At 36.6% G+C, this 144,179-nt stretch overlaps 2 protein-coding genes and 2 pseudogenes across 2 annotated transcripts; 3 read left to right on the top strand and 1 right to left on the bottom strand.

Annotated features, from left to right (window-relative positions):
• Positions 1 to 61,207: 61,207 nt before the first annotated feature.
• Positions 61,208 to 73,862, bottom strand: LOC149155354 (putative transferase At1g60990, chloroplastic pseudogene; annotated as a pseudogene).
• A 1,169-nt stretch (positions 73,863 to 75,031) lies between these two features.
• Positions 75,032 to 75,526, top strand: LOC149155353 (uncharacterized). The gene has a single exon (XM_089444406.1). It carries the CDS (start codon positions 75,032 to 75,034, stop codon positions 75,524 to 75,526), a length of 495 nt encoding a protein of 164 aa, XP_089300532.1.
• Positions 75,527 to 76,769: 1,243 nt separating this feature from the next.
• On the top strand, positions 76,770 to 113,611 carry LOC149155352 (conserved oligomeric Golgi complex subunit 3-like; annotated as a pseudogene).
• Positions 113,612 to 113,665: 54 nt separating this feature from the next.
• Positions 113,666 to 117,811, top strand: LOC149155351 (galactinol synthase 1-like). The gene is made up of 4 exons (XM_089445420.1): positions 113,666 to 114,153; positions 115,612 to 115,932; positions 116,019 to 116,153; positions 117,385 to 117,811. The coding sequence occupies exons 1-4, from the start codon at positions 113,830 to 113,832 to the stop codon at positions 117,577 to 117,579; spliced, it is 975 nt and encodes a 324-aa protein (XP_089301546.1). The 5' UTR covers positions 113,666 to 113,829; the 3' UTR covers positions 117,580 to 117,811.
• Positions 117,812 to 144,179: the final 26,368 nt, after the last annotated feature.

Genomic DNA, 144,179 nt, shown 5'->3' with positions numbered 1-144,179 from the left:
TACTGTAGGAGGGTCTTGGGTTGTAATATTCTTTTCTTTTCTCCTACTTCTCTTTGGAATTTTTGGGGAACTGCTTGCAGAGGCTTCAATCAGTTCTTGGAAGTGATTTCTTGTCAAAAACTTTTCCCAAGTATCCTTAGTATTTTTCAACTGATCTTCAATAAGGATTTTTATGAACCCGTGATGGTAAAGATGAGATTCAATACTACCTACGTGTTTTTGAACAGTAGAGCTCATTTTCTTCAAGCTTGATAACAGAAAATAAGGCAAGTTAAGGGTACAACCTTCCATGAAATTCATCATTATCCTGGCATGATACATATACATGGTACCAAAACGACCCTCGCATGTGATAAATTTCTGGACAAGTAATAACAGCGTGGACCATTCTTCTTTTATTGCATGCACAGGAATTCCTTTGGTAAATATATAGGTATCCATACCTGGGTTTTTGAGCATTGTTTTCCATATTTGATCTTCTACACCTCTGTTCTTGAACCACCTTTCACCTTCTTGTGGAAGACTTGTTGCAGCTGCTATTGTGGCCTCAGTCACTGTAAATTTCAGGTCTCCAACCTCCGTTGTTTGTCCATTGAAGGACCTGGCAAAAGCTTTAGTCACTTCTTTATTATAGCCCGTGAACTTCTGAATGAATCTCAGCCACCTTGATTTCTTTAACGACTCCTTCGTTTGAGGATAACCCTCCAGATATTTCGGGCCTTCTGGTTCAGCTCTTAGCAGTTTTCCCATTCTCGGCTTCAAATTCCGACTGGAAATTCTACTGCGTATGACGGTTCAGGAAAAAAACGGCTGATTACGGGATTCTTAGGGTAACTGGAGTGGCTGTAATCAAAGTTCGGAATGTATGTGGTGACTGTGGCCAGGGTTTGGAGCAAACTGTAGTGAACATAGCAGAAATGGAGAACAGGGAATGGTATGCATATCGAGGGTAGTGAAGGGTAAGCAACAGTAACAAGTTTAACATCAAATGCATGCGGGAGTGAAGTGATAAATGGGCAGAATAACGGCTGAGTCCTTTTGAATCGGATGACTTGCGCACACGTCTCAGCAGATGGCTGCGGGAATTATGGTGAAGGAGAGTCGTAGTTTAGTAGGTCACGTCTCAAAGTATGGCCAATAAATGGAAGAGAAGTCCATAAATTTAGAATGATCATGGAACCGTTAGAAATGAATAGGGTGTGTGGAATGACGTCGGTGGAAGCAGAGTGGTATGGGGCTTGTCGAATCAAATCATTGCATTTAGTGGAACTTGCCATGGTTTAAATAACTATGCATAATAATGATGTTGAATTGTTATTTGGTAGAGATTTTTGATCATACCTTTGGAAGTTTATCATTTCTTGATTAAGGCTTCTGACCCATGGTTGTTCTTTGATCTTGAAGATGCCCCATGTCTTTGCTGCACTTGGTGATGATGACACTAACCTTTGACTGTGATTTTTTTGAAAACAGAGTGATGCCAGCTGTGGAGACAGAGTGATGCTGGTTGCGGAAATCGTTTCTGGCTGTGGAAACTGGTTCTAGCTGCGGAAACAGTTTCCTATTGTGGAAACTAAGACAACACCCCTTTAACTACACAAAGATAATTAGAAAAGAACCAACTGAATAAAATAGTCCTGAGAGGGACTTCTATTGATGGAATGAGATGAAATGAGTGGAATGAGATGGAAATGGAGTGGAGTGAAGTGGAATGGAGATGAAAATGAGATGGAAGTGAAGTGAAATGACAAGTGAGGTGGAGTGAAGATGGAAAGAAAGAGAGATTTTTTTTTTTGGAAAATATAGAGTGTCAGGTGCCCCTGATTTTCACTCTACATTTTCTGTATAAGACTGTCAATCCATGATTAGTTTTCAGGCTTATCCAAAAGATTTTTTTTTTTATTTTTTATTTTTTATTTTTTTTCAACTGAAAGAAACAAAGACTAGGCTGATGGAGGAGAAGGATTCCTCTTCACCAACCTCATTGCAGAATTTTCTTGAAACATTTTGACAAAGTCCTCTTTTGAGAGTGGCTTATGATAAATTTTCAATCGGTGGCCATTCACAATGAGAGGAGTTTGAAACTCATCAATAGTCTTGACTCGAATTGCTCCATTTCTAAAGACTTCATCAATTTCATATGGTCCAAGCCAATGAGTCTGAAATTTTCCTTTGATGTCTTTAAACTTGGAATCAAACAGTAACGCCCAATCTACCTTTTGAAACTTTCTCTCTTTGATATATCTGTCATGCCACTTAGTTCTTTGGTGCTGAACTAGATCAGTCCTTAAAATTGCATCTTGTCTTATTTCATCTAGCTCATTCAGCTGCTCCATTCTGTGCTTTTGGGCTTCTGATAGATTCATCCCCAACTGAACTGCCATCTTGAAGGTCTTGACTTGAAACTCAATGGGGAGCAGGACTTCTTTCCCATAAACAAGTTCATAGGGAGAATGTCCTGTTGTGTTCCTCCATGTAGTTCTATAGGCCCATAAGGCTTCAGGAAGCCTTTCTGCCCAATCTCTTCTGTGGAGATGAACAGTTTTGGTGATGATGCTCTCAAGAACTTTGTTTGTAGATTCCACTTGACCATTTGCTTGCAGATGGTATGGAGTAGATTTTATGTGCTTGATTTTGTATTCTTCCATCAGCTTCTCCATCAAGTTAGATGTAAATTGACTTCCCTGATCTGTCACAATTTCTCTTGGGACACCAAAACGAGTAAAAATATCCTCAAAAAGAAATTGAACAACTGAATTTTCAGTGGCAGAAGGCAATGCCTTGGCTTCTACCCATTTAGTGACATAATCAGTGCAAACCAATATATACTTCTTTTGTTTAGATGGTGGATTAATAGGTCCAATGAAATCTAAAGCCCATTTTTCAAAGGGTTCGATGAGTACCTGTGGCTGTAATGGCATTTCATTTGAAAGAGTTGGTCTCCCAACTCTTTGGCAGCTGTCACACCTTCTAACATATTGTTTTGCATCTTTGAAGAGAGAAGGCCAATAATATCCTAAAGAAAGGATTTTATAGGCCGTCCTCTTGTCAGAAAAGTGTCCACCGCACGGTTCATCATGAAATTCCTTAAGGATGTCAGGCATTTCATCTTCCCGAACACATCTTCTGATCACACAATCTAGCCCTGTTTTAAACAATTCATTAGAAATCCATGAATAATTTGAACTCTCCTGAATGATTTTCCTTTTCTCATTAGGAAATAAGTGTGGAGGTAGCTTCCCTATAACCAAATAGTTAGAAATATCTGCATACCAAGGAGTTTTAGTAGTTACTGCAAACAAATATTCATCTAGAAACTTATCCTCTACAGGAGAATCTTCATTAGTATTTTGGATTCTAGACAAGAAATCAGCTACTGTATTCTGTTTCCCTGGTCTATCTAACACAGTAATATTGAATTCTTGTAAAAGTAAAAGCCATCTTCTAATTCTGCCATTAGTAACAGGTTTGTTCATGAGATATCTAATTGCAGAATGATTAGTATGGACAAAAGTTTCATAGCCTGTTATATAATGTCTAAACTTGTTGATTGCATGAACAACGGCTAAGAACTCTTTTTCAGTCACAGTATAATTTAACTCAGTAGGAGTCAAATTTTTATTGGTGTAGTAAATGGCATAAGGAACTAAATCCTTTTGACCCAACACAGCTCCTAGAGCTGTATCTGAAGCATCTGTAGAAATATGGAAAGGAAGTTTCCAATTTGGCCCTCTCAAAATGGGTGCTTAAGATATTCTTATTTTCAAAGTTTCCAATGCAGATTGACAGTCAGGATCCCACTTGAATTCACAGTCTTTTGTAAGTAATTTGAAGAGTGGAGATGCTATTTTGGTGAAGTTTTCAATAAACCTTCTATAATATCCAGTAAATTGAAGGAAACTTCTAACATCTTTTTGACAATTTGGAATAGGTAACTTGGAGATGACTTCAACTTTTGATCTATCAACTTTAATCCCATCTCCCAAAATATGATGTCCTAAAACAATCCCTTCAGTAAACATCATAAAACATTTTTCATGACTTAATGAAAGATTTGTTTCTTTACATCTTATAAGGACTTTTTCCAAATTTTCTAATGCCTCTCCAAATGAATTACCATAAACTGTAAAATCATCCATATAGACCTCTACACAATCATGAATTAGATCATAAAAGATTCCTAGTACTACCCTTTGAAATGTTGCGGGTGCATTACATAATCCAAAAGGAAGTACTCGGTAAGCAAAAGTTCCCCATGGACAGGTAAATGTGGTCTTGTCCTGATCTTCAGGTGCTACCTGAATCTGATTGTAACCACTAAAACCATCCAAGAATGAGAAATACTTTTTGCCTGCTAAAGTATCTAATACTTGATCAATAAAGGGTAAAGGAAAGTGATCCTTCAAGGTTGCTTTGTTCGATTCACTGTAATCAATGCAAACCCTCCATTTACCATTCTTTTTAGGTACTATAACCAAAGGAGAAACCCACCGGCTATCTGAAATGGGGTAAATGAAGTTTACATTAAGTAACTTTTGGAGCTCTTCCTTCACTATCTCCCTAAGGTTTGGATTCATCCTTCTTTGAGGTTGTCTGATTGGTCTACTATTTTCCTCAATGTAGATGTGATGAATACAAGTCTTAGGGTCAATACCTTTCATATCAGTATACTCCCATGCAAATGCAGTAGAATGTTTTTGCAACATTTTGGTTAGCTCCTCCTGTTGTGACTTTTCCAAGTTTCTGTTGATATTCAATGTTTTTCCTGGAAAAATCTCAATGGCAGAACTACCAAACTCTTCCATAGAGAAAATAGACATTTGTCTAGATGATAGACACTCAATGTCAGAATCCAATTGAAATTGTGTGTGGTCATATTCTGAAGATGGTTCAAAGTTTTCTAATGTGTTCAGAATTTGACTATCTTCACTAATCTTAGAAATGGTAAAGACAGGTTGTATAGTATCTTCATCATCAACCCACTCATTATCTCCTATTTTTGTAATTGCTTTTGCTGGAGGATACAGATTGAACTTCTTTGTCGAATTACCATTAGAAATATACATATCCCCAGACCTACAACTTATGAAAGCATCAGCTGTGGCTAGCCAAGGTCTTCCTAAAATAAGAGGATGTCCTCCTAGATTACTCTTGGGAGTTAAAATCACGAAATCTACTGGATATTCCCAAGAATCTAAGGAGACTGGAATGTCTTCTAATACACCATCTGGTTTAATAATTGATCGATCTGCAAGTTGCAATAAAGTAGGTGTAAAAAGAAGATTAGGAAGTTTTAGCTGTTCCATAGTCTGTCTACTCATGATGTTGATAGCAGCCCCTAAATCAATTAAAGTATTTGGTATTTCTACCCCATTGATGTGTGTTTTGACAATTGGACTACCGAGATCTACATATTTCTGCATAGTAATTTTTCCCATCATGATATCTGCAATTTTCCCTACCAGGTGGATTCTTCTGGTATCTCTTGGTTTCCTTCTTGGTCTTTTAAGACTCAACTCCTTTATTGTTTTTGCTAGAATAGGAATCTCTTTAATGGCTTGTAACAAGGGAATCTTGATACAGACATTCTTCAATTCATCTAGAAAATTATAGTCAGGCAACCAAATTTGTTTTTCCACCCCTTTATCAATTTGTAATCTTTCAGGAAAAGGAGGTGTGGATAAAGATGCAGGTTGCTCAACTATGGGAGTTGTGGGGGTTAATTCTTTTTCTTTTTCTTTTTGAGTGTTTGGGTTTTGAAGAGATGCTTCAGAACCCTTATTGGCTTCAAGAGACTCTTCCTCAAAAATACTTTGCTTTTGAGCATTTATAGAAGGTTTATCTAGGACTCTACCTGATCTGAGTTGTACTTCATTGAGAGGAACAATCATATAGGTAGGAAATTGTTGACCTTCCATCATGTAAGAATTTTGAGGGTTTTTATTATTGGGGTTTGGCAATGGCTGAGAAGGAAGTTGATTTGACTTCTGTTGGAATGGAAGCAAGAGTTGAGAATTTGGATTCTGTTGAGAAGGTTGTTGTTGTTGTGGAAATGGCAATGATAGTTGTGGATTTTGATTTGGAAGTTGTGGAGCTTGTTGGTTTTGAAAAGATGGGGGATATTGGTAAAATTGAGCAAATCTCCCATAAGGATTTTGCATACCTTGTACCCATGATTGAAAAGGATTTTGAGGTTGGGACCAAGGTTGTTGCCAAGGATTCCAATTTGGTGAGGGTTGAAAATTCATAGAGTTGTTAAACCCTTGATTTTTCTGCCCCTGCCAAGGTCTCCTTGCAACAAAACAGAGAGATTCGAGTGTATTTGGATCTTCTTGAAAGACAGCTTTGAGCCCAGGAATTGAAGGACAATCCTTGGTCTCATGATTCTCCGAACAAATTACACATGTTTCTACAACTTTTGCGTCCAAGGGACATTCCCTTAGAGTATGTTTCTTCCTACACTTTGGGCAAAAGATGGCCAAAGCCTCAGCTTTTACTTTCTGCTTATTGTGAATCTTAAGGGTGTCCAGTTGCTCACTAAGACTCCCTAAGATGTCAGTTTTGAATTCATCAAGCATGTTGCCAATCTCAGCCCTACTTACTGATCCAGTTGCAGATTTGTTTGCTCTGATGAGAGAAGGATCTCTCGGCCCTTTTTGAGTTTTAGATTTCCCTCTTGAGAGATGGACACATAGCTCTGCTATATCATTGAGTGAAAGTTGAGATATATCTCCCTTCCCCATTATGTTCAAAATATCCATTCATCTCTAATGGCTTTTAATAGAAGGGCTTTTAAGGTTTCCTCATCTAAGTTATTCATTTTTGCTCTTTTCAGGTTGTATTGAAATATTTCAAGTAAATCCTCCAAGTTTTCATCTTCTCTTTGCATCATTTTGAATACCTCATCCTTGTGATTGGTGGGCATACAATAGTCCAGGTACCTATCCAAAAATGTTTGTTTCATATCATTCCAAGACCTAATGGATTGAGTGAGTAATCCCATGAACCATTTCAAGGCTGCTCCTTTCAATGTTGAAGGAAACAATTTGAGTTTTTGAGAGTCTTCCAGATAATCATAAGTTCGACACACAACTTCAAACTCAAATAGAAATGTTTCAGGGTCCTCATTCCTTAACCCATGGAAGTTTGGGAGGAAAGATGGTTAGATGTTTTTCATGGTGGCTCGGGAGTCCTCATCGACTATAGGAAATCCGAATGAGTTATCTCCATCCCTATTTCCCCCAATGTTACCTCTACCTCCTCCATTGTTTCCTCCTCCTCCTCCTCTACCTCTACCTCTACCAAATCCAGTTGCTCCTTCCTCTGTCATGGTAGTTTCCCTAGAGACTTCAGAGCTTTTTGGTTCTTCTATTAAGGGTGAACGAGAAGGAATTTCTCCCTCCTCTTCTTTAGATGACTCTACTTCTTCAATTACAATTTGTCTCTCTGTAGAAGGAAGGAAAGGATCTCTTTCTAATTCAGATTCGATGGAAGGTGTGGGAGAGTCGACTCCTGCCTCTTGAATTCCAGGAATCCTAGGGCTAGGAGTGTAAGTTGGAGATGATGGAGGTGTCTCTTGTCTATTCCTTGAAGTAGATGGACTTGTAAAAATCGAACTCTTGGCTCTAGCTAAAAACCTTCCCCTAGAATCTCTTGCTCTATGCATGTCATTTTTTATTTTTCTTCAAGTCGGGGTAATAATTCTCTTTCTAATCTTCTAGGTCACTCTAGGTGCAAGAAGAGAGCATACTCAAGAAACTATTAAACCAATAACTTTCTCTTTTCGGATCCTCCAGATCACATTAAGTGCAAGAGGAGAGCATACTTTGAGAGGTTATCAATTTTCCTTCCTTGAAATTTTCTTGTTTTTTTTTTTTTTTAAGAATTTGGCTACCTAATTTCACTTCCCCGGCAACGGCGCCAAAATGTTTGGTCAATTTAGTGTGATCTAAATTGCTATTTATAATGTCAACCCGGGGTTCGTAAACTGACGAAGTGAAGTGTACTATATGTAATAGATAACCAATTCCTTAGTCTTTTGTCGTTTTTAGCTTTTTTTTTTAAGTTTGTTTTTGAATTTATCTTTTCCTACTGTGAGATGATGAAAAGGTGATAAAGCAAGTGAAATGTGGATGATTATGGTGATCTGTAAGTGGTTTTAAAAACTTAAAAGAAAGAAAGCTTTTAAAATAACTGAAATGAAATCAATTCTTCAAAAGAAATAAAGACATCAAACAATGAACTATGACATCGACCCAGTATCTTTGTTGCTGAATTGAAAATGAAAGTGAAATCTACACTAAACTCAATTAAAAGTAAGAACAACTAATTCACACTAGTTCAACTCTTCAACTCAATCTTCTTTGTGAGAAGATATCATGAAATGTTAAGCAATGTGAAATCCCAAAGAAGTTAAACTAAACTAATCACACTACTTTAACTTTCTTGACCTTTTGCCTTTCAGCTTAATTTACCCTGTGAGAAACAGTCATGAACGAGTCAAGCAATGTGAGATCTAAAGCAAACTAAATCAAGATATAACGAGTGATATTTTGGTTCCTAATAAAGTTATTTGATTATAGAAAGAAACCGTTAGTAGATGAATAGCATGATATCTAAGAGCAGAAAATAAATGTACAACTTAAGGAAATGACAGTACTGCAAATCAGACTTCAGAAAACAAGAGTCAGCGACAAAGACAAGATGATCTCGTATTCCAATAGTTATGAAAAGAAAAGGTGAAAAATTGCCTTGGGCTGCCTAAGAACACCTGCAAAAACACTGATCAGTTGTAACCAGAAAAGAGCAGCAATGAAAATGTAAATCAACAGAAACTAGAAGCTTTGTTATGTACAGCTCATATACATGAACAGAAATAAAGCAATGCAAAAGTTAAAAGACAACTATACAAGGTCTCAGTAAGCAGGGGCCCTCTGCCACTTCAACCATTTCAACGAACAGCTACACGCGGAAGTTTAAACCAGTCTTCTCATATATTAAACAGCAACGTAAAAGTGCAGTGGGGAAATACAATAGTCTTCAAATTACATTAACAACGATTAACTTGTATAGCGTTCATGGACGCATTATTTATAAGGAAAGAAAGCTAAAACAGACTAACTAAATCTACGCTATTAACCACGCTGCCAGAGACACGTGAATCCTCCTCAGCCCGGATCTAGGTAACTGTCATCATGTTTATTAAATCCGAGAGGTATGGCTGTTGGATTTGCACTGCCAGGATGTCTTCGGGCTAAGGTTTGTGCCACGTAGCTTCACGTGCTCAAAAACAGAGCTACGCAGAGCCGTGCCACCGCTGAACACTTCCGTTGACTATCCTTTGCCCCTTGTTTGACCGCGGGCTTTTATGGCCGTGCCGGATGATCTGGAGGGACACGATCCATTTCCTTGACTCCTGTAACTTGCCCATGTGGCTCATTTCTTGAGAGGACACCTGTAGCATGGTGTTTGACAAAACAGCTGCGGAATCCTGTGCTGGCTGCAGAAACCCGGGTCAACTGCGGAAACCTGTATCGACTGCGGAAACTGAGAAGCTTCCGCAGCTTTCTGAGCAAAATTCTAAATCAAACAACAGTCATCAGCGTAGTTAGAAAACCATGTCAAAAGCTCGTTTTTAAACTAAAATACAATGATTTAATCAACTTGGTGGATAAAATGAGTGGAAAAGAAGGCTGAGAGTGTTGGGTCCCTATAATACTAGTGATTACCCCATTACTATTGTAGTTATACCCCCTATTTATATTGTTGTGCCCCTATTACCCCCATATTGTTATTTCTGTGCCCCATAGAATCCCTCTATTGTTATTTTTGTGGCTTTATATTATTATTGTTAGGTCGGCTGGATTATATTGTGACTCCTTAGACTCCTATATATAGAAAGGAGGTTTTGTCATTTGTATCATCCAAGAATTTTTCATTTATGTAATGTAAAGGAGGTTTCCCCCTCGAAGAGGCTGAATTCTAAGGCGTGGATTTATCTTTTCTATCTTTTCTTGAGCTGGTTTCATAACATTTGGTATCAGAGCTTTGGATTCTAGGGTTTCGCTGCTCCAAACAGGTCATCGTGGCATTTTCGCTATAACTTTTTTTCTGTGACGTTTCAGAAGTCTAAAAAAAAACCCATTTGAGAAGAGTTGATGCTGAACCTTGGGTCCGAATTTCAGAGCTTTTCGCATGATATTTGTGGAGATATGATCTGAGGAAGTTGGCCTTTTTGCAGACTCCTGAATTACATTCAAAACAGGTGACCTGGGGAAAATCGTCATAACTCTCTCTCTGAGGATCGGATTGAAATTTCGTAAAAAGGTACAGAAAGAGGACGGACTGTAGTTTCTTTTATGTGTGTTTCAGATTCAAAGGTTGAAACAGTGACTCGTGGCACGTCGTACAAGTTCACTCTACTGAACCAGTCTAAAAGCAAGTCACTGTGGGAGATTTCACATAACTCTTCCTTGGAGAATCCAATTTGGCTCAGACTTGTGGCATTGGAAAGAGGACGCAGAAGGCTACTGCATGTAGCAATTTCAGAATTGGATGATCCGAAATTACAGAGATACATCAGATTCAATATCAGGCTTCTATAAAGTGAAAAAAGGTGTGTAGTTTTTTTTTTATTTTTGTGTAAGCTTGGTTTAACGGAATTCAAAGGGCATAGTAAAACATTATTATCGGTAACTGATGCCCCGAGGAAAGAAAATGCAAACACCTAGTAAGGAACCTGAAAGCTCTAGCATGACTCATGAAGAAGAGGAAGAAATGCTACATGATATATCAAAATTACAAGAACAAGTGCAACAAATGTCACGCTCACAAAAGCTAACAGAAGCTAAGATAAATGGCGTGGAATCTAAGATAAAGGGCATGGAAGCTAAGATGGATGGCATGGAAGCTAAGGTGAATGGCATGGACGCTAAAATTGATGGCATGGATGATAAGATGGATGAATTGAAGAAGTTGCTACAAGAAAGGGTCACTAATGGTGAAAAGGTAGTAAAGGAAACTCATGATGAGAACAAAAGAAATGTTAATCATGATTCCATAGACTCTAATGTTGGATCGAAGACTCACCATGTTCCAAAAATCGATATGAGGAAGTTTGATGGCAAGGATCCCGCCACATGGATATTACAGATGGAGCAATTCTTCGATCTCAATAATGTGCAAAACACACAAAAGGTACGTATGGCAACTTTATATTTGGAACCAAATCAGTTTGTATGGTATCAATGGCTTTGTTCTCGTAAACAATTTATCACTTGGGCAATTTTTACGGAAGAATTGATAGCACATTATGAGGATACAAAAAGCAACACTTTTTTTAGCCAATTGATAAGTCTCAAACAAAAGGGTTCAATAATGGAGCACATTGAGGAGTTCCAAAAATTGAACATAAGGGTAAAAGATATTCCAGAGGAGCATAGGATTGATGTGTTCATAGGGTCTTTAAAGGATAATATCCAACATGATGTGCGCCTTTGGGAACCTGATTCATTAGAGAAGGCATTCAGGTTAGCAAGAAAAATGGAAAGCAAAATTATGGCAACTAGGAAGCATACCACTCACAACTATAAAGACGGAAGTGTTGTTGCCCATAGTCTTCCACAACCTACAAGGTTGACACCACAACAATTGGAAGAAAAAAGAGCAAAAGGGCTTTGTTACAATTGTGATAGCAAATACACAAAAGGTCATAAGTGTGCTGAGAAGAAATTATTCTACATAGATTGTGAAGAGGAAGAAGAAAAGGAGCAAGAAAGGTCAAAAGAAGAGGATATATTCCAGGAACAAAGCCTAGATGAAGAACAAATAAATCCGACCATATCTTGTAATGCATTGGCGGGAATTACCACTCCTCAAACCATCAAGATAGAAGGACAAATCAAGAAGAAAAAGGTAATAGTGTTGATTGATTCAGGAAGCACCCACAATTTTATTCATTGTAGGGTAGCAAAAGAATTGAATTGCTTCCTATATCCAGCACCAGAGTGTCAAGTGATGATTGCAAATGGAGGAACAATAAATTGTTCTGGAAAGTGCCATAATATCAAGCTATCCATGGGAGAATATGTATTGACTAGCCCAATGCTTTCCATTCCAATGGGAGGTGCTGATGTTGTACTAGGAGTCCAATGGCTACAATCCTTGGGTACAATAGCTTTTAATTTTCAAGAACTTTTCATGAAATTTTCTGTGGAAGGAAAGGAAGTTGAATTAAGGGGTATTGCAGGGAAACCAGGAAAGATAATCAGCTCTAATGGCATGACAAAGCTTCTAAAAAAGGAGCAAAGAGGTGTAATTGCACAATTATGTTCGCTAGATGTTTCCACATTGGAATCATCTATTTCTCCAGATCTCCAAAAAGTCCTGGACAATCATTCCAAGGTATTTGAGACTCCCAAAGGTCTCCCACCTATGCGTGATCATGATCATGCTATTCATCTGATTCCAGGAAGTGTTCCTCCAAACATCAGGCCGTACAGATATCCATATGTCCAAAAAAGTGAAATTGAACGTATGGTTGCAGAAATGCTAGAGGCTGGTATAATTCAACCGAGTCAAAGTTCTTTCTCAGCTCCAGTAGTATTGGTGCACAAGAAGGATGGATCATGGCGCATGTGTCCAGATTATAGGGAGCTCAACAAGCTCACTATTAAAGATAAGTTCCCCATTCCTGTTATTGATGAATTACTGGATGAATTGCATGGATCAATTTACTTCACCAAGTTGGATCTTCGTTCGGGATATCATCAAATCAGAATGAAGATTGAAGACATTCCGAAAACAGCATTTAGAACTCATGAGGGTCATTATGAATTTTTGGTCATGCCTTTTGGCCTTACCAATGCACCTTCAACATTTCAAGGTTTGATGAATTCAATTTTCAAACCATTCCTTAGAAAATTTGTGTTAGTATTTTTTGATGATATACTAATCTACAGCAAGTCTTGGAAGGATCATGTTGAACATGTTGACAGGGTGCTACAACTATTGGAGGAGAAACAATTATATGCAAAAAGATCCAAATGTTTCTTTGGAGTCCAGGAGGTGGAATATTTGGGTCATATTGTATCTCATGAAGGAGTTAAGGTAGACCCTAGCAAAATTAAAGCCATTAAGGAATGGAAAATCCCCACATCCATAAAGCATCTGCGAGGATTTCTTGGGTTGACAGGGTATTATCGCAAGTTTGTTAAGAATTATGGGAGAATAGCAGCACCTCTAACAACATTATTGAAGAAAGATTCATTTTCATGGACTTCGGAAGCAACAAAGGCCTTTGAACATCTTAAAGAGGCAATGTGCCAAGCACCGGTCTTAGCTACACCGGACTTCACAAAAACCTTTATTGTGGAATGTGATGCTTCAGGAAATGGAATTGGTGTTGTTCTAATGCAAGATGAAAGACCCATTGCTTTTGAAAGTCGTCCAATCAAGGGAAAGTTTTTAAGCAAAGCTATTTATGAGAAGGAAATGTTGGCAATACTCCATGCACTTAAGAAATGGCGACCCTACCTAATGGGAAGACACTTCAAGGTAAAAACGGATCATGATAGCCTTAAATACTTTTTAGAACAAAGATTATCCTCTGAAGAGCAACAAAAGTGGGTCACAAAGATGTTGGGTTATGACTTTGAAATCATCTACAAAAAAGGGAAGCAAAATGTGGTGGCAGATGCACTCTCAAGAAAGGATGAGGATGTGGAAGCATTGTTGTGTGCCATTTCTATTATCCAACCAGATTGGATAAACGAAGCAAGGGAGGAATGGAAGAATGACGAAGAAGTGTGGGCACTTATTCGAAAGCTACAACAAGATTCCAGTACTTCTGATACATTTAGCTGGCAAAATGATTCGTTATGGTACAAAGATCGCTTATACCTCTGTAAGAATTCCCAGCTAAAACAAAAGATTCTTATGGAATTGCACACTTCTCCCTTAGGAGGGCACTCAGGATTTTTAAAAACTTACCACAGGGTTAAGAAGGAATTTTTTTGGGATGGCCTTAAATCAGATATTCAAAAGTTTGTGGCGAAATGTTTGGTTTGCCAGCAAAATAAAGTTGAAACAATTAAGACACCAGGTCTATTACAACCTTTATCCATTCCAAGCCAACGTTGGGAGGAGGTTTCAATGGATTTTATCACAGGTTTACCCAAGTCTGAGGGAAAGAGTGTCATCATGGTGGTAGTTGACAGACTTACCAAGTATGCACACTTTTGTGCATTATCACATCCATTTAAAGCCAGTACAGTTTCTACTGCATTTATGGAAACAGTTCAAAAGCTACATGGAAACCCAAAGATTATTGTAAGTGACAGAGATCCCATTTTCACTGGAAATTTTTGGACAGAATTATTTTCTTGTCTTGGTACTCAGTTAGCTCATAGCTCATCTTATCATCCTCAATCTGATGGGCAAACTGAGATAGTAAACAAATGTTTGGAAGGATATCTTCGTTGCTTTGTATCTGATAAACAGACACAATGGGTCAAATGGTTGCCTCTGGCTGAATGGTGGTATAACACTTCCTTCCATACAGCAACAAAAATGACCCCATTTATGGCACTTTATGGGTATCAACCACCATCCATCACATCATATTTAAGAGAAAATTCTAAGGTTCAGGCAGTGGAACATCACATCGAACATCAACAACAAGTCCTCCAACTCTTAAAGGATAACCTCGTGTTGGCACAAAATAGAATGAAACAACAGGCAGATCAACATCGCAGTGAAAGAAGTTTTGATGTAGGTGATTGGGTATTCCTACGGCTACAACCATATAAGCAAATGTCCCTAAAGCAAGCTAAGAAGGATAATAAATTATCACCAAAGTATTATGGTCCGTACAAGGTGTTGGAAAAGATTGGTACTATGGCATACAAATTGGAGCTTCCTGCAGCTTCTCGATTGCACCCAGTTTTCCATGTTTCATGTTTAAAGAAGGTTATAGGTGACAAGCTCCCAATTCAAACAATATTGCCAGAACTTGACGAGGAAGGAAAAATTATATTGGAACCGGAAGCAGTCACAGAAACAAGAACTCGACAGCTACGAAATCGATCAATTTCAGAGTATCTTATCAAGTGGAAGAACTTATCCGCTGAAGATTCCACATGGGAGGATGAGAATTTTATGCAGAAGTATCCAGAACTGCTCAAGCGTTGAGGACAACACTTTTTTGAAGGAGAGGGGCATGTTGGGTCCCTATAATACTAGTGATTACCCCATTACTATTGTAGTTATACCCCCTATTTATATTGTTGTGCCCCTATTACCCCCATATTGTTATTTCTGTGCTCCATAGAATCCCTCTATTGTTATTTTTGTGGCTTTATATTATTATTGTTAGGTCGGCTGGATTATATTGTGACTCCTTAGACTCCTATATATAGAAAGGAGGTTTTGTCATTTGTATCATCCAAGAATTGTTCATTTATGTAATGTAAAGGAGGTTTCCCCCTCAAAGAGGCTGAATTATAAGGCGTGGATTTATCTTTTCTATCTTTTCTTGAGTTGGTTTCATAACAGAGAGGGTGTATGGGAAAGTGCAGGTTCAAGGCTCAACATATGGCACATCCAATTGAGTGATGGCAATGACCAGAACATGAAAATTTTGAAGGAGTAGCAATAAACCTAGACACACTAGACAATGACCAAATTTTATTACGAAAACCTAATGAAATAATAAATTTTGATTTGAGACCCTTAAAAAAACCTTGTAAGAGCATATTTGATCACTGGTGACAGGCATAAATGACTAGCACTAACATTGGCTCCAGCTGGGAATGGAAGCTCCTTGGAGGTGTCAAGAACATCATAGACCAAGTAATATTATCCATTGGGCATGGAGTAAAAAATAGAAAGACCAAACTCAAAAGTGAAAATTGACCAACAAGCTAAACTGACTTAACTCTAAAACTGACTACTGGAAGATACTACTGAAAAAAAAATGCTGAGAATTGAGCTTTTTCATCACACTTAGTCGAATTGATATATACATCACCTAATCAAGTGAAATGGAATAGCCAATGGAACCATGTAAGAATTTTGTCTACTAGTTGAATTCTCCGCAAGTGCTTCCTCATGAGAAAGAAAGGAAAATTGCTGAAAGGCAACTCCTATGAAAACTTGTAAATAAATTGAATCTTAATGAAATTGCAAAGCATGAGCTCACCATCTTACCTCAAGAATTCTACAAGAGCATATTCATAGGAACACATATTGATTTCCAACCCATCTAATACATTACTACTCTTCTCTAGGTAGTCTTTATACCTTGATTTTACAATTTTCCTAACATTCATGCTTTCCTAAGGTTTCAAATTAAAATAGTCATGACAAGGCTGCAAGATTTCATGTGACCTTTGTGATATATGCGATGAGATTGTTGATGGACAAGACATTAAAATTGTATGCCAAAATAAATCATTATCAACCCTATCTTCAAACTGATAGCCAGCCAAAGGATGAGAATTTTGACCACAAAGATCATCCATATAATTTCCTACTAGATCATTGCAAATATGAGAAAGATGTTGTAACTTGTTATGGATCAGTTCCAATGAAACTGCATGATCTTGTATAAACTCTTCATTCTCCACACTTTCGGTTGCATTTTCAAACTGAATGTTTCTTGGTAATGATGATTTTGGACTGAAAAAAGGTTTTATATTACAAAAAACATTCTCAACAACTTCAAGAGAAGGTTGACGACCGCTATCAACTTGCTTATTTTCTTCCTTGGTAACCTTATAATTTTCTTTTATTCTTTTGAATGAAGAGAAACAAAAAGGTAAGGAGTCCCGATCAATAATTTCGTGATCTTCTCCGTGCTCAACATAAAAACTGAAATAGTGTTGATTTCTAATCTTAGGGAAGTTTTCTCTCAGTAATTGAAATGAAGTAAAACATAAAGGCAAAGACCTTTCACCTGATTTGAAATTTTCCAGATTCTCTTCATTGTTGTCATGATTCACATGAATAGGTTGAGTTCTACATCTGAGCTGCAGTAATGAAAATTCTTCCTCCCAAAATCATGTCCTTGATTGCCTTGTAGAGTCAGGCTCTATTTCAACAACATAATCATCATCATACTAATCATACTTGGGTAACTCAACATATAAGGAATGACATCAAACATACACATTATATGAGCAGATTGATCCTCTACGAGTTGATCTATAGATCCATCTTCATGACTGACCATAATGAATACATAAAACAATCATTTTATGATCTATGCTAATTGAAATTAGCAGTAGAATGAGTAGGGTAAACAACCACTTCTTCTTCTACAATAAGTGGGACATGGTGTTTTTGAACAACAATTTCATCTCTAATGGTGATGGGAAGAGAAATTTTGGGGGTTAATCAAAATCCCTTTCCCTAAAAAAAATTGATCTTGAGGCCTATGGGTTATGGCCCAAAAATCCTATCGGAATCATTTATTTAGGCTCTAAGCCTTTAACCATGGACTTACATTAGACCCTTTCAACCATTCCACTATCGTTGGTCCTTTTATTATTATCGGGAGCTTAAATTATGCTTTTAAGCCTTAAACCTCTTTGCCACATATAATGTAGAAATACATGGGGAATCCTTGAAACCTCACTCTAGAACACCTACTGGATTTCAAATATTATAGACCCACCTCTATAAATATTGTCGAGTCCGCTCTTATGACGCCATTCCGCAGCGCCACTCCAACCTCTGATCTTCACCTGTCCCGATCACCGATCAACGATCGGCTTATCAGCGATATTGCATTATCGGCCCATCGCCTTATAGGCATCCTATAGCCACCAGCCTTTCACCTTATGAAATACGATTACCGATTTCTTATAGGCTGTCAATCTGACGCCAGATCCAATGGTTGTTGCTTAATCGCATGTCACGTTTGCAATCAAACTTTGCCTAGTTCCGATAACTCATAAAACGTTTCATTGATGCGATAAAGGTTCTGCCACTGACATGATAAAGGATCTGGACTGTTGATCCATAAGATCAAATGGCTTTTGTGTATTCTCGCCACTTCATTTCTTCATCTTCTTGATGGACTTCTATGTTAAATGACTTCCTCTTCCAAACTCTAGTTTCCACACACGATATGCATATATATAATAGTTAATTGATATTCAATGGATTGCCATCGATCCTATAGTGGTCAATGGTTGATCAACATGCATTCACAATTTGGGATTTAAGCCCTTAGACACACACATATGAAACAAAGTTGAAAAGAGAAATATTGCACAAACATGTTGGAAACACAAAACCCATATTTATTATAATATACGCAACACAATTACAGCTAAGGCATTTCAGCCTTAGAACAGAGTCTCCTCTCAACTATATTTTATCTATTTACTACTCTCTATCCCTCTTGAACATGCAAGTTCATCACGCACATATATATATGGAACATTATAGGATCAGATCATGAAAGGATTCGATCAATCCTCTAGAAAAAACCCTAAAGATCTCATATGCATACATGCATATAACACATGGTAGATTACATTGATAAGTCTCCTCAAGATTTATCCATTCAATCTTTAAATCTGATTTAAAACATATTTTTCCCTGTTTTTCTCCCCTGGTCCACGTCTTCCTCTTCGCTCCGCTTTGGATTCCTCCCTTTGACTAAGGGTGCTAGATGCTCCTGCATCAGACTCCCGAGGCAAAAAAAATTATGACCTCCTGGTCATATGCTTCTCCTTGTCATTAGCAATTCTATCCACTTCACTTCTTTAGTGGAATTGCCTTCATGGTCTTCTATGAGCTGCAACCAAACCTATTCAGTAATAGTCTCCTTCTGCTACATGATACCTCACCAAGCTCTCCTCAGTCAGTCTTTTGGCATCCTTCAGGTTCTCTCCTATGGAACCATATGAGTACTCCATGCTCTAGGTTTGCTGCAATCTTCTCACCTTCTGTTGTCATTCTCTGTGCGACAGTAAGACCATAACTCTCCATACTTTAAACCATTGTACCTCCTACTCCTTCTTCTTTCTCTCTCTGGAATCCTTTCCGTTCTCTTACATGAAGAATCTTCTTTTGCTCTGATACCAAATAATGAAAAGTAGATTTTGGGGGTTAATCAAAATCCCTTTCCCTAAAAAAATTGATCCCGAGGCCTATGGTTTGTGGCCCACAAAGCCTATCAGAAGTGTTTCTTTAGGCTCTAAGCCTTTAACCATGGACTTATATTAGACCCTTTTAACCATTCCGCTATCGTTGGTCCTTTTATTATTATCAGGAGCTTAAATTATGCTTTTAAGCCTTAAATTCCTCGGCCACATATAATACAGAAATACATGGGGAATCCTTGAAACCCTGCTCCCGAACACCTACTGGATTTCAAAAAGTATAGACCCACCTCTATAAATATCGGTGGGTCCGCTCTTATCACGCCATTCCGCAGCACCACTCCAACCTCTAATCTCCACCTGTCCTAATTGCCAATCACCGATCGGCTTATCGGCTTGTATTGCATTATCGGCCCATCACCTTATCGACGTCCTATAGCCACCAGCGTTTGATCTTTTGAAATGTGATTACCGATTTCTTCTAGGCCATCGATCTAACACTAGATCCGACAGCTGTTGCTTAATCGCATGCCACATTCGCAATCAAACTTTGCCTGGTTCGGATAACTCACTGATGAGATAAAGGTTCTACCACCGATGCGATAAAGGATCTGGATCATTGTTCCATAAGATCAAACGGCTCCTGTGTATTCTTGCCACTTCATTTCTTCATCCGCTTGATGGACTTTTGCATTAAATGATTTCCTCTGCCAAAATCTGGTTTCCACACACGATATGCATATATATAATAGTTAATTGATATTCAATGGATCACCATCGATCCTACAGTGGTTGATGGTTGATCAACATACATTCACAATTTGGGATTTAACCCCTTCGATACACACATATGAAATAGAGTTGAAAAGAGACATATTACACAAACATGCTGGAAACACACAACACATATTTATTATAATATACACAACACGATTATAGCTAAGGCATTTCAGCCTTAGAACAGAGTCTCCTCTTGACTACATTTTATCTATCTACTACTCTCTATCCCTCTTGAATGCGCAGGTTGTTGAAAAATGTGCAACAAGAAATGTTAAATTTAGAATGTGCTATAAATAGAAGTCCTAAGAATAGCATGTCTAAAATAATAGTTTGGCTAGGGAGGTCATTGGCAACCTTAGGTGAGAGGTGAAACTGCTAAAACTAGAATTTCTGGGTCCCTTCCTATTTTTAGCAGTCCCTGGTCTAACTATAGGAAGTAAAAACGAATTTGGTCTTACCAGCAGTTTAAAATATTAATTAATTAATCTCCATGAGTTAATTAGTTATGGAAAATTAAACTTGAAGTCTTTGTGAGATCATGCAATTATTTTCTCTCTTGATTTAGGAATTTATCCCTTGATTAGAGGAGATAAGGTTCAGTTCTATATTGATAGGATCATTTGACTTAGTCTAACTTAGTCAAGTCCAGTTAGATTATTTAACAGGTTGTTAGATTTTCTATATTCAGTTTGTTAATGCTTGCATGCATGTGACAACTAATAACTGAGTATTTTCTCATTGATAACTGATGCATGGCAGTTCAGACAAAGACCCGGTTGAGATTAGATGAGGGATAGTGTACTATTAGATGCTAGGATATTTCTAGTAAGTATTCCTTGCACAAGGAAGAAATCTATTTTCCTCTATGACTACGTAGGTGGACCTGAGGTGACATCAGGTATGATTACGCCGATTTTCAGCCTATATAATGAGGCCTAGGTAGTCCATGATTTTCATCTTCTGATTGAAGATCATCAGGATCTTCTGATTACAGAGAGAGCAGGATAGCTATTGAGCTGATTCTTTTTGTATGTTGTTGAGGATCTACACTTGATTCATAATACAATGTTGGGGTTTTATGTTGGTGCTTTCCCCAGTGATATATTCTGTGTTATGTGTGATTGGTTCCTTCTTGATCAGTTATATGTGTTCATGCTTGATGTTTCTCATGGTTGATTAGCTTCCGCAAAGTTTATGATAGATGTAGATATATTATTACGCTTTAGTTCATTGCATATATCAGTTTGATCTGCAGGTGAAATTTCTACATGATATCAGTGAGCTAGCTGATTTGTAGAGAAAATTCTACATGGTATCAGAGCATAGGGGATCAAGGAAGAACAATATACAAGAAGGAATTGGAAGTTTATTATTCGGGATATAGATCTCAAGTTCTTATCACATCTATTTCACTGATGGCATTCTATGGTTTGAGGCTTGAGTATGCCCTTGATGACAGCTCAAACTATATAGCTCGGAAGGGTTGCATGGAGGCAGTATTGGAAGATAACGACCTTAAGGACTTCATTGATCAAGAAGTCCCTAAGCTTACTGATGCTACTCAACTAGTGGAATGGAAGAAGTGTGTGGCTAGAGCTATGAGAATTCTCTTGGAGGAAGTGCGATATCACATTGTCTCGAGCCTCCATGGGAAGGAGACTCCACATGCAATGTGGAAAACATTAAAATACTTATATCAGAATAGCAGTGATTAGAGGAAGCTGGAACTGAAGGACAAACTTTGAAAGATCAAGTGTGAAAAGGGCGACACGATCTCTATGTATTTGACCAAGCTCATCACATGCAGGGATGAGCTTGCAAGTGTAGGGGTCGTGACAATTGATGATGATATGGTGAGTCTAACACTCCTTGGCCTTCCTAAGAGCTGGCATAGCTACCAGGACTTGGTTAATGGAAGGGAGAAATTGTCAGATTGGGAACAACTATGGTCAGATTTGATGCAGGAGGAGATCAGATAGAGCATCAGAGACGGTTCTTCATCCATGGAGGATGAGGAGAACTGTGCCTTAGCGAGTAAGGCAAATAAGGGGAAGGAGAAGGTTTCTCTTTCTAAATCTAGTTCTTCTAATGGTGGGAAGAAGGTCAACAAATAAAAAGTGCGATGCTTTCGTTGTCATGAGGTAGGAAGAAGGTCCACAAAGGAAATCTAAGAAGGGATCTAGGGAGGGATTTGAAGGTGAGGCACTTGCTTCACAATTTGAGTTGGATTTCACACTCTTCGCATGCATGGTTTCATCCATGGTGGGAAGTGGTTGGTTTCTTGACAGTGGAGCTTCTTTCCACACGACCGACGACAAGAGTTTGTTCAGTAGTTTGGAGGAGAAATATCTCCAGATACTCATAGCGATGGGTAATGATGAGAAGTATAGTGTCTCAGGTGTAGGCACAATTATTTTTCAGATGGAGCATGGAGCTCGCCTTACCTTGACCGATGTCAAGTATGTACCAGGACTGAAGAGAAACTTGGTGTCAATCGTGATGCTGGAAGACAGAGGCTATGATGTAGTCTTCAATAAGGGAAAGGTTTTCCTTAGACACATCATCACTAGATAGGTGAAGCAGATTGGTTCATGGGTCAAGAACCTGTATGCTCTTGAGGTTCAAGATGCATGCAAAACCTTGAGCAGCAAGGCAACTGATGGAGACTTGGTGGTTGAGAGGGAGAGTATATTACCTCTCAACATGCAGGCCAGAAGAGGCCTTAGATGATTGTGTAGGAGCCACGATTAGTGGAGCAGCTTCAGGAGGTTGTGGAGCAGCTTCAGGAGGTTGTGGAGCAGCCACAACAGGGGAAGTTGAGTGGAGATCAAGTAGAGACATCTACTCATGCAGAGACCTCCAGTAGGGGGAAATTTCGAGCCAGGTGTGCAGAGGGATCACATGTAGCCATACCTCTAGGTAGGAGGTGGGGTGATATAGAGTGATTGTCCCAAGGAGGAGGGGCAGGATCCTTGAGGTACCCAACCTCCTGGATGAGACCTTGCTACGGGGGCCTCAATGTGGAGTAGCAGGAAATGACTGACTGGATAGAGATAGATGTGGATGGAGCGGCAGCGAGAGCGACAGTGTAGGGAATCCCAGGACAGTGCATAGCTAGTAGGCTACAACAATGCGAGAGGCACAAGTGTTTTGCACAGTGTTGGGTGGCACAAAAAGGTGTGCGATGGTGCAAGATGCATGGAGATGTTGCAGTAACGCAGATGTCAAAGAGGGAGCACTTGTCAGTAGTAGGTAGAGCTTCAGCATCAGAGTATGTTCCTATCCCAATAGAGTGGTCAGTTGCGAGTGTTTTTGTTCCAAGTGTTGTTGGGGCAAGTGGACCAGGTAGATGTGTTGCATGCAGAACATTCCTGAGTTACAGGATTGAGTTCAAGAGGAAGCCTTTCTTGTTGAGAGGGAGTGTTGAAAAATGTGCAACAAGAAATGTTAAATTTAGAATGTGCTATAAATAGAAGTCCTAAAAATAGCATGTCTAAAATAGCAGTTTGGCCAGGGAGGTCATTGGCCACCTTAGGTGAGAGGTGAAACTGCTAAAAATAGAAAGTTATAAAAATAGCATTTCTGGGTCCCTTCTTATTTTTAGCAGTCCCTGCTCTAACTATAGGAAGTAAAAACGAATTTGGTCTTACTGGAAGTTTAAAATATTAATTAATTAATTTCCATAAGTTAATTAGTTATGGAAAATTAAACTTGAAGCGTTTGTGAGATCATGCAATTATTTTCTCTCTTGATTTAGGAATTTATCCCTTGATTAAAGGAGATAAGGTTCAGTTCTATATTGGGAGGATCAGTTGACTTAGTCTAAGTTAGTCAAGTCCAATTAGATTATTTAACAAGTGGTTAAATTTTCTATATTCAGTTTGTTAATGCTTGCATGCATGTGACAACTAATAACTGAGTATTTTCTCATGGATAACTGATGCATGGTAGTTCAGACAAAGACCCAGTTGAGATTAGATGAGGGGCAGTGTACTATTAGATGTTAGGATATTTCTAGTAAGTATTCATTGCGTGAGGAAGAAATCTATTTTCTTCTATGACTACGTAGGTGGACCTAAGGTGACAGCAGGTATGATTACGCCGATTTTCAGCCTATATAATGAGGCCTAGGTAGTCCATGATTTTCATCTTCTGATTGAAGATCATCAGGATCTTCTGATTACAAAGAGAGTAGGATAGTTATTGAGCTGATTCTTTTTGTATGTTGTTGAGGATCTACACTTGATTGATAATACAATGTTGGGGTTTTATGTTGGTGCTTTCCCCAGTGATATATTCTATGTTATGTGTGATTGGTTCCTTCTTGATCAGTTATATGTGTTCATGCTTGATGTTGCTCATGGTTGATTAGCTTCCACAAAGTTTATGGTAGATGTAGATCTAGTATTATGCTTTAGTACATTGCATATATCAGTTTGATCTGCAGGTGAAATTTCTACATTATATTAGTGAGCTAGCCGATTTGTAGAGAAAATTCTACATAGGTTCATCACGCACATATATATATGGAACATTGTTGGATTGGATCACGGAAGGATCCGATCAATCCTCTAGAAAAATCCCTAAAGATCTCATACGCATACATGCATATAAGACATGGTAGATTAGATTGATAAGTCTCCTTGAGACTTTATCCATTCCATCTTTAAATCTATTTTAAAACAGTTTTTTCCCTGTTTTGCTCCCCTGGTCCACGTCTTCCTCTTCACTCCACTTTGGATTCCTCCCTTTGACTAAGGGTGATGGATGCTCTTGCATCACATGGTGATATTTTACATCATTTATTCTGTTGTGCTTAGCAAAATGTTGAGCTTCACTTCTTAAGACGTTAGATATTCCTTCTCTATGTTCTCCCTTGCTTCTTATTTCAACTTTGACCTTTTAACCAGTAGATTAGCTTCCTCAACTATTGCATTGTCCTGCATTTCTTCGAGTGTGGTAGTGTTCCTTTCTCTCAATTGAAATGCCATTTCCGGATCAAAGGCATCTAAGTAGTGTAAAAGAGCTAAACCGAGAGGCGGTTTTATATCAACAAGCATTAAATGGTATACTTGATTGAATCTAGCTCAAAAGTGTTGCATTGTTTCTCCTGGAGGTCTTTCCAAATGATTGTATTCTTCTAAAATCAGAAAAGGATTCCTCTTTATCACCCATTTATCAAGGAAGACTTTCACAAACTGATGGAAATCGAATATGCCTGCAGCTGGCAAGTTTTTGAACCATTTCTTGGCTTCACCTTGCAAATATAAAGCAAAAATCCATATACTGACATCATCTTCTTCAACTTCAAAAAGTTCGAGCAAATTTTCTAAATTCTAAATGTGTTTTTCAGTAGTGATGTTACCATATTCTCCATCAAACCTAGGAAGATATTTGTAATAATTTTCAGGGAAATCATGGAGTATAGGAGGTAAGATGACTGGCTTGTATTTATCTAGAATTTTAGAAGGCATAGGAGTATGTACAAAAGCTATAGAATTAGTCTTGATCTCTTGAGGCTCATCAAGCTGAAGATGGTCATCATAAGATTTGGAAGGAGGGTCTTGACCAAGATCAAAGGCGTACGGAGAATTTGTATTCAAAATATTCAAAAAAAAGAAATCAAATGTGGGTCTGGGATCTTTTCTCAAATACAATATACTATGGAAAACCTTCTTGACCTTCTCAAGAAAAGAGAATAAATAATTTACAATAAAGAACATGAAGTCTTGTATGAAATTCCAACTTGAATACCTGATCTTCCCATGTTGCCCTTTCATTTTTCTGTTGGTAAGGTTCATCATCCAGTGGAGTCTTTGAATTAAATTTGAAACTGATTTGGAGTCACGAGGTGAATGATTTCAGCCTTCATGTGTCTGCCCACTATCCACCATCAACAAATCAAATCTGATCCTTATCATTCTTTCCTAGGGAATATATGATATTACGTTCCCCAAAAACGGCGCCAAAATGTTATCCTCCACAATATCCCAATCTTGAGAAGGGAAATTGAAGGAGGTAACCTCAAACCACTTGCGTTTTAGTAGCTAGCCCTGCTAAACCAAAGAGGGACCCCTTTATAAATTCATAGCTGATGATGACTAGAATGGGAAAGGATTTTAGGCTAGATATGTTAGGATTAAGTAGGGATTTGAAATTTTTAGGTTTTGATGCTAGACAAGGGATGAAAACCAGGTAGCTAGGTCAAAGGATCAAAGGGTTACAACAAAAAAGATATAGAGGGGCAAGGTAGAAATTATTTAATGATGCATTTAGGGTTTGTCGATGTAGTGTAGTGTTTGAAAGAAGAAAAAGGCCTTAATGAGAATGTGCACCATGAATAAATTAAGTTAGAAGGAAAATTACACAAAATGATATTCCCATAAAAACAGAGCTTTATCCAAAGAATTATGTTTATAAACTTTGAGGAAACCACTGACAGAATAAGATATGAAAGGAGAGATGTATATCATTCAAATAAAAATGAAACAGAGAAAATACATTATCACAAACACACTTCACATGAATTCCTAGATAATAGCTGCAAAATGCTCCTTTGATTTCTTGAATAAAATGTCCAAGTACAAGCTAGAAGTGTTCTCTTCTCTAATGTCCAACCCATTCTGTGACTGATAAAATGATACATATAGACTAAAACAGCATCTCCCTTAACTCAGGGGTTGAATCCATGATTCTAGGAACCGCTACATGAGGTGTTCCAACCAAACCCGAATATCCAGGGAGGTTAAAACAACTCCTCTAATTAACTTTGACTCCAACCAGTCTCATAAATGAGGCTAAATTTACATAAAAACAACTTTAACAAGACTAATTACTCATTATTACATAATATTTACATTAGGATTAATTAATTATACCATATAAATTCGAATCCAACTGACCAAATTAGAGAAAAACCGCTACAGGCAAAAATGCAGTGCATTTCTTAGAAAACGTAGCGAAACTTGAGAAAACATAGTGACTTTGGAAAAATTGCTTTTTGAAGGCCTTCTGGAAGTCCAAATTCTGATCTTGATGGCTCTTTGGAAATATGAGGATGTTTGCTACAAGATGGACTCTTCCAGACCTGAAAAAGGCCACTTCTAGCTCCTCAAAATTGCATTCTCCCACAAGTACTATGGAAAACACATTTTACACTATAGAAATCACATTATCTACATTTTTTACAATACTAGAGCCAAGGTGAATTAGGCTGGAACCATTTTTGATGAAATGTACCATTGATACCTTGCATAAATATATAGAATTACTACTATAACTGAGAGGGAAACCATCACACTAATGCTTATTTTTGGAAGAGTCCATGCCCTTCAAAAGAACTATTATTTATTCTCATGATAGTCTTTAAAATAGTTTTAGTTCCTTTTTCTGTTATAATCCTCATTAGCAGGTTCCTCTCCAACAAGATGAATCGGAGGTGGAAATCTATTATTGTATTCATTCAATTGTGAAAACAGTTCCAAAATCTTGTAAAAAACTAGTACTCGTGTATCATTGGTAGTATCAACAATGTAAATATGACCTTTGAATGAGTCGGTGAATTTGGATCTTTGTCAATCATAGCCAAGTGATCTATCTTCCCTCTTCTAATCCATGGTGGTGGATGTGACTCAAAAGCTCTCCTTAATCATTGTAGGGATAACAAAGAATTAACAATGAGGTGAATCATATTTTAATGGAAAGAGTGTGATTTAGGAAATTAAAAATTCCAATCACAAATCTAAATGTGGCCAAAGGAAGTATGATGTGACTAAGACTAGCTGCAAAATAAAATTGTGACTAAGTGAAATAAAATGTGGTTGAGGGAAATCACAACTGGAAATGCAACTAAATGAAAGGTGATGTGATTGAGGCTAGTCATATTTGGAAATGCAATTTAGACCTGTCGCAATTGGAATGTGATTTAGTCTAGTCACAGATGAGAATACAAATAACGAAGGAATATGCAACTGAGTCAAAACTTTTCTCATTTCTCGATTAGTCACAACCTTTCCTTCCTACTTTGCGATAGAGTCACCATCAACTTCCCACAGTCAGCATTTCCAACTCCATTTAAGTAGAAGTTGAAGAAACTTGTTTCCGAAATTAATTGATTTGTTGCTTCATGGAAATAAGAGCATGGAGACATCCTCCATTCACATAATCAACTTTTGGTGAAGGAAGAATTATAGATAATCCATTTGAAATATAAGAACTAGTATCACTTCTTGAAATTTAAATAGATGATATAATTTCTTAACATGTGACTATTTATTTATATTTTTTTCTTTCATCCATTACTTCATTTATCAGGTCATCAAGCAATGATACAAATATAATGCACAAAACGAAAGAGAGGAGAAAATAGGCTAGAGGCTAGGGCAATACCCACAAGGATAAAACCCATCAATCCTTTCCTTATTGCTTCTTTGTCAACAAAATAAATCCAAGTCAAACTAACCAGTGATCCAAGTGCTAAGTAAACCCTCCAAATTCTACCATGTTTTGTCTATAAGATAGTCAACCAATCTTCCATATGCTTGTCCTTAGATGCGTGTGAAGCTTTCATAATTATAGGTGAATGTGGCTCTGAAACTAGCATCATTATAGTAGAATATGCCTAAAAACTTCACACCAACATGTACCTCTGAAACTCGTTTTCATGCCTCAAAAAAATCAGGAGTTGCAAATCTTTTTTTCCTCCGAAAAATTTGGATGTCACATAACTCTAGTTCCTCAAAAAAATTCGGATGTCATACAACTATCTTACCTCAAGAACTTTGTATCATAGATAAGAATATGTTAGGAAGTTTGTTTTATGTGCCTCAAATTTCATGCCACACACCCGAATTTCACTTACCATAGAAGAGACCCAAATTAGATTCCAAATGGTGGAGGATATGTGCCAATATATATTTGTTCGTTCATGTGAAGAGACACATCCTTTGGGTAGGCAAACTAGTCTTTTTGGAGGGCTGAATTGGAAACTTTGAGGGACAAATGACATACAAAATTTAAATTTTCTTATTTTCAAAAGGTCCATGAATAACATGCCCTTTTATATTTTCTTTTGAACAATACAAAACATAAAGAGCATGCCTGAAAATAAAAATAAGAAAAAAATTTCTTCTTTTTGTTTACATGAAATACACATTGATAATGACAATTATGAATACTAAACCTAGTTACAATTTCAACGCTCTTCTTAACTAGGGAGGCATTCATACTGACTTATCAGATATTCTCAAGTTGAGAACTTCTACAAGAAAGGATTGGGATTGTTAAGCATCACTGATTATAACATCATCATAATCAGCATTGTCAAAATACCAAGGCCTTGACAAGTATTCTCTATCTCTCCACTAAATTAGAGCACAATTCTAGGAGGCATTCAATTGGACACCACCACCTCTCAAGGCACATAGCCCACCTAAGTTCACTAAGGTATGTTCTCATAGGAACATTTCCTAATCCCAAGGAAAATTTCATCCACCAAACAACTCTTTACCAAGTACATATACTTGACTTAGGGTGTTAATCCTAATCAACCATAGTACATGACTCAAGAATGTTCATTCAATATGCTTATGCAATCCACCATTCTCTTTATCCACTTTCATGTACTAGACTTACGATGATTAGTAATGACCATAGGACATGACACATGGAGAACACAATGTCCATCCTTACCTCCTCACAAATTGGGAGGAGATATCCAAAAGCCCAAGCTTGTCTAAAAAATACTCACCCTTTCCCTTAGGAAGGGACTTCATCAATTCATCGGTTACTTGTTCATCAGTGGAGATTTATTGTAGATTCTTGGATCCTATCTACACCATACTCTTGAATCACCAAGAACTTCCATCTTCTATGAAAAGCTAAGTTCTTGGAAATATTTGTAGAGAATTACAATAAAATCTAGCACATCACTAAATATTCCATAAAACATTTTACAAATTCAAGATTATTCACAACGAATTGTACCAACTCCCACATATTTTTCCTCAAAAGTGCAACAAAATTTTTCTTCATACTCATTCAAGAAACAATACCAAATAACAACCATCAGTAGTATATCTATTAGTACTCCCAACCCAATTTATGTATCCTCAAGTCCCAAGTTTGTAGTGTAAGTTTCTTCATGCCAAATTCTGCTTCCAGCTCCCTTTGAAGTCAGTGTTTCTACCTTGAATCATGAGTCCTTCTTTCCAAAAGTATGAGGTCTTCTTTAATCATGAGACTATTTAAAAATTAGGGATAAATCTTTTAACTGAGTTAGACATTTTAATATCATCCTCTTCCTCTTACCAGGAAAACCTTCTTCTTCTAACTTATCATTTAATAAATGATAAAAAAAATTCACTTCTCAAATGCATGCTTCAAACTGCAATAATGTTCTTCTACAATTTAGGAAAGCCTTTTTGTTATGCTATGTTCTTCCAATCCTTTTATAAGTTGTCAAAGCTTAGGAAAATATTATTATTGACCTATAAAATTTACCAGGAGGATATGAAAGAAAAAATATAATTAACCAAAGTACAAAGACAATAGCAACAAATAGTAATCAGAGAAAAGAGTACTCATTAGAGAAATTTTGAGGTCTAAAATGGGCCTCAAAACAAAAAGGTAAAAAAAAAATCAAATTTATAAGAACCAATATGATTCAAGATGATGATGTTAACCACGTGGGCTGATTCACCATTTTTTGAGTAAAAAAGTAAAAATACTAAAAAAGAAAAAAAATAAAAACTAATTTTTTCAACTTGTATTTTCAACTTTTCTCCTTATGATTTTACTCAAATTTCGAGTAGGTGCACTCTTTGGATGCAGAATTTAATTCCCTATCCAAGGACTACCCATGCTAAATACTTTAGATGGACAATGCTACATGAAAAATGAGAAATACATGAAAAAACATGAGTACTCTTGCTCGAAATTCGAGTAAAATTGTAGGGAGATAAGTTGAAAAAAATAGTTTTTCTTCTTGCCCTCTAAAATTTGATGATGTAATCTAATATTATTTTATTATTTCCACTATTATTTTATAATATTTGATGAGCCCCAAAAATGGACAATTATTTGGGCTCATTCAACCTCCTAATTTGACTTAATCCACCATTCTCATTGGTTTATTGCATGTTTTTTATTATTTTTATGTTAATAGAGTGAATTTGGTTAGTCATTATGCCAACAAGTCTAATGGGTGCTTTGTGTAGCCTTTTTGGTCAACTTGGAGACAAAATTGAAGGTCTTAATGAGCACTTGGCAGCCAAATTCGTGGGAGAACAAGCTAGAGGATTTGTAGGAAGGTGTCCCCTTCATTTATGGGCCCTTACCTCGAATTCTCCACCATCAGCTCGGAGTTCAAGGGCCACCGAATCAATCAGCACAAGGGCAGCCAAGCAAGTCAAGTAGGACTGTTGTTAACTCCAAGTTTTGGGCAGCCGAGTCCCTAAAGTTTAGGAGGACTGTTGGGTCCTCAATTTGTATAAATAAGAAGGCTTAGGGCCTCATTTTGGTTAGCCAGTGTACCCAGTGGATGCTAGCTAGTTAGCCAGTAGATAGTAGCCAGTAGTTAGTCATTTCATAGCCTTGTTGTAGTCATTTTGTAATTCGATTTTTAGGCAATAGATTAGCTTTGCTTTCAGCTCATTCTCAAGCTCTCCTTGTGGACAGTTTTGATGTAACTCTTCATTCTTGATTAATAAAGATGAATCCAGCTTTGCACCAGCTCTAAATCTCTCTTGGGAGGTTGTAGCTCTTGGGGTTGGGCCCATCTCAAGCGCCCAATACCTCCCTTGTTTATCTCTATGTGTGTTCGCTGCATTCTTAAAATAAAATCTGCTCTTTAGATCTTGCTTTGTTATTTTGGTTGTTTTTGTTGGTTAAAGTATCTTTTTATGTTTGGGAATCGATTGGTAGGAGTTTTTCATGCATTTAGATCTTTCGGAATGTTCTTGCTCACGTGATGTACATGGTTCTCTTTCCAAACGAGGTTGTTGTTTATTCATTTCATTGACAGTTAGATTAAGTTAGCTAGGACTTAGTTTGTTTGCAAGAATTCATTTATTCGGTTGAATGTGCATTGTGCAGGGCATCTCTATCACTCACTCACATGGTCAAGCTTCATCAGAGCCATCTGATTCATCCCATATCTAGGCTTCTCGCTTCACACCCATCCTCTTGCCCACGTAACCCTACCTTCTTCTCCATTGTTGTCTCAACTACCTTAAAGCCAAATCAGCCTTCCACATATCATCTCACCACTCCATCCATCAGTTCCTGGGTCACTTCAGACCCCCATCCTACCTCCATAACCATCCATGCATCTTCCATCAATCACCCATCCTCAAAAATCCCATTTCGAAACATCCTGTAGAAACCCCTGCAGACTTCCTGTAGAAGTTCATAAACACGGTTGCATGGCATCCAGACTTTGTGAAACTCTCAGAAAGAATGTTAGGGATCCCTTAGACCCTCTTTGTACCATCCCAACCTTTCCCAAAGCATTTCATCCCTTGATCCAGCCCTGCACAGTGGAAAACTAGTTAGAAGCACATGCATGATAATTCCAACAACTTAATCAAAAATACAAAAAGATGTATTCTTCTATTTTCCACTCCAATCTTCTGCTAAGTAGTTTATTTCATTTCCATTATGCAATTTTTTTTTTGCAAAAGTAGATTAGTATTTCCCGCTTTCATAGATTAGCATTTCAATTCCGCAATTTCATTTCTGCAAGCGTAGATTAGCATTTCAATTCCGCAAGCATAGACTAGCATTTCATTCCTGCAATTTCATTTGAGCAAAATAGATTAGCCCTTTCCTGCTTTCGTTTCAATTCCGCATTTTCATTTTAGCAAGATAGTTAGTTGCAGTTCAATCTATTTCAGTTTTGCAGGTAGAAGTAGAAAAAAGGAAAAATCAACCAAAAAGATTTCATTTCATGCCTTGTAGGAGTAGAGATAAGTTAGAAAAATGATTGCACAACACCCCCACTGCTTCACACAGCCAACCTTCTCTCTTCTTCGATGGCTGTGACTAAGAAGAACCCCTGGATGGACATCAAGGCATATTTAAAGAACCTCTAGGGGAGAAGAAGAAGAAAACATTCCTCTAAGCAAATGGCTACAAGCAGAAATGTTGGGAGCAACATCTTGTCCAAAGATGAATTTGAAAATCAGATCAAAGATTTCAAGAGTGATATGAGGCAGTTTCTTGCCATGCAACTGGATACCTTGCGGATCCAACAGAAGCAAGAGGAAGCCAAGAGGGCTTTGGTCATTTTTTGTCCTAGGTGCACTAGAAAGCATCCTAGGAACGAATGTCCATTGTACTCCATAGAAGTGTGTTTTGTCTGTGAAGAATACCATCCTACAGATTAGTGCCCTTCCTTACCCAGATTCAAAGCTGCATATCAGAGAGCCAAAGGAGCCACTGAATCACTCTATTACATGAACCAAAGTTGGCCGCATGGACCTAGATCTTACCAGCAGGAACTGCAAGGGACACCCGAGACCTATTATGACCCCTATCAAGCCACTTTCATGCCTTCTTGGGGTCCCCCTGCTCATCCTTCATGGTTCACACCTCCTCCTTATTCCTTCACAGATCCATATTACGCCCAACCAGCTGCTCATTCATTTCACTCTTATGCTCATCCACGACCATCGCCTCCTCCTCCACCAAGGCAACCCCAAATGCCTGCTCAACCACAACCCCATCCACATCCATCTCAATTACACACCTCCACTCAACTACCCGTACCATTTCCAAATCCATACAATGGAGTAGCTCAACCCAATTGCAAAGCTAAGGCACAACATGTGCAAATGACTCCTTTTGAGCTCAATGATGTTCACCAAAGCTCAGGAAGAGTATTGCAAAAAAGAGACTATATTGCAAGCATTGAAGGACCACATCCAGCAGAAGAAGATTCAAAAGAAAAGATCAAAGAACCATGGGCTGCACTTGATGAAGAGAAGAGATCAGAATCAGAGATCGAGAGAGTTCCTTCATGGTTACCATCAAATCCTCCATGTATTCAAGAGAAAGATCAGCAAAAGGAGGAAGATGAGAAAGTCATGATAGAAAGTGACATGAAGAATGATCCAGATCAGCAAAAGGAGGAAGATGAGAAAGTCATGGTAGAAGGTGACATGAAGAATGATCCAGATCAGCAAAAGGACCAAGGATATCAAAGCTATATTGAGACATGGTTCCAGACAGTCACTGAGTTGCAGCAATACTCTCTTCCTCAGCTATGTTTGATCCCTTCAAGGTCAGATCATTTGGTCCCTGAGATCTGGATACCTATCCAAGCATGCATTTCGAGCCTCCACATCATTTTGTCTCTAATCTCGATGTGCACATGGCTCCATTGGAAGTATTCTTATACTTGAGAACGATTTTGTTTTTCAAGTAGGGTAGGGTAGAAAAAAGAAAAAAAAATGAAAAAAGAAAAAAAAGAAAAAGAAAAAAAATGAAAAAAGAGGAAAATAGAAATCTAAGGTGAAAACCTCCTTGAGGCGCCTTAGATTGGCCCATTGATTGAAAACCTCCATGACGCGGTCAATGGGTTGGAAAAAAAAAAAGAGAAAAGAGAATAAGATCTTAGCCAGTGGATGTTAGCTAGTTGGCCAGTAGATAGTAGCATGAATCTAATCTAAGCATTGCATGAATGAATGAGATGGTCGGATTAAAAAAATCGGTGGCCAGCTAACTGGCCACCCTCGTCCAGTTCAACCAGCGCTTGGTGGGTGCAATCGACACACATGCTCAGCTATCTCAGGAAGGAAATTGAAAACGGGTAGTGATGGACAGTTAAACTTCAGCGTGCTTGATGGATGAGATTACAAGCAGAGAACAAATAGTTAAACACTGCAGTGGAGACCAACAGTTTGCATGGGCCAGCACACATCTCTGCCACCTCACCACAAATCACGCCTCAATTAAAGTTGTTCGGCTGACTCTCACCATCCGCTGATTAATTTTTCCACGTTCTTGACAACAACCAATGCAATACATACAACCCTGAGATGCTGCAACTCTGATCTTTTTGTTTTGGATTCTTTCTGTGGTGCAGTCATAAACAAGCCTTCCATCATCCAGTCTACTGTCATCATCATATGGAACTGAATATTTGCAAGCTTTGGGATAAGAATTGGTTTTAGTAACAATATCTTCCACTGTAAACCACCATCTAAAAGGTAATTCAGCTTCTAAAGGTGTCTCTTGTTATCCCAAAAAGACCACCAATTCTCAACTGCTTCAATCCGTGCATGCTGCATTCTCTGTGTGCTTTGACATTTTTTTTTACAAGTACCTGTGCAACAAAGTGGAAAATGAACAAGTACTCATGGAACATCCTTTAAGTGATGGCATTTTAAAGCTTGCTGCAAGGTATCAAGGTCATTTGCAAAATTTGAGATCAGTGGTGCCTGAAAATTACAGATGGACTAAAGTAAGTTGTAGCAAAGATGGTGCCTACATCCTGCACCAATAACATTATTGCTGCAATTTGTCACAGAAGGATATCCATTGTGCTCGCGTGAAGAGCTCCACTACCCCAGGATTTTCTCTTAACTTCGCTGAATCAGTGGGCTCCCTTCTGATGAACCCACCCGGCATGGTGAAAAACTGCTGTGTTAGCTGGAGGTGGCAAATGGGAAAGAAATTTGGTCTACTGGGACAGAGCGTAGCATTACGCCTCTGTCATGCACATAATTCACAAAGCTTACCCCCTGCAAACCTTTAACACAGCTAATTACACTGACATCCTGTAGGATGACAGTTCATGCACGACAGACAACAATTGCAACAATTTTTCTTCGACCAGACTGCAGACGACGATTCTACCACCTTCAAAAACCAATTGCATGGAGACTTCAAGCTTACCTTTTTAATTCGCCACCTTTTGACGTGAGGAACCCGACTTCCTGTAGAAACAGCTTTCCTGTAGGAGCAACGCGCGATTTCCGGGGGATACTGCAGTGGGTCTGTGCTCTTGCTGTAGCTTCACAGGCGTTTTGATGGCCAAAGACTCAGAGTATCGGGCTGCAGAGGGATCCGGATGATCACTCGAGTCGCAAACGGTGAATGATAAATGCATGAGGTTGATAATCTAGCCGATTAGATTTGAATCGGCAGAATCCGTGACGCCGGGGATCGAACCCGGGTCACCCGCGTGACAGGCACCACTTACTTCCTGGAGCTTGGAAACAATTGTCTGGAGCTTGGATCCGTCTAGAGGACACCTGCACAGAAAAAACAGCCATGAATCATCAATCAAGCCACCATGCAACTACATCAACACATGCATGCAGCAAATGAAGAAGGAAGCTCCAGGAGTTGTAGCATTATTGCTACAATACTGGAGCCCACCATCTTTTTGGCGCCGTTGCCGGGGAAGCGTCAGAGTATTGGTGATTACTGCTATTCTTCTATTTTCCACTCCAATCTTCTGCTAAGTAGTTTATTTCATTTCCATTATGCAATTTCGTTTTTGCAAAAGTAGATTAGTATTTCCCGCTTTCATAGATTAGCATTTCAATTCCGCAATTTCATTTCTGCAAGCGTATATTAGCATTTCAATTCCGCAAGCATAGACTAGCATTTCATTCCTGCAATTTCATTTGAGGAGTTGTAGTGTTGTAGCAATAATGCTACAACTCCTGGAGCTTCCTTCTTTAATTTTATCAACCCGGTAGTTCGTAACAAACTTGGAGGCGACGGTGTTGTATGCACAAGTACTAGCTCTTGCCGCAGCTGTCACTTGGTCAGCTGGCACAAGTCCGCTAGGAGCTTAAGCCAACTTCTATAAGCTCTTAGAAGAAGCTTTTTAATTGATGGATGAAAGCTAACTCGAAGGAAGCTAATCTAATTGCGAAAAGAAAATGAAAGCCAAAAAGGAACGCAAACCCTAGCAAACCCTAATTCTACCAGCTAGTCCTACTGATGCAAAGGAGAGCATGCAAACTACTGAAAGAGATGCCATTACTTCTATGAAGGTAAAATGCAAATGTCCAAGCTATCACTTATCTAAAGAAAACATCTTTTTGTATTTTTGATTAAGTTGTTGGAATTATCATGCATGTGCTTCTAACTAGTTTTCCACTGTGCAGGGATGGATCAAGGGATGAAATGCTTTGGGAAAGGTTGGGATGGTACAGATAGGGTCTAAGGGATCCCTAACATTCTTTCTGAGAGTTTCACAAAGTCTGGATGCCATGCAACCGTGTTTATGAACTTCTACAGGAAGTCTGCAGGGGTTTCTACAGGATGTTCTGTAATTCTTCTACAGGATGTTTCGAAATGGGATTTTTCAGGATGGGTGATTGATGGAAGATGCATGGATGGTTATGGAGGTAGGATGGGGGTCTGAAGTGACCCAGGAGCTGATGGATAGAGTGGTGAGATGATATGTGGAAGGCTGATTTGGCTTTAAGGTAGTTGATACAACAATGGAGAAGAAGGTAGGGTTACGTGGGCAAGAGGATGGGTGTGAAGCGAGAAGCCTAGATATGGGATGAATCAGATGGCTCTGATGAAGCTTGACCATGTGAGTGAGTGATAGAGATGCCCTGCACAATGCACATTCAACCGAATCAATGAATTCTTGCAAACAAACTAAGTCCTAGCTAACTTAATCTAACTGTCAATGAAATGAATAAACAGCAACCTCGTTTGCAAAGAGAACCATGTACATCACGTGAGCAAGAACATTTCGGAAGATCTAAATGCATGACAAACTCCTACCAATCGATTCCCAAACATAGAAAGCTACTTTAACCAACAAAAACAACCAAAATAACAAAGCAAGATCTAAAGAGTAGATTTTATTTTAAGAATGCAGCGAACACACATAAAGATAAACAAGGGAGGTACTGGGTGCTTGAGATGGGCCCAACCCCAAGAGCTACAGCCTCCCAAGAGAGATTTAGAGCTGGTGCAAAGCTGGATTCATATTTATTAATCAAGAATGAAGAGTTACATCAAAACTGTCCACAAGGAGAGCTTGAGAATGAGCTGAAAGCAAAGCTAATCTATTGCCTACAAATCGAATTACAAAATGACTACAACAAGGCTATGAAATGACTAACTACTGGCTACTATCTACTGGCTAACTAGCTAACATCCACAGGCTACACTGGCTAACCAAAATGAGGCCCTAATCCTTCTTATTTATACAATTTGAGGACCCAACAATCCTCCTAAAATTTAGGGACTCGGCTGCCCAAAACTTGGAGTTAACAGCAGTCCTACTTGACTTGCTTGGCTGCCCTTGTGTTGATTGATTCGGTGGCCCTTGAACTCCGAGCTAATGGTGGAGAATTCGAGGCAAGGGCCCATAAATGAAGGGGACACCTTCCTACAAATCCTCTAGCTTGTCTTCCCACGAATTTGGCTGCCAAGTGCTCATTAAGACCTTCAATTTTGTCTCCAAATTGACCAAAAAGCCTACACAAAGCACCCATTAGACTTGTTGGCATAATGACTAACCAAATTCACTCTATTAGCATAAAAATAATCAAAAACATGCAATAAACCAATGAGAATGGTGGATTAAGTCAAATTAGGAGGTTGAATGAGCCCAAATAATTGTACATTTTTGGGGCTCATCATCAAGATTGGTTGCTCAGAGGATGAGCAACACTTTCAGTAGGGGGGTGATGATGAGCCCCAAAAATGGACAATTATTTGGGCTCATTCAACCTCCTAATTTGACTTAATCCACCATTCTCATTGGTTTATTGCATGTTTTTGATTATTTTTATGTTAATAGAGTGAATTTGGTTAGTCATTATGCCAACAAGTCTAATGGGTGCTTTGTGTAGCCTTTTTGGTCAACTTGGAGACAAAATTGAAGGTCTTAATGAGCACTTGGCAGCCAAATTCGTGGGAGAACAAGCTAGAGGATTTGTAGGAAGGTGTCCCCTTCATTTATGGGCCCTTACCTCGAATTCTCCACCATCAGCTCAGAGTTCAAGGGCCACCGAATCAATCAGCACAAGGGCAGCCAAGCAAGTCAAGTAGGACTGCTGTTAACTCCAAGTTTTGGGCAGCCGAGTCCCTAAAGTTTAGGAGGACTATTGGGTCCTCAATTTGTATAAATAAGAAGGCTTAGGGCCTCATTTTGGTTAGCCAGAGTAGCCAGTGGATGTTAGCTAGTTAGCCAGTAGATAGTAGCCAGTAGTTAGTCATTTCATAGCCTTGTTGTAGTCATTTTGTAATTCGATTTGTAGGCAATAGATTAGCTTTGCTTTCAGCTCATTCTCAAGCTCTCCTTGTGGACAGTTTTGATGTAACTCTTCATTCTTGATTAATAAAGATGAATCCAGCTTTGTACCAGCTCTAAATCTCTCTTGGGAGGCTGTAGCTCTTGGGGATGGGCCCATCTCAAGTGCCCAGTACCTCCCTTGTTTATCTTTATGTGTGTTCGCTGCATTCTTAAAATAAAATCTGCTCTTTAGATCTTACTTTGTTATTTTGGTTGTTTTTGTTGGTTAAAGTAGCTTTTTATGTTTTGGAATCGATTGGTAGGAGTTTTTCATGCATTTAGATCTTTCGGAATGTTCTTTCTCACGTGATGTACATGGTTCTCTTTCCAAACGAGGCTGTTGTTTATTCATTTCATTGACAGTTAGATTAAGTTAGCTAGGACTTAGTTTGTTTGCAAGAATTCATTTATTCGGTTGAATGTGCATTGTGCAGGGCATCTCTATCACTCACTCACATGGTCAAGCTTCATCAGAGCCATCTGATTCATCCCATATCTAGGCTTCTCGCTTCACACCCATCCTCTTGCCCACGTAACCCTACCTTCTTCTCCATTGTTGTCTCAACTACCTTAAAGCCAAATCAGCCTTCCACATATCATCTCACCACTCCATCCATCAGCTCCTGGGTCACTTCAGACCCCCATCCTACCTCCATAACCATCCATGCATCTTCCATCAATCACCCATCCTCAAAAATCCCATTTCGAAACATCCTGTAGAAGAATTACAGAACATCCTGTAGAAACCCCTGCAGACTTCCTGTAGAAGTTCATAAACACGGTTGCATGGCATCCAGACTTTGAGAAACTCTCAGAAAGAATGTTAGGGATCCCTTAGACCCTCTCTGTACCATCCCAACCTTTCCCAAAGCATTTCATCCCTTGATCCATCCCTGCACAGTGGAAAACTAGTTAGAAGCACATGCATGATAATTCCAACAACTTAATCAAAAATACAAAAAGATGTTTTCTTTAGATAAGTGATAGCTTGGACATTTGAATTTTACCTTCATAGAAGTAATGGCATCTCTTTCAGTAGTTTGCATGCTCTCCTTTGCATCAGTAGGACTAGCTGGTAGAATTAGGGTTTGATAGGGTTTGCGTTCCTTTTTGGCTTTCATTTTCTTTTAGCAATTAGATTAGCTTCCTTCGAGTTAGCTTTCATCCATCAATTAAAAAGCTTCTTCTAAGAGCTTATAGAAGTTGGCTTAATCTCCTAGCGGACTTGTGCCAGCTGACCAAGTGACAGCTGCGGCAAGAGCTAGTACTTGTGCATACAGCACCGTCACTTCCAAGTTTGTTCCAAACTACCGGGTTGATAAAATTAAAGAAGGAACCTCCAGGAGTTGTAGCATTATTGCTACAATACTGGAGCCCACCAATATTCCTTAGGAGTCCCATTTTAGACCTCAAAATTTCTCTAATGTATCTTTTTAAGAAAATTCAGCTCCCTCTTAATCTTGGATCTTTTGTAATTTTCACCATCCTTGTCCTTGCATCGACATCATGTCATTTATGTTACTTCCAAGGGCTAGGGATCCTTCTTCTTAGCATAAACGATCATTCTTAGGGTTTTTCCTAGGTTTTTCTAATTCAAAACATTTTCTAGGGTTTACAAACCTTAAATGCTTTAATATCTTGTCATACTTCAAATTTGCAAATTCAATAAATATATACAAACGTGTTAGTTGGAAATCCTATAAATGTTATTGACAAGCCTTCTATGAGGTGAAGTTTCTTAATATTCGGATCAATAATTTACAAAATTATATTCTTTATGTCCAGAGAAAGGGTCCAAGAACCTATCATATTGATTATGACTTTGTCCTCAAGAGAAAAGATGTGACTCCTTATGCAAAGACCTTTTCGTAGCGCAACAAATTTCAACAATTTATTTCATAAGATCGGTAGTTCATACTTCATGGTTATTCACATATAAAGTGGTTCATTCATAACATATTAGATCTACAAATGTGATAGATGAGGTCTTCTAGGAGCATACAACTTAGATATAGGACAACTTTAACATAAATCTATGCCTAGTTCTTGAAAAATGAAAACAAGAACTATACATACCTCTTGGGACACTTTACTTGTCTTCCTTTTTTATGAAACCAGCTCAAAAAAAGATAGAAAATATAGATCAACGCCTTAGAAATAAGTCTCTTTGAGGGGGCAACCTCATTTATATTACATAAATGAACAATTCTTGGATGATACAAATGACAAGACCTCCTTTCTATATATAGGAGTCTAAGGGGTCATAATATAATCAGAGCTGACATAACAATAATAATGTAAGGGCATAGTAATAACAATATGGGGACTACATGGGCACAACAATATAATAAGGGGGTTGTACTAATAAAATAAGGGGTTACACTAGTAGTATAGGGACCCAATATGCCGCTCTCCTTCAAAAAGTGTTGTCCTCAACGATTGAGTAGTTCTTGATGCTTCTGTACAAAATTGTTTTCCTCCCATGTGGAATATTCAATGGTTAATTTCTTCCACTTTATGAGATACTTGAAATTGATCGATTTTGTAGCTGTCAGGTTCTTGTTTCTGTGACTGCTCTAGGCTCCAATATGATTTTTCCTTCCTCGTCAAGTTCTGGCAATATTGTTTGAACTAGGATCTTCTACAACTTTTGAATGAGTGGCAACACTTCTTCGTCCTTCTTCCATTCATCCCTTGATTCATTTATCCAATCTTGTTGGATAATAGAAATAGCACAAAACAATGCTTCCATATCCTCATCCTTTCTTGAGAGTGTATCTGCCACAACATTTTTCTTCCCTTTTTTGTAGATGATTTCAACGTCATAACCCAACATCTTTGTGACCCATTTTTGTTGCTCTTCAGAGGATAATATTTGTTTTAAAAAGTATTTAAGACTATCATGATTTTTTTTTACCTTGAAGTGTCTTCCCATTAGGTAGGGTCGCCATTTCTTAAGTGCATGTAGTATTGGCAACATTTCCTTCTCATAAATAGCTTTGTGTAAATACTTTCCTTTGATTGGATGACTTCTGAAAGTAATGGGTCTTTCATCTTGCATTAAAATAGCACCAATTCCATTTCTTGAAGCATCACATTCCACGATAAAGGTTTTTATGAAGTCCGGCATAGCTAAGACCAGTGCTTGGCACATTTCCTCTTTAAGATGTTCGAAGGCCTTTGTTGCTTCTGGAGTCCATGAAAATGCATCTTTCTTCAATAATATTGTTAGAGGTGCTACTATTCTCCCATAATTATTAACAAACTTACGATAATACCCTTTCAACCCGATAAATCCTTGTAGATGCTTTATGGATGTGGGGATTTTCCATTCCTTAAAGGCTTTAATTTTGCTAGGGCCTACCTTAACACCTTCATGAGATACAATACGACCCAGATATTCCACCTCTTGTACTCCAAAGAAACATTTGGAGTTTTTTGCATATAATTGTTTCTCTTCCAATAGTTTGAGCACCCCGTCAACATGTTGAACATGAGCTGTCCAAGACCTTTTGTAGATTAGTATATCATCAAAAAATACTAGCACAAATTTTCTAAGGAAGGGTTTGAAAATGGAATTCGTCAAACCTTGAAAGGTAGATGCTACATTTATAAGGCCAAAAGGCATGACCAAAAATTCATAATGACCCTCATGAGTTCTAAATGTTGTTTCAGAATGTCTTCAGCCTTCATTCTGATTTGATGATATCCCGAACAAAGATCCAACTTGGTGAAGTAAATTGATCCATACAATTCATCCAATAATTCATCAATGATAGTAATGGGAAATTTATCTTTAATAATGAGCTTGTTGAGCTCCCTATAATCTGGACACATGCACCATGACCTATCCTTCTTATGCATCAATACTACTGGAGCAGAGAAAGAACTTTGATTAGGTTGAATTATACCAGCCTCTAGCATTTCTACAACCATATGTTCAATTTCACTCTTTTGGGCATAGGGATCTGGAAGGCCTGATGTTTGGAGGAACACTTCCTGGAATGAAATGAATAGATTGATCATCATCACAAATAGGTGGGAGGCCTTCGGGAGTCTCCAATAACTTGGAATGATTGTCCAAGACTTTTTGGATATTTGGAGAAATAGATAATTTCGATGTGGCAACCTCTAGCGAACATAATTGTGCAATTACACCTCGTTTTTATTTCTTTAGAAGCTTTGTCAGTCTGTTAGAGCTGATTATCTTTCCCAATTTCCCTGTGATACCTGTTAATTCAGCGTCCTTTCCTTCTGAAGAAAATTTTATGAAAAGTTATTGAAAATTAAAAGCTATTGTACCCAGGGATTGTAGCCATTGGACTCCTAGTACAACATCAACACCACCATTTGGAATGGAAAGCATTGGGCTATTCAATACATATTATCCCATGGATAACTTGATATTATGGCACTTTCCAGAGAAATTTATGCTTCCTCCACTTGCAACCCTCACTTGACACTCTAATGCTGGATATAGGAAGCAATTCTATTCCTTGGCTATCTTACAATGAATAAAATTATGCGTATTGTCCGAATCAATCAACACTATTACCTTTTTCTTCTTGATATGTCCTTCTATCTTGATAGTTTGAGGAGTGGTAATTCCGTCCAATGCTTTACAATATATGGTTGGATTCATTTCTTCTTTCTCGATGTGATCTTTCACTTCTTGAACCTTTTTCTCCTTGATATGTCCCTCTATCTTGAGAGTTTGAGGAGTGGCAATTCTTTCCAATGATTTACAAGATATGTTCAGATCCGTTTCTTCTTTCTCTGAGGTTGGTTTTGGTGTATATCCTCTTCTTTTGATGTTTCTTGATTCTTTTCTTCCTCCTCTTCATAATCTATGTAAAATAATTTTTTCTCAGCACACTTATGACCTTTAGCGTATTTGCTATCATAAATGTAACAAAGTCCTTTTTCTCTTTTTTCTTCCAATTATTGTCGTGTAAACCTTGTAGGTTGTGGAAGGATGGCAGAAAAAACACTTCCATATTTATAGTTGTGAGTGGTAGGATTCCTTATTTCCATAATTCTGCTTTCAATTTTTCTTGTCAACCTAAATGCCTTCTCCAATGAACCAGGTTCCCAAATACGAACCTCACGTTGAATGTTATCCTTTAAAGTCCCTATGAAGAAATCACTCCTTTTCTTCTCTCGAATATCATTTACCCTTATATTCAATTTTTTTAAATCCTCAATGTGCTCTGCCATTGAACCCTTTTGTTTGAGATTTATCAATTGGCTAAAGAAGGTGTTAGTCTCTGTATCCTCATAATGTGCTATCATTTCTTCCATGAAAATTGACCAAGTGACAAGTGTTTTATGAGAGCACAACCCGTTATACCATAAAAATTGATCATGTTCTAAATATGAAGATGAATACGTACCTTTTGTAATAGTTGCACCTCATGTAGATAAAAATATTGCTCCATCTATAGCATCCAATTTACCGGATCCTTGCCATCAAACTTCCTCATATTGCCTTTTCTTGATTTTAGGAGCTCGATCTTGAAACAACTGTAACTCTATAATTTCAGGTTTTCAAGTTCTAAAATCGCGACCTGCAGTAGCCCTCTGCATCTTCTTTCCAATACCACCAATCTGATCAAAATTGGATTCTCCAAGAAATATTAATGCCCAATCTCCCAAGATGACCTGATTATCTACCTTTTCAGAAGAGTGAACTTGTATGAAGTGCCACGTGTCACTATTTTGACCTTTGGATCTGAAAAATATAAATAGGAAACTATAGTCTATCCTCTTTCTGTAACTTCTTACGCAATTTCAATCTGATGCTTAGAGAGAAATTTATGACACTTTTCCCAAGGTCACTTGTTTAAGATGTAATTCGGGAGTCTGCAAAAAACCATAAATTGCTTATATCATATATCCTAAAATATAGCAAGACAAGATCTAAAATTTGGAACCGAGGTTCAGATTACTTTCTTCTCAAATGGGTTTTTTCTATAGCTTCTAACAGTTCATAGCGAACAAGTGATTGAAAAACTTCCACGATGACTAGTTTTAGATGAAATTATGGAGCTTCCCAAAACCCTAACTTCCTCTGCTCATATTGTTGCAAATATAGTGAGAAAAGATATGAAATTTGGACCCACTGTTCAGCAATATTTCCTCTCAAATGGGTTCTTTTAGCTTCTAAAACATCACAGAAAAAAGTTATAGCGAAAATGCCACGATGGCCTTTATGGAGCAGCGAAATCCTAGAATCCAAAGCTCTGATACCAAATGTTATGAAACTAGCTCACAAAAACATAGAAAAGATAGATCAACGCCTTTGAAATAGGCCTCTTTGAGGGGGCAACCTCCTTTACATTACACAAATGAACAATTCTTGGATGATACAAATGACAAGACCTCCTTTCTATATATAGGAGTCTAAGGGGTCATAATATAATCAAAGTCGACATAACAATAATAATGTAAGGGCACAATAATAACAATAGTGAGCTTCTATGGGGCACAATAATAACAATATGGGGACTACATGGGCACGCAGATATAATAAGGGGGTTGTACTAATAAAAATAAGGGGTTACACTAGTAGTATAGGGACCTAACATCCTTGAATACAATGCCAAATCACAAATTCTTGAGGTTTCTTGTTATTTTTTCTTTAGATTTCAAATGACAATCTCAGACCTCGAACACATGCTTAGAAATTTTGGATCATTCATCAACCACAAAATTTACATTTAGTTTCATTATGATGACTAGAAATATTTTAGATTCTAGATTTATTTCAGACATGTCACTATTTTAGATCAATCAAATTAGACTTTTGATCTAGCTTCACATTGAAGATATATTTAGAACTAGATAAGGATCATGCTCAAAACTTAGGGCTAGAATTTTTTTTATTTGAAGCTTGATTCAGGAAGCTCAATTCCTTTAAATCATTATGTAACTTCAAACTGAGATAGGAGGAGTCTCAGATAGCTTATTATTAGTTTTTCTTCACAACATTTCTTCACTTCACAAATAATTCAAAGGGCTTGGACTTCTAGGTTTTTCATGCTAGTGTGTAGTCCTCACCATGCTATCTTGATGGGTAATGGTTTATCCACAATGGAAGGTAGTAAAATTTAAATCTCACACATCTCCTTTCCCTTAATGACAGAGTTTGACATGAATTTCACAAGTTCTTCATGTGTAAATAGATATCACTTGATTCAATTTATATTCTCATGATTCTAACATAGCACCCAATGACAACTCTTAAATGTATCTGAACATGAAAACTCTTTATGATGGTCCTTTCTTACACAATTAATTCCCAATGTGTTTCCTTCCCTCTATCCAATTGTATGTTGTTATAATATCATGGCATCTTCTTTCATCACAACTATCTCTTGAATTTATTTTCTTCCACAACTTCTCGAATGTATTATTTAGATTTCACAACAGGGGTTTCATATTTCTCTTCTAGGTCTCATCCTGGAATCCTTCAAGACTCAGCCTAGCAATTACCTCCAAGCATCAAGAAACTCAAACTTATAAAAATCGCACAAACCACCAAAAAATTAATCTTTGATACCATCGGCCTTGAGGTATTTTTGTCTGAAAATAATTTTTGACTAGGATACAAATCTCGAACCTCCTGAAGTAGCCTTAGATTCAGACTAGGAACATATTATTTTGGACCTTCCATAGATATTCAAAACTTCAAGCTTCTATTGGGACCACAGAAGTATTCACATATTTTCACTAGCTCTGATACCATGTTGAAATTCAAATAGATGATAGAATTTCCTAACGTGTCAATTACTTGAGATTTTTTATTTATATGTTTTTCATTTAGCCATTACTTCATTTATTACGTCATCAAGAAATTATATAAATACAATGAAAAAAATACAAGAGACGCTAGAGATTAAGCTAGAGGCGAAAACCCATCAATCCTTTCCTTATAGCTTCTTCTTCAACAAGAGAAAACCAAGTCATATTAACCAGCAATCCAAGTGCCAAGTCAAACCTCCAAATTCTGCCACGTTTTGTCTATAAGATAGTCAACCAATCTGCAATATGCTTGTTTTTAGATGCCTTTGAACCTCGCATCATTGTAGGTGAATGTTCCTTTGAAACTTGCATCATCACATACCTATGTAGCTTGCATCATTACAATAGAATATGCCTCTGAAATTCACACCAACATGTACCTCTGAAACTTGTTCTCAAGCCTCACAAAACTCAAATGTCACAGAACTATTTTTCCCTAGAAATATTTGGATGTCACGGAACCATATTGACTCAGAAAATTTCAAATGTCATAGAATTGTCTTGCGTTAGGAACTTTGTATCACAGAGAAGAATATGTCATAGGATTTTGTTTTATGTTCCTCGGATTGCATGCCACATACCCGGATTTCACCTACCACATAAGAGACATGAATTACATTTGAAATGGAGGATAGGTGCCAATATATAGTTGTTCATTCATGTGAAGAGACGCATCCTTTGGGTAGGCCGACTTGTCTTTCTGGAGTGCCAAATTTCCAACTTGGAGCAACAAATGACACTTACAAAATTCAATTTTTCTTCTTTTTCACCAAGATCATGAAGAATATGCCCTTTTATATTTTATTTTGACCATGAAAAAGCATGAAGAACATGCTTGGCAATAAAAATAATAATAATATTTTTTCTTCTTTTTGTTTTCACATGAGATGCATATGGATAATGCAAATTAAGAAGATCAGACCTAGTTACAATTTCAACATCCCCTACCCTTGGTTCTTTATATTTCTTCAATGGTGACAACAAGAGGAAAGATATTCCCTTGTTATGAAAACTAATATGATTATCTAATAAAATTACTCATGAAGTAAGTGACACCATAATAACACTGCTTATTGCCCCTTTGGAATGTTTGAAAATATATAGAATGTGACCACTTACAAAATCCCAGACATGTATAGTATAATATTGATAACTAGAAACTAATAGAATCCTATCCATGCTAAATGTTAATACTATGAGTGCTTAACTTAGTTTGTCCTTCTTGAGGCTGTTTCCTCCCTCTTGCATATTTTTTATCACTTTGGAATAAGAGGCATGATCCAAATTTAAATAAGAATACAACAAATTATAGATATAACCATAAATACAAAGACGGAGCTGAAATAACATTTCCTTTCATTAATATCAAATAATGAAATATGCTTACAAATAGAGTGGAAATGAGAATAGCTTAGGTGATGGTAGTTTATCTCGGAGAATAAATGTGGTGCCTACATGCCTATGAAATGAGTTACAATGAGGCTTAAGGGACTTTTATTATTGCACAATAAGAGAAAACCGTAACTTGAGAAGATGTAACACCAAGGGTTTATGGGCCCTGTTGGGGTTAGTTGGGCATCCAACTTCTCAGGGTCGTAACTTGGTCATATTATCTCCATTTTACATTCATGATACCTCGTTGGAAAGATCTCTCCAAGGACTACAACTAAAAATTCAATTTCATAGGAAAACCCCATAGAGATATTGCCAAAAAAACGCTGTTTAGGGCCTCAAAACGGCTCTAGAAGTTCAAGACCGAAAAAACTACCAAAAATAGTAGATTGTGCTATAATTAAAGAAACTAAAGAAAAAAACTGATAGAAAAATGGTGAGGGTCCAAGTGGAATAGGCGGGTGGTCACCAATATCCACCTGGATCATTCCTCCCCCCTTAGGAAGCAATGGTCTCCATTGTATTGAGTTCCTCTACAAGATGAGGAACTTCTGCTAAAATTGGTCCTTAGTGAGCCATTTTCCTTGGTGCAGGAGTTGGTCGGCTTTGAAAATGAATACATAAAACAATCACTTTCTGATATATGGAAACTGAGATTAGCAGTAGAATGATCATGGTCAACAACCTCTTCTTCTTTTGCAATAAGTGCGACATGGTGTTTTTGAACAACAAGTTCATCTATCATGATGATCTTTTGCATCATTTCTTCCATTTTGCTTACCAAAATATTGAGCTTCACTTCTGAAGATGTTCTATGTTCCTTCTCTATGTTCTCCCTCACTTCTTCTTTCAACTTTGACCTTTTGACCAACATATTAGCTTCCATAGCTATTGCATTTTCCTACATTTCTTCGAGTGTGGTAGTGTTCCTTTCTCTCGATTGAAATGTCATTTCTAGATCAAAGGCATCTGGGTAGTGTAAAAGAGCTAAATCAGAAGGTAGTTTTATATCAACAAGCATTGAATGGCATACTTGATTGAATCTAGCTGAAAAGTGTTGCACTATTTCTCCTAGCTATCTTTTCAAATTATTATATTCTTCTAAAATCAGACAACGATTCCTCTTCATCACCCATTTATCAAGGAAGACTTTCACAAACTGATGGAAATTGAAAATGCTTGTAGCTGGAAATATTTTGAACCATTTATTAGCTTCACCTTGTAAAGATAAAGAAAAAATCCATATACTGACATCATCTTATTCAACCTCAAAAAGGTCGAGAAAATTTTGAAAATTATGAATGTGTTTTTCAGCAATGATGTTACCATATTCTCCATCAAACCTAGGAATATATTTGTAATAATTTTCAGGGAAATCATGGAGTATAGGAAGTAAGATGAGTGTATTGTATCTATTTCGAATTTTACAAGGTATGGGAGTATGTACAGAAGCTATATAATTAGTCTTGATCTCTTGAGGCTCATCAAGTTGAAGATGGTCATCATAATATTCGGAAGGAGGGTCTTGACCAAGATCAAAGGTGTATGGAGAATTTGTATTCACAATCTTCAAAGAAAATGAATAAAATGTGGGTCTATGATCTTTTCTCAAATACAATATACTTTGGAAAACCTTCTTGACATTATCAGGAAAAGAGAAGAAATAATTTACAATAAAAAACATGAAGTATTCGATGAAATTTCAACTTGAATACCTAATCTTCCCCTATTGTCTTTTCATTTTTCTGTTGATAAGGTTCATCTTCTAGTGGAGTCTTTGAATTAAATTTGAAACTAATTTGGAGTCACTAGGTGAATGATTTCAGCCCTCATGTGTCTAGCCATTGTCCACCATCAACAAATCAGATCTGATCCTTATAGTTCTTTCCTAGGGAAGAGATGATCCTATGTTCCCTAACAACGGCGCCAAAATGTTATACTCCACAATATCCCAAGGCTAAGAAGGGAAATTGAAGGTGGTAACCTGAAACAACTTGTGTTTTAGTAGCTAGCCCTGCTAAACCAAAGATGGATCTCTCTATAAATTCACAGCTGATGATGACTGGAATGCGAAAGGATTTTAGGCTAGATATTTGAGGATTAAGTAGGGTTTTGAAATTTTTAGGTTTTGATGCTAGACAAGGGATAAAAATCAGGTAGCTAGGTCAAAGGATCAAAGGGTTACAACAACAAATATATAGAGGAGCAAGATAACAATTATTTTCTGATGCATTTAGGGTTTGTTGGTGTAGTGTAGTGTTTGAAAGAAGAAAAAGGTCTTAATGAGAATGTGTATCATGAATTCATTAAGGTAGAAGGAAAATTTCACAAAATGATATTCCCATAAAAACAGAGCTTTATGCAAAGAATTATGTTTATAAACTTTAAGGAAACCACTAAAGGAGTAAGATATGAAAGGGGAGATGTATATCATTCAAATAAAACTAAAACATATAAAACAAATCATCACAAACTCACTACACATGAATTCCTAGATAATAGCTGCAAATTGTTCCTTTGATTTCTTGAATAAAATGTCCAAGTACAAGCTACAAGTGTTCTCTTCTTTGATGTCCAACCCATTCTATGACTGAGAAAATGATACATATAGACTAAAACAACATCTCCCTTCTCTTAGGGGTCAAATCCATGAGTCTAGGAACTGCTACATGAGGTGTTCCAACAAAACCCTAATATCTAGGGAGGTTAAAACGACTACTCCAATTAACTTTGACTCCAACCACTCTCATATATGAGGCTAAATTTACATAAAAACAACTTTAAAAATACTAATTACTCACTATTACATCATATTTACATTATGATTAATCAATTATACCATAGAAATTCGAATCCAACTGACCAAATTGGAGAAAAACCGCCACAGGAAAAAACGTAACGAATTTATGAGAAAATGCAACGAAACTCGAGAAAACACAATGAATTTGGAAAAACTAGTTTTTGAAGGCCTTCTTGAATTCCAAATTCTGATATTGATGGCTCTTTGGAAAGACAAGGATATCTACTACAACATGGACTCTTTTGGACATGAGAAAGGCCATTTCTAGCCCCTCAAATTTGCATTTTTCCACAGGTACTCTAAAAACCGCAGCGTGGTCTTTAGCAGGGTGGCAGAAATGTGGTTTTAAGGTTGGTTTTAGAATTTTTCACCTTTCAAATCTTGCTAAAATTATGTTCCCCTTGGGTCACAAATGAGGTATGAACCGTGCCAAATCCAAATATGTAAGCAAAAGGTGAATTGGAGCTCTATAACAAAAGTGCAACATGGAGCATGCTGCGTTTTTGTCTCCATGACTGTGTTAAAATATGCAAAAAAATCTCAAAAAAAAACAATTCCTCCAAAACTCTTCAAAATTGGTTTGTGAGGTCCTCAAGTGCTATGCTATGCTATGAGGGAGGCATCATCAAGCAAATCCAACTTTACCTTCCCTTTTTGCTTGATTAGGGTTTCATTGAGTTTCTCCTTTAACTGCTTGACCTTAACCCTAACAACCTGATTCCTTGTGTAATAATGCATGGCCATGTGTATTTGTAGCTTTTTGTCTCTGTTATCCCTCTTGAGAAGCTTCTTCAAATGAAAATTCACCTTGTCAAGCCAAAATTCTCTATCCTCATTTATTTCTGCTACAATTAGGTCAACTGAAGTCATCTGCTCCTTTTGTTGTTGAAGTGCTCTTTTGAGGCCTCTGGTCCTTGCGCTTTTCCTTGTTACCTCTTCCTGATGTTCTTTTGAATCCTCTGCATCCATCATTGTCTTTCCCTTTATATCCTCTTTGCCAATATAAACCTCATGAATTTCCAAAATAAGTTGCTTTACATTCAACCAGCGGTTCTCCTACTTTAGGAATGAAATCATGAAGTTTTCCTTTGATAAACTATCCTTGAGAATTTCTATCTCAGTGTCTTTCTCCAGGATGACCTGCTCCATTGTCTTATGCTCCTCATTAGCCTTCAAATCAACCATGTCAGTGTCAATATGAAATGTTTCCTCATGTTGTGATGGTGCTTCATGCTGTGATTGTGATCCCTGCTTTGCTGATGTTGCTAATGTAAGCTTGGCCCATTCCACAAGATGTGGATTAAACACAAGCCTCCTTCCTTTCTGATATGTCTGAGTTACTTCAGGCCTAGGTATCCTCTCAATTGCAGGTATAGTATATGAGCTACCTTTCACATACTTAGGTGGTGTTGATGATGTACTAGAGCTTGCAAATTGACTAGTAGAAGACAATTGAACATATGACTAAATGAAATTTTCCCAAGTGATATTATTTTGAGTCAGTTGATGCAATACAATAACCTTGATGAGGGCATTGTGAAAAAGGCTCTTTTCATGGTCACTCTGTCTGTGCTTCACCTTTTCTGCCATCTTAGCCAAACTTTTGTTGAGGTAGTAGGCTAGGTTTAGTGGCTTTACCCCTATGAGAATCTACCTTCACATGTAAATTATTTCATTATAACCTTCACCAATGGATTAAATTTGTGAGGGAGTTGTGCAAAAGGAAAAACCTTCTTAATAGTATGTCTATAGTGGCCTTTGATGAAAGGTTGATAGTTTTGCAGACCCAAATCCAAGTTCTTAAACCATTTTTCTCCATTGTTGGGTATCCTTGTGCCTACTGCTATGATCTAAGTTGAAATGTGAAAGTAGCACCTACAATAATAACCTTATCTCTCTTCAAATGAGTGGCAAACAAACTAGTCAATTTGTCATGGTATTTGACTCTTTCAACTAACTCACAAAACCTTAAACACTACGAATTCTCAAAGAACTTCTTAGACAATGGGGAAAACATCAGATCCTCAATGTTTAATGGTTCATATCTCAAGATTTGGCCTCCTTTGTTATAGGATTTCTTCTCCTCCTCCATTTTGACTGTAAGCAAGTGAAACCCTAACTAGGAAAATAGGTGATTAGGATGAGGGGATAAGATGGAGGGTTTAGGGAAAGGGGAAAGGGGGTAGGAAAATTTAAGGAGATGAGCAGGGGTGTTAGGGACCTTTAGGAAGTGGAATGGGGGAAATTGAGTAGAGGGTCTAGTCTAGAGAATTAAAAACCATTCAAACTAGTGAAACAAAGAAATGTAGCAAAAGGAGTGATATAGGTTTGCAACTTGAAAACAAAGGAAACAAGCTTATGGTGTGTTGGAGAGTGTTTAAATTACTTACAAAAGGTTGTTGTAGAATTTAACTGCTGTAAAAGCCTTTCAGAACATATGTTAGGGCCGGAACAAAGAAAATGCAGCGAAAACTTGACAAAACGCAGTGAATTCCTCAGAAAACGTAGAGAAACAATTTAGATGGCCCTTGGGAGTGTTTTTGCCTCCGAAAATGTTGAGGAAATGTATTTTGGTGAATGAGAGCTTCTTTAGTAATGAATATAAGAGAGAGAGGTGGAAATAAGTGGTCTTTATAGCTTGTGGAACTCAATTTTATAATGGTAGGGTGGCCCACCATACATTTTCATTTTTTTTTGGAATAGGCTATGTAATCATGGAACTTTCATATGCAGCTATAGAACATAAACTTATTACATCACATTGAAATTAATTACACTTTATAACATAACCTTTTGAGAAAAACCTTATCACTACTCCTTGATTTATCGGTTTTATGAATGACATGACAGTTTTGATGACTCTAACCCTAATAACCTAATGGTGGCACCAAGTTGAATGAATACCATGGTGACATGACTGAGATGATAATGATGATTTTTCAATGATGGCACATCCAACTAAGTGATGGCAGTGACCTAAACATGAAAATTTTGAAGGAGCAACAATAGACCTAGACATACTAACCACTGACCAGATTTTATTCTAAAAACCTAATGAAATGATAAAATTTGTTTTGAGACCCCTAACAAAACCTTGTAAGAGAAAATTTGGTCACTGGTGACAAGAAGAACTGAATGGCACTAACAAGGTATATAGAAATCCCTTTGAGTGATAGAAACCCATGAGGAACAAAATGTCCTTGATCCAGTTAGAGAAGTTAGAGCTCAAGTCTTCAACATGAGTTGGATAGAGAGGGAAATGCGTTCTCTAGATTAATTTTTTGATAAACCACCGTAATCATTGGGAAGGGAAAGTTGGAGAGACTATTTCGTAGAGAAGGACCCCAGTCCCCCTTATGTTGTGCAAGCCAAATATTGCAACTCTATGACTAGTGTTAGGCCCTAGCTCAATAGGTTCTTAAAGATTAATTTAATTTTTGTGTATGAAGGAGAAATTTCTTCATATATTTATCATCTATTTACAAATTTTTTTGCCATGTGAGGTTACCTCTTGTGGCATTGAATCTAAATTAGGTGTGGCTAGATGCAAGAAAATTGTAGTGTAGTAGAGCCTATGGTTGGGTGGAGAGTTGATATCCCTTTTTTAGTTTTGACAAATGTTTAAAGAAATTAAGATAAGTGTATGTATGTCACTTCAATAAAATGACATTATTTATTCAAATTTTCCTAAACAATTTTTATGATGGGTGTGTGTGTGTGTGAGAGAGAGAGAGAGAGAGAAAGAGAAGGTATAACATTGACTAATTGTGTTTTATTATTAGTTGTAATTTATCATAAGAATGAGCTCTATTTATAGAAGATAATAATTAAAGTATGTTACCTATAGTACTAATGATATGTATTGCCTTATAACAAAGAAATAAAAAAAATGGATTAGGCTTTAAGGCTTATCAAGTATTTGTTATGCTAACTAGAATTTACTAGGCTAGACATGGAGGTGAGTAGATGAAATATATCTCTATTTGTGGATAAGGAGACTTGGGGATATTCTTTTATTAGATACCTTATAGGGAGTGTGGTAAATTCTCTGGCTTGGAAAACTATTTATTTTTAGTATAGATTCCATTGTAAAGCACTTAAGATCCTCGGGTTGTCATAATTATGTGTCTTTGTGTGGGAATAATTAGCTATTAAGAGTTTTATGAGTACCTTGTTTTCCTCTACATGTAGGCATAGCACTAGTCTCTTTAGTGTAATTAAATCAAGTTTCAATCTCAATTTTTTTAGACTCCAAGGAGTGAGAGGAATCTCACTCAGCTAGGTAAAATTTGGAAATATGGTCATAGGGAATTTTTTTATTCCATTGATAGGATTCCTAGGTGTTTGGAGTGAATTAAAATTATGTCCATTCCTTTAGCAGCTAAAGAGGATTATCTATCATAAAAATCATTTTGGAAAGTAATTAATGCTTATGGAATTTGGATTTAGCCATGAAGAAGGATGAAATTTTACTAGCCCCAAGAGTTAGCTCAATCGATCAAATCAGTGCCTCGCCAATCGGGAGGTCACAAGGTCAATTCCCGAAAGCTCTTGGGGTCAGCTCAGTAAATAGGCTAAGTGGTGTGATCCCCTTCGGGTGGGATCCACCCTAGTGTTGTCCTGTGGACGTAGCGGCTACCCAGTGACCATGGGTATCTATGAACCACACGTGAACAAAAAAAAGGATGAAATTTTACTTTACAAATTTTTATAAAACTATAAAATTTTGGAAATTTGGAGATTGATGGTTTATCCATAACCATAGGACATAAGGGCCATTGGGGTCATGATTGTGGGCATAGCCAAAAGTGTGCTAAAGAAGTGGGATTATGTAAAAGCCTAGATGTCTTAGATATCTATATATTCATTTATACATGCATCTATATTTCATTCAAGAACAAACATCTCTCGAAGGGAAAATGTCCTAAATATATGGATATCTAAATATTGGGAACGTCTAAAACATTTGGAATGCATGTAGAGTTCTAAAGTTTAGATGCCTTGAAAATATGGATATAAAATAAGTGAATTTAAATATAAACCAAGATCCAAATGTTGGGTGTCTAGATCACATGTAGTACACATTAAGCCTAGCTTGATAAACTCTCATTTTAGTGGAGAGTGAAGGGCGATGATGTGGCAGGTGTTGGTGATGGCATTAGATAGGTAATTTTGCATAGGTCTAAGTGTCTAGAGACGTGGAAGTCATCCAAAGGACCCTTTAAATTTAGCAAATTAATTTAATTAAAGGAATAATTAAAGTAATTGTTTTTTATAAGAAAAAGTGAGTTAATATAATGAAATGAAAACTTATTTTCATTAGTGAACTAGATTAATCTTAAAAATTGATCTCAAGTGAAGTTGAGATCGAATCTCAACTATCAATCACTTTGGAGATTAGGGTTGTGGATTTAGTCAATAACTAAAACTTATGAAATAAAACCTAGTGTAAGGGAAAATACACATCAAGTGAGTATAAGATAGTGTAATAATGAGGATCTTAATGATTGGATGAAGAAGGGAATTCATCCAATTGTGTAGATTCCAAGAGAAGAGAGAAAGGAGAAACAATGGAGAGATATCTAGCATCTAGAAAGCTAAGGACTATTTTCTTGACAGGTTTGGAGAAAACATGGCATTTGTATATGGCCACAAGATATCCATATAATAGCTATCATGTTGTAATATGTGGAAGGATGCTACACATCCAATGATAAATTAAAAATCGACCCATATAATAGCATACAATACCCATGAGACTCATATGAACATGGGAAACTCTATATTGTAGTTTAACAACCTATAAAGGACATGTGTGGTGAGAAGTAAGGATAGACACAAAACAAGGAGGCTTGTAGGTCTCACAGGCCATATGGATTATGCTAAAGTGCGTATTTCTCAACTGGAAAAGTTTAGGTTTTGACGTTTGCAGTTTTTTATTAGTGGGAATTTAATTTCTAAGGCTGAAAATCCCTTGTGTTAATGAATAATTTATTTGAAGGGCATAAATTCTTATGTGCATGTGGATGAGGTTAGTTATTTTTCTTCCACTATCTAATGTTTTTTTTACCTATTAAAAATTCTAGTAATTCTTTTATTTAGTAATTTATAATAAATAAAATTAACAAGTGATTTACTAGGTAATAAATTACCCATAACTGGTATTGGTAAATTTAACATAGTATCAAAGCTCATATTCTAAGAGGGAAGTTGATTACAAAATTTGTGCAAATAAGCCAACAATGGGATTGGTGGATGTCAAACTTGAGAGGGAAAGAGGCAGGTTGTACTAGTGAAGGTATTGGAAGAAATTAAATTTTTGGTGGTGTTCTAAAGGACTTGTTGATGGGAAAAATGTACCACTCATAGTAAGGGGGTCTTCCCAGTGTAAAGTCCCAATTATCCCTCGCACCATTTGCAATAAGAGCCCCATCCAGTATGTGGGCTTGGATGCCACCATGTGTGTTTTACTCTTAGCCGTCAAATGCAAAGAAGTTAGCATGAGAGTAAGTGTGAAATTCCTAGAGAGTGAGGATGAAACAAACCTATAATTGACAAAATGCAAATAAATGTACGAAAATATAGTAGTAAAACAACAATAAGAAGTACATTTCAAAGAGGACAGTTAGTTATCTAAACCCACTCGAGACATACAAACAAAAAAGTGTTAGTGGTTAATTGAAAACTAGTTCGCAATAGGTTACTAGTATTAGCATTGGATAAAGAGAAAATATTTAAAAGGAAACATATAAGCGATAGCCATGAATTAGTTCATCAACGTGCAACCAATGTGAAAGCACACATGCACACAAAATGGAAATACTAGATAGCCATTATAAGCACCATGAAAGTGCATGGAAATCGATGCCAAAAGTGAAAATCTTCTCATTAATATGATGCAAACCCAAGTACATGTACCACAAGCCCATCAAAATCTATTAGTGGAATAAGGGTTTATCATATAATCTCTAAGAAAAAACCCTAGCCTCATGAGCTCTTAGCCTAAAATCTGCCAAGAGAATGAGGACTTCACTCAATGAACCTCTGGCATATCACATGTGTTTGTGGCATACTAAACAATACCCTTAATTTGACTACATAATGGAAAATACCTCTCAAAATCACATTATTTAACCCCCTACCAACACAAACCCAATTCACCTTTGCAATTTAAGAAACCCCTACCTTCGCTGGATATTATAGGTATCTATTTTCTCATTAACATTTTTTATACCACTTTATTTTTTTCATTAGCTTTGAGCTCCATTTTTTATACTTGCCAATATAAAAACCCTTTACCCCCTATTATATGCTCAATATATTATCTCATTTTTTCCTCAATATATATCCCCCAATAGGAATCCATGTGGTATTGTATTGCTCCCCAAGTGAAACCCTCATGACCCATAGTGAGATTTCTCCTGCTACCTAGGCAAAAAATATCTATCTAGATGATAGTAGAGCTCAAATGCTAAAAGTACCTGATGAATAAGGCATGAGTGGATGTTTATGCAAATGGGTGGGTGACCTTTCACCTTCCTTGTGACTCTTTGCATTCCTCATGACTTTATTCAACTTCTAATAACCTTTTACATTCTTGTGATTTTTAGCATTTACCATTTCATATCTTAATAGGCTTGACCTGATTCTGTCATTTATGTTGCCAGTGGGAACATAATGAATTTGTTCGCTGACAAGGTCACATTCTGGCATTATGCTAGAATTCCAAGATGGAATCTTTGTCTAAAATGTATTTCCAATTCACACCTAAGTCGTGTAAGCCTAATTATATTCCAGCATATGCCTAAAAATATGAGCTTCAACTTCAACTGATTTGAACCACTTTCATCAAGGACACGTTGAGAATTTTGTTTACGATCATACGCTTATTTTATCTACTCTTTTGGCATGGACTAATTCAACAATTCTTCATTGCACAAAACAATTTTCCTTCCATCGTTCCTATGACCATTATTGTCACATGACTTTTTGATTGGTTAGCAGTTGATGAATTTAAGCCCATGTAGAGATGTAGAGTGAAGGGGATGGTGAGATGGGTGTTTCATATTTTTCCTTGATTTTTTGAGGGTTCCTCCAAAATTGAAGAAGGATTTGCATAGAGAAAATTTCCAATTCAATTTTGAAGGATTTGAGGTCGACTTTGAAAACTTTATAAAGACATTTTCAAGAAACCTAACAGTGTTTTCAATTCGATATTCTATAAATGGATTCACAAACTTATTTCATACTTCAATATGAACTCAATCTTGGACACGCCTTCTCATAAATTTGCATCGCTTCTACAGGCTTAAGAGGCCTCAATAACAAGGATTTCTTCATTGTTATTTATTGTCATGCAACTACTTCACTTTTTATCCTTCTTGCACACTATATGGTCATAGGAGAGCACAATAATGCCATGTTTCCTTGAGGGAGAATTTACTTCAATCTCTTTCTATCAAAATATCAATTAGAGTTGGGATGATTCAATTTCTTTAATTTTGCACGTGCTGGGGTTTATGTTCTACATTTTGTGATTCCAAGTTGAGAGGGATCACCTTTTGCACTACACAGGGGAAAACACAACTTTAGTATTTGATTACATCTGTGCTTAACCTCCATCCCAATTAGCATATTTTTTTATCTTGTTTGTCACCATACTTGGAGATATACCCTTAGATAAATGGTGAAGTTGATCCCTATGTTGAAATAGGTTCCCTTTTATCACCGTAGAAACAACCTTGGTTTTTGTTATATCTCCATGGATTTGTTTTCTTCTTTAATGTGTAATAAGGGACTCCTCCTAAGTGAGGCTATGCTAGATTTTGTATTTTTCACAATAGAAATCACATTATCTACATTTTTTACCTTATAAAATCCAAGGTGAATTAGGCTGGAACCATTCTCGATGAAATGTACCATTGATACCTCCCATAAAATATAAAATTACTATTGGAACTTAGAGGGAAAACATCAAACTAATGTTTGTTTCTGGAAGAATCCATACCTTCTAAAATATTTGTTCTTTATTCTCATGATAGCCTTGCAAATAGTTTTAGTCCCTCGTTCAATTATAATCCTCGTTAGGAGGTTCCTCTATTGCAGGATGAACCAATGGTGGAAATATTTGATTGTGTTCGTTCAATTATGAAATCAGTTCCAGAATCTTGTAAAACATTGGTACTCATGTATCGTTGGCAGTATCAGCAATGTAAATATGATGATTGAATGAGTTGGTGAATTTGGGTCTACTTCAAATGTATCCAAGTGATCTGGCTTCCCTCTTCCAATCCTTGGAGGTGGATGTGACTCGAACAACCGTCCCCTTAATCATTACAAGCAATATGAAGGATTAATTATTTGGTAAATTGTATTTTAATGGAAAATTCCATTCACAAATGAAAATGTGATGAAAGGAAGTATGATGAGACTAAGACAAGTCGAAAAATAAAAAAGTGACTAAGTGAAAGAACATGTGATTGAGGGAAATCCAATTGGAAGTGTGACTAAATGAAAGGTTGCAATTGGAAATGTGACTTAGGCCAGTTACAGATGAGAATGTGATTAAGGAAGATGTGACTAAGTAACAATTTTTCTCATTTCTCTATTAGTCATAATCCTGCCTTCTTATTTTGCGATTCAGTCACCATAAATTTCCCACAGTCAGCATTTCCAACTCCATTTGAATAGAATCCAAAGAACATTGTTGCTACAACTTGTTGATTTAATGCTTAATGGAAAGAAGAGTATCAATACATCCACCATTCATAGAATTAAGTTCTGCTAAAGGAAGTATTAGTAACAGATCATTTGAAATATCATAACCAGGATCCCCTTCCCTTGGTTCTCTATATTTCTTCAATAGTGACAACAAGAGGAAATATCTTCCCTTGTTATGAAAACTAATTTGATTATTCTATAAAATTCCCCATGGAGGAAGTGGCACCATTATTAGACTACTTGCTGACCCTTTGGCATGTTTGAAAATCTGCAGAACTTGGTCACTTACAGAATCCCAGACATACAATATAGTCTTTGGACCTAGAAACTAACAAAATCCCATCCATATTGTATGTCTCCAATATTTACCTCTTTTCCTAGGAAACCAACCTACATTTTCACATAACAAAGTCCTGCATATTTAATACCATTGCTCCCAAGGGCATAAGTTGTAAGTTTTCCAACCTTTGTTCCATTAATTGTGATATTTCTTCAAGTAGATGGAGGACTGTCTGATTAAATACCCCACAAATGTTGCTTGACACCATCATATGTGATGGGCCTTGCAATTGTCTCTTGGCCTATGTAACACCCATTTTTCAAATAAATGGTCCTCCATAAATCAATTTCAAGGGAATTAAACTCATAGACTCATTTGCAAGCTCTGTACCAGTAACAGGTCTTCCTTGGAGAATTCCCAATCATTCCCACGCACATGCCCCCATGTGGATAGCACCAAATTTTATGATTGACTTCCAAAAAAACCAGCTATAGTTGGTGACAGAAATAATGAGAAACATGTCTCTGATAACACACTACCAATGCCCACAGTTACATGATTTCTTTCCATAGCATAATGCAGATGAGTTCCATACGGTTTTCCAACAATTTCCTCAAGATTGAAGAGTTTCATCACTTGGTCACTTCTAGGATGCATGATAGAAAGAGTAAAGTCTTGTTTGTTATATATTGAACTTCAATCTTCAATAATGTAATATGTTGGTGTCAAAACATGGTATTACATCCCTATCTCCGTTCCAAAGATTGGACATCATCAATGCTTTAGTTACACATAAAGTGTATCCTATCAACTCCAATGGCTCTAATTCTACCAAAGTGAGATAGATCAACAACCACAAAATTGTCCTCCACAACCTTCAAAGAGGCCTCATCATTTCCAAATGTTTCCACAATACCATTTGATGAAAACTTCACACCCATATCCTTCATAATAGCTTGTTTCTTTTATGATTTCTAGCATGTAACCTCTTCCACATATGAACTTTGAAGGAAAAATTGCATGCTCAAATATAATCTAAATAAGTAAAACTGATGAGCCTTTCAATGATTAATACAAGAGACCTAAATATGATCTTTTACAAGCTTTAATGCTAAAGTTTCAAATACACAATAGAAGAAATATATCATAAGCACATGCTAGTTGAGCAAGCTAGTTCCAATAAAATGGATTTTGTAAAAATTCCAAAGAAAAATTTTAAGTGATTTTTCAAATACAAGTGATAAAGGTGTTTCCAATGTCTCTTTTTGAAATGAAGTTCAATGAAAAATGGAAGTGAAAATGAAATTAATGGGACTGGAAATTTCCATGAACTATTCTTGAGAATTCATCCTTGAAGATGTAAAGTAGGGCACGAGAAATAAGGTAATGCATGGCTAGAATATCCAGTTGTACAATACAAAATTCATTCCTATATATTGCAATGCATAATATAGTAGTATAAGGATTTAAAAGTGCATGAATGAAGCATTAAATCCTCACACCATAATTCATTTAAAAGAATGAGAACCAATATGAGGCAAGGCAGATATAGTCTATGTGCTTTATGAAAACATGAGCAACCATAGCCTCCAATGATAGAAAGGTCATTCAAGGATTTTGACCAATTCAAGCAACAATAATGACCATTGAAAACTTGAAAAGAAAAGGGGGGCCCAAAATTTAGGTATACATGCTAAAAAGTTTGGGGGGTGTTGTAGCAGATACAATAATTGGTGAATCAATGGTAGATTCCACCATATTAGCCTTCATGCCTTTGATAAATGGAGTCTTAAAAGTGATGTGAGTAAGTATTGAACTACATAATGTGGGTACCAATTGAGTTACTTAACCATTAATAGATGCGTTGTCTATCTATCTCACAGATAAGGCATGTTATTCCTCAATCACCAAACCAAGAGCTCACACCACAAGTCTTCGACAATAGCATAGATGACATGATAGAGGGTTTATTATATTCAAAACTTAAAGTAAGTTTCTGGCATTTCTCTGCTCCCAGTGAGCATCCACAGCCCCGATAGAGTCACTCAAGAAATCACAAGCATTAATTCGCTACTAGCAAGCATCCATAGACCCAACAAAATTTCTTGCATCACCTCTCTGTGTAGTAAACCTTTCTCATGCCTTTACCCTTTATTTTATTTTACTATTTTTTTATGCACTTGGATTATTTTTTAGGGAATTCATTATTCCAGGGCTGATGATGGATTCCAACTTATTTTATAGGAAAGAGAGGTTGTTTCTTATTTTATAGAAACTAAAATATTTTCTGACTTAGGTTTTCCCTCATGCCATATTTCCACATCACATCTCTAACTGAAAAGTGGATATTAAAACAAAAATATAAAATATTTTTAGGACCAGGCCATAAATATATTTTAGGTTAAATATACAAGTCGTATGAACTGATTACAGTTTCCCATGAATACCTTCTCATGTTTTCCTTGTTAATAGATCAGACTCATAGGGAATATTTCCTGGACGTAGCAGAATACCATGGTCTGAAATTAGTTGCTTCATGAAATAGGAAACACAGTGACACACCACCATTGATGGGATTTCAACATTACAAAAAAAAAATGGGTGAAGGAGCTCTTCTAGGGTTTTATTTGTGTACAAGCCTGGAAAAGGAAAAGTGTTGTCAGGAACTAATACAAACTAGAACAGTGAATGAACAATGCAATGAAAGGAGAGAACGTTAAATGCAAAATAAAATAAAAGTAATGCAAGAAATGAATTCTAAATGAAAAATGAAAGAACAATCTAATGAAATACAAGCCACAACTAAATGAAAAATGAAGATAATGGAAGCATGAAACTAACTATGAAATCAAATGCATTCAAAACTACTCTAGTAAGAAAATAAGTTGAAAATAAATATAAACCCTAATATAACTAAAGATAAGAGATTGGGCTCATGTGAATTCAAACTTCCAATGTAGTCATCTAATTTTTTTCTAACCTATAAACAAAAATATGCTAGCAACCAGTACCACTATAAAACAATGTGCAAAATTAGGACATTTACTTGTGTAACTTGCACAAAAGAGAGAAGGTCACACCTACTGGAAAAGGAACTTTCCAAGAAATATTGCTTTTGCCCAATCACAATTGTATCTTGATAGACAAAATGATATACATGAGAACCTTGGAATCTTCTCAAAAGCATGCATTCATTTATATCAAGCACATAAGAAATGAGATGTTGCTTAGTTGTACAAGAATTTACCATAAATGGAATCTTCTATTTAATCATCAATTCTATCATGATAAACAAACCTTGAAACCTTGAACATCTCTCAAAGAATGCATTCATTCATGTTTAGCCCTAGATTCAACACAATAGAGATTGAAAGTCGCTTGTTTACTGAAGAATTAGCCAAATAGGATTCTTCCAACCAACTAGTGATTCTAGCTTGATATTGACAAACAATAACTTGAAGACATTGAAAATATTTTGAATATGAGCTTACATCCAACAAGATGGCGCTAAGAAGAGAATATTGTGAGGAAAACATAATCTAAAAAAGTCAAGTGATCTCATCAGAATTGTTAGAACTAACATAACCATTAGTGAGGGCTGAAGTGACTCAATCTCCTGACAATTCCCTAAACTTTCAAATGTTAGATGATCAAATTTCAAGGGCTTGGTCAGATCACCAATTTTATGTAGACATACAACATTAGTTATATTAACAAGATCATTATTAATAGGATGGAAGCTATAAGAATCATTGGTTTGATCAGATGTTTCAATATCACCAAATTGATCATTTGAGATGTAAGATTCTCCTTTTACCCATAAATGGAGATGAATCAGTCGAAGGTGTTTCATGAGTGATATGAACCAAAAAATTATCTTATTCCAATGTTATAGATTGCAAACCACAATAGGAATGGGAAGTAATTCCATTCTTTTATTCTTCAACATGTAAGACTTCACTTCCTTATGTCTTGTTAAAATCCAATTAATCAAAATGAGAGTTTAGAGGATTTAGAATATTTTCAATTGAAATAGATTCACTATACGCATCAAGAGACAATGATTAGTGTGTTGAAAAAGAAAAGGGTTTGATTCCTATAAGTAACCCTTCTATAATCAGATCATATTCCAGGTCAAGATATTGCATATCCATATCTTCTTGGGGAGTCAACAAATCAACAAATGTATATTTAAATCCATCATCAAATATATCAATTACGTTATTGTTAACAAGATGAAGGTTTTCAAAGTCACTAGTTTGATTCAATATTTTGATTTCACTTAACTGATCATTCAAAACATGATATTCTTCATCGATCATGACTGGAGAGACTGGAGGGTTGTTTTGAATGACCTAAGTAGGGAAATTATCATCTTGACATACTGGGATTTGGGAATTAGAAGAGTGATGAGACATGTTTTCATTCTTTTCTTCCTCTATATGTAAGACATAACTACCTTATATCTAATCACTATCTAGCCCAACAAAATGATAATCAAGAGGTTTTGAAGTGATTGCTGGTGTAGTAAATTCATTGAGTGAATTATGGTACAAGGAGTTTATGAGATTTTGATGAAAGAGGATGAAACGAATCCCTTGAAGAAACATCACTTCCAATCAAATATATTTCAGGATTTAGATTTTTCATATTCATTTCACCATGCAGAATAGACAGATTAACGTTCATATTATGCTCCATGGTATTCGTTGAACATTTAGTATTATCTGAGACAAGGACTTCACCATTGCAAGTAGGTAAAGGTAGGATCATATTATTTGGAGATTCATGAATGGATTCAAGAATGTGTTCAATGGGATTATGTTGAATCTCTTCAACAAGAAGAGGTGGTTTACCAATTTGATTTTCAGTTTTCCCTACTTCTGAGGAACCTATAACAGCTTGTACCGTAGGACAACTCTGCTCCTTTTCATGAAAATCTCTTCATTACCTAAATTATTGATAGAAAAAATTTTATCCTTGCCACAAGAAATAATTTCATTAGGTAATGAAGTTGAAGGAGGATAAAAAATATTAGGGGTAGCAATTTCCTCCTCTGAGGCTTGAGAATTTCCTTGACTCACATCTGGAAAAGAGACAAAAGTTGGCATGACAAAAGTAGGGATAAAATATGGTTGATTTGTAACTTGCAGATTACCAAAATTATTGGATGATTTATTATCAACATTCATTTTAGATTTAAATTGTTCCATAGAAAGGTAAACTGATAGTCGAAACTTTTCACACAAATAACTCCAATCCACATCTCTTTTAGGAAATTGATAACAAATATGGAGAAATCTATCAACAAAATCTTCCAATAATTCATCTAGTTTCATTCTAAGCTTATTGATATTTTTAAACAAACTTTGACAATCATACATGTCAAAAGCATAATGAAGCTCCTTATGAATTGTTCAAAAGAATGAATAGATGCAGTTGGTAAGGTTTTGCACCATTCTTTAACACTACCTTCAACCATAAGAGTGAAAAGTATGCAAGTAACATCTTCACAATGCACATCGTTGGAAAGACAATTTTGAAGAAACTGAAGTGTATGTTCTAATACAAATATTTCACCTCACCATCAAACTTATTTTTTGATAAGAGATCAACTATCTTAACGAGAATTGAAATATTTACTTTGTTCAGAAAAGAAATTTAGGATAAATATTTGGGAAGGATCCATTTAAAGTAAAACTTAAGATGTAAGTTCCATAACATCAACTTTTCATTTGCCCTCCTTTTAGCACAAAATATGTTGACAAGGAAAAATGTACCACCAACACTAAGGGTGTCTCCCCAGTGTGAATTCCTAATTAAACCTTAGATTGTTTGGGAAAGGATTCCCATCCAGTATACTGGTCTAGATGCCACCATGTGTGTTTTAATCTTGGTTGTCAAATGTAGAGAATTTAGCATGAGAGTAAGTGTGAAATTGTCAGAGAATGAGGAGGAAATCAACCTATAATTGAAAAAATTGCAAAGCAATGCACAAGAATATAGAAGAAAAACAACAAGAAGAAGTACATCTGAAAGAGGAGTTAGTTAGCTGAAACCATCCGAGACATACAAGTAAGAAAGTTCTAGGGGCTTATTGCAAACTAGTTCGCAATTGTTTACTAGAATTAGCATGGAATAAAGAGAGAATATTTAAAATAAAAAGTACAATTGATAGCAATGAATTAGTTCATATATGTACAACTAATATACAATCACACATTCATGCATAATGGAAATACTAAGTAGCCATTATAACCACCATGGAAGTGCACAAGAATCGATGTCGAAAGTGAAAATATTCTCATTATATGCTACAAATCCAAGTAAATGTGCCATAAGCCCATCAAAATCTAGTAGTGGAATGAGGGATGCTAGTATCATTTCAAAGACAAAACCCTATCCTCACAAACACTCAATCTAAAATCCACCAAGGGAGAGAGTGCTCCAGCTACCTAAGCACAAGACAACTATCTAGATGCTAGTAGAGCTTAAGTGCTAAAAGTCCCTAATGTATGAGGCATGAGGAGATGTTTATGCAAATGGATGGGTGACCTTTCGCCTTCCTCATGATTCTTTTCTTTCGTCATGACTCTATTCAACTTCTAGTAATATTTTGCATTCTTGTGACTTTTAGAATTTACCCTTTCGTAATTATGCCAAAATAACAATTTACAATATGGGAAATAAATTATAGCGATTTAACCATTAATACACATCACGTGGATGAAAGATGAATTCATGGTTGAGCTTATTTCTCCTTGAATCTAAATGAGCCCTAAAGTACTTGATTCCACTTTCATATCTTAATAGCCTTGACCTAATTCTACCATTTATGTTGCTAGTGGGAATATAATGAATTTGCTTGTTCATCATGTCACATTGTGGCATTATGCTAGAATTCCAAGCTGGAGTCTTTCCCTGAAATGTCTTTCCAATTCACCCATGAGTCATGTAAGCCTAATTATAGCCTAGCATATGTCAGAAAATATTAGCTTCAACTTCAATAGATTTGAACCAATTTCATCAATGATACTTTGAGTATTTTGTTTACGATCAAATAATTATTTTCTCTCCTCTTTTGTCTTGGACTGCAAGGTTGAGAAATTCAACAATTCTTCATTACAGTACATAAAATTTTTCCTTCCATCTTCATGCATCCATTATTTCCACATTATGTTTTGATTGGTTGGCAGTTGGTGAATGTAAGCCCATGTAGAGATGTAAAGTGAAGGGGAAGGTGATATGGGTGTTTCACATTTTTCCTTTATTTGTCGAGAATTCCTCCAAAACTAAATGAGGATTGGGATACAGAAAATTTCCAATGCAATTTTTGAATGATTTCAAGTCTACTTTGAAAACTTTGAAGAGACACTTTTATTCAAGAAACCTGAAAATATTTTCAAACTGAGATTTTGTAAAATTCTTCACAAACTGATTTCAGACTTCAACATGAAGTCAATATTGGACATACCTTCCTAAAAATTTTCATCACTTGTCTAGGCTTAAGAGGCCTCAATAAAAAGGTTTAATTCATTTCTATTTACTGTCGTGAAACTACTATATTCTTGCACACTATTTGGTTGCAGTAGAGAACAACAATGCCATCTTTCCTTGAGGGAGAATTTACGTTGATTTTTTTACTATCAAAATATCAATTGGAGATAGGATGACTCAATTTCTTTCATTTTTCATGACCTAGGGTATATGTTATACCTTTTGTGATTGTAATTTGAAAGGGATCACCTGTAGCACTACCTAGGGAAAAACACAACTTTAGTATTTGATTGCATTTGTGCTTAATATGCATTCGCATTAGCATATTTGTTGTTCTTGTTTTTCACAATACTTGGAGATATAGCCATAAATAAATGGTGAATTTCATCCATATGTTGAAATAGGTTCCCTTTCATCTCCCTAGAAAGCACCTTGGTTTCTATCATATCTCCATGGAGTTGTTTTCTTCTTCAATGTGCAATAATGGACTCCTCCTAAGTGAGGCCTATTGGATTTTGAATTTTACACAATAGAAATCACATTATCTACATTTTTTACCTTACCAGAGCCAAGGTGAATTATGTTGGAACCATTCTTGATGAGATGTACCATTGGTACCTCCCATAAAATATAGAATTACTACTATAACTAAGAGGGAAGCCATCACACTAATGCTTGTTTTCGGCAGAATCCATGCCTTTCAAAAGAAATATTCTTTATTCTCATGATAGTATTTCAAATAGTTTTAGTTCCTTGTTTTGTTATAATCCTCATTAGGATGTTCCCCTCCAAAAAGATGAATCAGAGGTGGAAATCTCTTTATTCTGTTCATTCAATTGTGAAAAAAGTTCCATAATCTTGTAAAAAACTAGTACTCATGTATCATTGGTAGTATCAACAACGTAAATAAGACCTTTGAATGAGTCAATGAAGTTGGATATATGTCAATCATAGCCAAGTGATCTGTCTCCCCTCTTCTAATCCTTGGTGGTGGATGCGACTCAAAAATCCTACCCTTAATCATTGCATGGACAACGAAGCATTAACAATGAGGTGAATCATATTCTAACGGAAATAGTGCAATGTAAGAAATTACAAATTCCATTCACAAATTTAAATGTGGCCAAAGGAAGTATGATGTGACTAAGAACAACTACAAAATAAAAATGCGACTAAGTGAAATAAAATGTGACTGAGGGAAATCACAACTGGAAATGCAACTAAATGAAAGGAGATGTGATTGAGGCTAGTCATATTTGGAAATTTAATTTAGACCAATCGCAATTGGAATGTGATTTAGTGCAGTCATAGATGAGAATACAAATAATGAAGGAATATGCAACTAAGTCACAAGTTTTCGCATTTCTCGATTACTCACAACCTTTCCTTCCTACTTTGCGATAAAGTCACCATCAACTTCCCACGGTCAGCCTTTCGACCTCCATTTAAGTAGAAGTTGAAGAAACTTGTTTCCGAAACTCATTGATTTGTTGCTTCATGGAAATAAGAGCATGGAGGAATCCTCCATTAACATAATCAAATTTTGGTGAAGGAAGAATTATGGACAATCCATTGGAAATATAATAACTAGTATCACCTCTTCAAATTTAAATAAATGATATAATTTCTTAACATGATAATTATTTGTGACTATTTATTTATATGATTTTCATTTAGCCATTACCTCATTTATTAGGTCATCAAGCAATGATACAAATACAATGCAAAAAACGCAAGAGACAGGAGAAAGTAGGCTAGAGGCCAGGGAAAAACCCACAAGGATGAAACCCATCAATCGTTTCCTTATCACTTCTTTGTCAACAAGATGAATCCAAGCCAAACTAACCAGTGATCCAAGTTCCAAGTAAACCCCCCAAATTCTACCATGTTTTTTCTATAAGATAGTCAACTAATATTCCATATGCTTGTCCTTAGATGCCTATGAATCTTGCATAATTATAGGCAAATGTGGCTCTGAAACTAGAATCATTACAATAGAATATGCCTCAAAAATTCACACCAACATGTACCTTTGAAACTCGTTCTCATGCCTCAGAAAAATCAAGAGTCACAATTTTTTTTCCTCGGAAAAATTGGATGTCACATAACTCTAGCTCCTCAAAAAAAATTGGATGTCATAAAACTATCTTACCTCAAGAACTTTGTATCATAGATAAGAATATGTCATAGGAAGTTTGTTTTATGTGCCTCAAATTTCATGCCATAGACCCAAATTTTTCTTACCATAGAAGAGACCCGAATCAGATTCTAAATGGTGGATGATATGTGCCAATATAAATTTGTTCATTCATGTGAAGAGACACATCCTTTGGGTAGGCCAACTTGTCTTTTTGGAGGGCTGAATTGGAAACTTAGAGGGAAAAATGACACATACAAAATTCAAATTTTCTTCTTTTCACAAGGGCCATGAATAACATGCCCTTTTATATTTTCTTTTGAACAATACAAAACATAAAGAACATGCTTTAAAATAAAAATAATAATATTTTTTCCTCCTTTTTTTTTACATGAAGTACATAGTGATAATGACAATTATGAAGACTAAACCAAGTTACAATTTCAATGCTCCTCTTAACTTGGGAGGCATTCATATTGACTTATCAGATATTCTCAAGTTGAGAACTTCTATAAGAAAGGATTTGGATTGATAAGCATCAGTGATGATAACATCATCATAACCACATTGTCAAAATACCAAGGCCTTGACAAGTATTCTCTATATCTCCACTAAATTAGAGCACAATTCTAGGAGGTATTCAATTGGACACCGCTACCTCTCAAGGCAGATAGCCCACCTAAGTTCACCAAGGTATGTTGTCATAGGAACATTTCCTAATCCCAAGGAAAATTTCATCCACTAAACCACTCTTTACCAAGTCCATATACTTGACTTAGGGTGTTAATCCTAATCAACCATAGTACATGACTCAAGAATGTTCATCCAAGATGCTTATCCAATCCACCATTCTCCTTATCCATGTTCATGTACTAGACTTATGATGGTTAGTCCTGACCATAGGACATGACACATGGAGAACAAAGTGTCCATCCTCACCCTCTCACAAATGGGGAGGAGATATCCACAAGCCCAAGCTTGTCTAAAAATACTCACCCTTTCCCTTAGGAAGGGACTTCATCAATTCATCGGTTACTTGTCCATTAGTGGAGATCTATTGTAGCTTCTTGGATTCTATCTGCACCATACTCTTCAATCATCAAGAGCTTCCATCTTCTATAAAAGATAAGTTCTCGAAAATATTTGTAGAGAATCACAATAAAATCTAGCATGTCGCTAAATATTCCATCAAATATTTTTCAAAGTCAAGATTCTTCACAACTAATTGTACCAACTCCCACATCTTTTGCCTCGAATGTTTAACAAAATTTTACTTAATACTCATTCAAGAAACAATACCAGATACCAACCATCAGTAGTATCTCTATTAGCACTCCCAACCCAATTGATGTATCCTCAAGTCCCAAGTTTGTAGTGTAAGTTTCTTCATGTCAAATTCTACTTCCAGCTCCCTTTGAAGTCAATATTTCTATCTTGACTGACATGAGTCCTTCTTTCCCAAAGTACGAGGTCTTCTTTAATCATGAGACTATTTCAAGATTAGGGATAACTATTTTAACTGAGGTAGACATCTTCATATTATCCTCTTCCTCTTACCAGGAGAACCCTCTTCTTCTAAGTTATCATTTAATGCATGATAAAAAAATTTCACTTCTCAAATGCATACTTCAAAGTGAAATCATGTTCTTCTATAATTTAGGAAAGTCTTCTTGCTATGCTATGTTCTTCCAATCCTTTTATATGTTGTCAAAGCTTAGAAAAATATTATTATTGACCTATAAAATTTATCAGGAGGCTATGAAAGAAAAAATATAATTAACCAAAGTACAAAGACAATAGCAACAATAGTAATAAAAGAAAAGAGTACTCATTAGAGAAATTTTGAGGTCTAAAATGGGCCTCAAAACAAAAATGTAAAAACAAAATCGAATTTATAAGAACCAATAGGATTCAAGATGATGATGTCAACCACGGGGGATGATTCACCATTTTTGGAGTAAAAAAGTAAAAATACTAAAAAAAAATAAAAAAAATAAAAAGCTATTTTTTTCAACTCGTATTTTCAACTTATCGCCCTACAATTTTACTCAAATTTCGAGCAAGATCACTTGTTGGATGCGGAATTTGATTCCCTGTCTAAGGAGTACCCATGCTAAATAATTTCGATGGACCATGCTACGTGAAAAATGAGAAACACATCGAGAAGAAATCTTAGAAGTGGTGGAGGAAGCGCACATACATCAAAAGGTATGGCCTGGATTAAACTCTACTTTATTAACTCTCATCCCCAAATCGGCTCATTCAAAATCAGTAGAAGGCTTCTGGTCGATTACCCTGTGTAACGTTATTTATAAGATTATAACCACCTTAACGGTCAAAAGACTCAAACCAATCCTGCCTAACATAATATCCCCATAAAAGACAGGGTTCGTGGAGGGGAGGAAAATCTTAGATGGTCTGGTAGTATCTCAAGAAGTTATACACACCTTAAAACAAAAAAAGGAACCAGGCATGATGATAAAGTTGGACCTGTCAAAAGCATACGATAGAATAAATTGGAAGTATCTAGAATCCATTCTTCAAGCCTATGGGTTCTGCAACAGAGGGGTGAAATCGATACTTAGCATGATATCAACGCCGAACTTCTCCATTCTCCTAAATGGTACCCCAACTGCAACCTTTAATGCTTCAAGAGGCCTGTGCTAAGGAGACCCCCTCTCCCCTTTCCTGTTTATAATATCAGTTGAAGGGCTGGGAAGGTACATTAAGAAAGAGCTAAGAGAAAGGAAAATTAAAGGGTTTCGCCTATGGGGAAACAACATCCCAGTTACTCACCAACAGTTCGTAGATGAAATCATGATATTCTGCAAGGTATCACTGCAAGAAGTAAAAAAGGTAAAGGAGATCCTGGAGATATTCATGGAAGCTTCTGGAACTGAAATAAATAAGGATAAATCGAGCGCCTTTATTTTCAACTCACCTGAAATAGTTAAAGCCCATCTGACAAGAATCTTGGGGTTCAGAAAGGGAGAGCTGCCCACCAAATACCTAAGAACCATGCTCGATATAAGCTCGCTAAGGATAGCCAATTGGCAACCCATTATAGAGAAACTTAAGAGCAGATTAGAAAACTGGGCATCTCGGACTCTGAATATAGCAACTAGGTTGGTGCTTCTTAAATCAACATTACGATCAATCCCTATCTATCCCCTATCGGTTATGGAAATCCCGAAAGGAGTTTACACCAAAATGATTGAAATTTACAGGAAATTCCTATGGGGAGGACCTAAACAGCAGAAGAAATGGGCCCTAAGTTCATGGTACAGCTTAACAAAAACAAAGGAGGAAGGAGGACTAGGGTTAAGAGATCCAGCTATTTTAAATCAAGTCTTAGCGGTGAAACTTTGGTGGAGGTGGATGAAAGGAGGCAAAGATCTATGGAAGGAAATATGGACATTAAAATATAACATGCCCATAGTAGCCGAAGAGATTATGAGAAAGGAAGAAATGCCAAAAGGATCTGCAATATGGGAATTGGCATGTCAGAACAGAGACATCATAAATAGACATGCTTTTTGGGAAATAAGAAATGGAAGGATAGCAAAATTTTGGGAGGAAGCCTGGCAACAGAGGGAAAGAATGATGGAAATCCAGGAGCTGCAAAATATTTACAGGGAAGCCAAGGCTAAAGGCTTAATCCTAGTCAAAGACTACTGGAAGGAAGGAGGAGAAAATGAGATGTGGAGAGAATGGAAAGGACCTGAAGAATTGGATAATAACATTGAGGAGGAACTAAAAGCCAGGATAATAACGGAGATGGACCCAAGAAGGATTAAAATAGATATGGACCAGATATCCTCAGATGGGGCGGAAACACGAAAGAACTTTCTCAATCAAAGAATCATATACCATAAAATCCAAGCAAGCACAGGAAGCTCGAACACAAGATTGGAAACAATTATGGAAGAATAGGTGGTGGCCAAAGGTCACCATGTTTGCATGGTTAGTAGGTAGAAGACACATACTTACATGGGATCAAATACAGAAAAGAGGGTTCTTAGGACCACCAAGATGTAGCTTATGTAAACAAAATGAAGAAGATCAGGAACACATCCTAAACTGGTGTTCGGTAGCTCAGCTTCAATGGGAAGAAACTAGATGCCTCTTCAGAAAGTCAAACCGAAACCCCCTAGACATAATACAAACTCTATTCCAATGGGGGAAGGGACAATTTCAAAGCCCAGTGATCAGAAGAGCATGGAACCTGGTAATGGGGTTAAACATATGGAACATCTGGAAAGAGAGAAATAGAAGGATTTTTCAAGGTAAGACATCTACACCCGAGGATTTATGGAAAATAACTCAGAATCAAATAAGAGAAACAACTCTATCGGAAACGTGGGACCAGGAAGACTGGAGAACTTCGGAGGAAGAGCACCATATTCTAAGAAAGCTAAACATGCAACCCAGGATGGTTTTCCCTCATCATCAAAAGATACAGGTTATAAAAAACCAAAGCCCAGCTGTTTTCATTCGCCCTCGGGATGGTTTCATCAAACTTAACTTTGACGGAGCTTCAAAAGGAAATCCACGACCGGCTGGATATGGCGGGATCTTTAGAGACAGCCAAGGTCAAACCAGATGGATCTATGCAGACAGAGGAGGTATAATGAGTAACAACGAAGCCGAATTCATGATGGCATATCAAGGAATCAGGATCGCAATAAGAAATGGATACATGAAATTAGAAATAGAAGGGGACTAAAATTTGGTTATAGATACAATCAGAAAACTAAATCATGGAAAGTCATGGGAACAGGTGGCTAAGAGCTGGAGGATGGTGGGTCTCATCCAGGACCTAGAAGAATCTACGAAACATATTGAGTATAAGATCATTCATCATGTAAGAAGAGAAGGTAATAGACTAGCAAATTACCTGGCAAATTGGGGGTGCAACAAACCGGAAGGAAAAGTAGATACCATATGGACACCCCAGCTGGCCATGACAAGATGGGAAAACTTAAACCGAATCACCAATTAGGATAATAATGAAGAAATACATCCATGATCATGATAACACACATACCCCGATCGGGGTGGAGAAATACGGTCAGCTCAAGGCAGTGATGGGATGTAGTACAGGCCAGCACACGCCACACCTCAAGGCTATCGTTAGTAGGTTAGTTGCGATGACATGCAGAGGAGATCGCATACCAAGACAAGGAGCAGATCAAATTATGGAAATGGCAGGAGAGAGGATCGGCAGTGATCATTTGCCGCAACAGGGGTCAGGTGGCGGTATGCATTTAAGAACTGGAGCAGGTAGAACGACAGATAATTTGAAATCCGGGAAGGTGGCAAAGAGCAGAGTAATTTGGCAGAGAGACTCAGGACACAGACTTAAACGTCGACAAAATGATATGGCGGAAGGAGAAAGCAGGGAAAGGCAGGTGAAGGAGGGAGATAGGAGGAATACCCGGGGGGAGCAGCAGAAAATAGCGGAGGAAACTGAAAATTCCGGAGAAAGGGAAATGGAGATAGGGAAGGAGAAATGTAGGATGAGGGTGACCTTCGAAGTAGGGCAAAGCAGTAGAAGCAATAACAAGGCCAGAGCATCAAAAAGAGGAAAATGAAGGAGGCGCAGGGGACGAGGAAGATCATGGTAGGCTGACCACTGCAAGAAGGAGACTCCGGCCTTGAACCAGCAGAAGAGGGGTCGTCGTTCCATAGAGCAGGTCGCACAGGAAGAAGAGAGAGCTTATGTCAAAGGGACCAACAAAGGTATCAGAAGGATAATAGATGCGCTGGAAAACAGAGTTCTGGAAGAACCCTCCCACCCAAAAATGGAGGAGTGGAACACCCTGCTCTCGGATCCTGGGAATACGAGAGGGCGCCTAACGTTATATAAACAAGCATTACACATGTATTGGGTGATGAAACATTTGTTAGCCAGAGCAATGGAGTAGGTCACTGTTGAGATGACAGAGATAGTCCAAAGTTTGTCGGATATGAAAAAGGAGATGACCAATCTGCAGCTCATGATACGGAAGCAGGACAACAAAATAGAGGAAATCTGTGGCATGCTGAAGGAATTAACCAAGGTGAAGCGTGAGGAGGAAATCAAGCAAGAAATCATGGTAGACTGAATGTTTGCCCAGTTATTTTTTTGAATTTTGTGATAAGATTTAGTGAAACAGTCTGTATGGCAGGTTTTGTTATGTGTCTGAGCCTATACATTAAGAGACAGAATATAGATAGGGTACTGTCATGTTTTTTGATATGTAGTTTCTCAAAGTTGACAAGTGAACACTCTCAGACTATGTTTTTATGAGTGACCAATAGACCCGGTTTCCCTGCAAGGCGGGGTGAGGTCACAGGCGATTGTATAGTTTTACTGTGGTTGTATATAATAGAAAAGGTAACACCACAGCTTACAAAAAAAAGAAAAATGAGAAACACATGAAAAATAATGAGTTCACCTGCTCAAAATTTGAGTAAAATTGTAGGGAGATAAGTTGAGAAAACATGTTTTCTGCTTTCCCTCTAAAATTTGATGATGTAATCTAATATTATTTTATTATTTCCACTATTATTTTATAATATTCCTTAGGAGGCCCATTTTAGACCTCAAAATTTCTCTAATGTATCTTTTTAAGAAAAGTCATGCCCCTCTTAATCTTGGATCTTTTGTAATTTTCACCATCCTTATCCTTGCATCAACATGATGTCATTTATGTTACTTCCAAGTGCTAGGTATCCTTCTTGTACGCAGAAACAATCATTCTTAGGGTTTTCCCTAGGTTTCTCTAATTCAAAACATTTTCCAAGGTCTACAAATCTTAAATTCTTTAATATCTTGTCATACTTCAAATTTTCAAATTCAACAAATATAAGAATGTGTTAGCTGCAAATCCTAGAAATGTTATTGACAAGCCTTCTATGAGGTGAAGTTTCTTAATATTCGGATAGCTAGTTTACATATTTATATTCTTTATGTGTAGAGAAAGGGTCCAAGCACCTATCATATTGATTATGTCTTTGTCCTCAAGAGAGAAGATATGACTCCTTATGCAAAGACCCTTTCATAGCACAACATGTGTCAACAATTTATTTCATAAGATTGGTAGTTCATACTTCATGTTGATTCACATCTAAAGTGATTCATTCATAACATATTAGATCTAGTAATGTGATAGATGAGATCTTCTAGGAGCATACAACTTAGATGCGAGAGAACTTTAACATAAATCTATGCCTAGTTCTTGAAAAATGAAAACAAGAACTATACATACCTCTTGGGACACTTTACTTGTCTTCCTTCAATACAATGCCAAATCACAAATTCTTGAGGTTGCTTGCAATTTTTTCTTTAGATTTCAAATGACAATCTCAAACCTCGAACACATGCTTATAAATTTTGGATCTTTCATCAACCACAAAATTCAGATTTAATTTCATTATGATGACTATAAATATTTCAGATTCTGGATTTATTTCAGACATGTCACTAGTTTAGATCAATCAAATTAGACTTTTGTTCTAGCTTCACATTGAAGATATATTTCAAACAAGATAAGGATCATGCTCAAAACTTTGGGCTAGAAAAATTTGTATTTGAAGCTTGAAGCTCAAATCCTTTAAATCATTATGTAACTTCAAACATAGATAGGAGTAGTCTCATATAGCTTATTATTAGTTCTTCTTCACAACATTTCTTCACTTCACAAATAATTCATAAGGCTTGGACTTCTAGGTTTTTCATGCTAGTGTGTAGTCCTCACTACGCTATGTTGATGGGTAATGGTTTATCCACAATGGAAAGTAGTAAAATTGAAAGCTCACACATCTCCTTTCCCTTAATGGCAGAGTTTGACATGAATTTCATAGGTTCTTCATGTGTAAATAGATATCACTTGATTCAATTTATATTCTCATGACTCTAACGTAGCACCCAATGACAATTCTTAAATGTATTTGAACATGAAAAATTATTATGATGCTCCTTTCTTACACAATTAATTCCCAATGAGTTTCCTTCCCGCTATCCAATTGTATGTGGTTATAATATCATGGCATCTTCTTTGATCACAACTATCTATCGACTTTATTTTCTTCCACAACTTCTTGAATGTATTATTTAGATTTCACAACAGAGGTTTCATATTTCTCTTCTACATCTCGTCCTAGAATCCTTCAGGACACAGCCTAGCAATTAACTCCATGCATCAAGAAACTCAAACTTATAAAAATATCACAAACCACAATAAAATATAATCTTTGATACCATCAGCCTTGAGGTAGTTTTGTATGAAAATAATTTTAGACTATGATACAAATCTCGAACCTCCTGAAGTAGCCTTAGATTCAGACTAGGAACATATTATTTTGGACCTTCCATAGATATTTAGAGCTTCAAGCTTCTAATGGGACCACAAAAGTATTCACATCTTTTCACTAGCTCTGATACCATGTTGAAATTCAAATAGATGATTGAATTTCCTAATGTGCCAATTACTTGAGATTGTTTATTTATATGTTTTTCATTTAGCCATTTCTTCATTTTGTAGGTCATCAAGAAATTATATAAATACAATGCAAAAAATACAAGAGACACCAGACATTAAGCTAGAGGTGAAAACCCATCAATCCTTTCCTTATAGCTTCTTCTTGAAAAAGACAAATCCAAGTCATATTAACCAGCGATCCAAGTTGCAAGTCAACCCTCCAAATTCTGCCATGCTTTGTCTATAAGATAGTCAACAAATTTGCCATATGCTTGAGTTTAGATGCCTTTGAACCTCCCATCATTATTGGTGAATGTTCCTTTGAAACTTGCATCATCATGTACCTCTTCAACTTGCATCATTATAGTAGAATATTCCTCTGAAATTCACACTAACATGTACCTCTCAAACTTTTTCTCAAGCCTTCAAAAACTCAAATGTCACAAAACTATTTTTCCCTAGAAAACTTTGGATGTCATAGAACCATATTGACTCATAAAATTTCAAAATCCATAAAATCGTCTTGCGTTAGGAACTTTTTATGTTCCTCGGATTTCATGCCACATACCCAAATTTCATCTAGCATAGAAGAGACATGAATTAGATTCCAAATGGAGGATAGGTCCCTATACATAGTTGTTCATTCATGTGAAGAGACACATCCTTTGGGTATGCCAACTTGTCTTTCTGGAGTGAGAATTGCCAACTTGGAGTGACAAATGACACTTACAAAATTCGAATTTTCTTCTTTTTCACCAGGATCATGAAGAACATGCCCTTTTATATTTTCTTTTGACCAAGAAAAAGCATGAAGAACATGCTTGACAATAAAAAGAATATTAATATTTTTTCTTCTTTTTGTTTTTACATGAGATGCATATTGATAATGAAAATTATGAAGACCAGACCTAGTCACAATTTCAACATCCCCGACCCTTGGTTATCTATATTTCTTCAATGGTGACAACAAGAGGAAAGATGTTCCCTTGTTATGAAAACTAATATGATTATCTAATAAAATTACTCACGAGGGAAGCGACACCATAATAAGACTGCTTATTTCCCCTTTGGCATGTTTGAAAATATACAGAATGTGACCACTTACAATATCCTAGACATGTATAGTATAGCATTGAGACCTAGAAACTAACAGAATCCTATCCATGCTAAATGTTAATACTGTGAATGCTCAACTTAGTTTGTCCTTCTTGAGGTCGTCTTCTCCCTCTTGCATATTTTTGTTATCACTTTGGAGTAAGAGGCATGATCCAAATTTAAACAAGAATGCAACAAATTACAAATATAACCATAAATACAAAGGTGCAGCTGAAATAGCATTTGCTTTCATTAATATCAAATAATGAAATATGCTTACAAACAAAGTGGAAATGAGACTAGCTCAGGTGATGGTAGTTTATCTCAGAGAAGAAATGTGGCACCTACATGCCTCTAAAATGAGTTACAATGAGGCTCAAGGGCCCTTTTATTATTGGACAATAAGAGAAAACCCTAAACAACAAAAACCCTAACCCGAGAGGAGGTAACATCAAGAGTTTATGGGCCCTGTTGGGGTTAGTTGGGCAGCCAACTTCTTGGAGTCATAACTTGGTCATATTAACTTCGTTTGATGCTCATGATAGCTCATTAGAAAGATATCTCTGAGGACTACAACTAAAAATATAATTTCAAGGAAAACACCCATAGGGATATTGCCAAAGAAATGTCATTTAGGGCCTCAAAACGGCTCTAGAAGTTCAGGACCCGAAAAACTTCCAAAAAAAGTATATTGTGCTACAATTAAGGAAATTGAAAAGAAAAAATTGATAGAACAATGGTGAGGGTCCAAGTGGAATAGGTGGAATTCCACCAATATCCACTTGGATCATCACTCCCCCATTAGGAAGCAATGGTTTCCATTGCATTGAGTTCCTCCATGAGATGAGGAAACTTCTACTAAACTTGGTCCTTAGTGAGCCATTTTCCTTGGTGCAAGAGTTGGTTAACTTTGACAACTCGATATAGTTGGATCTTCTGCTGGTGAGTGTTCTCTATCTACGTGTCCATGATCCGATTAGTTGCAGCTTTTTCCATGCAGTCTCGATTTAACTCTATTGGTGTGAGTTGTTCTACAATGTTGGATGTGTCCAATAATGCTAGAAATTATGGACGAAGGTGATCCACATTGAACACTGGGTGTAGGCCAAGGAATGGGGGAATGTTGAGCTCAGAAGAATTATCTCCCACAACCTTGGTGAGTGTGTATGGCCCATATCAAAGTAGGTGAATCTTGTGGTGGGGCCGAGCAAGGCACTCCTTCTGCAAGTGTAGCCAAACTTTGTCGCCCACCTGGAACTTGTGTGGCGCCCAATGCTGATCATGCCGCTACAAGTACTTAGCATTGGCTTTGTCCAATATGTCATGGAACTATTGGTGGATGTATTGAATGTGCTCAATGAAGCTATTAGCCTTGTCTACTTCGAACTAGACATGAGCTGAATCTGCCAGAGTCACTGCAAATGGTATGGCCACATCAATGGACATAGTGGCTAGAATCCCAAGCCCACCTAAAAAGGGTTGTGGCTAGTCAAGGTGTGGAGAGCCTGGATTTAGTTGTGCTAGACATAGGGGAGGCTCTCATCCCATGTGTGTGGATTCTTTGAGTTGTACATGTGCAAAATGTGTATGATCATCATGTTGGCGACCTCTGTCTGGCCATCAGTTTGGGGATGGAAAGCACTAGACTTAGTTAGCTTGGTGTCTAGCATCGACCAAAGACTGGACCAAAATGTATTAAGGCACTTGTTGTCCTTATTTGAGATGATAGAATGTGGGATCCCAAAGTGTACCCACACTCATTCAAAGAAGAGCTTAGCGGTGGCTTTTGTTGTGATACTCTTCTTGCAGGCCGCCATAATGGCCATATTCAAGAATATTTCGAAAACCACAAAAACACATTCATTGTCATGCTTAGTATAAGGTAGATCTAACATGTAATCCATGGAGATGGATTCCCAAGGTTGACTAGGGGTAGTCAGCGAAGTATAGAGACCTTGCTTCTTGATGGTTAGTTTGGCAATGGCGCAGGCAATGTAGGATCTGATGTACTTCCCGACATCTTATCGAAGATTCGACCAATAGAAATACTTTTGCAGTACTGCCATAGTTTTCTCGACCCCGAAATGCCCAACGGTCGACTGTAGTGTGCTTCCAAAATCATCTTCGCATGCTCGTTTGCAGGAACACAAAGGTGTCCCAAGTGGCATAACAAAGCATCCTAGAGGTGAAAATCTGGAACTTGTTGACCGTTGAACAACGTATGGTATGTGTGGCAAAATTCTAGCTTGCTTTTGTAGAGAAGTGTCCAACCATAATTCTTGTGCCCACAAGAGTTGATCACGGTGGTTAATGCCATGATCGGTGGTTGGCTGAGGTAGTCTGCAAAATTATTTGTGCTGCCCTTCTTATACTTGATATTGAAATGAAATTGTTGCAGGTATGTGGACCACTTCTAATGGTGATCATTCTGCAACTTCCCTTGCATCTTTATGAACTACAAGGGTCGATGGTCTATGTGGATGACTATTTCCTTCCCCAAAATGTAATGCCTCCACTGTCAGCAGGCCTGCACAATGGAATAAATCTTTTTGTCATAAGTGGGATACTTCCGGTTTGTGTTTGAAACTGTCTTCCTATGATATGCCATTGGATGCCCCTGTTGATTAAGGACTGCCCCAATAGCCAATTTATAGGCATATGTCTCAATCTCAAATGGTTGGTGCAATTCTGGTAATGTGAGCACTGAAGCAGAGCAGAGGCGATGTTTCAACTTTGTGAATGCCTTCTATTGAGATTGAGACCAAAATATTTTTTCTTTCGCTCCTCCTTTGGTGACTTGACTCAAGGGCCAAGTGATATGAGAGAACCCCAACACGAACTTGTGGTAGCAATTGGAAAGACCCAGAAAGATGCAAAGCTCTATTAGAGTGGTTGGGGCTAGCCAATCCCGAATGACTTGGATCTTGGTTGGATCCACATGCCCCCCGCATTCATCAATAATGTATCCCAGATACTGAACCTGGGTCATGCCAAAAGTGAATTTCTCCAAATTGGCACACAACTTGTGTTGTTGTAGTGTTTCGAAAACCTGTTAGATGTGGTGGTGGTGCTCTTCCCAACTTTGGCTGAAGATCAGGATGTCATCCAAGTATACCACTAAAAATGAGTTGGTGAATGGCTGCAAGATGTCATCCATCAGCCTCATGAGGTTATAGGAGCATTTGTCACCTTGAAAGGCATAACCAACCATTTAAAAATGCCCTCCTTCGCTTTGAAGGCAGTCTTCCACACATCAGAGGGTTCAATTGGTACTTGGTGATATCTAGACTTCAATTCGATCTTGCTAAAATATCCCTCCCCCCTTGAGTTGTTACAGAAGGTCATCAATCCATGGGATCAGGTACCTATTCTGGACAGTTATCTTGTTCAGTGCCCAATAGTCAATACAGAGTCTCCAAGTCCCATCATTCTTTTGTACCAACACAATCAGGCTCTCACAGGGCAATGAACTTGGTCGAACGTGACCTTTCAGTAGCAGCTCCTGAATTTGCCTCTTGATTTTATTGTTCTCTAGAATGGAGCACCGATAGATTGGTCCATTGGGTAACAATGCACATAGGGTCATATCGATGGAGTGCTTGACATGACAGTGCAAAGGCACCCCTGCGGGGGAGGTGAAGATGTCCTCGTACTCCTCCACAACCATGTCCATCTGTTTTTGTCGTGCGGAGGGGCCCTATCTCGAGGTCATGGCCATCGTCTTCTTCTTTCCTTGAGGGCGTATCATCAGGAAAAAAAATTTCCTAGTTTTGGAAATGAGCTTACTGCATTGTTTTACAGTAACCAGATAGATGGCGATAGGCAGTGCTACCTCCGGTATCCTGTACAACTTATTTCCCAATGTAACAATAACAAATCGTGGCCTTGACTCATACATAGCATGTCGCTTCCACAAGTGTGGTTGGACAAATAATACATCACAAACAACAATGGGAGAAACGTCACATAATATCTCATCTGTGAAGGGCTTGATGTTGTATGGAAGGTGACATTGTTGGCTCACGTGTAGATATCGTCCTTCGTGAATCTACCCCATGGTGTAGGGTTGTGGGTGTGCTGTGGTCGATAAGCCTAGCTGCTTCATGACCTTTGATGTAATGAGGTTATTTTGGCTCCCACTTTAAAAAATGAACCATACCAAGGAACCCTTTACCCACATCTCGGAGTGGAATAGACACTTCTCCTCCTCTGGATCTTCGGGTTCCTCCTTTTGGATCTTTGTGGTTGCAACAGTGGCATTGGGCTCCGCATCAATAATCTATGTCCCTTTTTCATTCCTCTTGTTTGGTTCTAACTCAGACTCGGAAAATGCATCTCATTCTGAAGCCTTCATCTCAGCCACCAGTGACGCTTGGCCCGACACTCACTTACGTTGTGGGTGGAGCTCTTATGGAACTCATACCACTTTCCTGTGTCCTTCTTTGGCTTCGCAGTGTTGTTCTTTTCTTGTGGCCTTGGCGGGTGGTCCTGGGCCATCCGACCTTAGCCTTGTCCTTTGTTTTGAAGTTTAGGGGCACCTTTCCCTTGCTTTGAATTCACAAATTCAAAGTCTTTCTTCTTTTGTTTAAACTTCTGCTTGATCTTGATGGTTTATCGATATGTCATGCCAAGTGAGATATGTATAGGAGCTCCATCTTGTCCTGGATGTATCTATGTAGGTAGTCACGGTACTTGAGTACAAAATGTTTCTCAGAATCCTTGATACCCAACTTCATGCAAATGGTATGAAAAACATTGGTAAACTCCGGCACATCTTGTTCCCTTCCCTACTGCAACGTGGTCCACTTTATGTATTTTCCCTGTAGCTACTGACAGGATAGTACTGATCCTTGATTGTGTCCCGAAATGAATTCCAAGTGGGAGTGACTGAAAATAGTGAGGTCGTAACTTCATCCTTCTGCTCACAATAGGTTTCCCACTAGTCCTTGACGTGGGGGGCGGCTTTGAGAAGAGCAAAAGTAATATTTTCCCAGTTGGAAAAATCATGAACATAAAAATATCCTTCTAGTAGATTCAACCATTTATCTATGGCGTCTGCATCTATTTGGCCCTCAAATATGGGAATGTCAAAGTTTACTTGTACCTTAAAAGGTGTGGAGCCTCGAGACTGGTTGTTGGATGTGGATGCGCCACTGGTGGGCAACCGTTGAAGGATCTTAGAAAAGTTATCCATCATCATGTTCCCTTGTTTCTCGAGGGCCTCCTCGAGAAATATTTTGATAGGATCTCCTACTCCTTCATCTTTCCTTTCTTCCCGCATGGGAGGCCATCGAGATTTACGACGCTGGTCTTGCAAAGGTTCGACTAGTTCGAGCCCTAAGTCCTTATATCCCGACCTCGTTGGGGACATGTAAAGAAAAACAAAGAAAGAGAAAGAGCAGACCCCTCTGATACCACTAATCTGAATTTAAACATGAACACAAAAAATTACATATATAACCATAGATATAGAGATGCAGCAGAAATAAAATTTCCTTTCATTAATATAAAATAATAAAATATGCTTATAAAGAGAATGGAAATGAGACTAGCTTAGAGGATGGTAGCTTATCTCTGAGAAGAGATGTGGAAACTACATGCCTCTGAACTGAGTTACCATGAGGCTCAAGGGCCCTTTTATTGTTGAACAATAAGAGAAAACCCTAAACAACCAAAACCCTAACCTGAGGAGATGTAACACCAAGAGTTTAAGGGCCCCGTTGGGGTTAGTTGGGAAGCCAACTTCCCAGGGTTTTAACTTGGTCATATTATCTCTGTTTGACATGCATGATACCTTGTTGGAAATATCTATGTGAGGAATAAAATTGAAAATGTGATTTCAATGAAATCACCCAAAGGTACATTGCCAAAAAACCGTCTTTTAGGGCCTGAAAATGGCTCAGGAAGTTCAGGACCCGAAAAACTACCAAAAATAGTAAACTGTGCTACAATTAAGGAAACTGAAAAATAAAGCTCACAGAACAATGGTGAGGGTCCAAGTGGAATAGGTGGGTGGCCACCAATATCCACCTGGATCAAGGAATAACAAACATTATTGATTCATCGTTATATGAGGCAATGGTGGGTGATTAACAAAGGACATTAATTTTCTCTTGAATTGCTATTGTTATTGGCAACGAATGAGATAAGAAAGGAAAATCTACCAATACTCCCCCTAATATCTCCAATATTTACCTCTTGTCCTAGGAAGCCAACCTTTCTTTTCACATAAACAAGTCCTACATGTTTAATACCACTTCTCCCAGGGGCACAACTTGTAATTTTTCTAACCTTTGTTTCGTTAGCTGTGAGATTTCTTCCAACAATTGCAGGGTTGTCTGACTGAATACCCCACAAATGCTACTCAACACCATCATATGTGATGAGCCTTGCAATTATCTCTTGGAATATTTAAAATATGTTTGTCAAAAAGATGGTCCTCCATAAACTGACTTAAAGGGCATTAAACTCATTTGTAATCCATTTACCCACAAAAGTTCTTCCTTCGAAAACTATGAATCGTTCTGAGGCACGTTCCCCCATGGGAATAACACCAAACTTTATGATTGAGTTCCAAATCAAATGAGTTATGTTTGGTGAAAGAAACAATGAGAAACTTGTATCTGATAACACACTACCAATGGCCACATTTATAGGATTCCTCTCCCTAGCATAATGCAGATGGGTGCCATAAGGTTTCCAACATTTTCCTTAAGATTCAAGAGTTTCATCACTTGGTCACTTTCAGGACCCATGATTGAAATGAGGCAAGTATTTCTTGTTATATCTTGAACTTCAAGCTTCAATAGTGTGAGTTGTTGGTGTCAAAATGTGTTATTACAACCCTATCCTCTTGCCAAATGTTGGACATCAACAATGCTTTGGTTATGCATAAAGTGTATCCTTTCATCTCTGATTACTCTACTTATACCAAAGTGAGATAAATCAACAACCACAACACTGTCCTCCATAGCCTTCAAAGAAGACTCATCATTTCCAAATGTTTACAGAATGCCACTTCATGAAAATTATACACCCATATCCTTCATAATAACCTTTTTTTTTAGTTCAGGCATGTAACCTCTTCCACATAAGAACACTAAAGAATGACCAACTGCATGCTCTAACACAATCTGAATTAGTAAAACATATGAGCCTTTCAATGCTTTGTACAAGAGACATAAATATGAGATTTTTTAAGCATTATTTTTGAAGTTTGAAATGCACAATAGATGAAATATATTGAAAGCACACACTAGTTGAGAAAGTCGGTTTTAATAAAATGGATTTTGTAAAAACTTCAAAGAAACCTCTTTGAGATTTTGCCAACACAAGTAAAAAATATGTTCCCAGTGTATTTTCCTAGAAAGAAGTTCAATGCAAAATGGAAATGATAATGAAATCACCGGGGCTAGAAATTTCCATGAAATTCTCTTGAGAATTCAAGCTTGAAGATGAAAGGTAGGGGATGAGAACCAAGGTAAAGCCTGGCTATAATCTTCAATTGTACAATACAAAATTCATGCATGTAGATTGCAATGCCTAATACAATAGTATAAAGATTTAAAAGTGCATGAATGAAACATTAACTCCTCATGCCATAATGAGAACTAAGATGAGGAAAGGTGGACATAGGCTACGTGCTTTATGAAAACATGAGCAACCATAGGCTCTAATGATAGCTAGGTCATTCGATTATTTTGACCAATTTAGGCAACAAGGATGACCATTGAAACCTTGAAAAGCAAAAGGGGACCCAAAATTTAGGTATACAAGCTAAAGGCTTTGGGGTGTGTTCCAATGACTACAATAGGACCAAAAGATATATCCATAAAAAAAATTATTAGATCTATCAAATATATATGGATATCTTAGGAAATATATAAAACAACAATATTTTTTATTCTTTTTGGTCCTTGAAGGAATAAGCAAACAATGGAATTTTATCAAATCTAGAAGTGGAAACAACTTGTGTCACGTTTGAAGACTAATTGGGTCAAGCATCTAACTTCGTTTCCTAGAAGGAAAGGGTATCCTTACTTTTAAATGAGCATGACCGATGGGAGATTATAGAGAAGATTTTTCCTATACCAAAAAATGTAGCACTCTATATGCTCAGGAAAATAAGGCATTAGAGCCCAGAGACTAATCATGACTATCATAAGGGATCATTTGATCCCACAATTAGCAAATAATTCCTCAATCAAAGAGATGCTTAGGGCTCTAGTGGACATGTTTTAGATTGATAATATGAATAGGAAGATGATTTTGAGGACCAAGCTTAGATCCATCTAGATGCCAATGTTTCATAATGTTACTAGCTATTTCATGAAGATCACCCAGCTACATGATTAGTTTGCATTCATTGGGGAGAATGTGGATGAGACAAGAATCATCAATGTGGTACTAAATGGGCTCACCAAGCCATGGGAACCATTTCTCAAGAGATTTTGTGCTTGTGAGAAACTTCCCAAATGGGAGAGGATTTGGGATGATTACATCTAAAAATACACTCGAAAGGTGTCTAAGGCCAACATGCAAGGAAATGGAGATAAGAACCTAGCTCTAGTCAATTTTTTTTTTTTTTTGTAAGCTTGGTAGGACTCTCCGATTTTCATGTCCATTATTCACCCCGATACCGAGGAAGGGTAACCTAAGATTTGGACCCAAGACTTCTGATTTGGTGAGGCTTCATTTCCATGACCACTACCACTTGAGCTACCCCATGCAGACTAGCTCTGGTCAATTTGGCCAAGAAGGGAAATTGGAATTGTTCAAAGTGTAATAGTGAGGGATCACAACCAAGGAAGAAGAAGTACTTGATCATGCTCCAGTGCTTCATTTGCCACAAGAATGGGAATTATTTTTCCAAGTGTCTAAAGAAGAAGCGGAAGGGGAAGAAATAACAAAAAAAATTGCATAGGTATAGCTTGATTAGTTGTAGGGAGGACTGCTCATCAATCTCCAATATATCTATTGACACCATCAATATGAGTGCTTACTACTTGGACAATGGTGCATCTCACAATATGATATAAGCATGGGAGCATTTTAGAATTCTGATGAAGAAAGACTCAGGGGTTCAACTGGACGTTGGCGATGATGCCAAATATGTTTTAAATATGTTTTAAAGGGAGAGGGAACCATTAAGTTGTAGCTAGAGTGAGGACGAACTTTGGATGCTAGGGGTATGTTGTTTGTACAAGTATTGAAGAAGAAGTTTCTTTCAGTATTAATGAAGGATATAGGATATGCGGTCATGTTAAGAAATGGGTAGATACTCATTCATCGATAGAATATTAGCCCAGTCTTATTAGTGGTCATTGGGATTAGAGAGGGATACTTATACAAGTTGAAGGGTGTTGTAGCTGCTACGAAAACCCCCAAAAATTTTAGCCTGTACACCTAAAATTTTGGGTCCCCATTTATTTTAAAACTTTGGATGGATATTTCTATTGCATTTCTTAGGCATATTGTTTAGAATTGTTTAATCATCATTGAATTGAACCCTGAAATTAATTGTTTTTGTGACCTACTCAAGCAATGATCCCATAATCATAGTCAAATTTACATTTTTGGAAGATAGCAATCACACATCCTTTGAAAGAATTCATCATTAATCTTTTGTTTTAACTAATTTTGATTTGGCTACTTGGCTTGCAGATATATCCTAATGCTACTCATCCAACGGATTTGATAGAATCATTGACCGACGGTGTTTTGCAACAAGTGTTCGACTTTACCTTGAAATTAGAAACTTATATGAAGGCATGAATATGATAATAAGCCAACAAATTCCAATGTTGTTGGTTGAAATGCAAGCATTGTATGAAGTCATGTAGGGTGAGAAGGAAGGATACCATCACCTTCCAGACACTAGAGGATTCTTCCTTTCAGAGAAACAAAAACTATCAACAGTATTGCTACAAGGCTTAGTAGTGGAATTGCGTTTATTTTATGAGTACAAGTACACTTGATGAGGCTAAGGAAGCCATGTTGGAATTTCATTGTGAGAGGGAACTAGTTAAAGTTAAACAAACTATTCCAAATATTGGATGTGGTTGTCAATATCCTATTCTTTTTATTTCTAAAAGGTACCCAAACAACCAAGTGATTGACATTTGCAATTACAAACGCAATTTTTTTATAGGAGATCAATGTAGCGAGATGGGGCTTCATTCTCATATAAATGAAAAGAGAATCTGTATCAAAAATAGTATAATAAAATGCAACGTTTCCTCTTTTGAGAGTCTCATCCTTTTGTGTCATTTCCAATCAATCAATCTTGCTAGGATTTTATTAAATCTCTCTGTCGCCTTCTTCCAATGCCCATCATTCAGCCATTGGGTTCTTGTTAGAATTGGTGCCAAGTCTGATGAATCTACATGAATGGCTCCCTCTTGCTAGTCTATCCCATTTGTGGGTAATGCCTAATTGGTGTGAACTTCATTTTCTATATTGGGTCTCCTTTATTCTCTTCAATGTCATTTTATTGAAAATTTTACGAGCATGATTAAGCAGTGTAGTCTGTCTAGTTTTGCAATCACCAACAGGCCTAGGTTGCATTCGCTTGCAATATATATTTTATGATGAGGTAGTAGATTTGGCCAACTATGTGGCCCATAGAAGCTAGTTCGATCTTCAAATAGACCTACTTCATCTTCCATGGGCCTTGGGCCTTGTGCTCAAGGCCTCGGGCTAATTCCCCCATAAATTAAACAACAAGAAGAATGCAATGTGTATTTAGGTATAATGTATTTTTTTCTCCATGAAGCAAAAAATTCACAACTTTCATGCTCTATAAGAAATCCTAGCAATGAGGGAAAAATATAGAGACTTTGGGCACTATGGGATATTTTTCTCAGATGGAAGTCATGCTTTTGGGGAATTTAGTTGTTAATCTTAGCCATTGGTACCGATAGAATGTTTGTGTGGAACTAGACTTTGAAAATGTCCTCTCGAGGGTTCTTGAATGCCGAGTTATCCTAGAAGACATCCTTTTTGGGATGAAACTATGGGTCATGATTGGTTTGGTTGTTGGAACATTCATTTTCTTAATTCTATTTAGGTTATTTCATTGGTTTGGTTCTCGAGCACGGGGCATAGTAAATTGTTCGAATCCAAAAAAAGGCTACCCTTCGGGCTAGAAGAGCTTGCACAATACAACATATCTATAGCCCTAAGCAACAAGAACATTTTTCTAAATATGGTGCAAATATCTAGAAGTAATTTCAATTTTCCTTGGTCACATAGCAACTTTCATCTTCGTGTGGTGACTTGAATCATTACATCATCTGAAGTCACATTCTAAAACTGTGACATCCCTTATCAAACTGTGACCTCCCTTTATTTCACATTGCTAGCATAGATCACAGTAGAACCCATCCTACCCTGTCTTTGCAAATTGCGGCTGTGATCCCTGAGCTTATCTCGATTGCTGATTCCCCAAATATTCAGAAATCAAATGGAAAATGGCTCAGTCAAATTTTTTACCGAGCCAGCATCCATCTGATTGGCGAATACTCAAGGAATCGGTAATCGAAATAAGGATGCCCGGCTGTGATCAATGACTAAGCCAATCGTAGCCTATCTTCCTTGATAACAACCCCTTCAAGCACGACATGCTTCCCTTAATCGAATGATGCTTCAACAATCACCTCACCAAATTGCGATACTGCCTTAGTCACATTTTCATTTCACAATTTGTATCTCAAACTTGTAACCTTTGGTCTTCCTAGCGGCGTCACACCTCCACCTAATACGTCCTAATACATTGTGACCCCCCCTCAGCTCATCACGATGCGGTGTCATCAACGGTTCATCTCCCTTATAATGATTGAAGGATGCGAGGAAGACTGAAGGCTTTCAACAAGGCTTTAGACATCAACTTTATTGTTATCATAAAGTTCCCAAGTGGCAACAAAGCCCCATTTGATGCTAATTTTAACTTTTGGTTTCCATTTTATGACGTAGTGCCGTAGTCTAACCAGCTTGCAAATTTGTTAAAATTACGGAAATTTAGGTAAGATTTGGATAAAATCTGGCAAGAATTTTTGTAAATCCAAATTATAACTGTCAAATTTCAATATTTTGGGTGCCCTAGAAATTTTTGATGGTAGAAATTTCAGTAAGATTTTGATAAAATCAAGTAGAATAAGATTTTGATAAAATCCAAGTTAGAGCTATCATTCAAGATTTTGGGTGCCCCAAAATTTTTGATAGTGTTGAATCCATTTCCACCATCAAAAACATGATTCAAAAACTGCTATTGCGAAATTCTTTTGGCCAAGTTCGAGCCATTTTTAACTGTCCTAACAATTCCTCAGCCTCACTTTTAACCATCGAGGCAATTCCTCAGCCTCAAACGCCCAATTTTATGCATCAAATATGAGTGTTGGAAGCGCACACTTTCTTCCATTGTTGAAGCAGAATGATACATTTATTTCTTTTTGGCATTTATCTTTTGATGTTTTGACAACTTCAGTTACGATCCTTAGGTATAGTGCAGTCACATGTTTTGTCTAGATAAAAAAAAATGTAGCTTCTCGAGCACATATAGTAAAGCATGCATTTTTGAAGGTGTAGAGAATTTTATTCTCTGCGTATTATTTAAAGCAGCTACGAGTGAAATGAAGCCTATGATGGAGGAGATTGAAAGAAAATCGTCCAGGAAAGAATATTCTCAAATTCTTTCTAATTGTGATAGACTTTATTGTGAACAATGCATGTTTTTGGTGAAAGCCATTGTGCAGTAGCTGATGTCTAAATGTGCTAAAAGGATTCCCTGGCCTCATTAACTAGGCCAGGTTATGCATACCTTATTGATGAAACATTCTATCATCCACTTGACAAGACCTTATATTGTCTTACCAAAATTTAGCGATGTCTAGAACGTGCGATTTTTTTGGGGCATGTATGGGACGAGCACAGGATTTAGTGGGAGTATACTCAATGGCAATCCATCGTGCTAGCAAGTTGGTCGTAAAAAAGGCATCACCGATGGATGGAAAACTTTTCCTTATAAGCCATTTCCTGATACTATGAGAACATATGGCACCATTTGATATTGAATTCGCAGTAGCAAACAAGCAGCTTGATTTCTCTCATTTGCTGGAGCACCTTCAGCGTATTCTCAGAGGGTAGGCTTTAATATTTGATTGGACAAGATCAACCTCATTGGCCTGTACATTCTAACCTTTTGTGCTAGAAAGTCAGGTTGATGCTAAGGAGCTTAAAAAAAAAAAACCTTAAAACAACATGTGAGGAGTTCATCATGTCAGTTATAAAGCTTACGGTTGAACCCATGTTCCATGTTTTCTTTTGATACCAAGGTTACTCCAGTGAAGCTTACATTGTCATCTTTTGGTTGGGACAAATCTTCAGAATATCACAATTCCAAGCCAGTCAAACATCAAACATTTTCTAGTCAAGATAAATAAGCAGAGCTAGGGAAAAAGGTTGACACATAAATTGCACAAGATCTACCAAGGGTGGTCTCAAAAATGAAGCTTTACTTGTGAAATCCTTCTACGCATTCAATTTTGTTTAAGCCAATCAATTCAAATGTTGTTGAGGCACATATTGCACCATTGTTATCCCTTCTAAAATTGGAATATGAACATTATCATATCTATAGGCTCGTCTTAACAGCCTTTCATAGGAAAATTTTGGTGTATCTATATATATATATATATATATATATATATATATATATATATATATATATATATATATATATTACTTAATTCCAACTGGAATTGACTAGGAATTATTGAAAGACACAACCTAACACATTTCAAGAAGCATCTTGTAATGGATTATTTAGTGGCCTTTTAAATCATATTGTTGTTGAAATAATTTGGATGGTTTTTTTAGAACTTATTGAAGCTGAAACTGTTGCTCGTATTGCGACTAATTTCAAGCCACCAAAGTACTCGATGTAGCTAGAGCTTGAATGGATGTGATACAGTAATTCACATTTCTTTTTTACATCTTGCTCATACTGAGGTAGTGGACACCAAAATAAATATACTCAAATTAGGTTCATCAACAAACTATCTAGAGGGAGAGGCACAAGTTTGGGCTCATAGGGCACTTTCTTGGGGCAGGCATTGGATCTTTGCTACACGTGATACTTTAGGAGTCATTTCCTAAAAGTGGAAAGATATATGTTGCAAGAAAAAATGTTTCCAATCTTATGATGGTTTGTTAGGGTTTTGGATATTCTTCATGCATAGACTTAGAACTTGCAGAACAACCCACTACCATTAGAAACATTGTCCTTCGGGAGGATCTTATCCATCACTTAATTCTAGCAACTTTAGATGACTTGCACTCAGAGATCTCAAAGCTTGATTGGGTCCACACTCTTGGAGCTAGTAACAAAATGGAAATACTATGGGACTTGGATAAAAAAATCATGGAACCCTAGATGATGTCGAGGCATGCCTAGATCAACAAATCGAATAATATGGTTATTCTTCTCTTGCAGGAGCAAGGGGAATGATTAGAACTCACTTGACTAAATATCAACAATTTATAAACAGTTCTCTGGTTAAAAATTCTTTTGATTCACCCTTAGATGGAGCTCCAATTAGAAATCATTGTGCATATTATTTACAATCTCTAATTTTAATTATTCACAAGAAGTGGATACTACCATAATTATGGAAACTGTCGTAGCTATTACTACAAACAACCCCAATTCAGATGATGGTTGAATCCGCTTAGATGGTTGATGGTCATACAAGCTTACAAGCTATAAAATTGAAGTCCATTACATTTCCTTTTCTCATTATTATATGGAAAATATTATTTTGTAGTATTTATGAAAATATAGAAGGCTAAAAGTCACATAGGTGTAAAATAGAATAGGAAGAGTCATGAGGATTTGAAGATTCATGGGGAAGGTGAAAGGTCACCTCCCATTTGTATAAATATATCCCCATGACTCCAAAAGGATGGGGGGCTTTTAGAACTTGGGTTCTTTTAATACTTAGACTGTTGTTTTCACTTAGGTGGCTATCAACGCTTTATCTCTTGAAAGATATTAGGCTGACTTGTGGTGAGGCAAGGAGCTTATCTTGGAGATGATATGAGAAACCCTCATTCTACTATTTGATTTTGATGGGATTGTGGTGCATGTACTTTGATTTGCAACTTTATCAATAAGAAGATATTCACTTTTGCCATCGATTCTCATGCATTCCTATGCCGGTTGTTACGGCTAACCACTACTCCAATGATGTGTGCATGAGTTCTTTCATGCGGGTTATATGTGGATGAACTAATTCATAGCTTATTATTCATGTGTTCACTTTGAATCTTTTCTCTCTTATTCCATTCTATGCTTGTAACCTATTCCAAACTAATTCACAATTAACCTCTAGTAGTTTCTAATCCATGTATATCTTAGATGGTTTTGGATCAATGACTCCTCTTAAGGTACACTTCTTCTCATTGCCTTTTTTATATTCTCGTACCTTTTTCTTCAAGTCATCAATTTTGGGCTAATTTCTTCCTCATTCTCTAGGTACTATTTCACACTTGCTTTCATGCTAACTTCTCTTCATTTGACAGCCAAGAGGAAAACAATCATGGTGGTAGCTAGGCCCAAATACTAAATGGGGCTCCTATCCTAAACGATGTGAGGTCTAACTCGAACTTCACACTAGGGATACCCCCTTGTTCTTGATGATAGTAGCATTGGAAAAATACTTCTACACAATTTTAATTGTCTATACATGTGGAAGTCATCCAAAAGACCCTTTAACCTTGGAAAATTACTTCAATTAAAGGAAAAATTAAAGTAACTTTTTTTATAAGAAAAAGTGAGCTAATATAATGGAATTCAAAGGTTATTTTCATTAGCCAATTATATGAATCTTAACCATTGATCTCAAGTGAAGTTGAGATCTAATCTCAACCATCAATCACTTTCGATATTAGGGTTGTGCATTCATTCAATAACTCAAACTTATAAAAGGAAGGTTAGGAGAAGAGAAAATACACATCAACTGAACACAAGAGAGTGAGATAGTGAGGATCTTAGTGATTTGGTGGGGAAGGAAATTCATCCAAGTGTGCATATTATAGAGAGAGAGAAAGAGAGCAAGGGGAAGTGATAGAGAGAGATATAAAAAATTAGAAAAGGAATATATTTTGTGAAGATTTGCAACAAAGAGAGCATTTGTATAGGGCCACAAGACAATCATGTAAAAACTGATAGGTCATAAAAGGTGGGAGGTTTCTACACGTGTGAAGGGAACTATGTAAAATTATTCACACAATAGCATATAGTACCCATAAATCCCAAACTCAAGTGGAAAAATATATACAACAATCTAAAAACATGTACAATTTAGATGTAATTCACACATGTGACAGGAAGCAAGGACAAGTGCATAAGTAGCAACTTCGTAGGCCATATAGCCTATACAAATCAGATTGATACGTGTCTTTCTTAGCTGGAAAAATTCAAGTTTTGATGTTTGCTTTTCCTCAGTGGGCATTTAATTTCCTAGGGTGAGAAGCCTTGTATGTTTTAAAACTTATGTTATTGGAAAATATATTTGAAGGGAATAATTTCCCATGCACATGGTTCTAAGATTGGATATTTTTATTCCATTGATTTATATTTTATTTACCTGTTAAAAATTACAACAATGATTTTATTCAGTAATTTGCACTTGATTAAAATCCACAATATGTTATTTACTAGGTAAGAAATTACAAGTTGTGAGGGTTAGTAATTTTTATAGTAGGATGATGTGTCATGTTTTGTGGAAATGTGTTAATATGATATTGCATACCAACATGGTGTGCATATATAGCACAATGGTTAAGGGGTTGATGTGGTAGTCAATGTGGCTATTGATGTTTTAGATGATATGGAGACCGGGGGTTCAAGGCCTGGAATTTTGGAAATATGGCCTTTTTAGGATCTTCAAGATATTTGGAGATCCATTTTTTGACTTATTCTAATGAGGATGATGATGTTGTTGCAAAGGATTGTTTATGCTAACTTGGAGGAGCAGATGGTGATCCATGTGGAAGATGACATGGAATCTTCAAAATTGGATGATTAAGTAATCAAGGGATCCAAATGTTTAACAAATTTTCCATTTTGGAATTATCCATATAATTATATTATAGATATCAAAAAATATCGATATCCAAATTTGGCACTTTTATTTAAATGAACTTATGGATTATTCCAAAAATGTGGATCATAGATATCTAGACTTGGCTTTTCATTTAGGTGGTTTAATGGAATCATATATATATATATATATATATATATATATATATATATATATATATATATATATTGAAATCCCCAATTATGGATATGACTTGGTAGGGCATTGTGTTTGGCTACAAACATGTTTCTATGTGGTGGTGACATGTGGGCACAAGATTGTGATATGTCAGATGACTAATGCGGCATAATATGATGGTGAGAAGTGGCACTATACCACCATGTGTCAATGATTTGGTTGTTGAAATGGCATTAAGAACGGTAAAATTTCTCAGGGCCATAACTTCATGTCTTAATAATGAAATTTATATCATTGCAAAGCTAGATGAAATTGATGGTGGCCTAGAATTGCTTCTGGTTTTGAGAAGAGTTGAGGGAGGCGGCCGAGGCGATTTTCGAGCTAGGGTTACAGGTTTGCAGAATTTTTCTCCATGAAAGGATGCAAAGGAGGGAGCTCCACTCCCTCCTACAAATAAGCAGTGACCTTAGAGGTAAAAAACCGATAGAAGAAAATAGAGGTCCTTCATATGTAAGGCAAAGAAACAGGGAAGAGGAGTAGGATGGCTCTAAATTGATGGAGAATAATAACACTACAAAAATCAAGGAAGCGGACAAGGAACAGGGAACAAAAGACAAAGAACAAAAGGGACCATGCAAGCCCAAAACTACAATCATGCCTAGAGTAGTTTTGAATGATCCTACTCTGCAGGCGCATAGGGACCACATGTAGACTTATGCAATCATTTGTAAATTCATGGGCTTATGGCTCACTGCAAAAGCTTTACAAACATGGATTAAATACCACTGGAAACCAAAAGGAAGCATAGAACTACATCTAGGGTCAAAGGGATTCTTTACTGTTGTTTTTGCAAATATTGAAGATAAGGACAGAGTGTTTGAAGGAGGGCCCTACTTTTACGCAGCAGCAGTCCTGTATATGCGACCATGGGTTATGAATTTTGTCCCAGAATGAGAAACTTTCACCTCGATACCAGTTTGGGTTAGACTCCACTCTCTACCTTTGGATTATTGGTAAATGAAATCCTTATCTACCATAGGAAATAAGCTAAGAAATTGTGTCAAAGCCTTTGAGGCTACCAGAAGGGGAAAATACACATCCTTTGCAAGAATATGTGTGGAAATGGATCTTTCTGGAGCTTTGCCGAATGAGCTAATTTTGGAAGTGTTTGATGAAGAATGGGTACAAACAGTGGATTATGAAAATATCCCATTCAAATGTCATAAATGCCATGAGCATGGGCACCTATTCAGAGATTGTCCTCTCAGTAAAACGGAAAACAAGGGTAAAACAAACACCATGAAATATTCTGAAAGCTTTCATAAGGTGGTCCATAAGGAAAAGGAAGCAAAAGGGGATCGAAGCAACTTCAATCAGAAAAGAAATGAGCCAGTCAAAATAGGTTTCAAGCCCCAGAAGAGGAGGATGTGATAATGGAAGTAGATTAGGTCAAGGGAGATAGTCTAGTGGAGGAGGGGAATGAAGAAAATTATGAGCAAACCAAAAACAACAACAAATAGAAAGAGGAAATAATGAGTGACACAAAACTGGAGATGGATCAGGAAATGACCCAGAGTGAGATGGAAATGGAGGACAACGAACTATAGGAGATTGTTGAAAAAGAGAACCTAGATTTAGAATGATTCTTGAAACAAGGAACTAGGGAGGGAGTGGATTTGTTACCTCCAGAAGAGTTCCACAGAGTTCAACAGCTGTTCTTATGGAAAAATCAGACCAAAGGGCTGGAAAAGCAAGGGAAAAATGAAAGACAGGGTAGCAAAGGGGTGAAAGCTATGAAAACCACACCAGGATTAGCACCCAAAATCCCAGGAAAGAAACGAGGCTGGAAAAAGAAAAACGAATTGTTGATGGAATGTGGAAAGCTAATGATAGACTCAAGTAAGATGAAAGGCCTATCCAGTTACTCCTTTACAAATCTTTAATAATGAAGTTCACTTCTTGGAATATAAGAGGTCTAGGTAGTAAAAGAAATCAAAGATTTCTTAGTAATAGGATGAAACAAGTAGCTCCAGATGTGATCTTCATCTAGGAAACAAAATGTTCCATGCAAAAAATAAAAAATATTCACAGCAAATGGCTCAATAAATTTGAGTTTTTGGAAGTCAAAGCAGAGAATACAGCAGGAGGAATTCTCACGCTTTGGAACCCCCAAAAAATTGACATCATAGATGTAGAGGCATCTAGAGACTATCTTTCAGTGGTCATTCAACTAGTGGGAGATAGAGACATTTACATGGTCACAAATGTGTACGACCCCCAAAGATTGGATGGTAAACTCAAGCTTTTAGACTCCCTGCAAGATCTTAAGGAAAGACATGCCAGAATCCCTTGGATCTTAGGAGGTGATTTCAACATGATCAAATTGTTGTTGGAGAAAAAAGGAGGTACCAGAATTCTGAACAAGAACTCTTGTGCATTTCAATCCTTCATAGACAACATGAAGTTAATGGATATTGAAATGAACAATGGTACCTATACTTGGAACAATTAAAGAGGAGGAGTGTCTCAGGTGGCTTCCAAATTAGATAGATTCATAATATCAAAAGATATTATGATCAAGGATAAGGACATAGTTGCAAGAGTTCTCCCCTTTGGAGGCTCTGATCACTGGCCGGTGCAACTAGAAATTCAGGGCATTGGTACTCCCAGGAATCGACTTTTCACATTTGAAAACATATGGCTCTCCCACCCAGATTTCAGCAACAACATTGCCATCTGGTGGGAAAAAGATCTGAATATTCAAGGCACAAGAATGTTCCTTCTTCAAAAAGGACTCAAATATATCAAACTCTGGCTCAAGGAGTGGAACAAGAAGAAATTTGGCAACATTTTTGAAGCAAAAAAAATGGTTGAGGGAAAAATGCAGCAGCTCAACCAAACCCTTATCACGGAGGGTTTTAATAAAGTTAGAAATGATTAGGCAACTCTATATCATAATGAATGGGAGAACTTATGTAAACAAGAGGAAATTTTTTGGAGGAAAAAATCCAGAGTTCAATGGCTAAAAGAAGGAGAACGTAGTACTAAATTCTTCCACAGATCCACTATGGCGAATAGAGCTCACAATAGAATTTCTTCGATTAAGGATGAGGAAGGTGACCTGCTCAACTCTCATGAAGAAATAGAAGCAGTGCTAGTTTAGAACTTTTGGGGTATTGCTCAAGAAACCGGTTTAGACAGAGATCAACACATCGGGATTATTTCAATACATATACCTAAGCTGGTTTCCAGAGAGGACAACTTCAACCTCCATAGACCAGTATCAGAAGAGAAGGTTAGTGGTGTCCTAAAAGAAATGCAAAATGGTAAGGCACCAGGCCCGGATGGATTTAGTGTAGATTTCTTTAAATCTTGCTGGAACACAGTGAAGCAGGACATTCTGGACGTAGTGGAAGACTCCAAGAGGGAAAAAACTATATTGAAGGCTCTTAATACCACCTTTATATCCCTCATCCCCAAACAAGATGTGGCTCAAACTCCTGATAGGTTTAGACCCATTTCCTTATGCAATGTGGTCTACAAGATTATATCCAAAGTTGTGGCCAATAGACTCAAACCTCTTCTTCCCACCTTGGTGTCGGTTGAACAGTCTAGATATGTGGAAGGAAGACAAATCCTCGACAACATCATTCAAGCTCATGAGGTGGTGCACTCATTGACAATCAATAGGAAAGTAGGAATGATCATGCAATTGGATATAGCAAAAGCTTATGATAAGCTGAATTGGAACTATATCAGAAAATTTCTCACAGCTTTTGGGTTTGATCATAACTGGATCAGATGGGTAATGGCCCTAGTTACTTCTCCCAGTTTTTCTATTCTTGTTAATGGTTCTCCCTTGGAGACTTTTACTCCTTCAAGAGGCCTCAAGTAGGGAGATCCACTCTCTCCCTTTCTCTTCATACTCATGATGGAAGGACTGGGTCGAGTGATCAAGCAAGCTAAATTAGTTGGTGAAGTCAAAGGTATCCAACTTTCTGAAGATGGCTAGGCCTTAACTCATCAGCAATTTGTTGATGATACCATGCTACAGGGTATCCCCACAGTCAAAGAAGCTCTAGCTTATAGGCAAATCCTGAGAGACTTTGCTATGGCTTCAGGTATGGAAGTTAATCTCTCCAAATCTAATATTTTTTTTCTTTAATACTCACATTTCTATTTAGAGAAATATTTCCAGAATGTTGGGCTTTCAAATGGAGTCTCTCCCTTCAAAATATTTGGGAGTTCCTCTAGCAGCTAAGCCTTTACACAAGAGCATTTGGGAGCCAATGATTAACAAACTGTAAGATAAAATCAGGAAATGGACTACCAGATCTTTAAATTTAGCTGGTAGATTAGTGCTAATTAAGGTGATCCTACAATCAATCCTAGTCTTCATGCCATCTGCTCTTCCAGCACCAAAAGGAGTCCTGCAACAACTCAGAACAATTCAAAGAGATTTTCTTTGGGGCAAGGGGGAAGAACGAAAGAAATGGGCCTTGGTAGCTTGGGAAAAAATCTGCAAACCTAAAATCTATGGTGGGCTTGGATTGGATGACCCTGAGATTCTAAGTAGGGTTTTAGGAGCTAAATTATGGTGGTGATGGGTAAAAGACCCAGAGGCTCAGCGGGCAATGATTTGGAAAGAAAAATATGCCAGAAATTGGCAAAACAATGATCTAATAAGAATGTTAGGACATAGAAAGGGCTCATACCTTTGGAATAAGGCCTGGGATAATAGGGGTTTAGTCCAAGGAAATAGCTTCTGGGAAATCAGCGATGGAACTCTAGCCCTATTCTGGGAGGATAGATGGCAACAAGAACCCATATTGTTCAAAGATGATTGGAGGGATATCAAGGAAGAAACAGAAACAAAAGGGTTATATAAAGTAAAAGACTTTTGGATCAAACCAACAATAATGGAAAATGGAGAACCTAGAGGAACTTGGATTTTTGCGAGGACAACCCCCTAAAAGCTAAAGCAGAGGCTCTACAAAAAATGTTAGACCAAAGGAAGATTCTAAAGTCAGAGGGGTAAGATCAGCTAAGATGGGGCTACAAGAATTAGGGGGCCTTTAATCTCAAGGAAGCAAAACTCATTCTCCTTGACTTGTACTCACAAGCTCGGGACAAGATTTGGCTAGAACTATGGAGACACCAAGGCTGGATGAAAATCAAACTATTCATGTGGCCGGTTCAGTATAGGAAAATTCTAACCTGGGATAACATTAGGAAGAGCGGTATGCTGGGGCCTTCCATATGTCAGCTTTGTGAAGCTCAAGAGGAAACTATGGAGCACCTTCTCAACAATTTCATTTTCACCTCCAGTTTGTGGGATTCTTTTGCCACCATTTTCTGCCAGACTGATAGAGACAAAAGGAATATCATCAACACCCTAAACAATTGGAGAAGAAACTTTTCAAAGAATGAAGTTATTGGCTCAGCATGGGCCATCTTTCCAAGTTTCATCATCTGGAATGTTTGGAAAGAAAGGAACAATAGAATCTTCAAGAATGAAAAGAGGCCATCCCAACACATTTTTAAGCTGATCTTAAAACAACTCAAAGAAACTGTTGGCACCATTGTGAGAAATCTTCCTAAGAACCCTCCTTCTGCTGCTGATTTGAGAATTCTCTGTGATTTTCGTATGCAAGATCTCACTCCTTAGGGACTGGAAAGGAATGTAATCTCCATGGTGTCTAAGCAAGATTTCTGGCATCCTCCCCCTAAGGGATTTTTGAAATTCAACATTGATGGGGCTTCAGAAGGCAACCCGGGCACCGCTGGTTATGGAGGTGTGTTAAGGGATGAAAATGGAAGTGTCCTTTGCATCTTCCATAGTCATTTAGGAAAAGCCACCAATAACATGGCAGAGTTGATGGCTATGGAGCAATGTTTATATCTCCTAAATCAGGAAAACTGACAAAATGTGATAGTTGAGGCTGATTCTGAGCTTATCATCAACTCGGTCAAAAGGATCAGCTGGGGAACTAAGCCCGAAATAGTCTCAAAGAACTAGAGGCTGATCCAGGGCTTTGAATGGATTCAGATTCACATCCAATGCCTTCGTATAGTCAACTTTAATCATGTTTGAAGGCTGGCGAATAAAATAGTGGATCTTCTAGCTAATCAAGGTGTTATTAACACACAGAACATGATTGTGTTGAACTAGCAAGAGCTACCTTGGAGCAGGCTAAAAATGATTTGTCATGAGTAGGTAGAAGAAGATAGAGTCGTGTTTCGAAGTAGAGCTCTGGATACGGATTCCAGGCGATCTAGACAATCCGTTTAGTAGCTAGTCAGATTGCTCTGGTTCTGAGAAGATTGGTAGTTTGGGGGGAGCCTCTTCTTTCCTTGGTTCCAGAAGAAAAAACACATCGGAAAGTAATCTCAGCGGCCAAAATACCATGAGCTTTTTATTCGGGTTCGGAATACTGGTTTACCGGCAATTGCGGGCCTCACAGGCGGAAAACGGTTTTTCCGATTTTGAAGCGATCACATACAGGGAGAAACATGTGGCGGTGGGGTCGATTGGAAAAAAACCCTCATTGCACACTAATGTTTGATGACATTGGTCGGTGTGATATGATCACTGGCTGTTGGGTCATCTGCAGCAGATCGACAGCTGGGAATGATCGAGCTAGTTGGCGGTTGGGATGGCTAAGGGTCGCGCTTCTTAACATTGCGAAATAGTCCTCTGCCATTGGATTGGGTATGCTGGATCAACAGTGAAGATCAAAGTGTCAGGTTGGGTGGTTGGTGGGAAGTGCACTTGCCCTCTATTATTGGCAGGTTGGAAAAGTGGGTGGGTATCTTTAAGTCAAATCTGGCTCAACATTCCCGCGAGAGGATGGGACTCTCACTTTTGGCTTTGGAATAGTTCATAGTTTCGGTTCCGCTTCTGGTTTCCTTTTTGTTCAGCCTTGTAAAGCTTTTTTGAATTTAGAAGTTGGGTTTTTCGCCCATTTGCAGTTGGGTTTTTAGGTCCCTCCCTTGATCCACAACTCCTTGTGGATTGATGTAGTTTATGTATATCATTAATGAAAAAGAAGGTCCTACTCTTGCTTTAGCAAAAAAGAAATTTATGGTGGCCTAAAAAGGAAGGTATGATATGTTTAAGAGAAGATGAAATTTGGATAAACCCTCCATAAAGTGACCTTGCTTGTTGGGCATGTACATCTCGTACCCTCAAAATATATTAATGGGAATGGATGCAAAAACCCAAGGGAATCAAACATCTTTAATTACTTTGGCATGAGGATATTAGTGTGATAGCTCTGCTACTACATCAATGCTTCTCCTTACCCCTCCTTCCATTTAATCCTCCTTTTATACAATTTCAAGTTTATTGAGATAGTTAGGAATGGGTTTTAAGAGGCAAGTGTATAAGATCCATATAACACACTCAAGAGTGCATGATTTTCAAGGATTTTAATTTTTTTTAACCCACGTTTTGAGCTACATGTTTCTTTTTTGAATGGGAATGGTGTGTATATGCTCCTTTTATGAGTCGAAAGAGTGTGTGGATTGCAAAGGAGGTCTTTAAAGTAGTCTTCAAAGTGAGAAATGTCAACAATAGATAAGTATAGTGGCCAATCAAGTGTATAGGAAAAGGAAATTTTAAAATATTTCATAGCGCTAACTTTTGATCTACACAAATTTTTATGGTGTTTTTGTTGTAACCATTCATTTGGTATTCTCCCATCATATTCATGAATTACAATAAAAAATTAACTAACATCTCTGATTATATTTAATTATGGTAGGAGAGAAGAGCATCACATGGTACTCTTTTAGTGATTATATTGGTATTCCACCACTTAAATATATAAATAAGAAAGAAATGAATAGAAAGAGAAACTGGATCACACAAGAAAAAACACAAGGAATTATGTTGTAAAATCCTGACAATGTGTCAAGGAAACCTCCATGGGGCAAGGGATTTGAATTCTTATTACACCAAAGTCAAGAATGACTCTCCAATATTACATCAATTCTCTCGGGTAATCATCATTTTAATACAATGACTCCATTACATAACTCCCTATGGTTACACAACGACATAAATAGTAAAACCATATTTACTAAGACAATAATGATTTTAATTGTTGTCATTCTTAATAATATCCACCTTGACAACAATTTCCTAATCCCTTTCCCATGCCCATGCATCATCTCTTCTGCAAGCCAAGATAATCCAAACACCATCACAACTTCTCTATTAAAACTGGCTTCGTGACATGTCTGCATGATTCTCCTATGTATGAACCTTCTTGAGAGCTAATTTGTCGCCATCGATCACTTGTCTTACAAAATGGTACCTTACATCAATGTGCTTAGTCTTGTTGTGATAAGATGGATTCGTAGTTGAATGAAGTGACACTCTGATTGTCACAAAATACATTCACTTTCCCTTGCGTCATTCTAAGCTCATTAAGAAAACGTTTCAACCAGATTTCCTCTTTGCAGGCATTTGAAGTAGCTATATACTTTCCTTCAGTAGTGGAAAAAGAAACTATTTCTTGAAGCTTTGACATCCAGCTAATTTCTCCACCTACAAGAGTAAAGACATATCTTGTAGTAGATCTCCTCTTGTCCAAAGTACTTGCATAATTAGCATCCACATATCTGTAGATTAAATTTCCACAACCATTAAAGATGATATAATGGTCACTCGTGCCTCTCAAATACCGAAGCACCCATTTCACTGCTCACTAATGTTCTTCTCCTAGATTTGCCAAGAACCTGCTCACAACTCCAATTGGATGTGAAATGTTAGGTCTTGTAGATACCATCACATATATTAAATTTCCTACTGCATTTGCAAATGGTACATGAGACACATACTTATTTTCTTCATGAAATCTAGGACTCAAGCCCAAAGAAAGCTTAAAATGGGAAACTAAAGGAATCGTAACAGGTTTCACATTGTCCATATCATACATTGCAAGTATTTTCTCCACATACTTCTGTTGTGATAACCAGAGCTTTCCATTTTTCCTGTGTTTGTGTATCTCCATGCCCAAGATATGTTTTATAGCTCCAAGATCCTTCATATCAAATTTCCTAGAAAGATGAGCCTTTAACCTATTGATTTCTTCCATTCTTTTGCTTGCAATAAGCATATCATCAGCATACAATACCAAGATAATGAATATTCCATTGAAACTCTTAAAGTAAAAATAATGATCATACTCACTTCTAATGAAATTCTATCTCATCATGAAGAAGTAAAACTTCTTGTACCACTGCCTGGGAAACTGCCTTAGGCCATACAATGATTTCATGAGCTTGCAAGCTAATCTTTTGTTGCGGCCTTGTACTGAACCTTTGGGTTTTTCCATATAGATCTCTTCATCCAAATATCCATGAAGAAAGGTTGTTTTAACATCAAACTATTTTAACTCAAGATCTAGTAATGCAATTAGTGCTAACACAGTACGAATAGAAACAAGTTTTACGACTAGTGAAAAAATCTCATGAAAGTCAATACCTTCTACTTGAGAATGCCCTTTTCTTACTAGTCTCGCCTTATATCTTTTAATACTTCCATCACCATTTCACTTCAATTTGAAGACTGATTTGAATCTAAAAACACTTCTCCCTTTAGGAAGTTCTACAAGATCCTAGGTTTTGTTCTTGGCTAAAGAATCCATTTCTTCATTCATAGCCTTCTTCCATTTTTCATTATCTACATCATCCATTGCTTCCTGATAACAAGAAGGTTCCCCATCTTTAGTAATCAATGCAATAGATGAAGCAAAATCTTCATACCTTTTGGGTGTTCTTATTTCCCTTGTAGACCTCCTTAGAGTGACTAGTTGTTGAACTGGTTCCTGAACTTCTATAGTTTCCTTTGCATCTTCTTCACCTTTTTCTTCAAAAGTTTCTTCTTCCTTCCGAATTTTTGAAAAAGGTTGAGTCTCCAACTGAGTTTGTTGATTTGGTAATACCTGTTCCTGTTCGAATTTTTCAACATTTGATTTTAGAAGAGAAGATTCATCAAATGTACATCTCTACTAATGACTATCTTACATGAAGAAGGATCCCACAACCTATATCCCTTCACCGCATCATCATACCCAACAAATACATAACATTTTTCTTTTGGGTATAACTTAGAACATTGATTCTTTGGAATAAGAGCATATGCATCACAACCAAAAAGTCTTAAATGTGAATAATCACAAAACTGGCTTGACCAAAATTCTTCAAGAATTTTACAATTAATGGAAACTGAAGGTGATTTTTTTACCAAATAACAAGGAGTATATATTGATTCTTCCCATAACTCCTTCTGCAGGTTAGCATTTTTGATCTTCTGGCTCTCTCCATAAGAGTCTGGTTCATACATTCAACAACACCATTTTGCTGAGGAGTATAGGTTGCAGTTTTATGTCTAACAATCCCTTCATCTTTACAATATTGTTCAAATTCTAAGGAGTAAATTCAATGCCATTGTCATTTCTTAAATATAGACCGAGGATTTCCTAGAGTAATCATCAATTAATGTTACAAAGTAATATGCACCTCCATAAGATACTGTAGGAGATGGTCCCCAAAGATCAGAATGAATATAGTCCAAAACTCCTTTACTATTATGATTACCAGCTTTAAATTTTTGTCTACATTGTTTTCCATATACACAATGTTTGCAAAAATCCAAACTCAATGATTTCAAATTAGGAAGTAGTTTGTGATTCATTAGTACCTAAAGGCCCTTCTTTCTCATGTGGCCCAGTCGTTGATGCCATAGGTGAGTATCCTCTTTTTCCTTCTCAGATACGATTGCTACCTCACTGACCTGAGTAATTCCTTTGAGTCTGTAAAGGTTTCTGATCTTCTCTGCATTCATAACAACCAAAGTGCCCTTTGAAACTTTCAACACTCCAATTTGACCCATAAACTTGTAACCTTTTGATTCCAATACTCCTAAATAAATCAAATTCCTTCTCAACTAAGATACATATCTAACATCAATCAATGTTCTAATTGTATCATCATACATTTTAATTTTGATATTTCCCATCCCAACAGTTTGACAAGATACATTATTACCCACAAACAAAAAACTATCATTCACAACTTGATATGAAGTGAACCAATTTTTATGCGGAATAATGTGATGAGAAGCACCCGAATCTAACAACGAATTTTCATAATGCTAAGAAACTTTGCAAACATGCATAGCTTCATCTACCATACCTAATTCAGCATATAAAACTTCATCAATCATACCTTATTCAACTTGATTTGCTTCCTTCTTTGGGTTTTCAACAGACTCCTTCCTTTTCAAACAATCTTTCTTGAGATGCCCTATTTTGTTGCAATACCAACATTTAAATTTAAACTTCTTGCCTTTTGATTTTGATCTCGAAGAACTTCTCACTTTCTCCCCTCTTTCCTTGGACAAACCTTTGGATGCCATGGTTTATGGTGCAGAAGTTTCAACATTAGAATTCCTCCTTACTTCTTCAGATAACAGAGCTCCCACAACAGAATCAAATTCTAAAGATTCAATTGTGCTCAAACTAATATAAGTCACAAATTGATCCTAAGTCTCGGGCAAGGAACACAACAAGGTAATATCTTTATCTTCTTCTTCAAATTTAACATCCATGTTTGACAACTGACAAATAAGTGTATTAAATATGTTTAAGTGCTCTGCAAATTTAGTACCCTCCTTCATCTCAGAGGCTATACAACTACCTCTTCAAATAGATTATGTTGGTTAAATATTTGGTCATATACAGTGTTTCCCATTTTCCCCACAAATCAGTTGCTAAGGTTTCTTCATCAATGTTGAAGAGAACTTCATCTTCTAGGCACAACCTTATGGTACTGAGAGCTCAAGCATCCAAGTCCTTCCAATCCAAATGTCTCATGCCAATAGGTTTCTTTCAAACCCCATCTAATGCTTTGTTCAACCCTTTTTGCACCAACAAATCTTGTACCTTCAGTTTCCAAAATGCAAAATTGTTCTTACCATTGGAATTATCCACCTCAAACTTAGCGTTAGTCATTTTAGCCATTCCTCCTACACAAGATCTACAAAATTCTTTTAATCTTTAAAAAACTTGAGTAGGTTCTTTCAATGTTCCTCCTTAAAAAAGAGATTTTATCTAAGGTTGTTCTAAATTTTCTACCTATTGGTTCTACCAGTTTAAAAAAATTGTTGAATCTACTATTAATTTCTTCTGGCACAAATAGATTTCTTCTTCCACAAACATAGACAATTTCCAAAAATCCTTCCCCTTTTTATTAAGAAACCCAAAAATGAATATTTTAAAAAACTTCATCAGAGATACAAAATCCGAAGGAAAAAATACCCACTGTGTACGCTCAGTTCCAAGACTGCTTCAAATTTCTCATTGTCCAACGAAAGCTTCTCTATGTGGCAGATTTATTTTGTGTAGACCTGGTAAAACTAATGGACTACGAACTCTGTTTTTAGTTCTTTGGTATAGACCTTTCTTTGTAGTCAACAAACAACAATTCAGTTTCCTGTAAATCCCCTCCCTTTTACATGATTTAGTGGGCCCAGACCCTTTGTGGTGGCAAGTTTCAAAAAATACGACCCTCACCTTGCTCCAGACTTCGATTTTTCTTTCGACAATGACTCAACTCATTCTGTGGAGTTGACTAAACTTCACGAGGACTTCACTCCATTAACCTCTGACATAGCACCTGCGTTCGCGGCATACTAAACAATACCCTTAATTTAAATACATATTGGAAAATACCTCTAAAAATCACATTATTTAACCCCCTACCAATATGCACCAATATGCCTTCCCAATTTAAAAAACCCCTACTTTCACTAGATATTGTAGGTATCCATTTTTTCAATAAATTTTTTTATACCCCTTTATATTTTTTCATTAACTTAGAGTTCCATTTATTTACCTTTGCCAATATAAAAACCCTTTGCCCCTTATTATATGCTCAATACATAATGCCATTTTTTCCTCAATATATATCCCCCAATATGAATGCACGTGATATGGTATGTCTCCCCTAGTGAAACCCGCATGCTAAACTTATGATGAGGCTCCTTCTTAAATCCGTGGCTTTGCGTCTCTAGAAGCGCGCATTTTAGTTAGTGGCGGCTCTCAATTGATGTCCGGCTAAACAAGGTAGCTTCCAATCTTAAAGAAATTTATTCGGCGACAATTTAAAAGCAATGTATTCCTTCTCAAACTAGTGTTTAGACTTCGTGGGCTATGATTCCTCTCTAACCTTCGATGGCAGACAGACTTAACAAAGACACCTCACAGTCCTAACAGAGAATCTCTAATACCATTTGTTGGTATTCCACCAATTAAATATATAAATAAGAAAAAAATGAACATAATGAGAAATTGAATCATACAAGAAAAAACACAAGGAATTACATGGTAAAACCCTGACAGCGTGTGAAGGAAACCTACACGGGGCAAGGGATTGGAATTCTTATTACACCAAAGTCAAAAATGACTCTTCAACAGTGTCTTAGACAATCATCATTTTGATACAAAAATTCAGTTACATAATTCCCTATAGCTACACAATTACTTGAACAGTAAAACCATATTTATTAAAATAATAATGATTTTAATTGTTGTTATTCTTAATCTAATATTTGTGCTTTAAATAAATTGTTAATTTATTTTGGAAAGATAATTTTTTTCATAAATTTTCAATATAGAAAAAAAAAAAAAAAAGATTACCCGTTCATTTTAACTTCGAATGGAAAAATGAAGGAAAAGAAAATGTGATGGTAACGAAAAGGAAAGAGAAAAAATGCAACCAAAGAAATTGGAGTACAAAGCCAAGATAGTTAAGCTCACTTATAAATTTATTTATTTATTTTGTTAATTTAAGATAAATGTCATGACTCGAACCACCAAGTAATCTCACACTTGTAATATTTAATGCGGACTTCCATCCGTGTTTAGTTGTTCCAAAAGTAGAGAAACCAATTGACACATTTATTAATTGATTACTTAAAATACGAAAATTAATGTAAAGGTTTGGTTGTGAAGATGTTAGGTGTTTCCCCTATATGCAGTTCATTGTTTTAAATTATATGTTTTTTTTGGTTAGTGTGTACTTTTAATCTAGCAACCTTGCTGGTTGCTATCATTTTATGGAACTCAATTTAAGGTTACGTTTGGATTTCATATACATGGGAGTTAGGTATATAGTTATTATATCCACTAAGTTTAGCTAGAAATTGATATTAGCATGGTTGATGATGTATTAAAAAAATTAATAAATGTTTTTAAATATTTATTTATTTATTTAATCTTTTTTAGTATTAAAAAAGTTATTTGAAATTATATCTTCAGATGGCTCTTTATTTAAGCCTTTGCCATGGTCTGCCTCCTTTTCATCTAGTCTTGATGATGAACCATACTTGTTGGTTCGAAAGCGTCAACCAGAAAATTCTCTCATGTGATTTCTACCAAAAGACTTTGTTTAATTAAAAAAGTTTTGAGATAAATATTTCTAAATCATTTTAGTTTAGATGAGTTTAAAGATTAAGAGAGTTGATTTTGTAACAAGTATTTCGAAATTAAGATTTATTGTGGGTATATGCAGGATATTCTAAATAAATATATATTTTATCTTCTACACTCTTAATGTTGTTAAGATGAAAAATTCATTTTACCAATGGCAATTTAGGAATTGTTCAATGTTTTGTAGGGTATAAATTTGATGGACATTCCACTCTTCAAGTAATTTTTTTTTATGATAGTTTATAAGATATATAATAATAAATAGACCCATTTTATAAACACTAAGATCTATTAACTGTGTTCCAAACTACATAAAGCTTTCAAAATCAAATAAAAAAACCATTTCACCTACATAAACAAGAAAATTTAGTTAGTGCTTATATAGAATACCAACGGCCCATGGGTATGGATGTCATGTGAATCTCAAACTTTAAGCTTCAAGTTTCAATGTTCATGCTTTATGGTCAAGTGTGTACAAGGTAGAATCACATCATGTGATTAAAGACAGAGACAAGGCTTTTCTAATAAGTCTAAATATCCACTATGTATAAGTATATACTTATCTTATGGTCTCATCTTAAAGACATATTATTGTGGGTGTTGCATAGTGGGATACTTATCTTGGAGCCTCAACCAACAAAATTGCTAACTTGTTTTGCTTTCTATAATTTTATTTGAAATTGCACACAGATATTTAAGTGTAAATTAAGTCACCCATCAAATTGACAATTTGAGAAATTAGGTAATTGTCATCAATGACATGAAAATTTTAAAATGATCGGTATTTGATAGTTACATAAGGGTAATAAAACCCTTGAATGGGAATTTTCTCTTATTGTATGGATATTGATTTGATTCTTTATACTAGTTAAAATAAAGAAATATCTCTTTGTAATACCTTAATTTTCTCTTAAATCTGTGTAAGCTTTGTCAAATCATATTTTCTTATAAAATTATATGTAATAATGAGTGAATAATATTTGTATTTTTCAAAATAATATTTTTCCTGATATCTAAATGATTTAGCCCCCAGACTTTTTTTTGGCGTTAACCCTACTTAAAATATATTTTCTTTCATTTTTAAATTATAAATTATAAATAAATAAAATAAAAAATTACTCATCTTTTCCCCCACCGAAATCCAAAAAAATAATAGAACCCTAAATAACAATCCACGAATAAATCTAGAATACATTGTTCCATACCAGAGCTACGAGAGCTCAAACTACTCAGCTGTGCTATGTATGTTTAAAGATATTGATACACTCCAAACAATTCTATAAATATGATCCCTATATAGCGGATCAGTTCACATAATCGTTCATCTGATCAGAACATATTATTAAATTGAGCGTAATTGTAGGCTGCGAGTTTCCCGACCAGATTGCCTTCATGGTTTGAGATCTGGGCTCTGGCAAGTGACGCACAGGCCACCTGGATTGCAGAATCTCCGTTGCTACTGCTAATTTGACACGTTTCCCATGCACCGTTCATCTTCAAGTTCACCCTTATCAATAGGACTACAAGTTTCTTTCAAAAGGGTTGCCATTCCCTCCTCCTTTTTGCTATCCTTCACCCTCCGCAATTCTTCAGAGCATATCCTTTAACAATTCAGAGCATATCCTTTAACTTGTTAGACTATTTGTTTTATAGTCACAGACTATTTTCAATAAAACCCTCAAAGCAAATATGGCTCCTCCAGATCAGGGTGCTGGTAAATTTGAAAAACCAAGTCATGGATATTCCAGGAGAGGAGCCTTTGTGACATTCTTGGCCGGTTCAGGAGATTATGTAAAAGGTGCCATCGCTCTTGCCAAGGGTTTGAGGAAGGTGAGTGCATATCCTCTGGTGGTGGCAGTATTGAACGATGTTCCAGAAGAACACCGCTTGGAACTGCAGAATCAGGGCTGCATTGTTCGACAGATTCAGCCCATTAATCCTCCTCAATCTACTCAAGTTGAATTCGCCATGGCTTATTATGTGATCAATTACTCTAAACTCCGCATTTGGGAGGTATTTACATGCTCATTTCTACTTTAACCTAAATGTTTCTGGGCATTTGCATGTCTTACCAGAATGCCATCCACGTTGGAGAATCATGTTCAAATCTATGAGGATTTTTTTGAAAAGGAAAAGATAAAATTTCAATGCTTGAGATAGTAGGTGAATGCATCATTTTAATGGTTTTAAGGGTTAAATCAAGTAAAACATCTTAAGTTTCCATTGGTTTTATATAGTATAATATTTTTTCCATTATAATATAATATCAATTTTTAATAGTGACTTTGTGAATGGTGAGTAACTTTACAATGTTTTGAGTGGGCACTACCTATTATTCATGAGCTACCCATTATTCATGAGCTGACTCATCTATCATCTATAAGCTGCATAACTAAGCTATCTGTATAAGTAAGCTATATAAAAATATGTATAATCATGAGCTGACTCATCTATCATTTATAAGCTGCATATAAGCTGCATAACTAAGTTATATAAAAATATGTATAGCTATAATTAGTTATATAAAAATATGTATAAAAATATGTATAACTAAGTTATATAATAAAGGGATAAAGGGATAGAAATGAGAAAAGAGTGCACTATTTATTATTTTATTTGCGATTTTATTATCCACTTATAAAAATAGTAAGCTAAGTTTTTAATAAAAATAATAAGTTTTTAAGTTTTTAATAATAGACAAAGATGATAAATGGAATGAGAAATGATTAGATTTTTATAATATTATTTTTGGATATTAACTTGGTGAATTTTATTAGTTTTGATATAATTTTTGTGATTAGTTTTTAAAATGTTTAGGTGGTCACTTTACTTATCCATCATAGTATAATTTTTTTTTTGGGTATTCAATTCATTCATCGATAGGCTCATCTTTTTTCTACTTATCCATCGTGCATAAGTGTTACATTGTTTGTTTTTGGATAGCCACTCCATATATCTATTATCCATAATATTATCCACAATATATCTATTATCCATAAACTGAAGTATGAGAATTAAGTTGTATTATAAGTGTAACGTTATTTGATCGATAAACTGAAGTGTGGAATTAAGTTGTATAGTAAAGCTTAACGTTATTTTATATAAAATTTTATTATACATTATTTTGAGTTGTTAACCATCAATTTAGATTTTGAATTTTATTATACAGCTTCTTAAGTCCCTAACTATGAACAGACATGATGGGGACAAACACTTGGATATTTCCAATGCACATAGTTAATATTTATATCTAGAAATAATATTCCGTTAGGTTTAGGGGTTAGTCAATCCGTTATTCTATATGAATAGTTATAATTTTCTGAGGATTCCATCCACATCGACAGCATCTTTGAATTTCTTGGAAAAAGTTTAATTTAGTTTCCATGTTTTAGTTAGTGTGTAAAATATCTGTATTGCATGCAAATAATGTCAATGGTAATTTAAGCTCTGTTTGTTTTTCCGGTTTTGTAGTTTGAAGATTACAGCAAAATGGTTTATCTGGATGCTGATATACAAGTCTATGACAATATTGATGAGTTATTTAACACCCCCGATGGATATTTATACGGTGTCATGGATTGCTTCTGTGAGAAGACATGGAGTCATACTCCCCAATACAAGATTGGGTACTGCCAGCAATGTCCAGACAAAGTGCAGTGGCCTCCCGAATTAGGAGCTCCCCCGGCTCTGTACTTCAACGCTGGAATGTTTGTGTTTGAGCCGAGTAGATTGACCTTCAACAATTTAATGGCGGTTCTTATGGCTACCACTCCCACCCCATTCGCCGAACAGGTTTGCGAAAGGTTTTCAAAATCAACGAGGGGCTACCTATATATTTTGGGCTGCAACGTTTTGCTAACATGGTGAATTATTTTCAGGATTTTTTGAATTCATTTTTCCGTAAAGTATACAAGCCGCTGCCTCAAAAATATAATCTGGTAATGGCTATGCTATGGCGACATCCTGAAAAGTTGGACATCCACAAAACCAAAGTCGTTCACTACTGTGCGGAGGTTAGTTCTTTTTGTTTTTGTTTCAATTGAGCTCTTAATTACAGTTTCCCCACAGGGTTATTATGCTCTTAGTTACAGTTTCACCTAGAATTATTAAGTGGGTTTAGTGGTGATTGTTCCAAATGAGGGTTGAGTATTTAAATGGTAGGTAGAGTATTTAAATTATCACTGCTTCAAATTCGTAGACCTAAAGTATCTACAAAGACCTAAGACCTAGAGTATCTAGTTTATACATTAATTTAGCAAAGTAGTCAAATAATAAGTAGTTAAAGTAGTTTATACATTAATTTACCACTTGGTTTGATAGTTTGATAGTCTTGGAAATAATAAGTAGTTTATACATTAATTTACCACTTGGTTTGATAGTTTGATAGTCTTGGATAGTGAAATAGTGAAGTAGTTTATACATTAATTTGGATAGTGAAATAGTGAAGTAGTTTATACATTCCGTTTTTAAATCTAATCTTAAAATTAGATTAAAATTAGATTATTATTATTATTGTGAAGTAGTTTATACATTCCGTTTTTAAATCTAATCTTAAAATTAGATTATTATTATTATTAGAGATACAGATACCGTTTAGTATTTACAATAATTTGGTATTTAACTTAGTTGTAATCTTACATTATTATTTATCTACGTAAGCAAGGGGTCCAAATAATATACAATAATTTGGTATTTATCTTAGTTGTAATCTTAGATTATTATTTATCTACGTAAGCAAGCAAGGGGTCTTATATCTAGCTTTCCTTACCCTAGCTTCACATTCATCTTAAAATTAGATTATGATGTGTCATGATGAATGACTAGCTAATGCTAGTCCACAAGTGTTTGGCCTGGTCTCACATTAATCCACCAGTAATCTATAGTTATTATCATAACGTTAAAGACATCATGGTATCATGATTCAGGGATCCTAAAAAGTTGGGTCCTTTATTCACAAGGCATAAACGAGGGTCTCATATCTAACCTGGTTTGGCCTCATAGCGATTTTCAAATTAAATTATTATTTTCAAATTCATCAACTTGATCCATCACATCACATTGAGATTATTTTATTTTATCTTCAGGTCAAAATTTTTTATGACTATATAAACATCCTGATAGTGGGGTGATAGTGAGAGTGATTCTTTATCGTAAACAACTAATTTCATATCTGACTTAATCTCTTAATAATCTTAAAATTAAATTATTTTATTATTTATATATAAAAATGCTGTTATGTTACAGGGAGCGAAACCGTGGAGATTCACTGGCAAGGAGGCGAACATGGATAGAGCAGACATCAAGATGCTGATGGCCAAATGGTGGGATGTTTACAACGATTCATCTCTGAATTATAATGAATTGAGAAGTAAGCTGTTGGGATCTTCAACACCAACGGCCACCATTACCAACAATGTATCTGCTCCGCCTGCAGCGTAATCCAGGGCGTTTCTGATCCACCTATTTGTATGTTGAAAATATATAAGCTACAAGCCCATCTCGTTTGTACAGTGACGCCATTGTTATACAGCATGGAGTGCCCATGGACGAATCTACCATCTCAGTGTTGTATTAATTGTTTCGTGTGTTCAGATTATGGCCTGTTCTGCTGGCACGTGTTTTCGCAAATTTTAGAATATATATATTCCAACAAATCCATCTCGTCTGTACAGTGACACCATGTTTATATCGCAAGGCGGACCCATGAACGTATCCACGGTCTAAATATTCGTATGCTCAGAATCTGGCCAGATTTATCAATTTATCCGTGTGTTCAGAATCTGGCATGTTCTGCTTGTGTGTATTTTTGCAAATGCTGTGAAAACTTTTGCATTGGAATTAACGTTCCAAAATGGACACAAATGTTAATAATTCAATTTTTCCTGCAAACAAAAATGCAAGAATAGATTTTAAGTTCATTAATAGGGTTTTCAAAATCTTAAAAATAAGTAGTATCGATCTATTTTAATTTGGATTTATGAAGTTGCCGAAAAGATGAAAATTTTTAAGATAGAAATGTTTTTTAAAGCGTAAAAGCTGATTTCTATTTAAAAAGATTTGATATCTCTCATTTACATCTTCACTTAATATTAATCTATATTAATATTGTTTATATTAATATAAATTTCATACCATTAAAATTTATATATATATATGTATATGTATATATATATATATATATATTTAATTTCATATCATTACAATTTATATATATTTTCACAGTTTTTATAAAAACCAATATTAAAATAGAAATAAAAACCAATATTAAAATGGATATGTCTATGTAGTTAAGGGTGTTTTAACCACTTCATCAGGGTGATAAGGGTGTTTTAACCACTTCATCAGAGTTCACCATAGTGGTGCTTTACCCACTCTACCATTAAAATTTATATATATATATTTAATTTCATATTATTAAAATTTATATAAAATTTATATATATTTTTACAGTTTTTATAGAAATCATTTTAATAAAAAATTAGTTAAGAGTGTTTTAACCACTTCATAGAGTTCACCATAGGGGTGCTTTAGCCACTCCATCATTAAAATTTATATATATATATATATATATATATATATATATATATATATAATTTCATATCATTAAAATTTATATAAAATTTATATATATTTTCACAGTTTTTTATAGAAATCATTTTAATAAAAAAATCAATATTAAAATGGATATTCCTATGTAGTTAAATATATATATATATAAATATAAATATATATATATATATATATATATATATATATATATATATAATTTCATATCATTAAAATTTATATAAAATTTATATATATTTTCACTGTTTTTTATAGAAATCATTTTAATAAAAAAATCAATATTAAAATGGATATTCCTATGTAGTTAAGGGTGTTTTAGCCACTTCATCAGAGTTCACCATAGGGGTGCTTTAGCCACTCTACCAGTTTTATTATATGCTTTAGCCACTCCACCCAAGTTAATGCTTTTGGATTTTCAATTATATAATTACAATATTAAAAATGGAATTTCAGTTATATCTAAAGGTGGTTTAACAGCCCTTAAACCACCAGAAATAATGCTTTTAATTTAGAGTTATTATTTATATTACTTTACTTTTTTATATTTAAAAATAATTTTATTTTTAATTATAGGGTTATTAATTAATTTTAATACCCCGCAGAGGTTTGGTTTCGTGACCAGCCGAGGAGCTAGTAAGTCGTCTATGCGAAAGTCACGAGTTTGAGTCTCGTCTTAACCGAGGGTTTCTTGAGAGCTCGGTAGTTCCTCCTAGAAGTTATAGTGGTAGCCTGTGGGATTTGATCTAGAAGTTATAGTGGCAGCCGGTGGGATTCGACCCCGTGTAACGCGAGTAGGATACCACGGCCTAGAAGTTATAGTGGTAGCAGTTGGGATTCGACCTAGAAGTTATAGTGGTAGCCGGTGGGATTCGACCTCGTATAATGCAAGTACAATAGCAACACCATCGTCATTCCGCTAGTTAACAAAAAAAATAATCTTAATAAATTTTTATAATTATTTATTACTTTTTAGTTATGGTTATTAATTAAATTGCATATTTATTTATTGTTATTTTAATTGAAAATATATTATTATTATTTGATTTGATGTTTAGTTTTTTTTTATATTTTACATTAATTTATAGACACTATACTATAATAAGAAATAGTAAACGTGTTTTTATGTAATTATTTTTGTTTAATTTCCATTCTTAAACTCTAGCTAAAATGTTTTGGAAATATTTTAAAATATAAATAATAATAATAGAAAATAAATAAATAAAAATAAACTCGAATATACAATGTCCTATAATGTAATTATTTTTGTTTAATTTCAATTCTTAAACTTCAGCCAAAATGTTTTGAAAATATTTTAAAATATAAATAATAATAATAATAAATTAAAAATAAGTAAATAAAAATAAACTTGAAGATATAATGTCCTGTCTCTGTCTCTATGGTTCTCTCGGCTACCCAAATCCCATATCGGATGGCAGGGCATATCTATGCTTGGCAATTCTGGTGGGCATCGGTAACCCGAACAAAGTTAGGAACTTTTTTCTTCTCATCTGCAGGGCCAACTGGTTAGTTTGTAACCAACTTATATTCCTAACTGGCACATTATATATGCCCGAGTACAAGTCATCTATCATCTTATCCTGGATGATGACACTACTCTTTCTACTAGGACTAGGACTCTAATACCTGAATCCATAAATAAATAATACCTGAATCCATAAATACATGTTTGTACAAGATGGAGGTCATCTATCATCTTATCCGGACTGATGACACTACTCTTTCTACTAGGACTAGGAATCTAATACCTGAATCCATAAATAAATAAATAATACCTAAATCCATAAATACAGGCCTGTACAAGATGGAGGTTGTGGGGGAGTTATCCTTTACCTATCTGATACTCGGGCTAGGAATGGGTACCAATAACTTTGCCGAGCTCATTAATCTCAGACATGTTCTCCAATTTGGTTTACAAAAACAGTGTAAATTTTTTCAAGTATTTGGGGACTAAGATTATTATCAATTGGATCAACAATATATCTATCTATCATGCTTATTCTCTGAGGCACATTTTGGAAGAGGCACAAAGATTCATAGCTCATTTTGACTCCTTTGTTTTCCGTCATATATACAAGGAAAGCAACCAGATTTCCAATCCGCTTTGGAAGGAAGCTACGAGTAGGGTTGGAGGTACTGGATGATACAGGAAACAGTGAACACTACCAATATTATCATAGACCATACATGGATTTCAGAGCATAATGTCGGAGGGGGCTACCTTTATATGGCACATTTTGCATAATTATCAGTACATATTTACTTTTTGCTTGATGTATATAGACACCAGAACTAAAATTGTACTCCTTGTATGGAGCATTTTTGAACTTTGATATTTTTTTGAAGAGCAAGTCACCCCACCTTAGAGCTTATGCAATATTGCATTTACAATATATAATTTTCTTACTATCAATAAAAATCACGATTTTTTCTTGGGAAAAATAAAAATAAAAATAAACATTTTAAAACTTAAATAATGGAAATTTCAAATTTCAATTATTTAAAAAAAATAAAAATAAATAAAAAATTAATAAAATAAAGATCTAAATTCATTTTCAAATACTAATCAAAGTAATGTTTTATTTGTTATTTGTTTTCATAACGATGATATATGTCTAAATAGAAATCATCAACTTATTTTTCATAAATTATATATATATATATATATATATATATATAATATTATTATATTATTAAAGACATGTTAATTTAAATTAGTTCGATGAATAATTTGTTTTAAATAAAAAATTAAAGATAGAGTTTTATTTTAGCTAACATATTTTAGTTTTAATGATTTGGTGAACCTTTTATTTTTAATGTAGATTAATTATTTAAAATTCTCATTTTATTTAAAAATAAATAAAATAACATTATTAATTTAAAAATAATTATTTTTATTATTTTTATTTATAAAAAAAATTGCTCTATAAAAAAAATTATTAAAATTTCTTTAAGAAACTTAAAATTATATTCTTCTTCGAAAATTATGTTTTAAATATATTATAAATTATATTTTACATGTTAAATTATGTTGCATATTAAAGAAATCAGACTCTTATGTTACATATTAATTTAGCATTGACCAATGCAACCGTTTCCCTAGGAAAAATTCAAATTATAACATTTAACTTTGAAAAAAGAATATATATATTTTAAAAGGGTTGTTTGAACATTTGTGTTGTGAAGACGATTTTCTCTTTGAAATTTAGGGATTTTTTTCAAAATATGTCAGACTAGGAGTGTTTGAATCATTTTTTAATAATGGAAATGAATTGAGCACATTCAAGAATGTGGAGAGCTACTATTATAGGCTTTTCACAATATAATATCACGTGGAAAACTATCTCACATATTTTATGTCATGACTTATTGATATGGTTGTAATATTTAAGCATGGTTTATATGCCATAATTTATGGATATGGTTGCAATATTTAAGCATGATTTTTAGATGTTCGTGTAGTGGCTTTTCATTCTAATCTTCACAATAAACTCATCCAAAAATAAAATCTATGAAAATAGTTCATGGTAAATAACAATTTACCATCAATTACTTCCCTTCATAATGTAAACAAATCTTTGCATAAAACATGGATAGAAATAAGATGTAAATAAATATACTTATCACGAGTTTGTTCCCAACTTTATTTAATTGTTGAGCATAACGTTGGAATTGATTTCAAGTGGGTAACGCACGCAAATTCATGGTGTATAAGGTTAGCGAGAGTCTTGTGGCTATTGCAGTCTTTGGTAGAAAACCATCATAGTAACAAGATAAGTGAAGAAGCTACAAAATCTTATACCTATGGTGGTTAGGAGTCCTAGGATTTGAAGGAATTTTTTCCTCAAATGATCAGCTCAGATGCTCCTAGAAGTGACATAGTTCAATAGTGCTCAGAAGGAGCTTTCTAACAGTATGTTGAAGTCTAGAAAAGACCTTTTAGATCAAAAGTTATGAAGGTCAAAGTTGGTTGACACTAAGAGTCAAACTCAGTGACCTCGCCATTGACCCCATAGTACGATCAACATACATATAGAAGTGGGTCCCGCTCAGGGCACATGATCCTAACAGATCGACCCTAAATGCTTCAAAGAATGATGCAAAGTAAAGTTTTAGGGTGACAAGCATGGAAAATTTTAGGGGCTAATATTCGCAAGTGGGCTAATTTTCCATGATCTTTCCAAAAAAAATATTCATCAATGTCCATTTTTTATAAAAATGATTCGCCCAAATTTTACAATATAAAATTATTTTAACTTAAAAATTACCAACATTATATAGAGAATATATATAAAATCATTATAAATTTGAATAATTTTACAAATACATCAACGAACATTTTATAGTTTACATATTAGGGACTAATGCGATTCACCAATGTTTTTAAACTTCAAGATAATTTTCCATCCTTAAAATTTTCCCTAGTGACAAGGCTCTGGGAGGAGGTCGAGAAATAGTACAACAGTTGGAGTGGGATTTAATTGGTACACAAGAACAGTGCGGATCCCACTTGGGACACGTAATCCTGGCAAGTAGACCCTGGGTGTTACAAAAACTAGTGCAATGTGAAGTCTCGAGATGAATAGACTCTATGAGGATGTGGCGGAGCAAGCATGTGAAACAAGAAGAGAATGATTGACAATATTTAAGTTCAAGAGGTATAGCATAGGGTCCTTTCTGAGACATGTAACCTCGGAAGATCAACCTCGGAGGTGTCAAAGGATGGTGCAAAGTAAAGATCTAGTGTGACAAGGCTTTGGGAGGACGTGGAGAAATAATACAATAGTCAAAGTGGGGTTTGATTAGTACACAACCACAGTGCAGGTCTTGCCTAGGACATGTAATCCTGACAGGTTGATCCAAAATGGATCTTAAACCCTCTAAAACTGTAAGTCTTCAATTTTCAGAAAAAAAAAGTGAAGCGGAGAGTGAAGTATTGCTGCACAAGAGCCGTTGGATTGGCCAAATCAATGGCCCAGATCAAATCGGTGATATCGCATCTGCGAAGAGGCCAGTGGAGTATATCAGAGGCAGCCATAAGGGAAATGCGAATGCGATTGGCGATACAATGTGGACCATTGATTGAGCTCGCAGATCAATGATAGAGATTACATATCGCATTGCAGATTTGCCAAAGGGAGGACTTACCACAGGCTGAAAACTATGCGATATGCGTGGACCCGAAAGGGTTTATAAATGCGGCTTTATGTTATTTGAGTTCCGAGGTAAATGGTATTTCGAGCAAACTTCATGCAGTAAGCAGTATTGGAGAGGCTCCACCCAATTCCATACACTGGTCGACACATAGCACGCCGTAGGAGAGAGAAAACTGCTTTTTTGGGCGGGTAATCTCCATGCAAGTTGGCCACCCAAAATGGCTTTCAATCGTTGGATTGGAAATCGTGAATCAACAGTGGATATTGAACGAACTACTTGATGTTTTGGGTTGGATGTGAATCGTCGGATCGAAGATAGGTCAATGGTATAGACTACAAAGGGATTATGACCCGTAGTCAATTCGACTTGCGATTGCGATCAAGGCAGACCAGAGAGGATTATAGGGCAGACTTTATATCATTTGAAGTCCAACTTTGGCATTTTGGTCAGAACTTCGACTGTTTCAGTGTATTTCCATGTATTCCTTGCGTAAACGGAAAACTGTGTTCTCAGGGATTTTCACCCATTCCTGGTCCTTTCCGTTTGTAAACAGGTGGCCTCAATGCCTTGAGCGTTATTATTATGATTGTTTAATGCTCAGCAGGGAGATGAAGGGACAGTGGTCGGGAGCCAGAGAGCCCGAAATGGAGGCGAATAGACAACGCCGAAAGGCTTAAAAGCCATCCAATGGCAGAATAGAGGGAGGAGAAGTCAGTTTAAGATAGTCAAAGAAAGACAGTTAGTCATTTGAGATTGAGGCAAATTGAATAGAGGAACAGGACAGAGGGAGAGTCGGTGCACTCTTTTAGACTTAATTTTTTCAAGTATATCCCTCTTTTATGTCACTGTTGGTTGAGACTCTGTTTTTGATATCACTTTTGTAATAATCTGTTCTTGACGACTTAATATAGAGGTCGAAACTGAAAGTTAGAATAGGAGACATAGTCAAGAAGTTCGGTGAACTCCTTGATTATTTTCTGTGTTGATGTGTGTGTCTATTATGTTTTGTGACTGTTAATTATCTATATTATTTGTAATATTTTTGATCTGTTGCACTGTAATATAGGCATTTTCCTACACATGAGTCTGTAATACCTTTTCTTCTTGATTTAGTATCCAATTTGGATCAAGTGGTATCATATCATTTGTTTTTGTTATGGTTAGACAAGCTTGTGCTGGATTTTGAATGCTAACTAGATTAAAGCTCAGATTAGGAGAAGGAGAACTTGTTGAGGCTAATCCAGAGATTGGAAGAGTCTATTCTCAGAGCAGAATGGCAGAAGAAGCTCCATTGGGATCAGAATCTCAATTTATAGAAAGTTTTAAGACACTCCAAGCCATGGTGGAAGAGATGTATCTGGAGCTTAAGAAGGGTCAAGGTGAAAGCACTGCAACACCCAAACCAGAGAAAGGAGTAGAGGAACCTTTTCTAGTTGCCCCTCTAGAAGGCAAAGGGAAAGGGGAAATGCCTCATCCACCATCTCCTCCATCATCATCTTCATCATCCTCATCATCTTCTTCGCATAACACTAGCTCTTCTAGGAAGAAGAAGAAAACTTCCTTAATCAAATTAGATGTGAATTTTGATTTGCCAATTTATGATGGAGAACTCAATGTAGAAAAGCTAGATAATTGGATGAGACAAATTGATGTATATTGCAGGGTACAGAACGTCGATTCAGAAAGGAAGAAGATTCAGTTGGCTAGCCTTCGACTTGGAGGAATTGCACTAGTATGGTGGGAAGGCAAGATGCAAGCTGATCTGCAAAAACATGTTAAAATCATTTCTGCCTAGAATGAATTTTTTTTTGCTATCAAAAAGCAATTCTATCCTTTAGCTTACATGCAGTAGGAAATGATGAGTTTGCAAACTCTTCGTCAGTTGAAGGGTCAAAGTGTACAAAGTTATACTCAGGAATTCAGAAAGAGAGCTTTAACTCTAGGTATGTCATTAGATTCACCTGAGACTTTATTGAAGTACATAGGTGGTCTTCATAGCTATTTAAAGCATACTATTCTCATGTTTAATCCCATTATCTTAGATGATGTATCAGTTCAAGCCACACATCTAGAAGCTAGAGGTAAGAATGTAAACCCAAAGGTTGGGAAGTCATCTAAACCTTTTGTAAACAAGAATAAGGAAAAGAAGAAACTGAAATGGAAGGAGAGGAAAGAAAACACTGTAAAGAAGGATAAACCTTCATGCACTCATTGCAAGAAAGAAGGATATGATGAGGCACACTGCTAGTCTTTGCATCCAGAACGGAAACCTAAGAAGTTCGGTGGAAAGAAGAAAAAGAATGTTGCTACTATTTAGCAGGACTTGGGATTAGATTCAGGCGATGAAACAAGAATTACAGTCACAGGTATTAAAGGTAAAGATTCTGAAGCATCCACAAGTAATTCTTCACAGTCTGTTGATAATGAAAATAATGAGAGGGAAAAAAATGATCTTTTTCGTATTAGAGTAATTTCCAAGGATAATAAGATTGATACTTTGTTCGATAGTGGATCACAAGTAAATTTGATTTCTGAAACAATTGTAAAGAAGTTGGGATTACAAACAAAACCTCATGAGAAGCCATATCCATTAGGTTTGGTGTGTGATAAAACAAAGCTACAAGTAATGAGACAATGTAAACTTAGGTTTTGCTATTGGATCAACAATTGTAGATGAGGTTGAGTTAGATATAGTTCCATTGGATATATGTGGTATTGTTTTGGGAAGTCCATACTTGTATGATAGGAAAGTTATTTTCTATAGAGCTGAGAATAAGTATCAACTCACTAAATATGGAATAGAATATATTGTAAGAGCTCATAAACTCAAAGGTAATTATTCTCTCATAAACTCAGCGTAGATGAAAAGAATTGTGAAGTCAAGTAAAAAAATTTTACTAATGGTTGTAAAGGCAAAGGATCCTGAAAAATCCAATGCATTTGAAGGCTATGATTCTCAACAGAAAGTTGATTTAGTTAAAGTTGTTTCAGAGTATGATGTCCTATTTCAAGAACCAAAAGGTTTGCCACCTAAGCGAGAAATAGTACATGATATTTATTTGTAGCAAGATGCTCCATTACCTAACATTGGAATGTACAGGTTGTCAGCTTTAGAGAATGCAGAGATAAAGAAGTAGGTACAGGAGTTGCTCGATAAAGGGTCTATAGGACCAAAGACATCACCATGTGGATCTCCAATCATGCTAGTGAGAAAGAAAGATTGTTCGTGGAGAATGTGCATTGATTATAGAGCACTAAATAAAATAACGATCAAGAATCGTTATCCTCTTCCTCGTATTGATGATTTATTAGATCAATTGAAAGAAGAATTTACTTTTCTAAGTTAGACTTGTGAAGTGGTTATCATCAGGTCAGAGTTGCAGAATAGGATGCATGGGAGACTGCTTTCAAGACAAAGCAATGACTTTATGAATGGTTGGTTATGCCTTTTGGCTTAACTAATGCTCCTGCTACATTTATGAGAGTTATGAGTGATATACTCAGACCATTTATTAATGAATTTGTAATTGTTTATTTAGATGACATTCTTCTTTTTAGTAAGACATGGGAAGAGCATGTAAAGCAGACTTTATATGTTTTAAAAAGAGAAAATATCTATTTAAAACTGTCAAAATGTGAATTCAGCATAACATGTTTAAATTATTTGGGTTATATTGTAGGAGGTGGTGAACTGAAGATAGATCCCTCTAAGGTTGAAGTCATTGTGAATTGGTCCAAACCCAAATCTGCTATAGAGTTTAGGAGATTCCTAGGGGTGGCACAATACTGGAGAAAGTTTATTACTAGCTTTTCTTTGATTGCAGCTCCATTACATGCTTTAACAGGATCGAAATAGGTGTTTAAGTGGGGAGGCAAACAACAGAAAGCCTTCGACACCTTAAAACAGAAAATCAGTACAACACCAGTACTAGCACTGCCAGATGTTCAACATCCATTTGAGATTGAGACAGATGCCAGTGACTATGCCATGGGAGCAGTGTTGATGCAACACGGAAAACCCATATGCTATCATTTTGAGACATTTACTTCTGTAGTAGTTAATTATCCCATATATGATAAAGAATTGTATGCATTAGTACAAAGTGTGAAAAAGTGGAAACATTACCTAATGGGTAAAGAAAGAATCGTACATACAGATCATCGACCACTTCAATATTTGCATTCACAAACTAAATTGCAGTAATCAAGACATTATAGGTGGATGGGTTTTCTACAACAATTTCATCTTGTCATCAGATATAAGAAGGGCATACACAATAAGGTTGCAGAAATGTTATCAAGACCAATCATAAATGCATCTACTATACTTAAGCATAACTCAATAATGCATGAAAGTTACATTAAACAATATGCTCAAGATGTAGATTTTAAAGATGTATGTTGGGGAGGTAAATCCCTTCTGCGGACAGAGGTGATCCCCACTAGCCCAGATCGGGTCTAGCAACAATCAAACAATGCTGTCATGCAAGTTCCTAATTGCAAATTAAAGGTGTATGATGAGAGCCTACTTAGATTCCAACGCTAATATTCGTAGAAGAGTCGCCACTCTCGTTCCTTTGCTCCGGCCAGTCACGATCCCCATGATATCTGTGAATGGACCTGCACATGCAAAGAACAACACAAATACAAGCATAAAATCCAATAGATGCAATTATATATCGGTCAGAAAAGATATAACTCAAACATTATTACAATGAATAACAAGAGTGGAACCATAATGTGTTGGGTCCCTATAATACTAGTGATTACCCCATTACTATTATAGTTATACCCCTTATTTATATTGTTGTGCCCCTATTACCCCCATATTGTTATTTTTGTGCCCCATAGAATCCCTCTATTGTTATTTTTGTGGCTTTATATTATTATTGTTAGGTCGGTTGGATTATATTGTGACTCCTTAGACTCCTATATATAGAAAGGAGGTTTTGTCATTTGAATCATCCAAGAATTGTTCATTTATGTAATGTAAAGGAGGTTGCCCCCTCGAAGAGGCTGAATTCTAAGGCGTTGATCTATCTTTTCTATCTTTTCTTGAGCTGGTTTCATAACATTTGGTATCAGAGCTTTGGATTCTAGGGTTTCGCTGCTCCAAACAGGTCATCGTGGAATTTTTGCTATAACTTTTTTTCTGTGACGTTTCAGAAGTCAGAAAAAAACCCATTTGAGAAGAAATCGCGCTGAACCTTGGGTCCGAATTTCAGAGCTTTTCGCATGATATTTTTGGAGATATGATCTGAGGAAGTTGGTCTTTTTGCAGACTCCTGAATTACATTCAAAACAGGTGACTGGGGAAAATTGTCATAACTTTCTCTTTGGGAATCAGATTGAAATTTTGTAAGAAGGTATAGAAAGAGGACAGACTGTAGTTTCTTGTATATCATTTTCAGAACCAAATATCGAAAATTGTACACGTGGCACTTCATACAACTTCGCTCTTCTGGAAAGGTCTATAATCAGGTCATCTTGGGAGATTGTGCATAACTCTTTCTTGGAGAATCCAATTTGGATCAGACTAGTGGCATTGGAAAGAGGACACAGAGAGCTACTACAGGTCACAAATTTAGAACTATGTGATTGGAAAGTACAGAGATACATCAGAGGCAATATCGAGCTCCTACAAAGTGAAAAAAGGTGTGTAGATTTTTTTAAATTTTTGCTTAAGCTTGATTTGAAAATTTATTTTGAAGGAATTCAAAGGGCATAGTAGAGCATTATTATCGGTAACTGATGCCCTGAGGAAAGAAAATGCAAACACCTAGTAAGGAACCTGAAAGCTCTAGCATGACTCATGAAGAAGAGGAAGAAATGCTACATGATATATCAAAATTACAAGAACAAGTGCAACAAATGTCACGCTCACAAAAGTTAACAGATGCTAAGATAAATGGCATGGAAGCTAAGATAAATGGCGTAGAAGCTAAGATGAATGGCATAGAAGTTAAGATGGACAATTTGAAGATAGATTTGAACACAAATTTGAAGACAGGCATGGCAGATTTGAAGACAGATTTGACAAATTTTCTACAAGAAATACTTACTAATGGTGAAAAGGTAGTAAAGGAAACTCATGATGAGAACAAAAGAAATGTTAATCATGATTCCATAGACACTAATGTTGGATCGAAGAATCACCATATTCCAAAAATCGATATGAGGAAGTTTGATGGCAAGGATCCCGCCACATGGATATTACAGATGGAGCAATTCTTCGATCTCAATAATGTGCAAAATGCACAAAAGGTACGTATGGCAACTGTATATTTGGAACCAAATCAGTTTGTATGGTATCAATGGCTTTGTTCTCGTAAACAATTTATCACTTGGGCAATTTTTACGGAAGAATTGATAGCACATTATGAGGATACAAAAAGCAACACTTTTTTTAGCCAATTGATAAGTCTCAAACAAAAGGGTTCAATAATGGAGCACATTGAGGAGTTCCAAAAATTGAACATAAGGGTAAAAGATATTCCAGAGGAGCATAGGATTGATGTGTTCATAGGGTCTTTAAAGGATAATATCCAACATGATGTTCGCCTTTGGGAACCTGATTCATTAGAGAAGGCATTCAGGTTAGCAAGAAAAATGGAAAGCAAAATTATGGCAACTAGGAAGCATACCACTCACAACTATAAAGATGGAAGTGTTGTTGCCCCTAGTCTTCCACAACCTACAAGGTTGACACCACAACAATTGGAAGAAAAAAGAGCAAAAGGGCTTTGTTACAATTGTGATAGCAAATACACAAAAGGTCATAAGTGTGCTGAGAAGAAATTATTCTACATAGATTGTGAAGAGGAAGAAGAAAAGGAGCAAGAAAGGTCAAAAGAAGAGGATATATTCCAGGAACAAAGCCTAGATGAAGAACAAATAAATCCGACCATATCTTGTAATGCATTGGCGGGAATTACCACTCCTCAAACCATCAAGATAGAAGGACAAATCAAGAAGAAAAAGGTAATAGTGTTGATTGATTCAGGAAGCACCCACAATTTTATTCATTGTAGGGTAGCAAAAGAATTGAATTGCTTCCTATATCCAGCACCAGAGTGTCAAGTGATGATTGCAAATGGAGGAACAATAAATTGCTCTGGAAAGTGCCATAATATCAAGCTATCCATGGGAGAATATGTATTGACTAGCCCAATGCTTTCCATTCCAATGGGAGGTGCTGATGTTGTACTAGGAGTCCAATGGCTACAATCCTTGGGTACAATAGCTTTTAATTTTCAAGAACTTTTCATCAAATTTTCTACGGAAGGAAAGGAAGTTGAATTAAGGGGTATTGCAGGGAAACCAGGAAAGATAATCAGCTCTAATGGCATGACAAAGCTTCTAAAAAAGGAGCAAAGAGGTGTAATTGCACAATTATGTTCGCTAGATGTTTCCACATTGGAATCATCTATTTCTCCAGATCTCCAAAAAGTCCTGGACAATCATTCCAAGGTATTTGAGACTCCCAAAGGTCTCCCACCTATGCGTGATCATGATCATGCTATTCATCTGATTCCAGGAAGTGTTCCTCCAAACATCAGGCCGTACAGATATCCCTATGTCCAAAAAAGTGAAATTGAACGTATGGTTGCAGAAATGCTAGAGGCTGGTATAATTCAACCGAGTCAAAGTTCTTTCTCAGCTCCAGTAGTATTGGTGCACAAGAAGGATGGATCATGGCGCATGTGTCCGGATTATAGGGAGCTCAACAAGCTCACTATTAAAGATAAGTTCCCCATTCCTGTCATTGATGAATTACTGGATGAATTGCATGGATCAATTTACTTCACCAAGTTGGATCTTCGTTCGGGATATCATCAAATCAGAATGAAGATTGAAGACATTCCGAAAACGACATTTAGAACTCATGAGGGTCATTATGAATTTTTGGTCATGCCTTTTGGCCTTACCAATGCACCTTCAACATTTCAAGGTTTGATGAATTCAATTTTCAAACCATTCCTTAGAAAATTTGTGTTAGTATTTTTTGATGATATACTAATCTACAACAAGTCTTGGAAGGATCATGTTGAACATGTTGACAGGGTGCTACAACTATTGGAGGAGAAACAATTATATGCAAAAAGATCCAAATGTTTCTTTGGAGTCCAGGAGGTGGAATATTTGGGTCATATTGTATCTCATGAAGGAGTTAAGGTAGACCCTAGCAAAATTAAAGCCATTAAGGAATGGAAAATCCCCACATCCATAAAGCATCTGCGAGGATTTCTTGGGTTGACAGGGTATTATCGCAAGTTTGTTAAGAATTATGGGAGAATAGCAGCACCTCTAACAACATTATTGAAGAAAGATTCATTTTCATGGACTCCGGAAGCAACAAAGGCCTTTGAACATCTTAAAGAGGCAATGTGCCAAGCACCGGTCTTAGCTACACCGGACTTCACAAAAACCTTTATTGTGGAATGTGATGCTTCAGGAAATGGAATTGGTGTTGTTCTAATGCAAGATGAAAGACCCATTGCTTTTGAAAGTCGTCCAATCAAGGGAAAGTTTTTAAGCAAAGCTATTTATGAGAAGGAAATGTTGGCAATACTCCATGCACTTAAGAAATGGCGACCCTACCTAATGGGAAGACACTTCAAGGTAAAAACGGATCATGATAGCCTTAAATACTTTTTAGAACAAAGATTATCCTCTGAAGAGCAACAAAAGTGGGTCACAAAGATGTTGGGTTATGACTTTGAAATCATCTACAAAAAAGGGAAGCAAAATGTGGTGGCAGATGCACTCTCAAGAAAGGATGAGGATGTGGAAGCATTGTTGTGTGCCATTTCTATTATCCAACCAGATTGGATAAACGAAGCAAGGGAGGAATGGAAGAATGACGAAGAAGTGTGGGCACTTATTCGAAAGCTACAACAAGATTCCAGTACTTCTGATACATTTAGCTGGCAAAATGATTCGTTATGGTACAAAGATCGCTTATACCTCTGTAAGAATTCCCAGCTAAAACAAAAGATTCTTATGGAATTGCACACTTCTCCCTTAGGAGGGCACTCAGGATTTTTAAAAACTTACCACAGGGTTAAGAAGGAATTTTTTTGGGATGGCCTTAAATCAGATATTCAAAAGTTTGTGGCGGAATGTTTGGTTTGCCAACAAAATAAAGTTGAAACAATTAAGACACCGGGTCTATTACAACCTTTATCCATTCCAAGCCAACGTGGGAGGAGGTTTCAATGGATTTTATCACAGGTTTACCCAAGTCTGAGGGAAAGAGTGTCATCATGGTGGTAGTTGACAGACTTACCAAGTATGCACACTTTTGTGCATTATCACATCCATTTAAAGCCAGTACAGTTTCTACTGCATTTATGGAAACATTTCAAAAGCTACATGGAAACCCAAAGATTATTGTAAGTGACAGAGATCCCATTTTCACTGGAAATTTTTGGACAGAATTATTTTCTTGTCTTGGTACTCAGTTAGCTCATAGCTCATCTTATCATCCTCAATCTGATGGGAAAACTGAGATAGTAAACAAATGTTTGGAAGGATATCTTCGTTGCTTTGTATCTGATAAACAGACACAATGGGTCAAATGGTTGCCTCTGGCTGAATGGTGGTATAACACTTCCTTCCATACAGCAACAAAAATGACCCCATTTATGGCACTTTATGGGTATCAACCACCATCCATCACATCATATTTAAGAGAAAATTCTAAGGTTCAGGCAGTGGAACATCACATCGAACATCAACAACAAGTCCTCCAACTCTTAAAGGATAACCTCGTGTTGGCACAAAATAGAATGAAACAACAGGCAGATCAACATCGCAGTGAAAGAAGTTTTGATGTAGGTGATTGGGTATTCCTACGGCTACAACCATATAAGCAAATGTCCCTAAAGCAAGCTAAGAAGGATAATAAATTATCACCAAAGTATTATGGTCCGTACAAGGTGTTGCAAAAGATTGGTACTATGGCATACAAATTGGAGCTTCCTGCAGCTTCTCGATTGCACCCAGTTTTCCATGTTTCATGTTTAAAGAAGGTTATAGGCGACAAGCTCCCAATTCAAACAATATTGCCAGAACTTGACGAGGAAGGAAAAATTATATTGGAACCGGAAGCAGTCACAGAAACAAGAACTCGACAGCTACGAAATCGATCAATTTCAGAGTATCTTATCAAGTGGAAGAACTTATCCGCTGAAGATTCCACATGGGAGGATGAGAATTTTATGCAGAAGTATCCAGAACTACTCAAGCGTTGAGGACAACACTTTTTTGAAGGAGAGGGGCATGTTGGGTCCCTATAATACTAGTGATTACCCCATTACTATTGTAGTTATACCCCTTATTTATATTGTTGTGCCCCTATTACCCCCATATTGTTATTTCTGTGCCCCATAGAATCCCTCTATTGTTATTTTTGTGGCTTTATATTATTATTGTTAGGTCGGCTGGGTTATATTGTGACTCCTTAGACTCCTATATATAGAAAGGAGGTTTTGTCATTTCAATCATCCAAGAATTGTTCATTTATGTAATGTAAAGGAGGTTGCCCCCTCGAAGAGGCTAAATTCTAAGGCGTTGATCTATCTTTTCTATCTTTTCTTGAGCTGGTTTCATAACATAATGATAGTCATCTATTATTGATAAACAACAAAGAAGAATACAACCATAGTTCTGACGTCAAATCCTCCTTTGGCTGGGTGATCGGCTACATATGCCTTGCAAAGCTTGTCGAGATTGGGAACAAGCCTCTCTCTCTTTGATTATGAATGCAAAGAAGACTCTTACAACAATCTCTTAGACTTCTGAAAGTATAATTCTCCCTATGCTCCAACTAACTTGTCCAAGGCAACAGAACAAGCTTTTATAGATGGAGGAGAAGGAGATAAGATCAATCACACCATCTATGGGATTGGGTTTATCCTCAAAAAGATATTATGGATAGAGGAAAGGGAGATAAGATTAATCATGACATCCATGGGATTGGCATTATCCTTAAAAAGCTTCATGAGTCGAAAGGAAAAAACCTTCGCGTGTGTGTTTGTTAAAAAGCTTTCCCAAACTTGGTTGGCGCGGGTATAGTTCTGAGACAGAGTGCCAACTGGTGCTCCCTCTTGGGAGGATTTCCCCCATTGGCGCAAGTAATACACCGTGGATCCGCGCTAATGGAAAAAGGGAGCTTTTTAAGGATATTCTACAGGAGATGTCTTCAGGGCATATGAAGTCCATACTTAGGGGAACATAATGCAAGTGTTTTCAAGTTATGTCACTTCTCACAGGTCCCGGAATGAGTCCTCCAAAGTGCGGGAGAGCGGTAACAGGGATGGTGACAAATGGTGACAAATTACAGTGTAACAATGTATATGCAACTTTAAGTCATGGCAAGCAACTAGAAGAATTGGATTATTATGTAAAGGACCAACTCTTACATCATTTGGGACAGTTTCTGCATTCCATAAGCTAAAAGAGTTAACATAATCTGAGAAGCACATACTTCTCTCATATCAGGGAATTTTGGTGTAAGTAAAATAGTTGCACAATTGCAAAGGTTTTGTTATTGGCCAAGAATGCATGAGATAGTTTCTAGATATATCAAAGGGTGTAATATGTGTGCTACAAGCAAGCCCAATAATCAGAAATTAGGCTTGTACACTCCACTTCCAATTCCTTCTCCTCCTTGGGAAAGTTTTTCCATGGATTTTGTTGCGGGATTGCCAAAATCTAGGAAAGGTCATGATTATTTGTATGTTGTTATGGATAGGTTCAGTAAAATGTGTATTTTGATACCATGTAACAAGCAGGTTGCAGCTGAACAAAAAACAAAGTTGTTCTTTCAGAATGTACGAGTTCATTTTGGGTTACCCACTCCTATTTTATCTGATCGATATTCTCAATTTGTTGGGAAGTTTTGGTCAAATCTATGGGAGTTGATGGACACCGGGTTGAAGAAGGTCATAGCATTTCATCCAGAAATAGATGGTCAGATAGAAGTGGTCAACATGATAGTGATCCAGTTGCTCAAATGCTATTGTAGCAAGCATCCCAAGCTTTGGGATGAGCATTTGTGTTATGTGCAGCATGCCTATAACCATGCCAAGCACTCTTCTACTCATAGATCTCCTTTTGAGACTTGTTTTGGTTTTATACCAAAGTCTCCCTTGGATTTTGTCTTCGGTAAAGACATAGTAGTTGATGGACACAGTGATGTGGACAAAGCAACCAAGTTCATTGAACAAATCCAGGAAATTCCCCAGGCAGTACAGGAACAACTGGAAAGAATTCAAGCCAAGTACAATGCAAGACATGAAAAGCATCAAGTTGAACATAGTTTTCACGTTGGTGATCAAGTCTGGTTGTACATCAGCAAAGATAGAATGAAAGGTGAAGGTAAGAAGCTAAAACCAATAAGGTATGGACCTTTCAAGATACTTGATAAAATTGGTGAAAATGCTTTTCGCCTTGATTTACCAGCTTATATGCAGATCTATTCAGTCGTTAATGCAGAAAACTTGAGATTGTATGAACCTTCATTGATTGAAGATCCTAAAGAGAAAAGTTAGTTGCCTTCTATTAGGTATTTGTTGCCTAAGTATCTTAATGAGTTACAGGAGGACACATTTATGGACAGGAAGGTAAGAACTACGTGTCAAGGGGGTGTTCAGCACCTGAGAGTGGGGCTCAAAGGTTCAAACCCAAGCAAATCACGATGGATAGAAGTTAGACAGGTGAAGGAGCAGTATCCTCACTTGATCGATGCCTAAAACCAACTTTTGGTGGTCCAAAATATTTTCAGTGGGAAGGAGTGATCCAAAATGGATCTTAAACCCTCTAAAAATTTAAGTCTTCAACTGTCGGAAAACAAAGTGAAGCAGAGAGTGAAGTATTGCTGCACAGGAGCCGTTAGATTGGCCAAATCAATGGCCTAGATCAAATTGGAAATATCGCATCGGCGGAGAGGCCAACGGAGTATATCGGAGGTGGACCTAAGGGAAATGTGACTGCGATCAGCGACACACCGTGGACTGTTGATCGAGCCCGTAGATCAATGGCGGAGATTACATATGGCATCACAGATTTGCCAAAGGGAGGACTTACTGCAGGCTGAATACTATGTGATATGCGCAAACCCGAAAGGGTTTATAAATGTGGCTGTATGTTATTTGAGTTCCGAGGTAAATGGTATTTTGGGTAGGCTTTAGGCGGTAAGCAATATTGGAGAGGCTCTGCTCGATTCCATACATTGGCCAACACATAGCACACCACAAGATAAAGAAAACTACTTTTTCAGGCGGGTAATCTCCATGCAAGTGGGCCACCCGAAATGGCTGTCAACCATTGGATTGGAGATCATGGATCAATAGTGAATATTGAGTGGACTACTTGATGTTTCAGGTTGGATGCGAACCGTCAGATCAAGGGCAGATCAACAGTGTGGAATACAAAGGGATTGTGACCCGTAGCCAATGCAACTTGCGATTGCAATCAAGGTGGACCCAAGAGGATTATAGGGTGGAATTTATATCATTTGAAGTCTAGATTTGGTGTTTCGGTTGAAGTTTCCATTGTTTCAATGTATTTTTGTGTATTCCCTACGTAAACGGAAAAGTGTGTTCTCAGGGATTTTCACTCGCGCCTGCTCCTTTCTTTTTTTAAACAGGTGGCCTCAATGCCTTGAGCATTATTATTACGATTGTTTAATGCTCAGCAGGGAGATGAATGGACAGCGGCCGGGAGCCAGAGAGCCCAAAATGGAGGTGAATAGATAGCACCAAAAGACTTAAAATCCATCCAATGGTAGAATAGAGGGACGAGAAGTCAGTTGAAGACAGTCACAGAAAGACAGTCAGTCATTTGAGATTGAGGCAGGTTGAATAGAGGAACAAGACAGAGGGAGAGTTAGTGCACTCTTTTAGACTCGAGGTTTTCGAGCAGATCCCTCTTTGATGTCATTGCTGGTTGAGACTATGTTTTTGAGCTCACTCTTGTAATAATTTGTTCTTGAAGACTTAATGTAGAGGTCGACACTGAAATTTGGATGAGGAGATGTAGCCAGGAAGTCTGGTGAACTCCTTGATTATTTGCTATGTTGATGTGTGTGTCTGTTATGTTTTTTGACTGTTAATTGTCTATATTATTTGCAATATTTTCGATCTGTTGTGCTAAGTAATATAGGCATTTTCCTGCACATGAGCTTGTAATACCTTTTCTTCTTGATTTAGTATCCATTTCGAATCATGGGTAGACCCCATGTGTTACAAAAACTAGCACAGTGTGAAGTCCTGGGATGACTAGACTCTAGGAGGACATTGCAGAGCAAGTAGGCAAAATAAGCGAGCATTGATTAGTGGATGGAGTCCCCACAGGACAACTCAACTCAGGAGGCCTTCCCCAAAACAATTAAAAAGAGGCATAAAGGTAAGATACCTGATAAAAAGGCATCCAACATATGTGGCAGTCGATACAAGAGGTGAATAGGCCAAGTTCCTTAAAATTTTAATAAAGTAAGTTAATGTAAAAAAAGGTTTGGACCCCTTCTCTCCTTTCATACTAATGACATCAACATAGGGTGACATGGAAGTCTAGGATTAGTGATACGTGGTAGTTTTTCTCTGTTTATCAAAGAGAAAAAATTGAAGAAACCATTAAAGGAAGAGACAACTTAGTACTTCAACTAGAAGATAATCAGAAGACATGTGAAAAGCTAGAGGATGAGAATAGAGTCTTGAAGCAAGAGTTTACCAGGAAAAAGGAGGAAATGATGCGAGAAACATGTACAGGAGAGATTTGTTCCTCGAAAGTCAAGTTAGAGGAAGCAAAAAGAAAGGAAGAGATTCTAAATGACTTGATCCTCAAATGGGAAGAGAATTGTCATATCTTAGAAGAAGAAGCCATAAATTTGAGAACAAGCCTTCAGAAGTTTACAACTGAGAAGACCTGAGATAGAAATTTTTTTGAAGGAACAAAAAATTGAATCATATTTTAAGCATTCAAAGGTCTTCAACAAACTGAGCGAGCTTGGGATACTCTGAAACATAAAATTCTTCCATAAGAAAGACAAGTTTTAGGCATGTAAGAAGCCCCCTGGAGCTTTGCAAAGGTTCTTCAACATAGAATCAATGAAGATAAATCTAAACAAGGTCCAAGGAGAGCTGAACATTGGAACAATAATGCAAACTTCTCAAACAATTCACACCACAGAGATGTAAATCAATCAACATGATGACAAATATACATGCAACTAGCTAAATATTGTAAATTAATAAATAACATGTACCCCAAAAAAATTATGGCCATTGCTATCAGTTTCATGTCTTTGGACATAAAGTTATTAATTGTAGAAGTGCCAAAGTTGAAAGAGATGAAAATTTCAAATATATAAATTATCAAAATTCTAGAAATCAAAACTCATTCCTTAGGAATAAAAATTATTTCTCCCCTCTGATGAATGAAGTTGAATGCTTCAAGTGTAATAACCACAAGGAAAGTGAGTGCATAAGAAGGCTTGAGTATCATTCTAAACCACAATATTAAATCAACCACAATAATGAGCAACACCCGTCTTCTTCAATAATTTATAAAGTAAGGAGAAAAAAATGGGGCATACTTCCCTTATCCTTCAGATGCATTACTTGGAATGTTTATTTTTGGTCCTTACATATGCCCTCTCTAGCTTCTCTTGAATCTAGCCTCCCCTTTTCAATGAAGAGGAACAAGGGATCCAGTCCTCCTAAGTAGATTATCTCCTTTTTTCTTCCACACTTAGGTATGCTAAGTTTTTACTTGGTCAACACCATGGGATAATTTCTTATGTTGATATAGTACTCTTGCCCATCTGAGTGACATCCTTACATAGTCTAAGCACGCAATCACTGATCGTTCCTCTTGTTAGTAAAACCAAACTACAAATTACTCATTTCCCTTCTTTAATCATTATATGTGCCTGCTTTATACAATGAAGAACTAGGAGAGTTGTTGCTCCTTTTGTCTATTTAGATTCTCTACCTATTGTAGGTTGTAGAAGATAGATCAACCACATGATTTTTGGGCTATGATTTACTAATATTATGTTGATAATCTTGAAATCCAAGCAATGATCTCTATTTCCTTGATGCACCATTTGACCCTCCTCTCTTATGAGTGTTGAAATAACTCTTGTGCAGTTTTCCTTGCTTACACCCAAAATGATCCATGCCTCTATTTGATTTTTTTTGGAAAGGAGTCAAATTATTTTCAGGTTTGCATGCAGCTACTTTATAGCCAAAATTATTACACCTGTAGCATTCAACATGATTCAAGAAGGGGGGCAAAGGAATTATTCTTACCAAAGCTTCTACTCATCCAATTTCTTGGACATATACTCACTCTCCTAGTGTTTTTCCTTTGAGGGGAAAAGGTTGTTTGTGCATGGTTTTTTCAACTTCTTTAAGAAACTCATGATTGTTACTAAAGTAGAGCATTCCACCTATGTTGTAGCTTCTTTTCCTCTCTGTTGGCAATTTGGCATAGGTATGGTGCTATGGTACAGGTGTTGTCCTTGATGGCAACTCACTTTGGTGACAGATCTCAGTTCAGGTGCTCAGATTGAAGGAAATCTTGTATACGCAGGTACACCTTGCCGAAGACACATATACACGCGGTTTATACGTTCCGAAGTCGCGTATGCGTATACATGCACTTTTATGCACATAAAAGCGCGTACATGATGGGAAACTTATTTTTGGTCCGCGGTTGTTAGTCCTTGGAATTTGAACCCATGGTTGTGGACCATTGTATCTCGTCAGAAGAGTTGACCCTAGGTTTTGGGCCCTTCATATTGTTTATTATGGTTTTGGCCCGTGGTATTGTGCAAGGTCTATAGCTATAAAAGAGGAAGGAGATCATGTGGCAAGGCATCATCTGATTGATTGAATATCTGATATTGTGATAGATCTAGAATATTGGTGATTGGGTTATGGTGCAGATCTAGATCTGATTAAAGGAGGAACCTGAGCGCAAGAAGGATAAGGACTATTGATGGATCTAAATCTCAAGGATTGAACAATTGGTATCTCTGTATGATTTTGATCTGTTATAGTGGCGCACTCTTGATCTATAAATCTGGGCTAACTAATGTCTGAATACTTAAAAGAATAAATTATCCTTTATAGGTCTGTACGCAGGTTCAGTGAATTGAAAGTGCGTATACATGCGTTTTCTGTAAATGAAATACGCGTATACGCAGGTTTGTTGTGATACAGGAGCGTATACTCGCAGGTTGATGAACAAGGAAGTAGCATATATATCTTGATTTATGTTCTAGCTGGTTCTGTTTTATTGCTGCAGTGCTCTGGGTTCAGAATTGGTGTTTGATTACAATTACTGTGTTCTGGGTTCAGTGGTCAGAGAAGTGGTTATTTTTTTCAGCTTTTGATTGGTGAAAAGGAGTTTGGGTTATGCAGAAATTCTTGATGTTTGATTGATGTTACTTGTGGATCTAGTCTGAAAATTTATGAAACAATGTCCCTGAAAGCAAAGAGAAGGTTGCAGCCTTCTGTAGGTAGGAGCCTGCGTACTAGTATCTCAAGCTAGTACAAGAACTAAGGGGGTTGGAGCTCCCTTCCAGGAAAGCTGGAAAACGAGAGAGAGCTATAGCTCTCTGCAGGTTGCAGCCTGCGTACTGGTAAAGTCTGCTCCAGTACAAGACATTGTAAGAGAAGTTTCTAATTAAAAAGAAGATAGAGACGAATTGCAGCAGGGGGTTTTCACCCACATTGGGTTTCCTCCTTATATCTTGTGTTCTTGTGTGTGACTGTCTTCTGCTTGTTTTACTGTTTCTGATACTGTTTATGTGCATCTGAATCACTAATTAATAACTGACATCTGAAAGATAATTCAAATTATAAGTCTGCTTGATATACGCGGGTTTCTTTATCTGTAGTTGCGTATATACGTGGTTTTTATTAACTGAAGTAGCGTATATCTTCTGGAATTTAAAAAGGAAATATTTGGCTTGATAATACTGATTCACCCCCCCCCCCTCTCAGTATTATTTCCAACAATTGGTATCAGAGCAGGTCCTTCTGAAACAGCTTGATCGCTTGAAGGAAGATCATTCATCATGAGCAACTACGAGAGGGAAGCATCAATCAGGCCACCAATTTTTGATGGGACAAACTTCAATTATTGGAAGGTAAGAGTTACTGCCTATCTTCAACCTCTTGGTATAGAAGCTTGGGATATCATAGATACAGGCTACACTTTTCCTTCAGCTACTCCTACAGATCCGGCTGAGAAGAAGAAATATGAAACAAATGCTAAAGCAGTCAATACTCTGCTGGGATTCTTATCTCAAATAGAATTCGTGAAGGTTATGCAATATAAATCCGCAAAAGAAATATGGGACAAGATTGTCTTGAGCTACGAAGGAGATGAACAGGTAAAGCGTGCTAAACTTCAAACCCTCAGGATTCAGTATGAGAATCTCAGAATGTATAATGATGAAAGTGTGGCTAACTATTTCCTTCGGGTAGATGAAATTTTTAATTGCATGAAAAACTTGGGTGAAGAAATAAAAGAGGCTATTGTGGTTGAAAAATTTCTAAGATCATTGTCCCCCAAGTTTGAGTCTAAAGTGTCTGCAATAGAAGAAAAGGAAAATCTACGAACTCTTACTATGTCTCAGCTACACGGAATTCTAAGTGCTTATGAAATGAGAAAAGGAGGTCCATCAGACAGGACAAAAGCTGCTTTCAAGGCTTCAGGCAAAGGAGACTACTATGAAGCAAGTCACGTGCCAGAAGAAGAAGAAGAATCAAATTTTGTCAGAAATCTTCAACGGGGTACTGGAAGGTTCAGAGGTAAGTTACCTTTTAAATGTTTTGCTTATGGAAGAGTAGGTCATTATGCTGCAAAATGTCCTCATAAGGATAATATTGACAAAGGAAAGGAACCTGCTAGATGGAACAAGAAACAGAATAAGAAAAGCTACTATACTCATGAAGACAGTGATGGTCTATCAAATAGTGATGAAGATGAACGAGGTAATGACTATAAACTTTTAATGGCATTTGAAGATGATGATTACATGGATGCTATAGATGTGGATAGCTTTTATGAAGAGATTTCTAGACTCAAGACATGTATAGAAGAAAAGAATGTGATCATTGATACTCTACAATTTCAAATTGATGAAAAAGAAATATTTCTTGAAAAGTTAGAATGTGAAATTGTTGGCCTTAGAAAAGAAATTGAGAAAACAAAGGCTATTAATCTTAAGTTTGTCAAAGGATCTGAAACTCTGGATGAGATCATCAATATACAGTGTTCTCCACTAAACAAGACAGGTCTGGGGTATAATGGAGAAACATCTGAAGCATCCACCTCAAGGAATTATATTGATGCAGCAAGAAGGAATGAGCAAAAGCACAATAGAGATCACCAGGTAAAGCAGGGATGAATTATATCAAGAACAAACAAGGACTATCAGGTAAACCAGGGGCAATCCGTCTTAAGGAACAAAAGCTACAACCAGCCACAGGTAAAATCTTCTCAATTTGCTTCAAGAATGGATGACAATAGAAATTACAATCATTTCGCCGGTAGATTTGATAATCGCAGAAGTTTCTTCAATGGACAATGTTTCTCTTGCCATAACTTTGGTCACAAAGCAGCTCAATGTGTTGCATATAAAACAATCATGACTAGAGAAGCTCAAAAACAAAGAATTATGACCGGGATTACAAAAAGGACCTATAACAACTTTTCGGCTCTTGAAAATGAAGTTGAATGTTCTATTTGCAATAACTTTGGTCATGAAGATTCTGAATGCAGGAGCAGGTTTCAGCAGACAAAGGAACAAGCCTCAAGCACCAGAACATGGAGAATAAAGGAACCACAAACAGAAAGATGTGGGATAGCATTTTATGCAGAAGGACAGGAAAATCTATGGTACATCGACAGTGGATGTTCTAAGCATATGACAGGTGATAAAGAAAAACTTGAATCATATTCTGCTTTAGAAAAGGGAAAGAAAGTTTCCTTTGGAAATGATACTCCTGCAGCTATAAAAGGAAAAGGCACTGCTCAATTAAAGGAAAAGGTCAAAGCTAGAAATGTTTTGTATGTTGATGGATTGAAGCACAATCTTCTGAGTGTCAGCCAGATGTGTGATCAAGGAACCGAGGTAATATTTAGATCAAATGGATGTCGTGTTCGTGATCTTAATACAGGTGAAACAGTAATCAAAGGTAGAAGAACTCCAAATAATCTATACATATTTGAAGAAGGACAACAACAATGCTATTTGAGCAAGGATGATGAAC

This window comes from Pinus tabuliformis, chromosome 9 (genome assembly GCF_031772625.1).
Source record: "Pinus tabuliformis cultivar Carrire ecotype Pingquan chromosome 9, CPIR1, whole genome shotgun sequence".
Lineage (NCBI taxonomy): Eukaryota > Viridiplantae > Streptophyta > Pinopsida > Pinales > Pinaceae > Pinus > Pinus tabuliformis.
This window is presented reverse-complemented; position numbering and strand designations above follow the sequence as displayed.

What these genes read in the sequence shown, in the direction of transcription:
- LOC149155353 (XM_089444406.1), top strand. Translation starts at nt 75,032, where the DNA reads ATGGGGTTAAACATATGGAACATCTGGAAAGAGAGAAATAGAAGGATT.
- LOC149155351 (XM_089445420.1), top strand. Translation starts at nt 113,830, where the DNA reads ATGGCTCCTCCAGATCAGGGTGCTGGTAAATTTGAAAAACCAAGTCAT. An exon ending in CCACCCCATTCGCCGAACAG is followed by an intron (nt 115,933 to 116,018) that starts GTTTGCGAAAGG and finishes AATTATTTTCAG; the next exon opens with GATTTTTTGAATTCATTTTT. An exon ending in TCGTTCACTACTGTGCGGAG is followed by an intron (nt 116,154 to 117,384) that starts GTTAGTTCTTTT and finishes GTTATGTTACAG; the next exon opens with GGAGCGAAACCGTGGAGATT.